The sequence below is a fragment of the Papio anubis genome, chromosome 3, assembly GCF_008728515.1.
Source record: "Papio anubis isolate 15944 chromosome 3, Panubis1.0, whole genome shotgun sequence".
Classification (NCBI taxonomy): Eukaryota; Metazoa; Chordata; class Mammalia; order Primates; family Cercopithecidae; genus Papio; species Papio anubis.
This window is the reverse complement of record NC_044978.1, coordinates 102,715,376-102,859,554: the sequence shown is the minus strand read 5'-3', so window position 1 is coordinate 102,859,554 and position 144,179 is coordinate 102,715,376.

Here is a 144,179-nt window from a genome sequence, read left to right as displayed (position 1 = left end):
TGATATGCAAATATAATTAAAATATGCATTTTATATTTTCTCTATTCCAAATATTTATTTTTTTATTTAATTTACTGTAAAATATAGTGTTTTTCTTCTAAGTAAAATTTTTAAAGTCAATCAAGGCTCTCAAAGGAGTTTTACATATTTTTGGTAAACTAATGAAGCTAAAGTAATCAATGAATTATTTTTCACTTTAAAAAATTGTCAAAAAAATTGTCAGTATGTAGTTGTGTTATAAATAAAAATGTAACTTTATTGTAGGAGCTTCAGGAGGAAAAAATATCACATATGTTAATTTGTGTCTACTAACATTTCAACATCACATATTCTTTAACTTGCAATTTTGCATATGTACATGTGCATATACAGTTTCTACTGCAACTGTGTAAAATTAAAAGGAAAAAACATAAATAACTACCTATCATCACAATACCCAGAGTTTACTTTTAGAATAATTTTTCCAGTCTCGGTTTCATCTTTCAATATTACATGTATTTTAATTTTCAATTTATATACTATACACTTTTAAAAAGTTAAATATAGAAGATTAAATATTGTCCAGACGCAGTGGCTAACATTTACAATCTCAGCACTTTGGGAGGCACAGGAGGCTGGATCACCTGAGGTCAGGAATTCAAAACCAGCCTGACCAACATGGAGAAACCCCATCTCTAGTAAAAATACAAAATTAACCGGGCATGGTGGCACATGCCTGTAATCCCAGCTTCTTGGAGGACTAAGGCAGGAGAATCGCTTGAACCCAGGAGGTGGAGGTTGCAATGAACTGAGATGGTGCCATTGCACACTCCAGCCTGCAACAAGAGCAAAACTCCATCCCCCCACCCCCCCAAAAAAAACATTAAATATCAATTAAATATAACAAATATTTGAAAATATAAAATTTTCTTATCACATAACTTCAAATTTACAAAGGAATTATATTATAAAGAAATGTTGCATATCCTTAATTAAGACTCATGTGTTGTTATAATTTAGCCTCTTCATTTTATCATCATCCCTCCTCTTTTCTTGCCCTCCTCTTTAGATAGATAGATAGATAGATAGATAGATAGATAGATAGATAGATAGATAATAGATAGAGACATAGAGACACAGAGACATAGATATACAGATACACATAATTTTATCATCAAGGCATTTGAGAGTAAATTACAATATCATACTTCCTTATGTTAAGTACTCCAGTGTTAAGTTACTGAGAACAATTGAATTCTATTATATAGCTGCAGCATAATTATTAAAATAAAAATATTAATAGCATGTTATTATGTAACCTATAACACATATTAAAATTTTATTTGTTGTCCCTTACGACTAATATATGTCCTTTACAACTATTGTATTTTCCTGGCCAGAATCAACTCCTTTATCACTCATTGCATTTGACTCTTATTTCTCTTCAGTGAGTTAAGTCCAAGTTCAATTTAATCTCAGGTTTGTTTCAATTGAGTGCTTTATTTTTAATATAACTTCCATTTTTCAATCCATGTATCAAGGAAATATTTACTGCCAACTAGACACTTTGGATAGTATGTTGTGGATACTCTGTGTTCTGCTAAAATCCATGCAAGTAAGTCAGGAAACAACAGGTGCTGGAGAGGATGTGGAGAAATAAGAACACTTTTACACTGTTGGTGGGATTGTAAACTAGTTCAACCATTATGAAAAACAATATGGCGATTCCTTAAGGATCTAGAACTAGAAGTACCATATGACCCAGCCATCCCATTACTGGGTATATACCCAAAGGATTATAAATCATGCTGCTATAAAGACATATGCACACGTATGTTCATTGCGGCACTATTCACAATAGCAAAGACTTGGAATCAACTCAAATGTCCATCAGTGACAGACTGGATTAAGAAAATGTGGCACATATACAACGTGGAATACTATGCAGCCACAAAAAAAGATGAGTTTGTATCCTTTGTAGGGACATGGATGCAGCTGGAAACCATCATTCTCAGCAAACTATCACAAGAACAGAAAACTAAACACCACATGTTCTCACTCATAGGTGGGAACTGAACAATGAGATCACTTGGACTCAGGAAGGGGAACATCACACACTGGGGCCTATCATGGGGAGGGGGGAGGGGAGAGGGGGGAGGGGAGAGGGGGGAGGGATCACATTGGGAGTTATACCTGATGTAAATGACGAGTTGATGGGTGCTGACGAGTTGATGGGTGCAGCACACCAACATGGCACAAGTATACATATGTAACAAACCTGCACTTTGTGCACATGTACCCTAGAATTTAAAGTATAATAATAAAAAATATATATATATATATATAAATGTTTTCTAGTCATTAACTTAGCTCTGTCTTCCTGTCAACCTGACACACTCTCAGGTTATCCCATGTTCATGACCTTTAAATTTCCTTCATTTGAGTGGAAGAAGCATGTGCTTCTAATTAATAGAAGAGAGCAAAGGAGATGGATTATCACTTATTTGTTTATGTTACATTACATAGCAAAGGTGATGGAACACCACCCCCATTATCATATTATATTATATAAAACTATATTAACAGACTGAGGAGTCATTCTGTTGCTGGTCTTGAAAAAGAAAATTGCATCTTCCTATAAAGTGGAGAGGCAGAAGATTACTAGAATCTGAGAGGAACTAGTAATGGGAAAATAAATTCTGTCGACAGTCAGTGATCTTGGAAAAGGATCCAAATCCTCAGTTCAGACCCTGGCTCCAGCTGATTCCTTGACTGCAAAGGACCTAGCTAAGACCCATTCAGACTTTTGAGTTTTAAAAACTGTGAGATAATTATGTGTTGTTTGAAGCCACAATGTTTTGGATTCCTCTTCCATGCAGCAGCAGAACACTAACACACTTCTTCATGGTAGGTTACAAACAAAAGCTCAGATAAGTGATTTGAGTGAGCATTATATTTACATATTGGTATGTACTTAGAAAATAAGTTTTTGCAAAAAGAAGCCTCAGTAATGGTGTTTCCCATATCATGACCAAAATTTTTTTATGAAGTCCATACAGTTTATTAATGAGGACGATGGAGAAATACATTCACAACACACTATACACAGAGAGATACAAACAAGTAATATTTTAGACTAGCTCCTAGTTGGGATAGAAATACTTTTTTAAAGTATTAATCATTGAATGTACCTAATGTAAAATTATATCTGTAAAATGTATGTAGGAAGAAGACCCTAAATCTTCATACAACTGTAATGATATAGGCCCACATGGCAATTGCAAAAAGTGAATAAGATTTGGCATCCTGAAATTGTCCAAGTATCCTCTAGAGGCAGGTGTCAGTAACTACTATTAGCTATGATATCCTTGTTTTGCCTCCTAAGGTATGGTATTAGTCTGTTCTCACACTGCTAGAAGAACTACTTGAGACTGGGTAATTTATGAAGAAGAGGTTTAATTGACTCACAGTTCCACAGGCTGTACAGAAAGCATAGTTGGGGAAACCTCAGGAAACTTGCAATCATAGAAGAATGATGAAGGGGAAGCAAGCACCTTTTTCACATGGTGAAGTGAGAGAGAGAGAGAGAGTGTGCAAGCACAAATGGTTACGTGCTACACACTTTTAAACAGCCAGATCTCATGAGAACACACTCACAATCATGAGAATAGCAAAGGGGAAATCTGCCCTCACAATTAAATCACCACCCACAAGGTCCCTCCCCCAACATTGGGAATTACAATTCTACATGAGATTTGAGTGGGGCCACAGAGCCAAACCATGCTTTGGGTTTCCCTAGAGACTCCTTCCTATAAAGTCTGAGCCTTGCAGTTATTTTCAGCTATAATCCCTTTTTACTATACAGAAGCCCTATTGATGTGATAGTAAGATGTATGAGGATGGGCACTGTTCCATAATTTTATGATTAGGTCTTAGACTCTGTGAGCTTGTCCCCCTGAGCTGTGATATTTATTAGTATTTGTCAGCTTCCCCTCCTCCCCAATCCTCAGCTTAGAGGCAATTGGAGTTGGGTATTTCTCTTTCCCCAATTTAAAGGCTAGAAGGTACTTGAGTTGGGTACTTCCTTTTCTACATATAGCTTAGGCTTTGGTAAAGTGCACATTGGTTGGCTCTGGTAAAATAGCAGGATTTTGTTAAAGAGATAGACTGTTCCAGGTTTATTTCAAATGGTAACTTTTCCCTACCCATGGAAGGAAGCATGAGGGGAATTTTCTCTGATCTTCATTCTGAGAACTTGTTGCGGCAGGTAAAGCTCACAAAAGTGTGGAGACTCTCTGAAGGCTCAGTCTCCAGGGGGAGTTATTTTTTCATCTAGTCCACTCTTAGTCTCTAGTACTTGATCAATTAAATTTCATGTATTCCAGCTCCATGCTGATTCAACTAGCAGATTCTGCTCCCAGCTTTGATTATCTGTATTTGCTTCTCTTCGCAATTTTCATGATGGTGGCTTTCCCTGTGACCTCAATTTTCTGACTAATGTAAGTAGAATTAATGATTTTCAGATTGTTCTGCTTTTTCAGAAGTACTGAATAGTAGTTATGCGAAGTTACTACCCTCTTAGATGTTATAGTCAATACTATGTAAATTAGAGTCAATTTAGACCTTGCAAATGTACCTATGACAAGTAGCCTTGTGAAGGGTGATTGTCAAATAAAAATAATAATAATAAGTTGCTCTTGTGTAGGCAGGAAATCCACAATTTCAAGGACACATGCATCTATTATTATTTCCAATCTCATAATGGGTCTGGACTTCCCCAGGCTGACTAAACCCTACTATCAGCCATTCTGCAAGATAAAATGAATGTGCAAATAACTATCTGGTCTGACAATATGAACATAATAAAATAGTGATACACACCTTGATGATGATAAGATTTCAAGGCTAATTGTCATACGTACATTTGCAAGATCTAAATTGACTCTGATTTATGAATTATAGAATATAACATCTATGAAGGCAGTAACTTTTTAAAACTACTATTCAGTACTCAGAAGATATCATTAAGGGATCACATATTAGGTGCTCAATAAATACTAAATTTTTAAAAAGTGAATGTTCTTTATTGGATTTATTTTCTAGCCCTATGGACTCCCTGCCTTATGTTAATTCATTTTATAGTAGTGGATAATAGGATTTTTGTTATATTTTGATTTAGATTAAGATAATCTACATAGTCATGTAGACCTAAATTCTCAAATTTCCATGAAATGTATATACTGTTTGTCAAATTGTCATTTTTTTCTTAGAAAGATAGTGTTATTATTGCCGATCCCTTGAGGGCTACATCTTACATGGTTATCAATAGGATAAGGAATAAAAAATCATTGAACTATATAATTTGTCAATCAAGAGTTAGAAAAGTCCTAATAACAAAAAATTGTTATTATGGTACCCATATACCCTTGAGCAAAGCCTGGTATTTTTAATAAATGCACATTAAATGGAATTCAAGTCCTTCCTATCTGAACCATTAAATGTGGCCACTGTAGACTTGTGATGCATAGAGAATTAGTACTAATATGTGGGACAGTTAATAATATAAACTGGGTTAGGAGAACAAAAGTGAACTGAGTCTATTACTTATCACTCTACTTAGTGATGCTTGAATAGAAGGCCAGCATATGTTCAGGCTTTCCAGACAGCTTTACAGTGATAGTTCCCAGATACAATTAAATGGCATTATTTTGTAAAAAAGAAAATAGTCTGGCTTTCCAGGTTCTAAATATGTAATAAATTGGGGTTATTCAGGTGAAGTGAATTAGCCCAAGACTTGAGGGTGATAAAAATTAACAGAGTTACAGAAACCACGCAGGAAAATAATAAAATAAAAATAAAGTTCTTAGTTGCAGGCTCATTGTTTATTCCCCACATCTCCATTTAGCTGACATTCTAAATTGTACAGTTGTTTAGTGACTAATTCTGCTTTTTGTTTTATTGTTTTATGGAGTTAATTTGTACATTTGATCAGAGGTTTTATTTTTAATATTAAAATTTTAGTGTTTTAGTGGTCATGAAATCCTACATTTTAGGTTAATCAATGTATGCTGTCATTAAGTTATGCCTTCACATTATGTAAACAAATATACATACGATGATTTTTATTAACAAAGTATATATTTAATTTGTCTTTTTTCCCCCAATTTGTGATCACCTATCCTGTGAACCATGTAGTTTGAGCTTTCATCCAGCAGATTATGTACCCCAACTTGTACTTCCCTCTTGTATCATAAGACAGTTTCAGGATTCCTTATTTGTATTTATCAGTTGTTTCATTGCAGGCATGGCAAAATAAATTTTGGGGTCTAGGCCATTCATTGACTAGACTGCTATCTGTAATTTATCAGGTTACTTGGACCTCTCTGCCATCACGATATATGGCTAGGGAGACAACACCATAAAGGAAACAATTATTGAGAAGATAAATGGCCTGTGAGAGAGCTACAAGTCTCTAGAGTGTCTGAGGAAGGGCAGAAAGTTACCTTGGGCAACCATTTTGCTAGCATCCATGGGCCCAGGAACAGTGTATTTTCACTGATAGCTTCCCCACCTTTCAATTTCATTCTTGTTCTCTTAGTTAATACTCCATAGGAAGTGCCCCTGGTCCCACGCTGATTATTTCTTTGGCCTACTGCATAAATTAGAATATATTTTGGATTTTAAAATGGCATTCATTGAGCAACAGTTTTATCTAGAAATTATCCAAGTCTCTCAAGAGTGTTTTCTGAGTTTAGGACTTAATGGTAAAAAAAAAAAAAATGGTGGCATATGTGAAATCTTTAAACAGATATAAAGGTAAATCACGATTTATCATGTAGGCTTGGATAACTCAATCTTCAGTCAAGAAAAAATAGACAAAACAAGAAGAAAGGAAGGAAAAAGGGAAAAAAGAAAGGAAGTAACTAACCCTACATCAGGTGAGAAAAATTTGTACTTTATATGTGATTTACTCAATTAAAAAAGACAAAAAAGACTTATGTAATATCCGCATAATAGTCCTAAGTGAGATCCAAGAGAATATTGTCTCTGTAAAATAAGAGAAAAAGACAGGGATAATGTAGGTCATAATAACAATATATTTGACAACTAATAGGAAAAAATAGGATGAAAACCAGCAAACTACATAAATACATACTTAAAATGTAAAAGAATTAACTGCACTCCAGAAAAAAATAAAAATAAGATTTGCCTCTGAAAAAATTAAATTATGAGTTGGAAGCCACTGTTAAAAAATATTCCTTAAACCAGAGGATGTAATATACATCAACAATCTAGAACAGTAGGAGATTCAACTAAATTATACTAATTCTAAAAGGATAAAGCACCTCCAATGAATCAGAAGAAATGTTGTAGTATTAAAAAAGGGAAATTCTGGGCTTGGAAACCATTAGGATAATAATTGAGCTTGGAGATATGTGTTATAGTCCTTTTTGAGTGAAGGAGTTAATCAGATAAAAGCAGGTATAACCAGATTCATGGGCTATATTCTTTGGGCATTTGACATTTTCAGTGATGGTGAAGATTCCTACACAAGTGTAACCTAAAGAAAAAAATACCCAAAGGGCCACATTTACTAAATGCCTACTCTGTGCCAAGCTCTGGAGACACAGAAGTGAGAAGACAGTCAGGATCCTTCTTACAAGCTTTCAGAGCTATTGCAGGCAAGGGGCAGGATGCTAAGAGAGCGACACAATAACATAATGATTGCTAGTGCTGATTGAGTACTTGCTCTGGACCAGCACTGTTCTGTATGTTCTCAGTATTTAATCTTCATTATGTATTTTACATATAAGGAGGCTGAAGTGCAGAGAGGTTAAGAGATTTCTGATTCATGGAGTTCTTAGGTGAGAGAGCTGATATTTGAACACAGCTTGTCTAGTTCCACCCTCCTGATTTTTTTCTACTCATCTTAGGGAGGAAGAAATTTTTAAATTCAAGCCAGTAAGTGAGGCAGAGAGCAGAGCCGATGTAGGGAAACACGGGAAGCAAGAGTTTTCTAAGTGGAGAAATAATCTTTTTCACAGGCCCTAAAGTAGAAAAGAACTTGGGGAATTTGAAAGACCTATATGGTGAGACTAGAACTATGTGGGGCAAAAATTAATCAACAAATGTGCCTTCTACCACTCACCTTTAGTGTACTTCACTGGCTGTACACTGTAGGCCTTGCAAGGCCTCAAATATTGGTATGTCCAGAATTATTTTCTTATTTCTCTTTTCTTTCTACACATTTTTCCTTTAATTAAATGCTGCCCTGATTTAATTACCATAGATATGAAAATTACTTTTAAAATCTTTCTGATTATTCTAAGTAGCCTATTTCTCTTTCCCCCATCATAGTTCTCTCTTTCTCCCCTCTCTCTCATTCATCTCTGATACTACCTACTATGTAAGTGAAAAACAAAAGCCACCCAATCTCCCAAGAAATAAATCAAAACCTCAATATTGATGATTCTTCATAATTTATCAGGCCCTCACATCATCAGTGGACAAATCATATAGAATCTACCTCCTAGACAGCTACCAAACCCATTTGGCATTCCCATAACTTCTGCCTGAGCCTACAATATTGACACCCATTATTACTCATAGGATTATTTTCCATCAGAACTCTGCACTTTTTAGATTCTGATTTATCAGTTCTGTATTAATCAGAGCTCTCCAGAGAGAGACAGAAACAAGAGATGAATAGATAGATAGACAGATGATAGACAGAAGATTTATTAGGGGAATTGACTCATCTGATTACAAAGGCTGAAAAGTTCCACAATAGGCCATCTGCAAGCTGGAGAAACTTGCAGTGAAACTGATGGTGTAACTATTAAAGTCCAAAGACATCAGAACCAACGGAGCCTATAGAGTAACTCTCAGTATGAGGTCAGAGGCTTGAGAACCTGACAGATTGCTAGTGCAAGTTCCAGAATCCAAAGTCTGGAGAACCTTGAGTTCTAATATCCAAGGGAAGAGAAAATGGTATCCCAGCTCCAGAAGACAGAGAGCAAACTATTTCACATTTCCTCTGCCTTTTTATTGTATCCAGGCACTCAGCTGATTGGATGACACCTACTCCCATTGGGTGAGGGCAGATCTTCCTTACTCAGGCCACTGATACCCTCACAGGCATACTCAGAAATAATGCTTTATCAACTCTCTGGATATCCTGTAACCCAGTCTACCTGACACCTAAAATTTACTGTCACAAGTTCCTTCCTTTTGTCAGGAGCTGACAAACTCAGCTAGAGATAGCTGAGCTGCCAGGTGTCATAGTAGGCAAACAATATAACAAGGCAAAATGAAAGTGACAGTCAAGATTTCAATTATTGACTGTGATGTGATAGTACAGTCACACACCACATAGTGACATTTTGGTAAATGACAGACCATGATGGTGGTCTTATAAGATTATAATAAACCTTAAAAATTCCTATCACCTAGTGACATTCTCGCTGTAGTAAAATTTTAGCACAACACATTACTCATGTTTGTGGTGATGCTGGTATAAACAAAACTACTGTGAATCATGTGAAAATATAGTACACACAATTATGATATCTGATAATGATAATAAATGACTACATTATTGGCTTATGTATTTACTATACTATGATCTTAATTGTTATTTTTAGAGTTGTACTTCTACTTAGGAAAAAAAAAAAAAGTCACAGTAAAACAGTCTCAGGCTGATCTTTCGCGGGTATTCCAGAAGAAGGCATTGTTATCATAGGAGATGATAGCTCCACATCAGTTACTGCACCTGAAGTCCCTCCAGTGGGTCAAGATAGGGAGGGTGGAAGACAGTGATACTGGTGATCCTGACACTGTGTAGGCCTAAGTTAATGTGTGTGTTTGTGTCTTCAGTTTTAACAAAAAAGTTTAAAAGGTAAAAAACAAAACTAAATCTTTAAAGATAGAAAAATTTATAGAATAAGAATGTAAGGAAAGATTAATTTTGTACTGCTGTACAATGTGTGTTTTAAGCTGTGTTATTACAAATGAATCAGAAAAGTTAAACAAATTTAAAAGTTTATGAAATAAAAATGGTATAGTAAGCTAAGATTAATTTATTATTGAAGAAAGAATATTTTTAATAAGTAAAGTGAAACCTAAGAATGCAGTATTGATAAAGTCTATAATAGTGTACAATAACGTCTTAGGCCTCCAAATTCTTCACTCACTGACTCACCCGGAATAACCTCCAGTCCTGCAAGCTCCATTCATGGTGAGTGCTCTGTATCTGTGTACCATTTTTTATCTTTTATATTATATTTTTACTGTACCTTTTCTATGTTCGAATACTTTTAAGTACACAAATACTATCGTGTTATAATTGCCTACAGTTATTCAGTACTTCCCAAGTAGCTGGGAGGCATGTGCCGCAGCACATGGCTAATTTTTATATATTTATTTGTTTTTGCAGACCAGGTCTCACTATGTTACTTAAGCTGGTCTCGAACTCCTGGCTTCAAGTGATCCTCCCACCCCAATCTCCCAAAGTGCTGTGACTACAGGTGTGAGTCACTGAGCCAGGCCCAACCTGAAACCTTGACTGCAACTCACCTCAGAGACTTCAATATACTGGCTATGCCCCAAGTCAGGTGTGGAGAGGGCAGCTTTTCTCATCAGGCCTGGCAGGTAAGGCCTTTTTAATTGCCATTGGTTGAGTATCAAAAACCATCCATAGGTATGTACTTTAGCCAGGAACCAAACTCTTCAACGTTTGGATTTGTCTCACATTTTGATCTTCCTCGTACTATGCACTCCCTCAATTCTCCATGTGTTTATCTCTCATATCTTTACTTATTCTGCTTCTTCTGCCTTGCACACTCTCTCAGCTATTTTTGGTATATTTATCCCTTCCTTATACATCAAGTCTCCAGGAAACTTCTCCAGCCTACTAAGTTTTCTTTAGCATTTTGAGCAATTTCAGTCACCATCATCTTCGACTCTGGGTATCAGTAAAGATTTCTTTATTATTTGTGTCCTGAAACTCATGTTAGATTTATGTATTATTTAAACTTTCATGCTTTCTAAATTTTCTGTAATATATATCCCTACTTGAAAACAAAACTTACTAAAAAGTAGTATAGAGTTTCTCTAAAGGAAGATGGTCTGTGATATAAAAAAAAAAAAAAAAATGTGTTCTATCCTCTGGTTAAACAAACGTGTAACACAAGGATTCATTTAGGAGTAATTAAAATCATTAGAAAATTGCTTCATAAACTGAGAAAATATCTACTATACTTTCAACTCTTAGGACTTGGCCAACATTTATAGTCTTTTTTTGTTTGTTGGTTTGTTTGTTTTATGTGATGGGCATTTACTTATTTGAAAACAGGTATCAGTACTTTCTCTATTTTTTTGTTATTCTTAAAATGTGAATGGTTTTCAGGTTTTTTTCTCACTCCAAACATTATCACTTTGATGAGCTCTTATCTCTAAATGTTTTTATAAAGTGTAATCCTGTCAATGAACAAAATAAAACGGGTGTAATCTTAATTTAACAAACTGAGTTATATGAACTCTCTTAATCCTGTTACTGTAATTCTTATCTGGGTTTGTTACATAGTTCTATAAATTACATTTTAAATATCTCAAAAATCCACCTGTGTTAATGGCTTCTTTCCCTTTAAAACTAGAGATAAGTGAACTATTAAAATGTGTGTGCATATTTGAAGATATAAACTAAAATGTTTCCTTTATCATTTTCAGCAAACATTTGGACACTCAACCTTTTTATCTCCTCTACATGTATTTCCCTACTAATATTTACCTTTATCTTAGATATAATTTTGTGATTTTATCAGTAAAGCATATCTTCTATAGAGGATTAACTGACGTCTATTGGTACCAGGCTCTACTAAATTGAACACAGACAGAAGGAAAAGAAAGGCATGTTCTGGGAGCTCAGAGTCTTTGTTACACATGTCTCGAAGGATACTAATACATCCCCAGTAGGTGTGATTATGCCATGAAATGTCTCTAATAAAAATTACTTTTTGAAATAACTATTTTTCACTTGTTCTTTTGGAAACATTATTCCAAAAGACTGTGTCTCTAATTTTACCATGGAATTCACTTGGAAACTTAATCTACTTTACAAAAATTCTTGTTAAATATATTTTGATGGAATCCAATAAAGAGAAACCAATACTATATGTATTTATACATATTCATATTTCAATACCATTCAGTCTCCTCTAGTCTATGAAATAGGGATCATGTGAAAATCAATTTAAGCATTTCCAAGTAAGATTTAATAACTTAACATGTCAAAAATGTTTTATTAAATTCAGCTATAGTTCATCTGTAACAAAATTACGCATGAAGATTGAAGTCTCTTAACTTGCAGAAGATTCGTACAATCATTTGCAAAATGATTTAAGAAGAAACAATGAGTCTCTGCTGATAGTGACATTTAGGCGATAAATATTTACTCAAGCAAGGATATGTAAATAATTTAATGAATAATTTAATTTTTGAGAAATAAACTTTGGGAATATTTCTAATGCACAAACATAATTACGGTAGGCAGGAAAAGTTGGTGACCATAAAAATGTCTCTGCATCAGGAGTCAGAGTTTCTAACACAATGGTAAAGACTGTTCTGAAGGAGGTGGAGGCAAATTCCAGAATGCAAAGCCTGGATACATCACTTAATAGACATGCTGCTTTTCCTCATATTTATAATGGGAATGATAATTGTACTAACGCAATTCATTCATTGAGAAGATGAAAAGAATTATCCCATCTAAAGTACCCAGTACAATGTTAGGCACATATGAATAACTCAACAAACAATGTCATTATTTGCTTTGTGAAACTGCATAAATCACAAAAATCTCTGTTCTTTTTCTTATTAATTTGAAATACTAGCATTTTATACTCTCACAAAGATTTTGAAAATATTTTTAAGTAGTGAAACTACAAAATTTAAAAGTGCAACTGTTTTGAATGAATGTGCTTTCTAGCATAGTTCCTAACGTATAGAATTAATTAAGTAAATTTGTAATAAATGAAGTAGGGTTTGGACATTCTGAAGTTCCAAGCATGGCACCTCTCCATACTTCCAGCCCTGAGGCACTCTCTGAAATCCTTATGCTCTGGAATACTATGAGAATAGCTACATCCCAGCCACAAATGTGTTCTGAGAAAAAAGGCACTGAAAAACCAAAGCAGGAATTGAATCCTAAAGAAATGGGATGTTGAGGCTCGGAATCAGGCAGCACTCAGAAGTTCTCCAACAGTATCTATAATTGGACTTCAAAATCAGCTTATTCTTATAATGGGAGCAAGAATTTGACATCTGTTGAAATATAGCTTTTTAAAATACTGTTTACTATAGTGTTACAGCAGTAAACAGCGTTTCAACACTGACTAGATGCAGCCAATTCTTTCTCCTTAAGAATTCTTAGAGCATTAAGAAATATTGTTTCTCAAACTCGTCCAAAATTGACAAGTTTGGTCGTCAATAGCTTTGCCATTTCTTTCTTATGCTGGACATAATTTAAAGTGACTAAAAACATTCACATATATCATTGCATTAAAAACCCCTCTGGCCACTGCTGTCCCTTTGTCATCCAGAGCAATGTAGTTTTCTCTTGTTTTTCTTTTTCTTTTTTTTTAAATTCACTTCTCCAACCACCCACCACTTCCTCGCCTAAAAAAAAAAGTCTACTTTTTCTTAGATGTCTCAAGTAATAGCATAAAAGTTAAAAAAAGTGATAATTTATTTTTATTCTTGTTACTATTTGATAGCAAGATTCTTGTTACTATTTGATTAGATTCTTACTATTATATATATATGACTGATGTAAAATCTTGTTCCTTAGAATATTATACCATTTTCTTAGGTTCAAATTGAGAACAAAATCTCATGAAATTATGCTTCAACTGAGATCACCTTTCTCTATCAGTGAATCTAGATTTGGAGAAGGATAATTGGATGAAATGCTAAGTAATTGCTAATGCCCAGCCTATCTGAGGCCTGAATTTGCTTCAGGAGCCCTCAATGGGCATTAAAAAAACATCATAACAACAATAAAATTTCATACCTTTTTTCCTTTACTAATTCTTACGCTAAAACAACTAAAAGCTTGGAACGGTATTTCCAATGTGTAATTTGCTTTTTAAAAAACACTTTTTTTGGTGGGGCGTGGTGGCTCACACCTGTAATCCCAGCACTTTGGGAGTCCGAGGAGGGCGGATTACCTGAGGTCAGGAGTTCGAGACCAGACTGGCCAACATGGTGAAACCACATCTTTAAGAAAAATACAAAAATTAGCCAGGCATGGTGCGTGCCTGTAATCCCAGCTACTCAGGAGGCTGAGGCAGAAGAATTACTTGAGCCCTGGGGGACGGAGGTTGCAGTGAGCCGAGGTTGTGTCTCTGCACTCCGGCCTGGCCAGTAGAACGAGACTCAAAAGCAAACAAACCACTGAAAAAAAAAAAACAACCTTTTTTCTCTTTCTTCACATTCTAGTATTAGACTTCAGGAACAACGTATGCATAATTATTTATGTAAATTGGAATTTCCTTTTTGCCTTCTTGCAAATAATTTGGAATTTGGCAAATAACTTTTTACAACAGATGCTATGAGAGATGCAAGTAATTTTCCATCCTTAACATCAGATATGAATACGTAACCCAAAATCTAGTACCGGATGTTAACATAATTGTTGACAACATAGTTTTTGTTTGTTTTTTTTTCTTTAATTTGATTATACTTCTACTCAAAATAATGAGAAGAGGTTGATTGAAATCTGATAAATTATAGGCAGAAGCAAAGGTCACTTATTTATTATTTCTTCATGTCAGATTTCCTGGCCTAAGTCACAGAGTTACTCAAAAAAAAAAAAAAAAAACTGATTTAAATTATTTTCACTATTTTTTTTCTCAGAAATGCCTGTGTACGTTTAAAATGTCCAAAAATGCTTGTTCATTAGATTTACATATATTTTAATCCAAATTTCAATGCTATAATTTTTATAGACTGAAAAATCAGGAACAACATAGCAAGACTTCCAAATAAACCTATTTTTGTAATAAAAGAAAAAAGCTGTGTATGTAATCTCGAATGTGGACTCTAAATTTAGCCCTGGAAATTATATATTGTATGACAACAAACAAGACTGGGCCTTTCCTGCTCCAATTTGTCATTTGTAGTATCGATTGGTTGGACTAGCTACTACTTATGTTCCTTTGAACAAATTCTATGTTTGAAAGAAGTCTTATAGAAGTAGGCATTTTAAAAAGTGGCATTTAGGATTAAATAGACTACCTTAGAACTATCACTGCTTTGCTATTAATTCAGGTGTTATAGAGTTTAATGATAATTTATTGTCATTATTCTAAGTCACCTCAAGCTATGTCTTTGTGTAATATATTTCTCTGAATTTCCCATTTGAATAAACTTCCATAGAGTGCATTTAAGTAAGTTAGTGGAAATTAAGTTTTTTTCCCAAACACTTAGAAATTTATAATTGTCTAAGTCTTGAGCTTCTCATAAAATTTATTTAAAAAATCACATTTGTTTAACTTTTAAACTGTAACTTCATAAAAGTAGAGAAACTTCATAGCTCTAACTTAGCTTTTGCTTCACTAACATATTTTTATAAAGTTGAATTTTATAAATCATAAAGAGAAACCTAAAAATTATTTTATATATATATATATTTTATATATATATATTTTATATATATATATTTTATATATATATATATATATATATATTTCAGAGGTAGTCTCACTCTGTTGCCCAGTCTGGAGTGCAGTGGCCGAATCTTGGCTCACTGCAAGCTCCGCCTCCCGGGTTCACGCCATTCTCCTGCCTCAGCCTGGGTAGTAGCTGGGACCGCAGGAGCCCGCCACCACGACTGGCTAATTTAAAATTATCCTATCATTTTTTTTAAAACAAAGAATGATAATCCAGTTTTAGCTGATGACCAAAGTAAGGTTTCATTTTAAAATTTTATCTAAATCAGAGAATATGAAAAATGGAGAACACTAGGAGTTACTTTATGATTCTAAACTTGGCATTTACATAAGATTAAACAGAATTTAAATTATTCTTTAAATAGAGATAATGGGCCGGGTGTGGTGACTCATGCCTGTAATCCCAGAACTTTGGGAGGCCGAGGTGGGCGGATCATGAGGTCAAGAGATGGAGACCATCCTGGCCAACGTGGTGAAACCCAGTCTCCCAAAATACAAAAATTAACTAAGTGTGGTGGCACGCATTTGCAGTCCCAGCTACTTGGGAGGCTCAGGCAGGAGAATCGCTTGAACCTAGGAGGCGGAGGTTGCAGTAAGCCAAGATCACAGCACTGCACTCCAGCCTGGCGAGAGAGCAAGACTCGATCTTAAATAAATAAATAAATAAATAAAGGTGATGTTGTTCTCATATTTAATCATTTTAAAAAATATTGATCTCAGTTAAGGAAAAAAAATCTTATATATTCTTTGAAAGGCAAGAAATATAGAAGGAGGAAAAGAAATCGGTTTTGCAGGTTTTGACAATAGACGTGAAAACATATGAAAAAAGAGAATGTCTTGCCTACAGAACATTTCTGCAAGTCGGATAACAACTATTTAAATCCTAATGTTAAGCCACGTAAAAGCATTTCGAAGAGGACTACCTGATTCAGGAATGACATTTTCTAAGTCAAACTTGTAAACTGGAGTGCTTAACTGCCCCATTTCATTTTCTTAACTACTGTCTCACCCTATATATGATAAATTAATCTACAATGGGCTCTCTTTAAAAATGAATATTAAATAGAAAGGAATTAAACTAAGTTTTATGCAAAAATACTACACAAGTAAAGATTGAATGTCCCATATCAAGATGGAAAATAAACAACCAAAAAAATTCATTCTGAAAAAACTTGTATGGATTATTATTTTCCTGTGCTATCAGAGAAATTATATAACTTGGAATACTTAGTTAAAAACACACAAGTAATAGTTATAATAAATAGTGGAAGAGATGATTGAGTAGGGGAAATATGGAGAAGATTGCTGTCTTAGGCCTTGAAGCAAGCAGTGAGAGAAGATTTCTATGTAAATGATTTATTAAGACACTTCCAGAAAAACATGCTTAATAGCCCAAGGAAGGCCCTAGAGGAGAAAAACAGGTGTAGACATAGAAACAAACAAACAAAAAATACATACAATGGTTAGAGGAGGAAGGCAGAGAACCAGGGGATGGAATGCAAGAACATATGAAGGTAGAACAAACAACATCCACTAAAATTGCCTTGGTGTGTGTTCCCACAAAAATCGACTCTGAGTCAAGGTCTCAAGTGCAAAGAGTTAATTTGAATGATGATCCCAGAAAAGGCTCTTCGGAGAGTGAGGAAGTGAAACAGGGAAAAGAAGAAAGGAAACAAACGATATTTGATCTACTTGATCGAGCAAGCTTCCTGGATACTTGAAACTTCATCCTGCTGCAAGCCAGATGTCTTCTCCACTTACTTCTCCACATTTAAGGAAGTAAAAACATAAGTGTCTTAAACTCTTCCAGAGAATAGAAAAAAACACTATTAATGTAGCCAGCATAACCAAGCAGAATATAATGCTATATTCTATTTATATGATATTCAAAGACAGTAAAAAAGTCACTATGGTGTTACAAGTTAAATGGTTAATTTTGAGAGGAGAGAGGATATTGGGATTGTGCAGAGGCTGGGGCATTTGACTATGGTATCAATAAGATGAATGTGTTCATTTTGTGATTATTCACTGAGCTATCTAGTTATAATTAGTATACATTCCCGCTGTATACTTTTAAAAAATATTAAAAATAAGTAATGTCCTGAGGTGACCCAATCCAACTACAGATTTTTGAACACTGCTGCTGGGACCTTTGGTCAATTATATTTTCTGTAATTGGAGTCTCCTAGCTCTCCTACTGATGGTGTTACCATTTGATTTGCCTAAAGAAATTTCTTTAGAAGACTGCAAACCCAACTAATTTGAATTGCCTGTTCTCTAATATTGATGCATGCTTTTTGACCTGGAATCTTTTTTATCGTAATCTTGGGGATTCACTATACTTAATATCTGAGTTGTAGTCTCAGTTTTCTGTATTCTGTGTCTTAGCAGGTATTGAAATATTCCCTTAATTGATAGAGCACAACTTCAAGAAGCTTCATAAAAAGGGTGTATGCAAATACATTTTTGACATCTTGCAAATGTTAAAATGTCTTTATTTTTCTCACACTTTGTAAATATCTGATTGTTTATAACATTTTGTGTGATTTTAATTGCATTTCCTTTTCGGTTAAATTTTCAATTGAGTAAAACAGTTAAATATACAAATTCTAAATTTAAAATTTAATAAATTTTACCAGTGTAAATGTTTTCATAAACTCAGTCAACATACAGAATATTTTAGTCGGTCTAGGACATCCCCTATAGCCCACTTCCAGTCAATGTCCACTCCACATGAACTGTATTCTGATTGCTATCACTATAAAATTGTTCATAACATTTTTGAACTTATATAAGCGGAATCACACAATCTGTAACACTTGGTATTGGCTTTGCTTTGCTCAGTATAATGTACCGAAGATTCATTCACATCATACTAAATAATATTTCATTCTTGGTAATACCACAACTTATTTATTTATTTTATGCCTACTTGAAAAGAGGGCTCAGAGGAGCCTGCCTAAGTTTTATCAAAGAGACTTTGTCAATATGCCCTTAGATTTTAATTTATTTGAATATTCTTGTTCATGTACTTGAAATAGATTACCTCTACCCCGTTATTTGATATATCATCTTGCTCTTATTTAAACATAATTTCTTTCTGTGGCATCTTTCATTAGCTTCATCAGAAATAGTGAGATATCCTTAGTCTTGTCTTCCCAAAACAACTTTTGCCAATCCCATTGCATGCCAATATGTGGATTAATATTCTCCTGCAATAGACTCTAGCTAAGGAATAGGATTATGTCATATTCAACATTTACTCCCCACGTCATAACAATAAGCTCTGAAAGGTTTGTCAAATTGTACTTTCTTGATCTACTGCAATTGGATAACCCTCAAAAATCATTTGGAATTTTGGATATCACCCAGATCTGTGAAACTTTTCAGTATCAGCCATGATTATTTATATATTTGTAAGCACTCTCTGAATATAAATTAATGTTTTGGGCCAAAAATCAAAAGAAAAGGAAGGTCAATTACTATTTGAAGGATAATGAATTTTGATTGTCAGAGATAATCACAGACATGATGATATGTCTATTGCCATTTATCTATCATCCTTTATTTTACACTTGATTTAATTTTATAAATATAGTTCACTTTCATTGACATTTTGAAATAATATTTTTAAGAGTTTTGAATGTGAACAGATACAATCTAATGTAAGAAATACCACACATTATATATTATTACTGTAGGTCCTCTATATTTCATGTATGTCATCTATGAAATACAATTGTATTCTTTGTTTATTATGAATTATTATATACTTAATAAATTTCTAATTATATTGAATTTACCTATATATTTGAGAATAATTTCTTGGTTCCATAGGATTTTGGACTTCACTACTTCTGAAATGGGCTAGTTGCTAAAATCAAGAGATAATGATACTAAAGGACAATGTCACAGGAGATAGAAAGCAATGACTGCTGTTACCCTTGAATGGTTTAAGGAAAACAGAGTTTCTCTGTTTTGTGACTAGAATTTCTCTAAACATGCCAAGTTTACTAAAGCTGTATACCTTGCTCATAAATCAGAAAGTATATCTTAGAGAAAAAACAATTTTTATCAGATCCAGCTACAGCAGATAAAAAATAATAATAATAATCATAGAGCTAGTAACAGAGTAACGGACAGAAGACTAAAGGAAATGGGGGAGGTAATGCCACATAAACTTGAAAGAAAAGAGAGAAAGTGAAGTAGCCTGAACAAAATAAAATAGAACATTGGTTGAAGAAGGATACTTTAAACAACAAAGAGAAATCCAAAGGTACATAAATGTAGAAATAGGAAATAATCAAGAATTTTATACTTACAATTTGTTTTCATTGCAAGTAAGAGAAATCCAACTGACTCAAGAATACTGTGGGGTAGAGGAGGCAAGGGATATTGTTGCCTTATATAACTGAAACATGTGTAACCTAAAGTATGTTGGATCCAAATGTTTAAGTACACTATCAAAACTCTGTTTTCATCTCTCTTTGCATTCATTCTTAGTCATACTTATCTCAGACTATGAAACATATGAATATATGAATATATGAAATACCACAAGGTATTCAAGACTAATATGCAACCAGCTTAACACATTTTTAGAAAGTGAATATATCTTTCCTAGAAGGGCTACAAGCTTTTCCAGATTCTTTTCACTGGCCAACTGTATCTCACAAACTCAACCCAAGGCAATCACAGTAGTTATGACAATGGATTGCATTGACTGAACAAGCTAAAGTGGGAAGCCAGCTGTAGAGACCGTCATCTTCACCTGAAGTTCATGAACTACGAGTGGATAAGGACAGGAAAATCTGGGTACTGGAATCTGAGAATAGGGGAGTTAATTTTGATCAGTCACCAACAGGTAAGGCACATAATATATACAGGTAGGAGGTGGTTTAGACAGTGACAGATACTAGGCTACAAGACAAAAGCAAAAAGGAAACAATGTGGATAATGTAAGACAAGTGAAGAAAGAAAGTAAATATAAGGTGAACATAAAAAAGGATATAAAAACTGATCACAAGCAGATTTGTATATAATTGTTATATGTTTGAAAAATATATACACACACTAATAATTTACTAATGGTTTGCATATATGTGTGTGTATATGCATGTATAGCTACATATACATATGGTAGTGCATGTGTGTGTAGATATGGATACAGATAAGTAAATTTACCATACAAATTAGTGTTTGGGAGCAGTTATAGGAAATCTGAAATACCGTGTGCATTCCTCAATTTCCTTTTTCTTATCCAGCTAATTAGTGCCATGAGATGAAGCAGTAAACAAAACAGATGGTAACTTAGTCTTCCTTCCCAAATATGCAGTTGTCTTGCTGAGTGAAAGGGGACACACTTGTATTTCAGGTAGGCACATCTTACAAACATGCATTGATATAGCTAAATTTTTGTCTTTGACCTTAGCTAATTCTAAACTTAAAAGTAGAGATGCTAGCAAACATAATGGAATTGTGCATGGCTGCATAAGGATGCTGGTTTATTGTACATAAAACACTGCAAACCTTTCTGAAGTGGATGAGGGCTAAAGGTTGAGTGGTTGTAATGAAGCAAAATTGCAGGTTCCCGAGGGCAGGGTGGAAAAGCAAATGAACTGTGTTTTCAGTTCTTTAGAAATTACTTTGGCAATTAAGAGGTGTTCATATGTGTGGTTTGACTGCAGTCAGAGCACCCAGTGGAATACCCAGACATTTCTTAATGTATGTTGGCCATTATTTCAGCAATTATAAAAGGGATATAAATGCTAACATGCACATTTCCAGTAATATGGCTTTCAGTCACTATACCATCATTGTAGAAATGTATTATGTGGCTTTTCTAAACGCAGCTTGCTCTGCAAGGTCAATGCAACCAGCAATTCATTCCTTGCAGGGTAACCATTTTATTAGGTAGCGTGGAAGTTGGAGCTCCCTATTTCATTAAATGGCAATTAAGTGATTTAAAAAATAATACTAAGCCTCTTAATCAGCTTGTTTTGCCTTGTGTACCACAAGGGACTTTGACATTCTCTAACAATTAATATAAAAAGTGCTTCACAAATACAACCAATGCTTTTAAACTTTGAATTTTCCTGCCAAACCAGAGGTTTAAAAACATTTCTCTTATGAAAATGGTGTCTTTTAAAATGTGTTCTTCCTCAATAAGAGAGTTGCTTTTAATGAGGTAATGAGGTAATGATCCATTGTTAGATATATTTTATTTTACAGTAGTTTAGACAAAAGGCAGTCCCATCCTAGATGAATAGTTATGAGTGCAAGGAAATAAAAACTCCTTATAAATACTCATTAAATCATTTTGTTGTTTTACCCTAAATATAGAAATTGTTAAACCTTTCTTAGAGAAAATTGTACCTTAGATAACTTCTTATCTGTGGCTGCATAACAAATCATCCCATAGCTTAGTGTCAGAAACAACAATAATTTATTCTTCTCACAAATATTCAATATCAGCAGAGATCAAAAATGACAATTGTCTCTTGTCTAAAAGGTGTCAGTCACTGTGGCTAAACTAGAGGCTGGAGGAATCACTTCCAAAGTGGCTCCTTGATGTGGCTAGCAAGTTGGGGCTGGTTCTCAGCTGGGAGCTTAGCAGGTGTTGTGGGCCCTGGCTCCTTCCCATGACTTGGCTTATCCAGAAAGTGTTTATTGGCCAGATTCCAAGAGCAAGCATCTCATGATAATCAAGTGGAAGCTGTATTGCCTTTTCTGACTTAAATGTGGAAATGACATAGCATCACTTTTTTCAAAGTCACAACCCCTCCCAGATTCAATAGGAGGAAAGCTAGACCCTACCGGTCAATGAGAAAAGTGTTTAAGTCATGTTGATAGAAGAACATGTGGGATAGGAGATATTGTGGACATTATTGGAATATAAAATCTGTCTGAATAATTATAATAAAATAGAAATATATTCACAATGTTTTAACCACAATGTTAAAATAAGAAATGCATTCCATTTACTCAGAGTAACAAGAAAAATTCTTTTTAAATTCTTTAATTTGTTTGTCTTTAGTCTAATCTACCAAATATTCAGTAGGGTATAGTAGAAAGAGAACGTGTTTTGTAGTCCAATAATTTAATCTAAATCTATGATGACTAGCTTGAAGGTTCTAAGAAAGCCATGTAAGCTCTCTGAGTAATTTACTATTCATCATTATAATTAGGTATATTGACAACTACTTTGCAGGGACATTTACAATGAAGAGTAAATGATGTGACAATATAAAGAACTCTGCACGTAAAAACTATTAATTTTTGTTTAATGCAAATATGTTTAATGGCACTGTGTAGTTACCAAATGGGAAGAAGACATAATTTTATATGCAACTAAGTAATGCCACAAATGACCCCAGTATATCTTAATAACTTTTATACTATACAGCAGAGATGCCTACAGGTTGATTCATATTGGGTTAGTGTCTTAGTCTCTTTGGACTACTATAACACAATACCACAAAGTAGGTAGCTTATGAAAAACAGAAATTTGTTTCTCATAATTCTGGAGGTTGGGAAGTCTAAGACCAAAGTACCAGCAGGTTTGGTGTCTGGCGAGCACTGCACCTGCTTCTTGGTTTGTAAATAGCCACCTTTTCTCTGTGTTCTCACATGATGAAAGGAAAGGCCCCTGGTCTCTTCAGCCCCTCATATGAAAACAAATTTCATTAATGAGGTCCCCACCCTCAAGACCTCCTAAAGGCCCACCTTGTAATACCACCACATTGAGGATTAGGTTTCAACAAAGGAATTTTGGGGGCACACAGACATTCAGAAGATAATTGTTAGTTTAATTTCAATCTGCTTTACTTCTGGTTTCCTATATCCTGATTCACCAAGTACCTATCTCATATTGTCAGAAGATAAAAGATAATTTATCTAAATATTTCTGATTTTCTAAGAAAGGAAAAAGAAAAAAAAACACCTATCACACAAATGGTTGAAAATACTTTTGCTTGCATAATTACTGCTCATTCACAATTACAATGGATCTGGACAGGTCAAAAACCCTGAATGAAAAATTGAGTAGCTCATTGTAGTCACTTTCAGTTTATCTGCCAATCATCTATGAAAGAGTCCAGAAACATATCATTATCTAACGATATATGCAGTATTCAAAAGTTGGTAATATTCAATAATTAAAATGCCCAAATCCATCTGTTATTTACTATGGTAATACACAACATACGAAATTATTAAGAAATCTTGTTTTTGATGATAAGTCAAACTTTCCATGTTCCTCATCCCCCACTCACACACAGAAAGACACATTGAGATTCAAAACAGCATAAAGTCAAATACAAAAGTAATTTTTAGTTCTGTGACCTCCCTATATTTACTAGAAGTACCATTTCCTGTGTACGTTTAATATATTATTAACTCCTTTCTTCTGGTTTCAAAGCAGAAAATAAATCTTCAGGTTTATAAAATTAAATATTTTATAAAACATTATATTAGATTATATAATTATAAGTTAATATAACTTTGATTTTCTCTTGAAGTTTGATTGGAGAAATCATACACTATTTAAAACTATGTAAGAACAAAATGTTTTTCCTTCTACTGCTATGAATTCCAAACATTATTTTATTTTTTCTTTTGTAAGATAAATTCATTTGACTATCCTTTTGGCAGTTCCAATCTTAATCTAAATGAAAAAATAAGACAATTGAAATAGATTATTGTTATTGAAACATATTATAGAGGAAGTGGCAATTAGAAAAAAATACACTAATACTAATAGTTATTTTCTGGGTATGAAGGTATCATTTTTCCTATACTTGCTGAAATGCTGAAAATAGATGCAATAATTTCACATGTCTGACTTTTTAATGAGTTTGAAAAAGGAAAAATCAATCTAAATTTTACTTTAATTTTTAATAATTTTATTTAACAATAAAATATAAAAATGGTTCAGTTTAATAAAATATAAAAATAAAATATAAAAATGTTCTACATAACAAACTTCTGATAACCACAGCTACCTGATAAAAGTTCAAAAAAAACACTTTATTTAAAAAGCCACGATGATGTCAGAATGCCATTATGCCATAATATAGATATTAGAAGTCATTTGTCCATATTCTCCTTCCTCCTCTCTTTTGGTATATGATGAACTCCCCAACTCCTTCAAGTTAATTCCTATCAGTTTAGCCAGTGACATACAAGGGAAAAAGTAGCGTGTCATTTTTAGGTAGAAGTCTTTGAGAGAAAGCACATGATAATATACTCTTACTCCGGCCACGGAGACATCAGTTCCTGATTAAACTTGAACAGAGATGGCCATGACACTTCAACAACTCCCAATTTTCATGTATCAAAGAAAGAAATAATGCATTGCTTTTAATCATTGAGATTTGTGATTGATACAAATTCCACAATATCAATCACGTAGCCCACTGGGGTGTAAATTTAGGTAATATCCCTGACAAGTGTAACTTTGCCAGAATTTCCTTTCTTTGTGCCCATGGTGGACATGTGAATTCCTTGTCACAGTCTCAGTCTAAACCTATATATAACCATGAATCTCCCCATCAGCTTTCAACATTGCTGTCATCAATGTTAGCTTACCACATGAAATAAATTTAGTCTGGACCTGATATTTCCTTTAAACCTCAATTTAATTAGATGTTACACAAAGTAAAATTTTGATTTATTTATTTCAATTTTCGTCACATTAAAAAATACAGATTGGAAGCTGGAAAAATGAAATTGATAGTTGGCAGCAGAAGAAAGGAACCATATCAATTTAGACACAATATTTTATAAATATTACTTTGTTAAAGAAAACCTAAACTTTAAGATACTACATTGTAATAATTAGTGTTCATTAGTGTGATTCTGCTTCTTAAAGTAAAACTTCTCTTCACATAGAATCATAGCCACAAATTGCTAAATACTTTATGCAAAGTGTTTAGCAGGCATTGTTTCTATCGTTCTCAACAACTCTGCTAGGTAAGGGTAACTAAACTTCATATATATGTATGTGTGGGGGGGTGTATTTAAATAAATACATTTTTTCTTCCCCCAGCCCTAACTCCTTTCTGAGGCATGGCATTTCACCACTAGTTTCCAAGGACTCTGGTCTAAAATCAGCCAAGATAATAGGAAAGATTCTTCGATATCACAGAAAAATTGAAGACTCTTTAAAGAGTCTTTATAATGCAACTCTTTACAAATCATAATAGAAATTTGAAGTAATATGTATTGCTTCAATGCAATAAAAATAAACAGGACTTGTTTTTCTGTGGAGCTAAACCAAAAGAGATTTTCCTGCATCTGTTGCTCCTGTACCCCAGGTTCCTTGAAGAAAACATTAGATTAAATCTGTTGTCTGAAAACTTGAACCAGAAGCCAAGATGAAAAAAGGGATTCCTGTGGAAAGAAAAGAAGAAGTCCAAAACCCCAGTTCCGGTCAGTGAGAGAAGAGAAGAACTCCACAGGCAACCCAGTGACACAGGTGTGTCCAGCATGAGGGTCTAGTTGAAGGGGAAAGTACAGAAGTGTCCTGAAATGCTGGCATGGAAACACAAACTCAGAAACATCTCATTTTAGAATCCTCAATTTTTGTTTAATTATAACACACTCTCTCTCTACACTTGATATATCTTATTATATTTAATTTAAGAAAAAATATATTAATTTACTCATTTTAACTGGTTTATACATAGCCAGACTTCAGCCACAAAAAAACAAAAGTGTCTTAGCCAGAATTTTTATAGTAAATATTCTAAAATATTTTCCCATGAAAATGCATATTATTGAAAATTAAATGCAGTTTTAATTGCAGGACACAGTTTGATTCAATCAAGAAAGCCTTCGTCCTAGGCCCAGGTTTTACAAATTCCAATGTGATTTACTACAAAAGCCTTTATGGAACTTCTGGTACTTCTGTCCCTCGACATCTGTCTGAACACTGACACTTGTAGCCTCCATCCTAGACATTCACTTTCGTGATTAGCAAGGTTCAAGCCTCAGGGGAAGGCTTGTTTTCTTCAACTTCCCTAAAAACAACTGAGTGAGTGTAAGTCTAAGTGCAGTGCCTTGAAGTGCAGGGAGGACTTAAGCAGCACACGCACTTATTTATAGGAAATTCTTTATCAAATCATTTTTTTTCAGATAGGTGTTAGTGCAATGGATTTTTGCACAGGAAAGAATCCTTTGTCAGTGGTGCTGTGTCCATTTTCTTGCTTCTCTTTTTTGTTCCAGTTTGTCCTAAGAGAAGTAATCATGAATTCACACCATACTGACATTAGATGAAAATAGCAGCTAAGAAACATGTTCTTATAAATAATTAATATTTATTTTAAATTTTTATACTAGAAGGCTAGATATAACATATAGAATGCACTACATGTATTTTTTAGTTCATGAAGTACCATTTAGTGGCAGATTAACCAAATAATTTTGTTTCTATAAAAATAATACATTTTGGTTTAGTTTTTTGTTTTATAAATAAGAATTTTCTGATTTATTTAAGTTCAACTGTTTTGATATTAATTATAATTTATATAAATTTGGATATCTAAGAAATTTTTAACACTTTAGAAAAGAAATAAATTGCTTTAGAAATGTACGAAAAATGATTTTGCTAGTTAATTTTACACTGCATTAGTGATCACTAGATATTTAAATTTTATGTAATCTGAACACAATGTTTTTTTTTTATTTTTTACTTTATTTAGATTGTTATTCAGAGCGAGTATAAGTTAGAATAATATAAGGAATGAAAGATAGAAATCTATTTTTACAAACTGCAAAACTAAAAAAGGAAACTTTGAAACACAGTGTGCTTACGTTTCATTTATTTATTTTTTTATTATACTTCATGTTCTAGGGTACATGTGCACAGCGGTCTGGAGTTTATTACATATGTATACATGTGCATGTTTGGTGTGCTTGTGTTAAACTCATCATTTACATTAGGTATATCTCCTAATGCTATCCCTCCCTCCTCCCCACCACAACAGGCCCTGGTGTGTGATGCTCCCAACCCTGTGTCAAGTGTTCTCATTGTTCAGTTCCACCTACAAATGAGAACATGCCAATGTTTGGTTTTGTGTTCTTGTGATGGTTGCTGGGAATAATGGACTTGCATCCAGGTCCTACAAAGGACATGAAATCATCCTTTGTAGGCTGCATAGAGATTCCATGAGTACATATGTGCCACATTTTCTTAATCAGTCTGTCTTTGATGGACGTTTGGTTTGATTCCGGTCTTTTGCTGTATGAATAGTGCCACAATAAACATATGTGTGCATATGTCGCGTGTAGCGATTTATAATCCTTTGGGTATATCCCCAGTAATGGGGTGGCTGTAATCAAATGGTATTTCTGCTCACAGATCCTTGAGGAATCATACACACTGTCTTCCACAGTGGTTGAACTAGTTTACAGTCCACCAACAGAGTAAAAGTGTTCCTATTTCTCCACATCCTCTCCAGCACCTGTTGTTTTCCTGACTTTTTAGTACGTTTGCCTTTCTAACTGGTGTGGGATTGTATCTCATTCTTGAGAGAGGTTTTGATTTGCATTTCTCTGATGGCTGGTGATGATGAGCATTTTTTTCATGTCTGACGGCATAGTATTGTGCTTCGAAGTGTCTTAATATTTACTTTTGATGGGATTGTTTGAAGTTTTTCTTGTAAATTTGTTTTGAGTTCTTTGTAAGGTTCTGGATATTGGCCCTTTTGTCAGACAGGTAGATTGCAAAATTTACTCCCATTCTGTAGGTTGCTTGTTCATTCTGATGGTAGTTTCCTTTGCTGTGAAGAAATGCTGAGACCAGGTTCAGTCCCGTTTGTGAATTTTGGCTTTTGTTGCCATTGCTTTTAGTGTTTGGTGTTTTCATGTTCTGGGTAGGTATTGCCTAGGTTTTTGTTCAGGGTTTTATGGTTTTAGGTCTAACATTTAAGTCTCTAATCCATCTTGAATTAATTTTTGTATAAGGTGTAGGAAGGGATCCAGTTTCAGCTTTCTACATATGGCTAGCCAGTTTTCCCAGCAGCATTTATTAAATAGGGAATCCTTTCCCCATTTCTTTTTTTTTTTGTCAATTTTGTCAAAGATCAGATGGTTGTAGATGTGTAGTATTATTTCTGAGGGCTCTGTTCTGTTCCATTGGTCTATATCTCTGTTTTGGTACCAGTAACATGCTGTTTGGTACCAGTAACATGTTTGGTACCAGTAACATACAAGGCTACAACTGTAGCCTTCTAGTATAGTTTGAAGTCAGGTAGTGTGATGTCTCCAGCTTTGTTCTTTTTGCTTAGGATTTTCTTGGCAATGGGGGCTCTTTTTTGGTTCCATATGAACTTTAAAGTAGTTTTTCCTGATTCTGTGAAGAAAGTCATTCGTACCTTAATGGGGATGGCATTGAATCTATAAATTACCTTGGGCAGTATGGCCATTTTCGTGTTATTGATTCTTCGTATCCATGAGCATGGTATGTTCTTCCATTTGTTTGTGTCCTCTTTTATTTCACTGAGCAGTGGTTTGTAGTTCTCCTTGAAGAGGTCCTTCACATCCCTTGTCAGTTGGATCCCTAGGTATTTTATTCTCTTTGAAGCAGTTGTGAATGGAAGTTCATTCATGATTTGGCTCTCTGTTTGTCTGTTACTGGTGTATAAGAATGCTTGTGATTTTTGGACGTTAATTTTGTATCCTGAGACTTTGCTGAAGTTTCTTATCAGCTTAAGGAGATTTGGGGTTGAGATGATGGGGTTTTCTAAATATATAATCATGTCATCTACAAACGGGGACAATGTGACTTCCTCTTTACCTAACTGAATACCTTTATTTCTTTCTCCCACCTGATTGCCCTGGCTAGATGTTCCAACAATATGTTGAATAGGAGTGGTGAGAGAGGGCATCCCTGTCTTGTGCCAGTTTTCAAGGGGAATGCTTCCAGTTTTTGCCCATTCAGTATGATATTGACCGTGGGTTGGTGATAAATAGCTTTTATTATTTTGAGATACATTTCATCAATACCTAATTTATTGAGAGTTTTTAGCAAGAAGGGCTTTAGAATTTTGTCGAAGGCCTTTTCTGCGTCTATTGAGATAATCATGTGGCTTTTGTCTTTGGTTCTGTTTATACGCTGGATTACTTTTATCAATTTGTGAATATTGAACCAGCCTTGCATCCCAGAGATGAGGCCCACTTGATTATGGTGGATGAGCTTTTTGATATGCTGCTGGATTTTGTTTGCCAGTATTTTATTGAGGATTTTTGCATCAATGCTTATCAGGGATATTGGTCTAAAATTCTCTTTTTTTGTTGTGTCTCTGACAGGCTGGGTATCAGGATGATGCTGGCCTCATAAAATGAGTTAGGGAGGATTCCCTCTTTTTCTATTGATTGGAACAGTTTGAGAAGGAATGGTACCAGCTCCTCCTTGTACCTCTGGTAGAATTCAGCTGTGAATCCATCTGGTCCTGGACTTTTTTTGGTTGGTAGGCTATTAATTATTGCCTCAATTTCAGAACCTATTATTAGTCTGTTCAGGCATTCAACTTCTTCCTGATTTATTCTTGGGAGAGTGTATGTGTCCAGGAATATATCCATTTCTTCTATGTTTTCTAGTTTATTTGCATAGAGGTGTTTATAGTATTCTCTGATGGTAGTTTGTATTTCTGTGGGGTTGGTGGTGATACCCCCTTTATCATTTTTTATTGTATCTATTTGATTATTCTGTCTTTTCTTATTTATTAGTCTTGCTAGTGGTCTATCAATTTTGTTGACCTAGTCAAAACCCAGCTCCTGGATTCATTGATTTTTTGAAGGGTTTTTTGTGTCTCTATCTGCTTCAGTTCTGTTCTGATCTTAGTTATTTCTGCCTTCTGATAGCTTCTTTGAATGTGTTTGCTCTTGCTTCTTGTTGTTTTAATTGTGATGTTATGGTGTCAATTTTAGATCTTTCCTGCTTTTATCTTGTGGGCATTTAGTGCTATAAATTTCCTCTACACACTGCTTTAAATGTGTCCCAGAGATTCTGCTATGTTGTATCTTTGTTCTCATTGGTTTCAAAGAACGTCTTTATTTCTGCTTTCATTTACTTATGTACTCAGTAGTCATTCACTTATGTACTCAGTAGTCATTCAGGAGCAGGTTGTTCACTTTCCATGTAGTTGAGCGGTTTTGAGTGAGTTTCTTAATCCTGAGTTCTAGTTTGATTGCACTGTGGTCTGAGAGACAATTTGTTATAATTTCTGTTCCTGTACATTTGCTGAGGAGTGTTTACTCTTGGCAATTATGTGGTCAATTTGGAATAAGTGTGATGTGGTGCTGAGAAGAATGTATATTCTGTTGATTTGGGGTGGAGTTCTGTAGATGTCTATTAGGTTTGTTTGGTGAAGAGCTGAGTTCAATTCCTGGCTATCCTTGTTAACTTTCTTGTCTCACGACTTGTCTGACGTTGACAGTGGTAGATGTTAAAGCCTCCCATTATTATTGCGTGAGTCTATAAATTGTTTGTAAGTCTCTAAGGACTTGCTTTATGAATTTGTGTGCTCCTATACTGCATATATATTTAGGATACTTAGCTCTTCTTGTTGAATTGATCTCTCACTCATTATGTAATGGCCTTCTTTGTGTCTTTTTATCTTTGTTGGTTTAAAAGTCTTTTATCAGAGATTAGGATTGTAACCCTAACTTTTTAGTTTTCTCCATTTGCTTGGTAGATCTTCTCCATCCTTTTTATTTTCAGCCTATCTGTGCCCTCTGCACATGAGATGGGTTCTGAATCACAGCAAATGGATGGGTCTTGACCTTTCATCCAATTTGTCAGTCTGTGTTCTTTAATTCAAATGTAGCCAGAGTCCACTATACTATGCCAATATTGTTACATGTGAACTTTATCCTGTCATTATGATGTTAGCTGGTTATTTTGCTTGTTAGTTGATACAGTTTCTTCCTAGCATCAGTGGTCTTTACATTTTGGCATGTTTTTGTAGTGGCTGGTACCATTTGTTCCTTTCCACGTTTAGTGCTTCCTCTCTTGTAGGGCAGGCCTGGTGGTGACAAAATCTCTCAGCATTTGCTTCTCTGTATAAGCTTACATTTTAAAACCTGGAGACAATGAAAGTGAGCAGATTTCTCTCCCACATCACTCAAATAAAATTTACAATCAAGATATTACAAATCCTTGATTTAACAAAGATTTAATTATGGATCAAAACAAAGAAAATTAGCAAGAAAATCATTCTCATCAAATTGACAACTTAAACAGTTAGATGTAATCTCTGTAACTACAGATTATAAAAGATTTAATTGTTGATTATGAGATGTTACTTTTATACAAATCAGCAGTCATGAAATTGTAGGTTTGAAAAAATGCTAATGTAAATTACAAACCAGTAACAGAATTTATCAAAGACAGGGTGATACCTGTATAAATTATAATTGTAATTTTATTTTAAAATATGCTTTCTTTTATATTTATATTTTGATGTTACTGGAAGCAATATACATATACATAAACAATAGAAAAATTGGCTTTACTTAAAATGATTTTTAAATTGATACTAGGATAAATGAACGCATGGAATAAATATGAAAATTATAATACAATCACTGTCTAGGCTGAAGTCAAAATGATATTAATTTGAGGGCTGAGCAAGATGGCTGAATAGGAACAGCTCCAGTCTCCAACTCCCAGCACGAGTGACACAGAAGACCAGTGATTTCTGCATTTTCAACTGAGGTACTGGGTTCATCTCACTAGGGAGTGCCGGACAATCGGTGCTGGTCAGCTGCTGCAGCCCGACCAGCGAGAGCTGAAACAGGGCGAGGCATCGCCTCACCTGGGAAGTGCAAGGGGGAAGGGAATCCCTTTTCCTAGCCAGGGGAACTGAGACACACAACACTTGGAAAATCGGGTAACCCCCACCCCAATACTGCACTTTAAGCAAACAGGCACACCAGGAGATTGTATCGCACACCTGGCCGAGAGGGTCCCACGCCCACGGAGCCTCCCTCATTGCTAGCACAGCAGTCTGCGATCTAACCTCAAGGCAGCAGCGAGGCTGGGGAGGGGCGCCCACCATTGCTGAGGCTTAAGTAGGTAAACAAAGCTGCTGGGAAGCTCGAACTGGGTGGAGCTCACAGCAGCTCAAGGAAACCTGCCAGTCTCTGTAGACTCCACCTCTGGGGACAGGGCACAGTAAACAACAATGAAAGCAGCAGAAACCTCTGCAGACGCAAATGACTCTGTCTGACAGCATTGAAGAGAGCAATGGATCTCCCAACACGGAGGTTGAGAGCTGAGAAGGGACAGACTGCCAGCTCAAGTGGGTCCCTGACCCCTGAGTAGCCTAACTGGGAGACATCCCCCACTAGGGGCAGTCTGACACCCCACACCTCACAGGGTGGAATACACCCCTGAGAGGAAGCCTCCAAAGCAAGAATCAGACAGGTACACTCGCTGTTCAGCAATATTCTGTCTTCTGCAGCCTCTGCTGCTGACACCCAGGCAAACAGGGTCTGGAGTGGACCTCAAGCAATCTCCAACAGACCTGAGCAGCTGAGGGTCCTGGGACTGTTAGAAGGAAACTATCAAACAGGAAGGACACTTCCACACCAAAACCCCATCAGTACGTCACCATCATCATCAAAGACCAGAGGCAGATAAAACCACAAAGATGTGGGAAAATGCTTAAGTGGGCAGAAAAGCAGAAATTCAAAAATAAGAGCTAATATCTCCCCTGCAGTTGAGCCGCAGCCCATCACTAAAAGTAACGGATCAAAGCTGGACGGAGAATGACTTTGGACTAGATGAGAGAAGAAGGCTTCAGTCCATCAAAATTTTCAGAGCTAAAGGAGGAATTACGCATTCAGCGAAAGAAACTAAAAAATCTGAAAAAAGTGGAAGAATTCGATGGCTAGAGTAATTAATGCAGAGAAGGTCATAAATCCAAATGAAAGAGATGAAAACCATGACACGAAATACGCGGACAAATGCACAAGCTTCAGCAACCAACTCGATCAACTGGAAGAAAGAGTATCGTGATTGAGATCAAATGAACGAAATTAAGCAAGAAGAGAAACTAAAAGAGAAAAAGAAGAAAAGAAATGAACAAAGCCTGCAAGAAGTATGGATTATGTAAAAAGACCAAATCTACGCCTGATTGGGGTGCCTGAAAGTGAGGGAGAAAAATGGAACCAAGTTGGAAAAACACGCCAGGATATCATCCAGGAGAACTTCCCAACCCAGTAGGGCATAAGGCCAACATCCAAATCCAGGAACACAGGAGAACTTCACAAAGATACTCCCCGAGAAGAGCAACCCAAGACACATAATTCAGATTCACCCAAAGTTGAAAATTGAATGTCTTGCAGGGCAGTTAGAGAGAAAGGTCGGTTAGCTCCACAAAGGGAAGCCCCCTGACTAACAGCAGATCTCAGCAGAAACTCTACAAGCCAGAAGAGAGTGGGGCCATTCAACATTCTTAAAGAAAGAATTTTAAACCCAGAATTTCATATCCAGCCAAACTAAGTTTCATAAGTGAAGGAGAAATAAAATCTTACAGATAAGCAAATGCTTAGAGATTTTATCACCCACTAGGCCTCGCTCATGAGACCCTGAAGGAAGCACCACTAAATATGGAAAGCAACAACCGGTACCAGCCATTGCAAAGATGCCAAAAATGGAAGACCATCGAGGCTAGGAAGAAACTGCATCAATTAATCCAGCAAAATAACCAAGCTAATATCATAATGGCAGGATCAAGTTCACACATAACAATATTAACCTTAAATAAATGGACTAATGCTCCAACAATTAAAAAGCATTGTAGACTAAACTGGATAACGAAGTCAAGATCCATCAGTCTGTTGCACCAGGAGACCCATCTCAATAACGCAGAGACATACATAGACTCAAAATAAAGAGATGGAGGAAGATTTTCCAAGCAAATGGAGAACAAAAAGCAGCAGGGGTTGCAATAGTAGTCTCTGATAAACAGACTTTAAAACCATCAAAGATCAAAAGAGACAAAGAAGGCCACTACATAATGGTAAAAAGGATCAATTCAACAGGAAGAGCTAAATTATCCTAAATATATATGCAATCTAAATACAGGAGCAATCTAGATTCATAAAGCAAGTCCTTAGAGACTTACAAAGAGACTTGTGACTCCCATACAATAATAATGGGAGACTTCAACACCCACCGTCAACATTACACAGATCAACCAGAGACAGAAAAGTTAACAAGGATATCCAGGAATTGAACTCATCTCTGCAGCAAGCGACCTACAGACATCTATAGAACTCTCCACCCCAAATCAACAGAATATACATTCTTCTCAGCACCACATCATACCTCTACTCCAAAAATTGAATACAATTGGAAGTAAAGCACTCCTCAGCAAATGTACAAGAACAGAAATTATAACAAACTGTCCTCAGACCACAGTGCAATCAAACTAGAACTCAGGGACTAAGAAACTCAATCAAACCACTAACTACATGTAAATCCTCGAACAACCTGTTCTGAATGACTACTGGCACATAACTAAAATGAAGGGCAGAAATAAAGATGTTCTTTGAAACCAACCGAGAACAAAGATAACATACCAGAATCTCTGGGACACATTTAAAGCAGTGTGTAGAGGGAAATTTATAGCACTAAATGCCCACAAGGAAAGCAGGAAAGATCTAAAAATGACACTCTAACATCACAAGTAAAAGAACTAGAGAAGCAAGAGCAAACACATTCAAAAGCTAGCAGAAGGCAAGAAATAACTAAGATCAATAGAGCAGAACTGGGAAGGAGATAGAGACACGAAAACCCTCCAAAAATCAATGAATCCTGAGTTGGTTTTTCTTTGAAAAGATCAACAAACAGACCGCTAGGCAAGACTTAATAAAGAAGAAAAGAGAGAAGAATCAAATAGGATGCAATAAAAAAATGACAAGGGATATCACCACCAACCCCACAGAAATACAAACTACCATCAGAGAATACTATAAACACTTCTGCGACAAATAAACTAGAAAATCTAGAAGAAATGGATAATTTCTCTCATGGACACTACACCTTCCAAGACTAAACGCATGAAGAAGTTGAATCCCTAAATAGACCAATAGCAGGCTCTGGAAATTGAGGCAATACCACAGCCTCCACAACCAAAAAAAAAAAAGTCCAGGACCAGATGAGCCCATAGCCATTCCTACTAGAGGTACAAGGAGGAGCTGGTACCATCTCTTCTGAAACTATTCCAATCAATAGAAAAAAAGAGGGAATCCTCCCAACCCATTTTATGTACAACATCATCCTGAATACCAAAGCTCGTCAGGAGACACAACAAAAGAGAATTTGTGACCGGTCCCGATGAACATCGATGCAAAAAATCCTCAAGAAAATACTGGCAAACCAGATTCAGCAACACATCAAAAGCTTTCATCCACCCTGATCAAGTGGCTTCATCCCTGGGATGCATATTGGTTCAACATTTGCAAATCAATAAACATAATCCAGTGTATAAACAGAAGCAAAGACAAGAACCACATGATTATCTCAATAGATGCAGAAAAGGCTTTGAGAAAATTCAACAGCCCTTCATGTAAAAAATGCTCAATAAATTCCGGCATTGATGGAATGTATCTCAAAATCCAAGAGCTATTTATGACAAACCCACAGCCAACATACTTGAATGGGCAAAACTGAAATATTCCCTTGAAAACTGGCAATAAGACAGGGATGCCCTCTCTCACCACCCCTATTCAACATAGTAAGTTGGAAGTTCTGGCTAGGCAATCAGGCAAGAGAGAAAGAAACTGTAGTATTCACTTAGGAAGAAGTCAAATTGTCCTCTTGTGATGACACAGATTGTATATTTAGAAAACCCCATTGTCTCAGTCCAAAATCTCCTTAAGCTGAAGTAAGAAACTTCAGCAAAGTCTCGATACAAAATTAATGTGCAAAATCACAAGCATTCTTATACCAGTAGGTTGACAAACAGAGAGCCAAATCAGAATGAACTTCCATTCACAATTGCGCTAAGAGAATAAAATACCTGGTAGAACTAACTGACAAGGGATGGGAAGGACTCCTTCAAGGAGAACTACAAACCACTGCTCAGTGAAATAAAAGAGGACAGAAACAAATGGAAGAACATACCATGCTTCTGCGGATACCAAGGAATCAATATCGCGGAAAAATGGCCATACTGCTCAAGGTTATTTATAGATTCAATGCCATCCCACTAAGTTGTACTTAACGAAGCTTTTCCACAAGAATTGAAAAACTGCTTTAAAGTTCATATGGAACCAAAAAAGAGCCCCGCGACTTCCAAGACAATCCCAAGTCAAAAGAATAAAGCTGGCGCGCATTCACGCACCTTGACTTTCAAACTATACCAAGGCTACAGTAACCAAAACAGCATGGTACTGGTACCAAAACAGAGATATAGACCAATGGAACAGAACAGAGTCCTCAGGAAATACTACCACATTCAGCCATCTGGATCTTGACAACCTGAGAGAAACAAGAAATGGGGAAAGGATTCCCATTTAATAAATGGTGCTGGGAAAATTGGCTAGGCCATAAAAGTAGAAAGCCGAAACCGGATCCTTTCCCCTTACTCTTTATATCAAAATTAATTCAAGATGGATTAGAGACTTAAATGTTAAAACCTAATACCAGAAAACCCTATAGAGGAAACCCTCAGGTAGCACTATCTGGTGACATATAGGTATGGGGCAAAGACTTCATGTCTAAAACACCAAAAGCAACGGCAGCAAAAAGCCAAAATTCGGACAAATGGGATCTCATTAAACCAAAGTATGAGCTTCTCTAAAATGGAAAAAGAAACTACCATCAGAGTGAACAGGCAACCTACAGAATGGGAGAGAAAAATTTTTGCAATCTACTCATCTGACAAAGGACTAATATCCAGAACCAACAAAGAACTCAAAACAAATTTACAAGCAAGAAAAAAACAAACAACCCCATCAAAAAGGGCAAAGGATATGAACAGACATTTCTCAAAGAAGACATTCATACAGCCAACAGACATGAAAAAATGCTCTTCATCACTGGCCATCAGGAGAAATGCAAATCAAAACCACAATGAGATACCATCTCACACCAGTTAGAATGGCAACTCATTAAAAAAGTCAGGAAACAACAGGTGCTGGAGAGGATGTGGAGAAACAGGAACAGTTTTACACTGTTATGGGATTGTAAATCCAGTTCAACCATTATGGAAAACAGTATGGCTATCTCAAAGATTCAGAACTAGATGTACCATAAGATTCCAGCTATCCTATTACTGGGTATATACCCAAAAGGATTTCATAAATCATGCTGCTAGTAAAGACACATGCACACGTATGTTTATTATGCACTATTATTCACAATAGCAAGACTTGAATCAACCCAATGTCCATCAGTGACAGACTGGATTAAGGCACGTGGCACATATACACCACCATGGACTCCTGCGCAGCCATAAAGGATGAGTTTGTCCTTGTAGGGACATGATGCAGCTGGAAAACCCTTCATTCTCAGCAAACTATCGCAAGAAGAACAGACAACCAAACACTGCATGTTCTCACTCAGGGTCGAACCGAACAATGAGATCACTGGACTTGGGAAGGGGAACATCACACACCGTAGCCTATCATGGGAGGGGGAGGGGAGGGATTGCATTGGGAGTTATACCTGTTGTAAATGACGAAGTTGATGGGTGCCGACGAAAGCTGATGGCAGCACAGCAACATGGCACAAGTATACATATAAATAAACCTGCACGTTATGCAATTTATCCTAGAACTTAAAGTATAATAATAATAAAAAATAAATCAAAAAATGATATTAATTTGTCAGTACATATACTAAGATAAAAGTGAAACATAAGAATTTAAATGCAATATTATTCACGTTAATTAGATGATATCAGGATAAAAATCCTATTGAACAACAAATATTTATTTCGTACATTGGTGAACTATTAAAAGAAAATATGAAAATAAGGTTTTACAATGTATAAGTTTTCACTCCAGTGAAGAACTGAAACAAGAATGCTTAATTTTTGAAATTAATACAAAAGTTTTTTGAGGGTAAGCTTGTAAAAGTATTGCCACTGTGGTTATTCTAGGAAAAACAGAAACAAAACAAAATAAAACAATAAGTATCAAAATTTGCTAAAAAATCTAGAGTACTTTTTTGTTCTTCATCTATACTTAATAATAAAATTCTTTACTCTTTAGAGAATGCAAATTTTAATTTCAACTTGCCTCTCTGTATTTAAAGGTGAGACAACTTGAAAAACATGCATTGAATCTGACATAATAATCACTCTTAGAAACATTATGGTAGTTCTAACTAAATTCTGTTAAAGCAATTAGGCTTCATTTAGACTAGATATAAGATGCACAAGACAAGTAGAGAGGGAGGATCTCATTCAGATCCCACAGAAAATCCTCAAAGAGCTAATCCTAATTGTGTTATTTCGCCAAAACATGAAATTAATTTAACATTTTCTCTGTTGTAGTTGTGTGGTATCAGTACTTACTTTTTACTCACAGTATTTATTAGAAAATTGGTGAGCCATTGTGTTATTATTTAACTTTAAATGATTAAAACATAATTTTAAACATTTAAAGACTATTTACCTTAATTAAAATATCTCTGAGCATAACATATATGCAACAAAAGTGATAATTTACAAGAACACTAAAAAAAGTAAATAAAAAAATCTGCATGACTATGAAGAGGAAGATTCATGTAAAAATATTCACAAAATTACTCTACAATAGTTTAATTCTAGAAATTAGTTTTCACTGTAAAAACTTGGCAATAAAAATGTTAAGAGTATAACTGAAGAACCTAAATATATATTTTTTATTAGAAGATAAAATTTATGATCTATGTGATAGTCACTTATATAATTACATTTAAACATTTTGTAATGATACCAACAACCATCTATGGCAAGACAATGTAATTATTTATTCTAATATGTTCTTTCACAGGATAAAACTGTAAATTAGTACACAATTTTGCTGTTCAAACTATTTTTGAGATAGACAGTTTACTCTAATGACATTGCAATGTCCACAAATATGAAATTATCATGTCACAAAGCAGCCTAATTCCTGATCAGTTTCCTGACTACTTTCTCTACACTGTTGAATTCAGCCCTAAATTCTCTCTCTTTCTCTCTGTCTCTCTTTCATTTTCTCTCTCTCTCTATATATATATATCTACATATGTGCATATATAGATATGTATTTCTTTATATAATCACATATAAAATATGTATTACATAAAATCCATAAATATGTATTGATAAAATATGTATTTATATATGGACGTAAGTATAAATATGTATTTTTTAAACTCTTTTTGAGACACACAAAGATTCATTCAAGGATATTCTCCTTTATTTAATTACTCTAATAATCTGCTTTGCCTATTAAGTCAACTTTTATGATAGTTTTTTGAGATGTTCACAGCATTATTGTCTGTGATCTTTTTAAAAATGTGATTTATTCAACTACATTGTAATATGTTAATATTGATTATAAAGTTCATGCTTTACTTCCATGAATTTAGGAATGCTTTAGAAATTTTAAAAATAATTCTGATTGCTATTGCCTCAACAAGCAAAATTTGTAAAAATTAAAATTAATAAAAAACTTCAAGACTAAACAATGAATATAAAAACATTATTAGCAATTTTGATAAACTAAAACCAAGTAAAGTGCATTGTATAAGATAAATATAGAATATTTCCTTACATATGTATCTTTAGTATTGATCCAAACATTACTGAACTATTAATAGAACCCTCAAGACATGTGCAATGATAACCTTCAATCTTTGTTATTTTGTCAACTTTCAATGATAGAAAATCATGAATTATATATTTTTTTCAAATTATAATTATTGAGTTGACTCTCAGGGCAAATAATAGAATGTATTTTATTTAATTGCTTGGGAGCATCTATTTTTGCTTTTTTTCCTGTTCTCCTCCAAGGAAAAAAGAAGTAGTGGTAGCCCTTTCAGTGATAAACAAACCAATTTTCCATAATCAGAAAAATTTTGCTTACCTGAAACGTCATATACCCTAGTAATGGCAAATTATGGAAGTGCTTTTGAGTTTTCTCTGCATTGATTCTGTTCCTTTTAAGTAGCTAACATCTATCTGGGTAAAGTATGGCAGATTTGACACAGTAATTATGAATAATTTTCAGTCAGCTTCAGACATTAGAGATAGTGCTAGGGCAGAGGAGTGTGTGGATATAATCACATGGGCACACTGGAAGAATGATGATTGCATCAGAAATTTCAGTGTTTAATTTTGAAAATGTGTGAGTTTGCACATTTGACTATATTGACATGGATTTTCAAAACAAATAATGACTTATTTGCATCCATTAGGTAATATCTTCTACCTGAAGAATAATAGAGACTATCAGCAACTTTCACTGCACATTTTCATTTTATAAATTATTTCTGGGAATCAGAACATAGTTATCTTTTGTCCATTAAAAAGTCTCCAAACAAATTGTTTTCTTTTCCTCATTTTTTTAATTGAAATTTGTATATTAATTTCATGTGCAACAATAGGGACTTAATCAATGAATTTTTATTCTTAAATAAACATTATTGGTGTTGATAGGTAGTTCTTTGAGATCAGCAAGGTTATAACAAATTACTTCATAAGAAGTCAATTAATTCAGGTATAAAGAGGAATAGTTTGTTCATAATGAATCCTGGCAGGAGCACTAAGAAACCAAGTTGTTTAAAATCAGATAATCCATGAGAGGTGTATTGATTTTGTTTTTCCAGTGTTGAAAAAGCAACTAAAAATTTCTAAGCCCAATATTTTATTGTCCCTATTTTGGGAGTAATGCCTCAAATTATTCAACTAAGAACGTATATGTGAGGTACAACAGGCACAAATCTATTCCACACAAGAGGAAGGTTGTGTAGGCCCATATGACCTACACAACACCTTGGAAAGAGCAGGCTATAGATAAATATATATTAAATTAATGAATATAATTCACCTTTGTGTGGTTGTTTGGATCATCTTTCAATAAGAGTTAGCGAAGTTTTTAAACTGTTATAAGACTCGGTTTTGAAAGCAAAATACACTGCATTTAACCAACATTTTAGAATAAAAACAATGCCAAAAAGCAGTTTTTCAGAAGACCAACCATATGTTGTTCTTCAGTTCCTGTTCCAAATCTAGATGAGACAAGTGAAAATTTAGGAAAGACTTGCTAAAGGAAGATGAGTTAGTTATCTATCACTGTATACCCGATTACTCCAAAACTTAGCTGAAAACAACGCTGTTTTGAGGGTCTGAATTTGGCAGTACCTTAGTTGGATGGTTCTGTCTCAGATACTCTAATGAGGTTGTTGTCAAGATGTTGGCTGCTACTAAAGTCATCTGAACACTTATTTGTGGATAAAAGAGTCTCTTCCAAGATGGGTTGTTGCCAGAAGTCTCCAGTTCCTTGCCATGTGGCTCTCTACATAGGAATGCTTGAGTGCCCTATGATGTGACAGCTGCTTTTCCTCAGAGCAAATCATCCAAAGGAAAGGGAACATAGAGAAAATCACAAGGTCTTTTATATTCGGGTCTCAGAAGCCACATACCAACACTTCTGCCATATTCTATTGATCATACATATCAAATCTAATACAATGTGAAAGAGGACTACACAATGTTGTGCATACCAAAAGCAGGGAATCTTTGGGAGTTATCTTGGAATTAGGCTACTACAATATTCAATATGCAACACCTCCTTCCATGGATTTATATCAATTCTATTCTACCATCAAAATGAATAATGATACTTCTATATACTTGGCCCATATTAGTTTACTTGGAGCTATCTTCATTGTTATCTATGACTGTGAATATCATTTATATTTGGTTTTTGACATTTCTCTAAGGTTTTAAGAATTAATAGAACTGCACAATTTATTGTCACATTGTTGAGGACATTATTTATTTTATCATCTTTCTTATAAATATTTGCAGCTGAGAAACTTGTGCAATTTAGTACTAAAAAGTTTTTATTTCTCTGAAGACTTTCTGAAGAGCACTAGATAATTGATCATGCTTACCTCACTTGCTATTTTCTTACCTTCTGGAAGCTTAGAGACAAAGGCGAACTTCAGTCTCATTAATTAAACTGACAATTATACTTTGAATACTTATGTGGTTTTCTTCATTTCTTCATTTTTGGGTCATCTAAATATCTATACTGTTTTTACAGTGCATTTTTAACAAAGTTTTGGAATTTAGTTAAACATACTTAGGCTTTCAACTGTTCTGTATGAAATTAATTACAAATTACCTGTTTATCTTGGTAAATTAAGAAAGAATAGAAAAGTAGAAAGAAGAAAATAATACCACTTCTTGTTCCATTAATTAAAGTGAAAAGCTGCTAAATTATATGATAGAATTACTCCTTTTTTGATGATAATGCCCAAACAGTTCATCATTATCCATTTGTTGGTAGTGTTTAATTTAAATATCATACAGAGGCTCTGGTTTCAGTGTAGAGAGGAAAAAACTTGGGTGTCATCATTCCTGTTCTCACAAGAAGAAGAAGACAGACACACTGAAAAGCAAAAACTTTTCTTTAGAGAAGTGAAGTCACAGAAAAAAACTATCATCCTGACATCTCATGAGGCAAATATCTCCAGGAAACCCAAGACCTGGGTCATTCCTTACATTGACAGAGGCAGCCAGAAGTCATATAAGCCAGTAGGAACACTAAACTACATATTTTAACTAATTGCTGGAGGACAAGTGTGGGCTAGAGTGAGAGTAAAAGTCTCTGGGTACTACAGTCACAGGGCAGTGGGGCAAGGGGCACAGTTTGCTGTTTTTTTTTTTTTTTTTTTTTTTTTTTTTTGTAAATAGGCATTCTACCAGGCTCTCTCTCAGGGATAATAGGGAAGAATATGGAGAAAGCCGATCCTCCCTCCCCATCATGGTCCTGGCAAGAGGAAAGAAAGTGTAGCCATTGAGAAAACTCAGAATATTTTCTCTTTTATGTAACAGAAGACTAAATCTATAGGGCTCAGACATCACCAGAGAAGAGTAGTAGAAACTTATCTCAACTGTAGGAAAACAACTCTGCTCTTCCCACTTCCAACTTTATCTCATCTAGAGGGGAAAATATTAATATGCAAGAGACAGGGCTTTACTAACACAGGCTAGGGATGCTGCAGCATACCCACTGCAGTATGGGAAGAGACCAAGGAGCAGTGAAATAAAGCTCAACCTTGAAAGAGGGCCAGAACACTTGAAAAGGCCATACTCTCAACATGTGGGCACATTGTGCATTAAGGATTGCCATACAAATCAAAGACTAGAGAACAACTCTCCCTCACACCATACCACCACATTAGTAAAACTCTAGTAATAGTGACAGTGAATTATAGTTTAAAGAAAGTTGTAAGAGACTTCTCCTGAAGTACAGCTCATAGGGAAGCCCCAAAGAAAATAGTACAAAGGAAAACAAAGTAACAAGGGGAGTTTGAAGCCACTTGTTCTCATTGTTACAAGATCAAACACAACACAACTCTCAGCCAGATGAGCATATTTTCCTCATACCAAAGTCCTATTAATTTAATTATATACAACAAAACTGACTTGCAATGAAAGAAGCACACAAAACATACCAAAAAGTAAAAACCAAACAGTCTGAAGACACAAAGCAATAAACCAGAACAAATATGACACATACATTGGAATTACCAGGGAGTTTAGAATGAGAAAGTAAGGCAATTTTTTATCTGGAGAATGCAAGCCCATTTAAATTATCCAGCCCAGAGGAGCATTGAAATGTGACAGCAGTCATGTCCTACAACGACCTTGAGCTAAGTAATTATCTCTTGAAACCACTTACTATGTTGGCTCTACACTGATACCAAGCAGTCATAAAATACCATGTGCTAGACACCATAACTCATACCCTATAGCAAAGCAAGGTGTAGCCAATCACTAATCAATATTACCTCTGTACGACAATGAAAATCCCTGTCAAACAACTTTGTATCAGCCCACACCTGGTTTCCTTCTGCTTTTAAAAATTTGTTTGCAGCAAAGGCTGAAGAGAGCACTCCCCAAAGCAACCTGGAAATGTGTCCTGGGTAGTTGTCTTCACTTTGGTTCAAGTAGAAATTCTTTAAAATTATATTTTGTGCCTCACCCTCTTCCTTTAGGTCGACAAAAATAAATACCATTAATATGTTAAGCCTTTAGTTGAAATGACAGAAAGTATAATAGCAAAACCAGATAGATAATATCGAAATCCAAAGAAAATGCTAGAAATAAAAAGCAGAGAAATGAAGAATGCCTTTTGTGGGTTCATCAGTAAACTCAGCATGGATAAGAAAGAATTAATTTAACTCGAATATAAATAAATGGAAATTATTCAAACTAAAATACAGACAACAAAATAAAAGAACAGAACAGAACATTCAAGAACTATGAAATAATACCAAACGTGTAACATACACCTAATTACAATATCAAAAGGAGAATAAATAAATCAACAAGGATAACATAATTTTTTTTTTTTTTTTTTTTTTTTTGAGACGGAGTCTCGCTCTGTCGCCCAGGCTGGAGTGCAGTGGCCGGATCTCAGCTCACTGCAAGCTCTGCCTCTGGGTTTACGCATTCTCCTGCCTCAGCCTCCCCGAGTAGCTGGGACTACAGGCGCCTCACCACCTCACCCGCTAGTTTATTGCATTTCAGTAGAGACGGAGTTTCACCGTGTTAGCCAGGATGGTCTCTGATCTCTGACCTCGTGATCCCGTCTGCCCCGGCCTCCCAAAGTGCTGGGATTACAGGCTTGAGCCACCGCCAGCCCCGGGTTCACATTTTAAAGTAATAATGGCCTCTATTTTTTTCCAAAAATACTAACAAATATCAAAACATAGATGCAAAAAGTTCAGAACACCAAGTGGGATAAATATTAAAACAAAATAAAGCAAAAAAAGCAAACAAAAAAAGCTGCAACTTATCATATTATAGTCAAACTAAATAAAATAAAGAACAAAGAGAGCATCTTGCAGGCACCAAAAATAGGGAATGAGGGGACTTTTCCTAGGGAGTAAGAAAGATAGTAAATGTAGTTTTCTTATCAGAAGATTCAATAGTTAATACTGAGTGTCAATTTGATTGGATTGAAGTATGCAAAGTATTGTTCTTGGGTGTGTCCTTGAGGGTGTTGTCAGCTGAGACAATACCTCTGAGCGGCGGACTGGGAGAGGCAGACATACCCTCAATCTGGGTGGGCACCCTCTAAGCAGCTGCCAGAATGGCTATAATAAAAGAGGCAGAGGAATGTGGAAGGACTAGGCTGGCTGAATCTTCTGTCCTCCATCTTTCTTCCATGCTGGCTGCTTACATTTCTCAAACATCTGACTCCAGGTTCTTCAGCTTTTGGACTCATAGACCTACACCAGTGGTTTGCCAGGGGCTCTCAGGCCTTCAGCCACAGACTGAAGGCTGCACTGTTGGCTTTCCTACTTTTGAAGTTTTGGAACTTGGACTGGCTTCCTTGCTCCTCCTCAGATTGCAGATTGCCTATTTTGGAACTTCACCTTGTGGTCCTGTGAGTCAATATTCCTTAATAAACTCCTTTACATATGTACATTTATCCGTTAGTCCTGTCTCTCTAGAGAACCCTAATATAGAAGCTATGCAAGCAGAAAGACAATAGAGTAAGATCTTTACTGTACTGAAATGAATAAAAGAAATTTGCCAAGTCAGAATTCTATATTCAACAAATATCCTTCAGAAGTAAAGAAGAAATAAACATACAAACAAAACTTGAAAAAAGTATTTATTTCATTGTCAGCGGATCTACCCTACAATAAATATTAAGACATATTCTTCAGCCAGAAGAAAAATACTATAGTTTAGAAAGCTGAACCTACATAATGAAGAAAATATTTCAGAAAGGAATGAATAAAAGAAAAGCATAAAAGCTTCTTTTCCTTATTTTTAATGGCTCTAACAAATGACTGATTGTTTAAAGAAATAATTGCAATGTCGTATTGAATGTTTGAAGAAAATGTAAAAGTGTAATAAGTGAAAACAAGTCAAATAGACAGGAGGGAGAAAAAAATTATGCTATAATGTAACTTCAGTACACATGGATGGAGCTGTAGTGTATTATTTGTATATGATCCTATATTTTTACAAAATGTATATTGTAAATTCTTGAACAATTTACTGTGTTGAATAGTGCCTGCCCTAAAATTCATGTCCACCCATTTCATTAACTATGAATGTGACTTTATCTAAAATAAGATCTCTGCAGATGCAATCAAGTTAAGATTAGGTCATGCTTGATTATGATGAGTCCAAAATTCAATATTGCTGGTGACCTTTTAAGAAAAGGAAAATTAAGATACAGATGTACAGGGCAGGAAACCATGTAAAGTTTAAGTTAGAGATTATAGTTATGCAGATACAAGTCAAGGAACATCAAGAATTGCCAGCAACCACCACAAGCTAAAAGACAAAGGGAAGTGTCCTTATCTAGATAGCTGTAAGAGTGACCTTGCCAACACCTTGACTTCTAGCCTCCAGAAGTGTGAGGGAATAAATTTTTGTTGTTATAAGCCATGTAGTCTGTGGTAATTGGTTATGGTAGTCATAGAAAAAAATATAAAAACAAAAACTTTAAAAAAAATTATAACTTATAAATGATAAAAAAGGGAAGGCAGAAAAAGAGAAGAAAATAGAGCAAATGTAATAAAGAGCAAAGAGCAAGATGTAGATTTTAATTCAACAATATTAATAATCACTTTAAATGGGATTGCTCTAAACAGACCAGTTAAAAAATACCATCAGATTTCATACAAAAAGCAAGCCCAAATATATGCTGTCAAAAAAGTAAATTGACTTTAACTATAAAGACTTAGGTGAGTTCAAAGAAAAGGAATAAGGGATGATAAGCGATGTAAATACTAATTTAAAAAGTTAGAGTAATTGTATTAATTTTGAACAAAGTAGATTTCAAAACAAGGAAGATAGAGATAAAGTGGATAAATTGATAAGTAGGTCAATTCTTCTCTAAGAAGATATAGTAACCCTAAACATGTATACAACTAAAAACAGAGCATCAAAATATTTGAGGCAAAAACTAATAGAATTAAAAAAATAGGCAAATTAACAATTATAGATGGACATTTTAACACCCGTCTCTCAGTAATCAGTAGATCAAGCAGGGAGAATATTATTAGAGATATATAGATTACCTGAACAACACTATCAATCAATTTGGCCTGATGGGTATTCATAGAACATCGTATAGGCTACAGCAGTCCACTTCTATCATTAAAAGGTTACTCAGATCAGCTTCTTAGCTTATTTTCACATGAAGCATGGATATAGGTATAAATACAAGTATACATATGTACTAGTACAGGCAGTTAGGTACACAGCCAGATACTTTTATTCTTTCTGTGTTATTAATGGGATATATTATCTTACATTTTGCAACATTTATCTAAACTTTATGTCTTAAAAGAAACCCTTCTTGTCAAGAGCTATTATGCCATATTTGCCTACTCTCCAAAATTTGTAAAAACTATTTTTGAACTTTTCATTTCAATGGAAATAAGACAGGAAGCACTGTAAGTTAGAGATATGTATTTACTCTTTTAAAAATATGTTTTTGGGGGCAGAGCAAGATGGTGAAATAGAAGCCTACACTTTTCATCTCCCCTGCTGGAACACCAAATTTTAACAACTGTCTGCACACAGAAAAACACTGTCACAGGAACCAAAAATCAGGTGAGCTATCACAGTACCAGGTTGTAACTTTATATCGCTGAAAGAGGTATTGAGGAAGGCAGAAGAGAAAGTCTTGAATCACTGGTGCCACCCCTTCCCAATCCCCATGGCAGCAGCCGAGTGATGCCGAGAGATAATCTGTGCACTCTTGGAAGGGACAGTACAGCAACTGAGGACATTTACATTAAACTCTATGCTGCCATGTCACAGTAAAGAAAAAAGCTCTGCCAGGATCAGCCAGCATCCATACATAAAGAGAGCATTTGGAACAGCCCTTACCAGAGGGGTATGGCCCTTTCCAGTAGTCAGAACTTGAGTTTCACAGCAAGACACACCACTATGGGCTGAAGTGCTGTGGGGTCCTAGGTAAATTTTAAAGGCAGTCTAGGACACAAGGACTGTAATTCTTGGGCCACTCCTAGTGCTAGGCTATGCTTACAACCAGTAAACTAGGGTGGAACATGACCTAGGGAAATATTAGCTGAGGTGACTAAGGAAGTGTGTTAGCCATACATTCCCCTAGGCAATGCAACTTGCAGCAACAAAAGTGACTCCTTTTTTCTGCTTAAGGAGATGACAGTGAAGAATAAAGAGGACTTTGTCTTATGTCTTGGATACCAGTTCAGCCAAAGTAGGATAGAGCACTGGGCAGAATCATTAGGCCCCCATTCCAGGCCATACCTCCCAGATGACATTTCTAGACATACCCAAAAGGGAATCTGCAAAATTAGAGATTTAAAAGGTGACATTACAACTGATACCACAGAAATTCAAAGGATCATTAGTGTCTACTATGAGCAACTATGTGCCAATAGATTGAAAATCTAGAATAAGTGGATAAATTCCTAGAAACACAAAACCAATCAAAAGTGAACCATGAAGAAAAACAAAACCTGTAGAGATCAGTAACAGGTAACCAGGTCAAAGGTGTAATAGAAAGTCTCCCAGTAAAGAAAAGCCTGGGACCTGATGGCTTCACTGCTGAATTCTACCAACTATTTGACAAAGAACTAACACCAATCTTACTCAAACTGTTAAAAAATAATAAGAGGAGGAAATACTTCCAGAAACACGAGGCCAGTATTACCCTGATATCAAAACCACAAAAAGATACAAAACAAAATCACATGCTAATATCTCTGATGAATTTTAATGTGAAAATTATCAGCAAAATATTAGCAAATCAAATTCAACAATACATTAAAAAGATTATTCATCATGACCAACTGACATTTATCCCAGGAATTCAAGGATAGTTCAACATATGAAAATCAATCAATGTTACATATCAACAGAATGAAGAACAAAAACAGTATGATCATTTCAATTGATGTTGGAAAAGCATTTGATAAAAGTCAACATCTTCATGATAAAAATCCTCCAAAAACTGTGGATAGAAGGAATATACCTCAACATAATAAAAGTCATATATGACAAACATACAGCTACTATCCTACTGAATAGGGGGAAAACTGAAAGTCTTTCCTCTAAGATCTGGAATATGACAGGATGCTCACTGTCACCTCTGTCATTCAACATAGTACTAGAAGTCCTTGCTAGAGCAGCCAGGCAAGAGAAATAAATAAAGAACATCAAAATTGGAAAGGAAGAAGAAATATTCTTCTTTGCAGAGGATAGGAACTTATATTTGGAAAAACCTAAGTATTTCTCCAAAAAACTATTCAAACTTATAAATAAATTTAGCAAAGTCGCAGGTTACAGAATTAGCATACAAAAATTGGTAGCATTTCCATATGTCAACAGTGAACAATGTAAAAAATAAATTTAAAAAGTAATCACATTTACATTAGCCAAAAATTAAATAAACACCTAGGAAATAACTTAACCAAAGAAGTGCGATTTCTTAGGCTGGAGTGCAATGGTAAGATCTTGACTCACTGCAACCTCTGTCTCCTGGGTTCAAGCAATTCTCCTACCTCAGTCTCCTGAGTAGCTGGGATTACAAGTGCACACTACCACACCTGGCTAATTTTTGTATTTTTAGTAGAGATGGGGTTTCACCATGTTGGCAGACTGGTCCCAAACTCCTGATGTCATGATTTGCCCACCTTGGCCTCCCAAAGTGCTGGGATTACAGGCTTGAGCCACTGCACCCAGCCAGAAGTGAGATTTCTACAATGAAAATTATAAAACACTGATGAAAGGAATTGAAGAGGACACAGAAAAATTAAAGATATTCCATGTTTATGGATTTGAAGTTTCAATACTGGTAAAATGTCCATACTGGCCAGGCACGGTGGCTCACTCCTATAATCCCAGCACTTTGGGAAGCCGAGGTGAGTGGATCACCTGAGGTCAGGAGTTCAAGACCAGCCTGGCTAACATGGTGAAACCCCATTTCTACAAAAATACAAAAATTAGCCAGGTATAATGATGGGTGCCTGTAATCCCAGCTACTCAGGAGACTGAGGTAGGAGAATTGAATCCGGGAGGCAGAGGTTGCATTGAGGCACAATCATGCCATTGCACTCTATCCTGGATGACAGAGCGAGACTCTGTCTCAAAAAAAAAAAAAAAAAAAAAAAAAAAGTTCATACTATCCAAAATAGTCTACAGAGTCTACAGATTCAATGTAATTGCTATCAAAATACCAATGATGTTCTTCACAGAAATAGAAAAAAATAATCCTAAAATTTATATGGAACCATAAAAGAACCAGGATAGCCAAAGCTATACTAAGCAAAAAGAACAACACTGGAGGAATCACATTACCTGACTTCAAAGTTTACTACAGGGCTATAGAAACCAAAACAGTACGATATTGGCATAAAAACAAACACATAGATGAATGGAACAGGATAGAGAACCCAGAAACATATCTACACACATACAGTGAACTCATTTCTGACAAGGACTTAACATTGGGGAAAAGACAGTTTCTTCAATAAATGGTGCTGGGAAACTGGATATTCATATGTAAAAGAATGAAACTAGACTTCTATATCTTTCCATATACAAAAAATAAACCACAATCAATTAAGGACTTAAATCTAAGACCTCAAGCTATGAGCTACTACAAGAATTATGGGGGGAAATCTCTTAAGACATTGGTCTGGGCAAAAATTTATTTAGCAATACTAAAATGGACAAATGGTATCACATGAAGTTAAAAAGCTTCTGCACAGCAAAGGAAACAATTAACAAAGTGAAAAGACAACTCACAGAATGGAGAAAATATTTGCAAACTACCCTTCTGACAAGGGATTCATAACAAGAACATATAACTGTCTCAAACGACTCTCTTGAAAAATATCAAATTAAAAATAGGCAAAATATTTGAATAAACATTTATCAAAAGAAGATATACAAATGGAAAACAGGCATATGAAAAAGTCTTCAACATAATACATCATCAGAGAAATGTAAATCAAAATTAAAATGAGATATTACCTCACCCCAGTTAAACTGGCTTTTATCCAAAAGTCAAGCAATAACAAATACTGGTGAGAATATGGAGAAAATAATTCTAATACACTGTTGGTGAGAAAGTGAATTAGTGCAACCACTATGAAAAATAACTTGGAGGCTCCTCAAAAATTAAAAATAGAGCTACTATACTATCCAGCAATCCCACTGCTGGGCATATACCCAAAAGAAAGGAAGTGAAAAATCAAAGCGATATCTGCACTCTTATGTTTGTTGCAGCATTGTACGCAATAGACAAGATTTGGAAACAGCCTAAGTGTCCATCAACAGATGAATGGATAAAGAAAATATGGGATTTATACACAACGAAGTACTATTCAGCCCTAAGAAAGAATGAGATTCTGTCATTTGCAACAACATGCATGGAACTGGGGGTCATAATGTTAAGTAAAATAAGCCAGGCACAGAAAGACAAACATCACATCTTCTCATTATTTGTGAGATCTAAAAATCAAAACAATGGAAGATAGAGAATAGAAGAATGGTTACCATAAAAATCTGGAAAGTGCAGAGGTAGGGTGTGGAAGAGGTGGGGTGGTTAATGGGTACAAAATAAAGTCTTAGAAAGAATAAATAGGAAATAATATTTAATAGCACTACGGGGGGATTATAGTCAATGATAATTTAGTTGTACTTTTAAAATAACTAAAATAATATAATTGTATTATTTCTAACACAAATGAGACATTCTTTTAGGGATGGATACCTAATTTTCCACGATGTGATTCTTATGCATTTAATGCCTGTATCAAAATATGTCACATACCTCAAAAATATATACACCTGCTATGTGCCCAAAAATTGAAAATAAAAAAATTAGAAAAATAAAGATGAAAATACAGTTTCTTATTCAACATCAATTTGACACCAGTAGATTTATAGATATGTATATACTACAGATATGGTAAATTACTATTATAATTCATATCAAATATTTTCCTTTTTAATTATTTGATCACTTGGTTTTTATAAATCAGTATCATAAATTGATCATTTTTACCAATATGTAAACTCCTCTAATAAAATCTTCACATTTTAGGCTGGCACAGAGATATATGGAATAAAGACCTCATATCCAAACCTTCACTGTGGCCAAGCAGAACCATCTTCTGAGTGGAGTAAAAATGTTATGCACATGTATTCTTAGATGGAGAAGTTACATACTTATTTAATATTTCTCTTTCTAATAATGGAATGTGAACATTATATTTGGAACTTAGAAAGGCATCTGAAGACATGAGGCACAATTCTCACATGTCAAATACTGAAGCAGTAACAGAAAGATGCTTGAATCCTGTGATCATAGAGCTACCATATAAGTATTTGACCTTTGACAGCTGAGTTTTAGACTATGTTAACACAGAGAGAAATAAACTTCTATTATTTTAGGATCATAGTTGCAAAGAGAAGAACATGAGCACAGGTAGTAAATATTTGTTAGGAAGGCATTTACCAGATAGTTACATACTTTTTATATTTATATGTATATATATCATATATTTATATAAAGTCAATAGTTATACATATAATGTACATTTTTATATTTTATGTTTATGTATTTTTGTGTGTATAATCACATGCACACACACATATAGAATAGGTGAGCCTTTAAACTGCATTACCACAAACTCATTACTAAAATTCACAAACTCAATCTTAATATCTCCCTAAAGCACATCCGTCAGTACCAGAAAAAAAACAACAAACTTGTCTTTTTAGGAGAACTGAAGGTATAGTTGAAGTAGTGATCAAGAGAAAAATATATAACTATAAAACAAACAATTGATATAATGCAGGATAGACTGTGATTATGTATTTAACCTAATGGGTCTGATGACTTACATGTGTAATTAACTGGATATCACCAAGCCAAAAATGAAATACTTAAATCAAATTTTATTTCTGAATAAACATGCAGCATTATGAGAAATACCAAGTAAAACTAAATAAAAATTAACTGAATAAAATCAATACATAGTTAATAAAATCATACTATATAGACCATATAGTGTAAATAAGTCAATAACTATATCTAGTATATATTCATTCAAATATATACTACATACTGAGTATACGTGTGGAATAAAATTTTTACAGCCATTAGTTTGGATCCCAAGTTCACAGTCTAAGAAATAAAATGATACACTAAAGTTTAGATTAAGAATACAGTATTTCTGGTTTTACTTTTTAGTTCTACGTTAAGAAAGTTATCTTGCTATTCTTGGTCTTCTCTGAAATGTGTGGTAATATTTCCTGTAATCGCTGTATAAACTTGGTCACATAGAGCTGTAATTATTGTTTGTGAATATATTGGGTGAAGAAATCCAAAATTTAAATCAGTATTGAATGTTTTTCACTCATCTCCACCCCAGCCTTTTGTCTATCTTATCAATTTCTGTGATATTGCATAAATCACCTGTTTGCTTTTCAGTATAAAAATCTTGCATTAAAATAAAAAATCTGATGATAGTCAGGCACAGTGGTTCATGCCTGTAATTTCAGCTATTTGGGAGGCTGATGTGTAAGGATCGCTTGAGGCCAGTAATTTGAAGCTGCAGTGAGCTATGATTGTACCACTGCACTCCACCCTGGATGACAGAGAGAGACCCAGTCTCTAAACAACAACAACAAAATGATGGTGTTTCTATCTACCTGCATAGTATGTATCTATATATATCTATATTTGCATTTATTCCCAAATTTATGTTCCATATGTAATGTAGGCCAAAATTACACTCCATATAAAGACTAGAAACCAACGATCTTATCATGAATTGGTATATATACCTTCCAATATACTTTTTAATTAAACATGAAGAAAGTACATAAATAATTACTATCAGTAGTAAAGAAGTTCATGGGAAGAAGATTGTATAATCGCTTCCAGAATTTTATTTTCAAAGAAAAAGTAGATGGTAATGCTATGCAACATTCTAGAGAGAATGGCTCAAATAATACTTTTTAGGGTATATATTATATAATGATTGCATAGTATATAATGTTATTTTGAGATATATAAACATCAGTAATCATATATGTGTGAGTTATGAGTATTCATGATGTTTTTTTTTTATTATTATTATACTTTAAGTTGTAGGGTACATGTGCATAACGTGCAGGTTTGTTACATATGTATACTTGTGCCATGTTGCTGTGCTGCACCCATCAACTCGTCATTTACATCAGGTATAACTCCCAGTGCAATCCCTCCCCCCTCCCCCCTCCCCATGATAGGCCCCGGTGTGTGATGTTCCCCTTCCCGAGTCCAAGTGATCTCATTGTTCAGTTCCCACCTATGAGTGAGAACATGCGGTGTTTGGTTTTCAGTTCTTGTGATAGTTTGCTAAGAATGATGGTTTCCAGCTGCATCCATGTCCCTACAAAGGACACAAACTCATCCTTTTTTATGGCTGCATAGTATTCCATGGTGTATATGTGCCACATTTTCTTAATCCAATCTGTCACTGATGGACATTTGGGTTGATTCCAAGTCTATTGTAAACTAGTTCAACCATTATGGAAAACAGTATGGCGATTCCTCAAGGATCTAGAACTAGATGTACCATATGACCCAGCCATCCCATTACTGGGTATATACCCAAAGGATTATAAATTATGCTGCTATAAAGACACATGCACACGTATGTTTATTGCAGCACTATTCACAATAGCAAAGACTTGGAAAGATTCATGATGTTTAATAGAAAAGAAAACAAAATTTTTCATTTGTGTGTATGTGTAGCAGAAAAATATATATGGAAGCAATGTACAGATTTCTGTCTATATAGTTACCATGTATAAATCATAGCTTCACATCAAGTGTGCTGGTGGATGCAGGAATAACCACAGTTTTATAATTTGAAATTTCCTTTAGTAACCTTAGTTATCCAAATCAACTGGAAGTTGATTCTATGTGAATAGCTCCAGAGCAGGGGTCACTTTCATGAGGTCTCAGAGGAATCATCACTTATGTGTAGTCAAGTATGTTTTGTATAACAATGGAAAAACATTTTAGAGCAGTCAATCTATAGTAATAAATATGATGAATTCCTAACTTCAATTTAATTTTCTTCTGCAGAAATCTGAGGATAATCATAATACCAATCTCAAAGAGGTTTTTTGTTCATTTATTCATTTGTATTTTGTTTATTTATTAGTCACACATTCTTTTCTCATTTTGAACAGTGACAAGCAGTGTTAAGATGCTTTGGGTACTTCAGTCAACAAGCTCCCATCTTCAACATGGGATAAGAGTTCCACTGGGTATATGTAATAATTTTCCAAGAGACGTTCATTGCTTTTGAGATATCCACTTCCAATGCTTCTCTCTGCTAAAGCTAGTTCTCCTAAGAAAACATCTGTGATTGTGTCCTTTCTCATCTGACTGTCACAAAGTTCCTTCTCTCACATTCTAAAAGTAAGATATGTCTCTAACATATTCCCTAATTTTGATCTTACCGAGGGTGCAAAACAATCAGGAGTGTCAAAAATGTAACACTTTGAAATATTGTTATTGGTAGTGAGAAAGTGAATGACTTTAATGAGTGAGTGAGTAACAAATCACTTTATAAAGCAGGAGGTTTCCAACTCTTTCAAGAAAATTGAAGGAAAAAAATCAGATTTTCAGCTAAAAAAATCACAAAATAATTTTGATGATAGAACACTGTTATTTTTGGTATATAACTTAGATGGTGACAAAAATAATTGACTTACATTGCTATACCTGTATGAAATTTTTAAAAATAAAGTAAAATAATTAACATTGAAACCTTTATCATCTAGTATGATACATGAACTAATTGAAGACAAAATCCCATCAAATTAAAAATATATTCCAAATTAAAAAGTACATTCATATTATTTTTATTAGCTATATAATAATAATCTATTGTGTATTAATAATTAATATAATATTAACTCAATCCAAAAAGAGTAAATTTTAACATAGAGAGGTTTATAATAAGAAAAAGTGTATTTGTTGGAGAAAATTTATAAGTGGAAGCACACAATTTATTACATTAGAATAAAATTCTAAGTCAACAGGTATGGAAAAAATTGATCAAAAAGATTATAATCACTAATTATAATTACATCTACACAATATGTTAAACAATGAATATAATTATTTTATTTTAAAATATTAACATTTTAAATTGAATGGAAATTACACCCTTTGTCATTAATTGAATATACAATATAAATGTTAAATCTCAACTTGTAAGTATGAAAAATGTGGTAAGGTATTTTTACAAAATTATTTTAATGGCAGTGCAATCAGTAGTTCTGAAACAACTAAATAACACGACTGTCTTTTAAAGAGGTTACCTATGATGGGAAATGAGAATGTAAGATAAAACTGAGAGTCTGGCCGGGCGCGGTGGCTCAGGCCTGTATTCCCAGCACTTTGGGATGCCAAGGCGGGTCGGGTCACGAGGTTAGGTCAGGAGATCCAGACCATCCTGGCTAACACAGTGAAACTCTGTCTCTACTAAAAATACAAAAAAAAAATCAGCCGGGCATGGTGGCGGGCGCCTGTATTCCCAGCTACTAGGGATGCTGAGGTGGAAGAAGAGCATGAACCGGGGAGGCAGAGCTTGCAGTAAGCCGAGATGGCGACACTGCGCTCCAGCCCGGGCGACAGAGCGAGACTCCGTCTCAAAAAGAAAAGAAAACAAAACAAAACAAAAACCCTGAGAATTGATGTGGCTATAATTTTGCCTAGCATAGTGTAAGTAAACAATGTATTTCCTCTCTATTCCTAACAATGAAAACTAATTAAAAATTGACAATTGTTTAATTTCTGGATAATAGAGAATAATTTTTATAGCCATATATGTATATATTTAGAAACAGAGTCTTACTGTGTCCCCAGGTCTGGAGTGCAGTGGCACCACCATAACCACAGCATCTAACTTCTGGGCTCAAGCAATCCTCCCACCGCAATTTCCATAGTAAATGGGACTAGGGCTCACTATGCTGCCCAAGCCAGTTGCAAACTCCTGGCCTCAATTAATCCTCTTGCCTCAGCCTCCCAAAGTACTGGGATTATAAGCATGAGCTGCCATTCCTGGCTTGATTCCTTCAGTTGAGTTTGATTTTTTTTTAAAAAAATTATTCAAACATTTAAGTATTGAGAAAAGATTATGAATTAACAAATTTCAAAATTAATTCTTTATGTGATATATTTGTAAGATTTCTTAAGAGAAACAGAATCAATAGGGTATATATAAATATGTAAAGAGATTTGTTCTAAGGAATGAAGTTACACAATCATGAAGTCTTGGCAAATGCAAAAACTGATGGGAGAAGGGGACCCGCGGGCTGGAGAATAAAGATAGAGTTGTAGTCCAAGTCTACTGACCCATATATAGACCCATAGCAAACCAGGAAAAGACAGTGTTGAAGGTAAAGTCCAAAAGTAGTCTGCTAGTAATATTCCCTCTCCCTCAGGGTAGGTCAGACTCCAACTGACTAAATGATACCTACCCATGTTATGTAAGGCAATTTGCTTTACTCAAAGTCCCCTGATTTAAATGTAAATATTATCCAAAAACACCCTCACATAAACATAAAGAATAACCATATATGTAGGCACCATAGCCCAGCCAAGTTGACACATAAAATTAGTCAGAGCACATGACTATGTTAAATTAGTCTCAGAACAATGGTATAAACTGGATAAAATAATTTAGGTTACAGAAATAAGGACACCAAATCCACAAAACTTCAGAGACTGTCTGCTGCCTTGGTTATTTCCAGGTGTGTTTAATTTTTTTATTTTAGAAAATTAGACACTAGATTTTTAAGGGTTAATTTTTCTAAAGATAAATATTATTTTCAAGAACCTACACTAAATGTATCCTGAATTACTTCTAAAAGCCGGTCACAATCATACTCTCCTCATTAGTATTAAGTATTGTATTATGGTTCCTGTTCTTGGGCAATTTAAAGTTGTTATGCCCTGAATGAGTCATATGTGCTCTCTTGGTATTGAATTTAACAAATTGAGGTTCTCTATTTCATTTCAAATAAGTAACTTTATTTTTTTCTTTTGTAATAAAAGGTCACAGCATTTCATAACTTAGAAAGATAAGATGATAGTGAAAGTGCAGTGAAGGTCAAAATGACATAAATTAGGGATAAAAATTAAGACACAGATGTTTTTCCAATTCTCCAGAAAATCCAATCCCAAACAGTGATAATCAAATTTACCTATTCCATTTATATTACAAGTGTGCTAAGGCATGTTATGCAATAATTTAAAATACTCTAATAAAATAAATGAAAGTGGAATACCTTATCACAAAGGAAATAATGAGACTGGATAAGAAATGCTAGCATATTTTTGAATATCATAAAATATGGGCACATTCTCTCTTGTTGGCTAAAAATAATGACTTATTGGTTTACATGAATATATTTTCTTTTCAAAGATAATGATATTCTAGTTTCATTCAAATCCTCATTTAGGATATATGCCACACTCATATTTTATAACTCAATACATACTGTTTGATTGAATGTATTATACATAAAGTAAGAACGTCAAATTATGATTACTGTACTGATGAAGAGTGAAGGCTTATTGCATTTAGCAACACGAAGATAAGAGACTTGTAAGGGCTTGGAAACAATCTGATAGAGAAAACAATATATGAGTTTTAAAGTGAGACCAACATGACTAAACACACGGTTTCTATGCATTGCTGTGACGGAAAATGTATTCAACTCTCCCGGCATCACTCTCCTCGTGTGATTTTTTTTTAATTTCTTCATCACTTCATCCAATGTTTATCATCCACCTTCCACATATTAGGAAAACAGCTGTATTCTGGAAGTACAGCAGAAAATAATGGGATAAATTTTTTGCCTTCATGATATAAAACCACAAATAGAATAAATTTCATTATAGAGATATTCACACATTCATTCATTCAACACATACTTAATGAGTACCTGTGATGTGGTACAGACTTTTTTTTATGCTGGGGATGCTGTGATGAAATAATGTAAAAATCTATACTCATATAGCTTTTTGCTAAGCACACAGAAAATAAATAAATATTCTAGGAAGATACATATATTCAGGCAAATTAAGCAGAATATAACTTCTCAATCTAATATTTAACTTTCCAAAGCAGAAATTACTGGATGGAAATAAAAACAGAGACACATTATTTATTTAAAACAAATACTATATGTTAATTATGTTTGTATTATATATACATTATATAATTTATATATCATAAGTGTGTGTGTATGTGTGTATATGTATGTCTGTGTGTGTGTGTATACATATTTGGAAAACAGTAAAAGAGAAAGAGGAGAGCATAAAATGATAACGTGTGAGGGATCTCCGTAGTATAGTAGCCCTTGATCTATGGCAGGAATGAAGCAAGGGAGGGAGCCATGTACATATATATTTACAGAAAAGTAGTCTGGCATTTAGAATTATCAATGTAAAGTTCTTGCAGGAATGCATCTGAGTACACTAAAAACAACAAAGAAGTTAGTATGGCTAAAGTAAGAGAGAGGGAGTGATAGGTGATAATCATTTTAAACAGGGCAACCTGACTACCCAGTTGTTTTCCTCCTTTTCTAGGCATACAGAGCAGTTTTCAAGCCTCTATAGAAGTCATCTTACAGGGAGTCTGAGCCAGTGGAATGCAGTTGTAGTGATATGTGTGCTCCCAAGGTAGCGCTCAATGCTCCCACTCGCAAATACTCATATGTTGCTTCTGACTTGAAGCAGAGGAATCACGACCTAAGAAGCCACAGGCTTGAAGATGGCAGAGCACAAGATGGCAGAAGTTTGGAATGAATTCCTACTTGGAAGAGAAGCGTTTATTTACCAAGAAATATATTTTTGAGTTTGCATGAGTAAGAAATAAATCCAATTATGCTAACAATGTCATTGAAATTAGAGATGTTTCTGTTCGAGTAGCTATTGTTACCATAGCTACTGTAGATGAAGGTTATATTGATTTACCAGCAGCCAGATTGCATAGGAAATTTAGGCCAGTGTAAATCTTCACCTTTCCACCTTTTTTCAGGTATCTCTGATCTCCTTATTTTGCTCTAAACAACTTTTATCAGCAATGCCGTCAAGGTTCTAACATTTGTAATTTTTAATGTTTATTTTTCTTATCTGCTTCCCTTGACCAATGTATGTTCCACAAATATAGACATCTTTGTCTGTTTTGTTCACCAATTTATTTCAATCACCTAAATCAGTTCCTTGTATAGAAAACTTGCTCAATAACACTGATAAAAAATAGGCTGACTCTAACTTATTCCGAAGAAAAATGATGCTATTAACTTTACTAATATTAAATATTTCTTTACCAAACCAAACCAAAGTACAAAACAAAAACAAGAATCATGCTATCTTATGCAAACTGCTTAAATTCAATACTTTATATGAATATACTAAAACCTTAATGAAAGTAGTAAGAAAACCTATAAAATGTATTCATTTATTTTTTATTAGGTGGTTTTACTTTTTAGGTCAATGTAGCCCTAATATCTAAGCACAGAAATTGGCAGTAATGGTCCACATCATTATGCCTTAAAAATTAGACTGTGCTTATCTACCACTTTTCTTCCTTGAAAAGAAAAAAATCTTGCATTGTTGAATAAAACCACTATTTTAAAAAGAATTATTAATATCTGTGTTCAAAGGGAAGAATTATATCCCAGTAGTACTGTAATTTATGGTATTTATTCCAGAATCACTAGAATCTGTACATTTCTAAAGAATTTTAAATGTTAAGTCTATTACATTTTTTAAAAGAGATTTTAAGTAAAATCATGACAAAAAATACAGTTTCTAAGTAATTTCCTTTAGTTGAAGAGAGTTATATTCTATGAAAGATGACAAGGACAAGGAGGAATTTACTATTTGTAGTTATAATACCATTTCCCACAGAGTGATTCAAGCAGACGGAATAATTTCAGACATAGGAAATGTTTTCCAAATAATACCTCTAAAATATATGCACTTCCAACATTTTACAAATGCCAGTATTTCCACCTCTCTGTCTTTTATTTACATAATTTCATCCTTACCATTCCAGAAATAAGGTCAGATTACTATTTCATTAAGGAAATGACTAAATGGAGGCCAAGATATTAAATACTATAATTTAATTTGCACAGTTTATTTAACACAAGTGTAGAACCTAGATATTTTGTTTTCCAGTATGGTGTCCTTTCTATTTTTTCATGTGCCCACCTTCTCTGCTGAAAAAAGTGAAGAAATTTAATGTGAAATGTGTAAGCAAAATATATATTTATGGTAGCACTCACGTTGAAAGAAAGAAAGAAAAAGGACAGGAACGGGAAGGGAGGGGTGGGGAGGGGAGGAGAGGGAAGGGAAGGTAAGGGAAGGCAGAAAATGAGAAAGTTTGAAATAAATACTGTTAAGATGGAAAATAATAAAAGGAAATCTAGTCAGTATTAAATAATGAAATACTAGTAAAATAAATGTGCCAGATCAAATGATTACCTTATTTTTTAGAAACAAATAATTTATTTTAGTTTTTATATTGTCTCATGATCTATGAAAATCAAACTTAAAATATACAAATCTGGAATGCAATACTTGTCATAATTTTAAAATAGAAATTAGAAATTAAAAATTTTATGACTGGCTGGGATAACTTTTACAGTATCTGCTTTGAAATGAATAAACTGATTTTGTCATATAGAAAAAATATGAATCTCTTCCTGCATATACCTCAAGGAAGCCTGAGAAACATCTGATAGGTAACAAAAACGAAGAAAAAATATGTTGGTTTTGAGAGATGTTTGTTAATTCGTTGGAAATGTTTATATTAATAGTACTCAGAAGTCATGAATCTTTATGCATAATATGTTCTCAATGACTACTGTTTAGCAGAAGTTTTTATTGACTTCCAAAAGAGGGAATAACATAAAACATTTGCTTTCTGAAACACCAGTAACCATTTTCTCTTCAGCTACAGCAATGTATTACTTTGAAATTGATTTGGGGCTTAGGAACCAAAATAACTTAGTTCAACTCCTGACTCCATCATGGGTAGCCCTGTGCCTCTAACTAGCCCCTGAACTTCTGCAGTCTTAGTTTCTCCAATGAGCAAAGCAAATAAGCAATGGTAATTACCTTTGATGTTGTAAAGATTGACCAAAATAATGGATGGGGAAAATGGCTGAGATATAATAGATTTCCAATAAATGTTGACCATTATTAATTAAAATAAATCTGACATCTTGAATCTAATTGATTGGTCACAGTGTAATGCTTTCCACAAAAGTAGAGAAGCAGCAATAACATTTCAGATGTCACTATATAAATAAATTGTTTGGACTTGTGATGCAAGTGAGTAGTTGGACATTCTTGGATTTAATTGCAGAAATATTATTTATGTTTAGGAGACCATTAAAGAGATTACACCATAATCTCATTAGTTTTCCCAAAAAGGAAGTTGGACTCAAAGTAATCATTAAAAGTGATGTATAAATTATAAGTGAAAGCACCAGCATGACATCAAAATTATTTTACATTTCATTTTTCTATTGTTATTTCCTCAATTACAATTTCAGAAATTATTATAATAAAGTTACTATAGCTTAAAGATTTTAACCTACCTATTTGGAAAATTATTATTTGGAGAGTGCTTAAAATGGTGCCTAGTACCTACAATTTTATACACACACACACACACATAACATGCACACACATAAGGGGGACAGAAGGAGAGAGAGAGGATACATTTACACATGCATACATACGTAGAACATATTAGGTATCCAGCTGCATAGATAAATGAGTAGAAAGATAATGTCTTTGTCTGTTTTGTATTGCTGTACAGGAATACCTGAGGCTGGGTAATTTATGGAGAAAAGAAGTTTGTTTGCTTATAGACTGTACAAGAAGCACGGCATCAGCATCTGCTTTTGGTGAACATTTCAGGGAGCTGCCAGTCATGGTGAAATGTGAAGGAAGCAGATATCACATGGAGAGAAAGGAGGCGGCAGGAGAGAGGGGAGGTGCCGTGCTCTTTTCAACAACCAGCTCTCAAGTGAACTAATAGAAGGGGGATCTGCCCATGACCTAAACGCTTTCCATTAGGCCCTACCTCCAACCTTGGGGATCTCATTTCCACATGACATTTAGAGGGAACAAAAATCCAAAGTATATCAATAATCATACATCTTTTTCCTTAGTGGGGTGTTTTAAATAAATAGGACACTCTGAGTTGATAGTTTTCTATTCTAATATACATAGACACATACTAATTGTTTCTAGGGTATTTACTGACTCTGCATTTTTTTCATAGAAAAGGAAAATAAAGCATTCCCTTTTAAGATAGCATGTTTCCATTTCTTGATTTTTAAAGAGACCCAGATGAATTACATTTTTGACAAGTAATAAGTTTTAGATAGTAAGATAAATTTTATGTGCTGGAAAAGGTAGCTAAAGTGTGCCGGTTGTCTTATTTCTTCAATGACTGATGCTTTAAATGCTTAAAAATGAGAACCTAGAATGGCCTCTCTAAACAATCAAGTTATAATGGAAGTACTGAAAATAGTCAAGTAAACTTTTTACTGTTCGTTTGTTCTCCCATGAAGTAATTATTTTCTGTTTAATTTATATGTTATCTCCAAATGTTTTATTTTCTACAACAGAAGTTAAATATTTAATTTTATTTTTTTTTAAATCCAAATAAAAAAGCACTATGGCAAAAAATGTTTGATGCTCAGAAATGAAAAAGAAGAGTTGTACCCTCTCTCTACGAACATCAGCTTTATTAAGACTTTCCACATTAATGACATTTGAACATATCTCCTGTCTTTTATCATCATCATTTAATAAAAAACAAGGCATTAAAACACAAGTAGTGAAAAGAGCATAATCCCAGAATAAATGAAAAATTTGTTGCATGAAAAATTCACCGGTGTTTTCATATTTCTCATAGTGCATCTAGCTGTATACTAACATTTGCGAATGGCTAGTTTAGATTGTTTCCCCTTTTTAAAATGTGTAGCATAATGGAATGTTAATCTTACAAGTCATAGAATCTCAGTGAATATGTAATTAAAGAAATGTTCACCTGAGAATCATAGAATCTCAGCCTATAAGGAAATATTATTGAAAATCTAATATTCTGCTTGGCTTGCTAAAAAAAAAGAAGTTATTTTATCATTTTACAACAATATCTCATATCTACAGTCATCCACTCTACTTGTCTTCTTGTTTCAATGACTGATTTGACCTTCAGGCTCTCTAAAGCCCAACTTCTCCACTTGTAACATGAAATTACTTTCCACATCCTTCAAAATTGCAGTTTGCCACCTCTCTTCTGGAACATTATTTTCTCTAGGGTCATTTCTGTCATTAAACAAAATGCTCTAGAGTTTTCTATCTTCACAAATATCTACTTTACAGCTCTTCAAAACACAAGTTCTCTGCTAGCAAGATTTTCCTAAAAGACTGTTTCCGGTTCTTGCCATTCTCCTCCTAAGAACTTTCTAATAGTTTCCGCTTTGAATTAGAATAAATTTCAAAATACTTACACAGCCTACAATAACCTCTATAAAGTACACCCTAGGGCTTCTCCAAATTCATTTTGACTACTCCACCTCCCTTACTTATCATTATGTACAGCTGCACTACTCTTCTTTCATATCCTTAAGCAGTTGGGTAGCTTTTCTGCTTTAGGGATCACTGGACTTGTTTTGCCCTCTCTCTAGAAAGCTCAGCCTTCAAATATTAACAGTGCTGTCATTCAGATGTCCATTCAAATTCCCAGAGACCTGCAATACCCAGACTTCCTTCAGTAGCGTTGCCCACCACTGTCACCCTCATCGACTATTTTACTTTCTTCATATCACTATCTACAATTGTCTTTTTACTTGTTGAATACTTGTCTTATTACCACTCTGGGATACAAGTAAAATGAGAACAGGGACCTTTTCTGTTTTATTTACTGATACATGCATAAAACAGTTTCTGGTACATAGTAATAGGCAATGGTATTTATTTTCTGTTTAATACATGCAAATATTTAACTATGTATCCCTGAATATTTCTCACATCCACATGTATATATAGTTTTAAAGTAATATTAATTAACCTATGCATGAAATTTTAAAGAGATTTGATCCCATTTGCAGTTGCTTTGATAAAATGATAAATGATATAGTTTGGATATCTGTTCCTGCCCAAATCTGCTGAATTATTACCCCCAGTGCTGAAAGTGGGGCCTGGTAGTAGGTGTTTGGATCATTGAGGGAGATCCCTCATAGCTTGGTGCTGTCTTTATGATTGTGAGTTCTTGTGAGATCTGGTACTTCAAGAGTGTGTGGGACCTCCAACCCTGACTCTCTCTTGCTCATGCTCTTGTCATGTGATGTGCTTGCCCCACTTCACCTTCTGCCATGAGTAAAAACTCCCTGAGGCCTCCCCAGAAGCCAAGTGAGGTTGGTGCCATATTTGTACAACCTACAGAATCTTGAGTCAATTAAACCTCTTTTCGTTATAAATTATGCAGTCGCAGGTATTTTTTATAGCAATGAAAAAGGCCTAATAAAATAAATAATCACAAATATGCATCTCCGCAATTTTCTTTTCTTTTACTTTTTTTAAAATTTATTTTTTGAGACACAGTCTCACTCTGTTGCCCAGGATGGAGTGCAGTGGTACAATCTCGGCTCACCACAACCTCCACCTCCTGGGTTCAAACAGTTCTCCTGCCTCAGCCTCCCCAGTAGGTGGGAGTACAGGTGCATGTCAACACACCCAGTAATTTTTGTATTTTTAGTAGAGACGGAGTTTAACTATGTTGGCCAGGCTGGTCTCAAACTCCTGACCTCGTGATCTGCCCACTTCAGCCTCCCAAAATGCTGGGATTACAGGCACAAGCCACCATGTCCAACCTTGCAATTTTCAAATAACTACAATTTTAAGATAATTCTATATTTTCATTGCTGTTAAAATTACAAAAATGAAAAAAAACCCTAATTTCTTATAATTGATAAGTATCTGATTAAAATATATATATAATACACACACAAATATTTTTACATTTAAAAGTTCAAACAACAATTTAGATTTTTTATTGGTAAGTGGTAATTTACAGTATTTCTGCTTTTTAATACCAAAATTATACCAGTAGGTATTTATAATCTCTAGAGAGCTCTTACAACATAGATATACACAAAAGCACTGTAGTAGGTAGGCTATGAACTAGATGCCTTCCTTAATTATATTCACACCTTGAGCATAGGATAAACCTAATGACTTCCTTCTAAACAAAGGAATACAGCAAAAATAATAGAACATCACTTTCATGGTTAGGTTACAAGAGGCCATGACTTCTGTAATGCTGGAGATGTTATTGCACTCATGGATGGCATGCTTTAATAAGGCAGGTTGCCACGTTGAAGAAATCCATAAAGAACTTACTCCTGCCACATGCATTTGGAAGCAGAGCCCTTCCCAATTGAGACTTGAGATGACTATGGCCTGGCCTCCACCTGATGTGAGAGACCCTGAGCTAGAGGACCCAGGTAAACAGTACCCAGATTCCTGACACACAGAAACTGTGAGACAATAAAGATGGGTAGTTTTAAGCTGCTAAGTTTGGTGTAATTTACTATATAATGATAGATAACTAAGGCCCCTTTAAATTCAGATTCTATCTTTGAAAATATTTAGAATTTCCACCTTTGTTTTGTGTTCTCCACTCAATTATGTTATTTAAATATTTTCCTCTATTTTTATAATTCTAAACCCATATTTTCTTCTCTTTTTATCTAGTGAAGCCATAGCCACTGTATATTCAATAATACAATTACCTAATCAATCTTCAAGTTACTGCAGCAAGAATTTAATATTATTGACTATACAACTCCATATGATTACTGCTAAGTTTTTGTAATTATAGAAAGAGATGCTTGTACATTAGGTTGGAGAGTTGAGAGATAAAACACATTTCAGTGGCATATGGATTGAGGAAGAAGTAGAGCTCAATATAAATAAACTGGAACTTCTCAAGAGTTAAGGGGCTTGTCAAAAATAGTTTTTCCTAACCATTTATATTATTATGTTTCTGTTAGATCATGCACACTGATATTTTTAAGATTGGATGCTGCAATTTGAAATAATCACATCTAGTTTCAAAGAGTTAGTGAAACGTAGATGAAAATCAATATAGGCCCTCAAATCTTTCTTACTAGTTACTTTAGGAAAATTACAGAGTTTGTTATTTATTAAAACCAAGCAGCAAAACTTAATTCCTTCTTCTGATATATTCCTACCTCTTTCTTTTGAGGTGTTTTAAAATTGTGCTTAAATTTACAAAAACTGTGGTTACACTTCTACTTGAATCTAGTTGAATAAGGCACAGCATGTTATTGTTACTGCTCTCTTAAGTCAATGAGACTTATATGAAAATGTACTGACTAGAGTATCTCTTTGCTTTATGTCTTTCTTGCTTATTAGATGCTGGTTTCATGATGACAAGAACAATGTATTTTTTAAAAACCATATGCCTTTAAAAATCGACACCCTTTCCATTCAATATCTAATCAATTGCTACATTTCTAATTCGGTCATTTTTGCTGTGTGTGTGTGTGTGTGTGTGTGTGTGTGTGTGTGTGTGAATGTTGGTTAAAATCAAGTATAATCATGGATCTCCTAAATAAAATGTATTAATAGTAGTCTATGGAATGAATTTCATTCCTCCTAATATGACATACAAGTTCTTGCTAGTGCAGTATATAAAAAGATTTGAAGGCTTGAAGCAGGAAGTCCTGTGAGTTAAACCTTGGGATTTCATTGATCAAGAAAATGTCATTGAACATTCCACATACCTTCTCAAATTAATTCTCAATTCATCAAGGTGAAGATAAGATTGCATACCTTAATATCTGTTGAGGGAATAGAATGAAGTAACTTATGGAAAGAACATATTCAAGCACATGATCCATAAAATTAGGATGTAGTTGGTGTCAACAGTCTAATTTTCTATCTACCTTATTCCCATTCACTCTCCAGCCATGCAAAAGAGAAAAGTTAGGGGTATTGTATGCCCTGTGTTCAGCCATCTCTTTTACATATCTTCTCCCTTATAAATTGTAAATATTTGTTTCAGGCCCAACTCAAATAATTTTCACCTTTTTTAAATTTTCTCCCCTACAATTCCCACAATCCTTATAACTTTATCATTTCTCTTATTTTTAACCATATCATTTTATATATGATTATCTTTCATCACTTAGTAAAGTGTCAGCATTTAAAAGCCATAAAAATATTTTACTTAGCCTTCTCTTTGTTTAGCACAGCACAAGGAAGGCACTTAATATTTGAGTAAGTAAATTAAATTAGTCACTGAGAACCTATTTCTAGCTATCGATTTGTGTTAGATACTTATTGTAAATAACATGAAAATAAATGTTTCAACTGTTGTTCATTTGCTATGAATTCAGTTACATAAGCTAAGGGTAGTGGAAAGGCTACAGTATTTTGTACAATGAATAACAGACAGTTCTCCCCAAAAAGCTTGGTTGTGTACTTTATTGACTTCTTATCACATAAAAGAAATATAGGTCTCTCTACTCGGATGATAAGTTTTGTGGTCTTGTCATGGCCTCTAATTTTGCCTTCAATTAAATAGTCAAAAGAGCAATTAGATTTAAGGGATTTCTTTCTTTATTAGACCACTTGGCTCCATCTAGCCTTTCATTGGGAGCATTGATATAGTCTTAAATTACTTGGAAAAATTGATAATGAATTATGCTCCTCGAGGCTGTGGTTAATTAAATTGGCTACCCTTTTGTCTTCAGCATAGGCAGCTGGGGCACTGGACTACAGAGGACTAATGAGTCCTACTTAAGGTAAGTCCTCAAGGAATGTGAATTCCTGCTGTCAGGCAGGAATATCATTCAGATCACAAAGTTCTCTAATCTACTAAGTAGGTCAAACTCTCTAATAGAAAATATAAATCAATTTGGGGTCTGTTAAAATCAGAAACTATGAATTTAATTAGTTATTATATTCAACAAACTTTTATTAATGCTGTTTTGGACCACTGGTTGTGGAGAAATGCTTAAGAAATCCTTTATAATAGGGAAGTACTTGGATCAAAGAATAGTTCTGCTGAAAACCATGTGTCTCCAGACTTAAGTAGTTTCAGAACAGATTACATGTCTAAACAGGTCACAAGAATTCATTCCATAGACTACTGTGAAATTCATTCCATAGACTATTATTTTGAATTTGTTAAAGCTCTAGTAGAGTGATTAAAATTGCTGTACCTAGTAGCAAATTACATTGCTTTGCAAAATATGCATTGTTGAATGTTACACTTCCTGCTTGAGTGTCTAACATTTTGATGCTGAGAATAAATAAATGTTTTGTGGCTTTCTCATTGTTTTAATTCAATTGTGTTTGTAATTTTTCAGTATAATCTTATTCTTGATATAAGTCATAAGAACATAAGTCAATATTTAATTGCTCTAATCAAGGTCAAACTAGAAATGAAAGTTTATAATGATACTATTAATAAAAATAATAATGAATTATTAACCACTTATGAAATGGTAGACACTGTAATAATCACTTTATTGATTGATTTATTAAATATTCAGAAAAGCATTATGGTAGTTACCATTATTATCATTAAAAATAACGTTGAAAATTACTTTAAAAATAAAGAAACTGAGAAATGGAGAGAGTAAAAAATTTGCTTATGGTTATACAGCTAATCCCTAGTGAAGCAAGATCTCAAACCCATTTTAACAACACAGCCCACACTCATAGACAAAGAAATATCGCCTCCTTTTGGCAACAAATTGAAAGATTTCAAAAATCTTATATTTCAGATACAGTGGCATGTTAAATATAATACTTTACTGTTTAGTATGTACCATGGACCATCAGAATGACTATTATCTAGCAGATTTTTAGAATTGCAAAATTTCAGCATCAGAATTGCAGAACATCAGCTTCAGCTAGACACATTGAACCAGAATGTGCATTTTAACAAGATCCAAAGGTGATTTAAATATATCTTAAACTTGAGAAGCACTGATATACCACAGTGTTTCTCAATTTTAAATACACATTTAAGATCACCTGGGAAAATGTATGTATGTATGTATGTATGTTTGTATCATGTGTGTTTATCTGCACATACACACACACAAAGACACACACACATTTCTCATTTCGGAATAATTAAAAATCATTATCTCTGAGGTGGTTACCATGGTACTGGTATTTTTCAGGCCTTCGGGATGATTCCAATGTAGATTCAGGGTTGAGAAACACAGCATAAAACCCTGATACAGTAGTTCTTAATTTTTTTTGTGCACCAGAGTAAGCTAGAGGGATTTGTAAAACTCTCATTGATAGACTCCATTTCCAGAGATTTTTATTTTGTAGGTCTGAGATATGGCCTAGGGATTTGTATGTCTAAATGTCCCCAAATGATGCTGATCTAGGAATCACATTTTGAAGAACTATTGATGTGATAAAACTTATGACTTTGCAGAAGTAATTAGGCTTACTGGGGATGGAAGGAAAGAGGGGTAGAAAGTGCAGACTCTAAATCAAGCACACTTGGATTAAGACTCTTCTGTCACCTATTACTTTTGCAAACCTGGTCAAGATATTTACACTTAATTGAGAAAACCTCCATATCCACTTAATGAAGATACTAGTGCCAGTATCATGAACAGTGGTAAGAATGAAATAAAAATGTGTATAAATTCCCAAGATGGTGTCTGACACATATCCTTTCCTTAATCCATGTTGTAGCTAATTATTGGAGCTCAATTATCCCAGTTTTTATTTTAAATCCCAATTGCAGCAGTTAGTATTAAAAAATAAATTTTTTATTGCTAATTAGGGCTCATACAGTTGATAGAACTAGCCAAGTGTACAGTGAGAGAATTGGAAAGTTCAGATATTTATTATAGATTAATCATCAGAAAGCTAACAGCACTGGGAAATCAGCCCCTCTACCACACATAGAAAATTTTTCAAGTAAACCCATAGATAGTATATTTACCTTTTTCTACCTTTTATTAAAATTTAAATTTTATGCTTTAGGTTCTGGAGTTCTAGTCAAGTCTCCTCCCATTTACCCACATGCAACTTTCACTATAGTGAAAAGAAATTGCAGATTCCTGACATCAAAATTCTGTTTCAGACATCTGGCATTCTACACATCAATTTTCTACTGCATTTGCTGTTCTTCTCAATTGTTCTGTAAACCCACAACACCCTGTATGATGATCTGAAATGAACTTAACACTGCATTACAATATTTAACGTACTTTCTATCTTCATTACACCATAAGCCTTGAGAAGGTAGATCTTTATTATTTGTCTTTACTTTCCCAAAAGTTCCCACAATCTGCATTATTGCAGACACTCAACAAACGTTTACTGAATGGATGATGGAGCAATGTCCTCCAAATAAAATACAAGTGTTAAACAGGTATGTCAAGTATGACCATATGGCTGATGAAATAAATTCTGCCTAACTAGCATTTTCAAAAATAAAGCAATGGGCCAGGCATGGTCGCTCACACCTGTAATCCCAGCACTTTGGGAGGCCAAGGCGGGTGGATCACTTGAGGTCGGGAGTTTGAGACCAGCCTGACCAACATGGAGAAACCTGGTCTCTACAAAAATACAAAATTGGCTGGGCGTGGTTGTGCAAACCTGTAATCCCAGCTACTCGGGAGTCTGAGGAAGAATTGCTTGAACCCGGGAGGCAGACGTTGTGGTGAGCCAAGATCATGCCATTGCACTACAGCCTGGGCAACAATAGTGAAACTCCATCTCAAAAAAAAAAAATATATATATATATATATATACACACACACACACACACACACATATAGCAACGAAAACTGAAATTTATACAGTGAAATGTTTTCTGCTATTATAAAAATGAATTACTTTAATCCAATATACAAACTAATCAAAAATATGTACTAGAAATTCTATGAAGCCAAAACCTTAGGATATAGTAGTCTCCATGAAAATGATTGTGCATTACACTCAGAAATATGCTCTATTTTATATGTGGTTAAAGCACATGAAATTAAACAAAAAAAACTTTACAAGTACTTAAATAAAGGTCCAAATTAACTTTATTTTAAAGGAACATTGCAATTAGGGCAGCCAACAAGGTTATGAAACAAGAAACATTTTATGAAATTGTGGAGGAAGCTGTGAATCTTGCTGTGCCAAAATAAATAAACCACAAGATAAAAATAACTCAGAAGTAGAACAAGCAAGAAATGATATCATTAGCAACTAACTTTGACAATTACTTTTTCCCAGGTAAAGCAAGGATACTGTTTGCAAGGACATGATAGGACATAGGTAAATAATAACTGAAAATACTAACATGATTAACATAATATTGAAATAGAAGTGTGAATGTATTTATTCCATTTTAGAGCATCAAAAGTTCTAAAAATATATGATATAGGAGAAATACTACAGGATTTTTTGAGCCAGAAGCCCAAAGCACGAATACCTCCTCTGAACACACTGATTCTGTGACCTTGAGCATAATATTTAATTTCTGAGCTTCAATCCCTCATCTTTACTTTTTGTGCATGTACGTGTGTGTGTGTGTGTGTGTATGTGTGTGTGTAGTTTCAATAAACTAATACATATAAAATTTCCTAACCCCCTATCTAGTGTATGGGTTACATTTAATATATTTCTTTATTTGCCGTGCAAGTATGCAGTATTAAAACATTGCAAATCTGTTTAATATATATTTGAGAGGCAGTTAGAAAATCTTGAAGAAAATGAAGCCCCCTTAACAATGAAAAGTCTGCTAATATAAATAGCAGGTGCTTTAAATTTTATATAGTGAAGTTGTCTTTAAATAATAGCTTGTGTGTTTGACTTGTTTCTTAGAAAATATCTAGAAAAGTGCTAATCCTGAACACTGAGTAAATTAGAAAGTTTGGCCCTTATTCTTTTGAAAGTCCTGTAGCCAATCTCTTTCCTGATCTCAGATATTCGTTTCTAGGGGCAGTAATTTCCTGAACTCCACAGAAGTGTAGCAGCAACAAAATTAATCGAGATATAGTCACCCCTTGGGGAAGTTGACATAAAAGCCTAGCTCCCCTGGGATTTTTTTTCCAATCCATCCCATCTGTTTTCATTGTATGAAATAGGCATACCAAAGGTAAATTCTATCATTCATGAAAATAATTCAAAGCCAGTTCTCAAGTACTCTCATCTTATCTACTTAGTATTATATCTATAACCAAGAAAACAAATTAAGGAAGGTATATAGTAGGGAGTTAATAAGCCAGATGGTATCAAAATTGCTAATAATAAACATTTAAAAATTTTGGTAAGACTGAAACACATTTTATCTAAATGTGTTTATTTAGATAAATATTATTTATCTAATAATATTTTTATTATTAGATATTTTTATGTGATTTATGAAAGTCATTGTGCATCCAAATACATGTCTTCCTAAGGATACTGACATCGTCACACATGTAAGTTTTAAAATGCTAAGGATTACGTCTTTTAGAAAAGATATATAAGAGAATCCCAAAAATAATACATACTAATCTCTCTAGGAATAATTAGGTATAACCTTGCTAAGACTGAAAGGATAGACTGAGTTCATTATGAAAATCTGATTTATGAACTTTCTACTCAAGTAACTTTATGGGAAAGTGTTGGATATTCTTTTTTATATTTTAAGAAAAAAAATTCATTAATCAAATATCGTCAGATCTTGACCTGAAATTCCTCCACCAATTCATCAAAAGGATGTTTTGCATTTGTTTTCCCTCCTCTCGCAATCTTTTTGTTAATGTACTAATTTATATTTTTTAGAAAGATGTGTTCTTTTCCTGTGATTACTTGTGCTAGGAGTGCACTGTGCCCCTTTCCTACATTATGGTATTTGGAAAGAAGGAAAAAAATAATTGTAATATTGCTTTCAGAACATGTCATTAGAATAAAGAGAGTTGTATAATCTCGATTCATTAATTTTACAAACATTTAATAAACACCTATATTTAGCCAGGAACTCTTTTGGGTATTAAGTATACAATCATAAACAATTCAAAGTCCCTGGCCTCATAGAACTTGCCTTGTGAAGGCATGCATGGGGGGCAAGTAGAGATGCATATAACAAAAAAAAAAAATAAATATGTATTATGTCAGGTGAAAATAAATACAACAGAAGGGAAAAAGTCAGAGGAGGAAATTACAGAGTGTCTAGTATCAGGGCAGGCTGGATGCTATTTATAGAGACTTATCAAAATGACATTTGAGTTCAGACCTGTAGTAAATGAGAAGCCATGAGGGTATTCAGGGAAGAATGTTTTAGATAAAAGGAACAGCGAGTGCAGAAACTCCAGGGCAAGAGTGTACAGGGAGGCCATCATAGCTGAAGCAAAGTGGACAAGAAACTGGTAGAGAATCAGGAAACATTGGTAACAAAGCAGCCAGGTTGTAAAAGGACTTGTATGCTCCTGTAAAGAATGTTGGCTTTTTACTGAGTACAATGAGAAAACACTGAAGGGTTATTGCAGAAGAATGATATAATATAACATACATTTTAAAAGGACAGCTCCGCTGGCTGCATTTAGAATAACCTGAGCCAACCTAGAAGTTGTGATGATACTCCTGGCTTGGACTAGAATAATGCAGGTAGAAGGGATGAAAACCGGTTTGCTGATGATTTGCATGTGGCACGTGTGGGAAACGGAGGAATCAATGATGTCATAATGTCATGTGGATGTGAGCTTTTTCCAGTCCACTGAAAAAGCCAGATGTGTTATCATTATCCCACAGCAAAACATCCATATCCCTGGCTTCATTGTACCTCTTGCCTGAACTGTGCTGGATAAACAGCCAAACATTGACTGTCTCCTTTTCAAGTTCCTTGCTGTTTGTAAGTTTTACTTTATCTATCTCACTTTACTTAAAGTTACTTACTTTACTTTAAAGTTTCATTTTTACTTATCTTTAATAATTTGACTATACCATTTAAAAGCAACAGTGCCTTTCACAATCAAGTCTATGATATTTTCTCTGTTCTCTCTCTTGATTAGGAAGTCATCAGGCCTTAAGAGAGAAAATCTGAGCACACATTATGTGCTATAGACTGTAATGAGCATGCTAGGTAAATTAAATAATTAAATTCCACAAAATCCTCATGGGATAACTATTATGTATTATACATTTATACGAAGCATATACCTGTACTCTATGTATTAAACATATGAAGTCTAAAATGGACTGTTTAATTTACCCAGGGTCGCCAACATGGATGTGTGGGAGCAAAGATTTGAGTACAGATCTATGTGCTTTCTAGAAAAGTCACTAATCTTACTAATCACATGCTTGTATATTTTAAAGACTAACTCTCACAAGCTAACTATATTTTCAGTTGTCTGACCATAACATATTGGAGAGTTCCTACATAATTATCTATATTATTGATCATTTATTAACCTAGAACTACTTATGCTTCACTTTGCTGAGGTCAGAGCAGGACCCAGGCTTTGGAATGAGATAAATCAATTGGTATACGGTGAAGTGGTCCTAACTGCCAATGATGGGCAGAGGGCAATGGTTGAACGTGTGTGTACGGGTTTGTGTGTATGTCTGTGTGCATGTATGCAATCTTGATGAAATGAAAATTTACAATTAATATGTTTCCATGGTTAACTTGGCCTAGTCTTTTATCTAGGCCAAGTTTGAAAACTTGTTCTGTGATTTCCTAGTTCCATTTGTATGTATGGGTGCCACATGTCTGTCTCATTTAGCCTACGTATTTATTTCAATTCTTCACAATTTAGAATGGTATTGGTGCAGCGCTACCTTTAAAAACAGGAACATAATTAATATGTTTTACTCTAAAATGAATTTTTCTGCACTATGGGATTCATTTGAATTAAATGGGTTCTTAAAAGTGAGGGACTAGTTAACACTAGATCATCAGAAGCAGGAGTCCATCCCAAATAGAGGTTTATTTATTGTCATCATTTCAACAATTAACCAACTTATAAGTATTCATTTTTGCTGCTTATATTTGGCACTAGTTGTAAGATATTATTCTCTAGTTTTGTATTTTGTATGATAATTTACAATACTTCATTTATATTTATAATCATGGTTAGGATTAGCTGTACATTCGTTATGCATGCAAAGTTGCAATAAATAGTTAGAAAATTACCTGCACAAATCACTGAAACAACCAGACACTTTCTATTTTGCAAATAGAGGTAGATAAAATTCTTAGATCCAGTTTATTTTGCATAAGAAAAAAAAAGTACATAATTATGACAACCCTTTCTAAACTCCCTAAATCACCCATGATTGGCAACTTAGACTTCTATATGCTCTTTTATTTGGTTGATTTTGCATATTCTGTCAGTTGAATGTACAAGGAATTTCTCTCATAGACACTTTACATTACTGGAGTCACAAGAAAAAGTCCAGGCTCAAACTTCAGAAAAAAACATCAAGCCTTGTACCACAGTATTTTGAACTCAGTCCTCCCAGACTGAGAAATAGGTTGTGGGCTTGAATAGATAGGAGTTTTATATTGAGTAGAGGGGGCAAATACTGTTTTTCTAAGAAAAAGTTCCATAATAGAGTAGTAATAGCAGTCCTGTTTATGGATAGTCAGCATCTGCTGTATGCTTCTTGTATTTGTCCATTCCGAAATTTCCTTAGTGATCTGCTCTCAAGACTTCACGTGACAAGAAGCTTCCAAGAGCCAGGGTGTAACAGGAAGCAATCAGAAGGTGAAAGAATTAATTTTTTTCTAACCTGTCCCATTTAACTTAATAATTATGTCAATATAATTCTAATGGCCTTAGAAGGCATAGAAAAATCGGTTTTTCTGATACCTCTCCTAGTTCAACAACCACTCCATCAAACCTGTGTTAAGTTTAATTAGAATTGCAGTCTCTGATGCATATGTATCCCAAGGAGTTGACCACACCTCCTGCCAAATAAAGAACTAAAGAATGGGCAAGGTGTGGTGGCTCATGCCTGTAATCCCAGCACTTTGGGAGGCCCAGGCGGGCAGAGCACTTGAAGTCAGGAGTGCTGGGATTACATTTTTATTTTTAATTTTTGTGTAATTTTTAAGATGGAAGTTTTCCTCCATTGCACAGGCTGTAGTGCAGTGGCAGGCTCATAGCTCACTGAAGCCTCAAATTTCTGGGCTCAAGGGATACTCCAACCTCAGCCTTCTATATAGCTGGGACTACAGGTATATGCCACCATGCTCAGCTGATTTTGTTTCATTTTTTGTAGAGAGAGGGTATTGTTTTGCTGCCCAGGCTGGTCTTGAACTCATGGCTTCAAGTGATCCTCCTACCTCAGTCTTCCAAAGTGCTGGGATTACAGCACCATGCTTGGTCCAATTATATTTTTAAATGTATATGTTTATACATTGATTATATATACATAGATATATATATGCATATATATATATATATCTCCTATATTTCAGCTGGGTGAGGTAGCTCATGAATGCAATCCCAGCACTTTTGGAGCCCAAGGTAGAAGGATCACTTGAACTCAGGAGTTACCTAGGCAAAACAATGAGATCTCATCTCTATGATGAATGAAATAATTAGCTAGGCATGGTGGCACACATCTGCAGTTTCAGCTACTCAGGAGGCTGAGATGGGAGGATGGCTTGAGCCCAGGGAGTCAAGGCTTCAAGCCTTCAGTGAGCCATGATTGTGCCATTGCACTACAGCCTGAGCAACAGAGAAAGACTCAGTCTCAAAGTAAACAAAAAATAAAATAAAAAGGTAGCAATAGAAAAAAAACCTTAGATTTTAAAAAGTCTCAGAGACTTTGAATGGAAGTTCCATATTACTGCAGAGGATCATACACAGAGATTTTATTTTACATATATATGTATATATACACACACAGACAAATATACATACATAAATATATTGATATACACAGACATATGCCACATAACATTTCAGTCAAGGACAAACTGTACGTAAGATGGTGGTCTCATGCTATTATAAAGGTGCTAAAAAACTCCAATCTCTTAGTGATGTCACAGCCATCTTAACATTATAGCATAACGTGTTACACATGTTTGTAATGATGCTGATGTAAACACACTGCACTTCCAATTGTGTAAAAATATAACACAATTATATACAGTGGATAATAATTTTTAATAAATGACTATGCTACTGGCTTATGTATTTACTATACTACATTTGTATTGTTATTTTAAAGTACATTCCTACTTACTAAAATAAAAGTTAGCTGTAAAACAGTCTGGAGCAGGTCCAGAAAAAGGCATTCCTATCTGCTCCATGCATTTTATTGTCCCTGAAGACCTTCCAGTGAGACAAGATGTGGAGATGGAAAAGTGGTATTGATGACTTGACCCTATGTAGGCATAGGCTGATGTATGTGCTTCTGTCTGAGTTTTAACAAGAAAGTTTAAATTTTTTTAAAAAAGTAAAAATTAATAAAATTAAAAATAGAAAGCAGCATACTGATTATGGATATGAAGAAAAATCTTAGGCCAAATGCAGTGGCTCACACCTCTAATCCTAGCACTTCGGGAGGATGAGGTAGGCAGACAGCTTGAGCCCAGAAGTTCAGGACCAGCCTGGGCAACATGACAAAACCCCATCTATACAAAAATACAAAAAAATCAGCCTGGTGAGGTGGTGCGCGCCTTTAGTCCAAGCTACTCATGAGGCTGAGGTAGGAGAATCACCTGAGCCTCCAGCAAGTTGAGACTTCAGTGAGCCGTGATAGTGCTACTGCGCTGTAGCCTGGGTTAAGGAGTGAGACTCTGTCTCAAAAAGGAAAAAAGGAAAATGTGTGTGTGTTTTATGCTAAATGTTATTACAAGAGTCCAAAAGTTGAAACCATGTTTTATTAGTATAATTTCAGTTCTGGGATACATGTGCAGAACGTGCAGTTTTGTTATATTGGTACACATGTGCCAGGGTGGTTTGCTGCATCCATCAACTCATCATCTAGGTTTCTAGCCCCACATACATTAGGTATTCCTAATACTGTCCCTCTCCTGGCCCCCTACTCCTCAATTGGCCCTAGTGTGTGATATTCCCCTCCTTGTGTCCATGTATTCTCATTGTTCAACTCCCACTTGTAAGTGAGAACATGCAGTGTTTGGTTTTCTGTTCCTGTGTTAATTTGCTGAGAATGATGGTTTCCAGCTTCATCTATGTCCCTGAAAAGGACATGAACTCATTCGTTTTTATGGCTACGTAGTATACCATGGTATATATGTGCCACGTTTTCTTCATCCAGTCTATCTTTGATGGGCATTTGGGTTGGTTCCAAGTCTTTGCTATTGTAAACAGTGCTGCAATAAAGATACATGTGCATATGTCTTTATAGTAGCATGATTTAAAGTTTATGAAAAGTGTATTAAGTAAAAAGTTAAAGGAAGCTAATGTTCATTTATTTTCAGGAAAAAATAATTTTAAATAAATTAATGTATCCTAAGTCTACAGTAGGGCATGGTAATGTCCTAGGCCTTCACATTCACTCACTACTCACACACTGATTCACCCAGAGCAACTTTCAGTTTTGTAAGCTCCATTCATGGTAAGTGCCCTATATAGGTATAACTTTTTTTAAATTTTATACTGTATTTTTCCTGTACCTTTTCTGTGTGTAGATATGTTTAGCTCCACAAATAGTTACCATTGTGTTACTTACTATTGCTACAATATTCAGCACAGTGACGTGCTGTACAGGTTTGTAGCCTGGGAACAATAGGCCATACCACGTAGCCTAAGTGTGTAGTAGGCTATACGTCTAGATTTGTATAAGCACATTACACTCTATAATGCTTTCAGGATGCTGAAATCACTTAACATTGCATTTCTCAGAACATATTTAGTTGTTAAGCAATACACGACTGTTAAGCAATAGTTTGGTATGTTTAAACCATTTGGTAAGTAGAGGAATGGTTGTTAACTATAGAGATAAATCACTTTAACCCTTAATCACACTAATATATTTAAATTTGTAGTAAAGAGAAAGACTTTGATAATATAGTGGAATGGCGAAGGCAGAATAGACAATTTTTGAAGGTGGACAATATTTAGTAATGTAAACAAACCCTTTGTGTGTTCCAAGAAGTAACAGCCTTAGCGGTTCTGAGTATAGACTTAGGGCAGGTAAAGACCTGAGAGAGATTTTAATAAGAAAGACAAGACAGATGCTACATACTTTACAGTATTTTAAGACTGATACAGTTATTTTGAGTTTGATATAATATAGGCTCAAGGTTCACAAAACAGCATCATAATGTTGACAGTCATACCATCAATCAGGCTATTAAGATGATAGAACAAGACACAGCTCTCACAGCTTACATAGAGCCAGCACCTGCCCTACATATAACAGTACAATGGGAATTCATCAATCACATCACAGCTATGAGATGAACTTCTGAAGTTTAATATGGGTAAATGGATATGACTTACTTTACGGGCTGTGTTATCTGTAGTGTGAGTATCTGTTTTACCTGTGGCTTTCTAAGTCAGGCTGACTCATCCATACACCACACTTCATGTCAGTTTTTTAAAGAAAGGCATGGACACACTAACAGGTGTTTCCATAACTGACCAGAATTTTCCTGTTTCTTCAATACCTGATTATCCGCTTAACTCACCACTATGACCACAGTAGCACACACTGACTTCTTCTTACCCTATTTGTATGTTGCCTTATTTTCTGGGCCATAAGCCAGACTCTATAAAACAATGTATAACACTGGTTTTGTCTCCATGTGACTCTTTCGTCTCTGAAATTATTATGATTTAGTTCCAGTCTTTAGTTTCTGTGGCCTGTGTGGTACTGTCTTCAAAATCCTAGATATACTCCCTAGCATCTTCCTCCTCATTCTAATACTTGCTACCTTCACTGTTCTTAAAATGAAGAAAAGAATGGAAGAAATATGGGATTAGATAACTTAGATTCCAAATTCATAATGTTTACGAAGTAAAATGTTGATATTGATATACAAAATATATAAAGTTAATACAGAATTTAGAAAATCTTAGACATGATTTTTACTAGCTTACCTCTTATACACAGACAATATTGAACATGTGAACTACATTTACAGATGCAAGCAAAACAATAATATCAGAATTATCATTTGTTATTCAAGAATTACTGATGTATGTTAATATAAAAAGTTTCCAAATTGAAGTGTTTATTTTAATGAACATTCAATCATGGCATCAGGTATTCAGTGTATACTTTTTTACTCTGTACTGAAATATAAAATTATGAAATTTCACACAAAATTATAAATTTCAAGTTTCTTTATACAAAAATCAAAAGATCTAACTATCATGAACACATATTTCTCTATGTCAACAATTAAGCCCAGAAGAAGCTGCCTACTCTGCTAAAGTTTACATAGTTTCTACCATTACACATTAAATTTTTTAATTTACTTTTTATTTTATACACATGTATACATTTATATTTTTGATGTTTTTTATTTTTTACAAATTTCATATTATAACGAAGTTGCAATAATAGTAAAAAGAACTGTATTCCCATGCATGTATGCCTACATCAACTTTTAACATTTAAAAATTACAGACATTATATTGTTTATGTGCTTCAGTATGTGTTTCCTAAGAACAAAGTCATTTTCTAATATACCACAATATAGTTATTCAATTAGTAATACAATATTGACATGATGCTATTATTTACTACAAGTCTCTTATCTTTTGTACAGTTATTTCTTTGTATGTAAGGTAGCATTTCTTTCTGGTCACTTTCAATAATTTGCTTATTTTATTTGTTTTTCAGCAGTTTAGATACAATGCGTCTAGACATTGTTTCTCTGTTTAAGATGCTTAATTGTTGCTGAGGTTGCTCAATCAAAAGTTGATACAGGGTAGCTTTGTAAGTTTTCAGGAATTTTATTTTTAAATATTATTAATGTCCTCTCATATCCTCCTGGGACTCTAATTAAATGCGTATTATACTGAACAATATTTTTTCAGAGGTCACTGAACTCTTTGTTTATTTCAGTTTTCTCTATATATAACACTTTAGTTCTTCAGATCTGATAATTTCTATTGATATAATTTCACATACACTGACTTCCCTGTTTTGCTGTCTCCAACTAATCATTAAACCCATATAATTAATGTTATATTTTGTCTGGTTCTTTTTTATAATTTTAATTTATCTACTAATAGTTACATCCATATACTTACTATAAATATCTCTTCTTTTATTCTTCTAATATTTATTATAGTTGCTTTGTCTTTGTCTGCTAGTTCCAATTCTGATCATCTTACTGTTTTTTTATTATGAATTATATTTTCTTGTTCTATTGAATGTCTAGAAATTTTTATTGGCTATAAGACATTATGGATGATACATTGAAGTGATTGTATATTTTGTTTCCCTCTCCATAATAATTGGATAAATTCCTGAAAAATATTAAGGAAGGAAACCATGGGAATTGCTGTGGAAAAGGCATTTTGTACAAAGGAATTACAAATGCAGAGAAATGGTGCATTCAAGGAAAAGGGAAGAGGCCAATAAAAGTACATTTTCAACTTTATATCTTACTTTAGCCATATATGGTAGCTAATGCCACTAATTCCTAAGAATTTTCAGGGTTCAAAAGGAAATTTTGTTTATATCTTGTTGGTATGAAAGTTTACAGATGTTAGTTTTAATTTTCTCTGTGCTTCCAGGTTATTAACTACTTTTTTTTGCCAATTTTCTTTCCAAAAATGTGTAATTTCTCATTATTTTTAATTTATTCTCTTGTCTTTTTGAAAATCTGGATTAATATGTTTTCATGGTTGTCATTTTGGGAAATTAGATTTAATCACTTCACCTAGCAGTAAGACCCTTTAGTATTACACACTACCTGTGGCTCAAGTACAACCCTGAGTATGGGGGCCTCTGTATTACCACACTTAATCCAAACAATGACCCACTTATGGATTTGTTACACCTATTCTTTTACATTATTTTACTCTAAGAAGGTGTAAGATTTTGTATTCTTCCCTCTCTCTTTACCTCCAAGAAATGTAAACTACGATACAGCTGTATGTACCATATGAGGTGTGGTATTTCATATGGAAGGAATAAGGAATTTTAATTAAAACAGGCAAGACAACTATCATCTTGAATCACAAGACTTGGATATCTTCATTCTTTTTTCCCCCCATGCACTTTAGTTATAGCAAGAGGAGCAGTAGTGTCTCCCAAGTGGGAAACAGAGCAAAGTTACATAAAAGTATGTGTGGAATAGGGTGCTCTTTTTGGCCTAAATATCTAAATCATAAACTTAAAAAGCACAATGGATATTCAATTCTTATAAGCAGAGGAAAAATCATCCATGATTTGTGACTGAATCATAATTTTGTTTAGAGCCAGAATAAATCATAAAATGAAATAAGAAAAAAAATCAATTTTCCAAAGTATTGCAACATTATGAAATAAGAGTCATTCTTATTGCACAGATAAGTAAAGTAAAACTCTAAGACAGGAGATGGAAAACTCTGTTATGGGCCAGATAGTAAATATTTTAGAGTTTACAATGACATAGCCTCTGTGGCAACTATTCAGCTCTGTCATTGCAGCATGAAAACAGACATAGACAATATGTAAATGAATGTGAATGACTGTGTTTCACTGAGGTTTAAATTTCATATGTTTTGAATGGATCATGAAATATTTTTACTCCTTTGAGTTTTAAAATTATTATTATTAAATGTAAAATCCATCTTAGTTTGAGAACCATTCAAAAACAAGCAGAATTTGACTCACAGGACATAATTTGCCAACCTCTGCTCTGGAAGGATAAATAATTACCTAAGGACATGTAATTGGTTGGATCCTGCTAGAACATAATCACTTTACATTACAAAAGTAATTCTCTTTTCATTTAATTTCTATGTGATCCCATCAAAATTAAAATCAAGCATTTCTCACCTCTTTGCAAAGCTCAGTCTTTTCTTTTTCAAGGAGCGAGAAATGCCAATAGAGAAGGAGACAGAAAATATCTAAAATGTTTTTTCTTCTTCTTTTATTCCTTTTCAAATGCAGTGTCAACTTGTATCCAGATATTGCTCACATTGTTCCTGCTCTCTGTCTGAAGGTGAAATTCTTCAAATACCTCACTGTCTAAAGTCAACAATTGACATAGTTCATTTTCGTGGGGGAACAGAATGACTTTCTAAGAAAAAAAGTGAACTTACAACTTTTATTACTTTATCCAAGCCAGAAAAATTTGAGTCTTTGAAAAGACTCAAATGTATTTTTTTCAATATTTGAGATACTGTTGTTAAGAATTATTTTATAGAAACACAAAGATGAACTAGGCCAGGCATGGTGGCTCACGCCTGTGATCCCAGCACTTTGGGAGGCTGAGGCGCATGGGTCACCTAAGTTCAGGTATTTGAGACCAACCTGGCCAACATGGTGAAACCTCATCTCTACTGAAAATACCAAATTAGTCAGGCATGGTGGTGGGCGCCTATAATCACAGCTACTTGGGAGGCTAAAGCAGGAGAATTGCTTGAACCCAGGAGGCAGAGATTGCCATGAGCTGAGATAGCGCCATTGCACTCTAGCCTGCTGACAAGAGCGAGACTCCATCTCGAAAAAAAAAAAAAAAAAAAAAAAAGGATGAACTTAATTTCTCACCAAAAGTGCTATTAACCAAGGATTTGTACATATTGTACAACATAAATGGCCATAAGGGACACAAAGACCTTGGCCTATTGTGGAATGAATACTATTGTTTACTAGATATTTACATTTTCCTGTCACCTGGTAGCATTTCACTCCTTCTGCCTCTGTACTTTGGGGGAAACCATGTGACCACTACAGTCAATGAATTACTAGGAGAAATTGAACTGTATCACTTCTGAGTTGAGAATTTAATTGGTTCTGTAACATACTCTGGGGTGCTATTTACTATTTATCAGACTAAGTAAAAATGTTTCAGATTACAGTTCCTCCAACAGCCTGGGTCCCATGGTAAGAATAATGGCAACACTGAAAAATGCCACCACCGTCAACTTGCAATCAAAATTTACAGTGAATAACACATAGAATGAGTAAGAAACAAAGCTTTGTTGGTTTAGGCAGCTAAGGTTTGGGATTTTGTTTATCATGACAGAATAACTTGGCCTTTTCAGACTAGTAGTTATTTGACTTGAGGTCACAACCTGTTAACTCCATCAGCCTTTTATGGGAAGGACAACCATTTATGTGAGCCTATTAAACTCACATTGAAGATTTTATGAAATTTGTCTAATTGCATGTGCTACTTCTAAAATGAATATACAAGAGAGTATATTTTGTCTACAGCTATCCTCAGAACTTGTATAATCTACTTCATCATGATTTACCTAGAGTGGAGTTGACCCTGCTTTGTGCCTATTTTCTCTATGTTACTTTAAGCAAAGGAGCTAACCTAAGAATATAAGACTTCCCTGACCCTTGATCTCAAGAGTTAAGCATCTGGCAAGACTCTTTGTTGGTTTTTTTAATTTATTAATATTAGACTCTTAGAATGTGCTACTTTAATAAATTATAGCAAAAATAAATACAAAGCAAAAATAGGCTGAGCTACCCTATCTTTGCAGATTCCAATGAAAATACCTCCCATCCTGTAAGTCCCTGGGTTATTCCTCTGACTATGCTTAGTATTTTGGAAAAGGATGCCATATTATTTTAGGAGAGACACATTAAAATAATAATAATAATAATAATGTTACCATAAAGAAATACCTATTTTTTGTTGTTTTGAATTTTATCTTTTATTTTAAAAATCTGTGCAAAATCTGATTGTACAGAATAAAAACGAACCAAGAGAGTGCTCCATTTTTCTAATCATATGTTGTTAATAAAATCATAGGTTAAAAAAGGAAAGCCCTCAAATGGGAGGGGTAAGTTTAAAGAGAGACAAAAAAATAAAGGTGACATATTTTGCCGTAAAGAAAGAGGAATGAATTAGACACCCAGTGGAGTATTAAAACCAAGAGCAGTGGATTCTAAAGTGGTGAACAGGTAGAATTGTATTTGTTTTTGAAGTGTACAATGCTTTAGAGGCTTCCTTTTTGCTCCTGAATATTTTAAAACCTAGTAAAAGCAGTTAGATTATTTAAATAAATTAAGCAGTTTATATAAATATCTTTTTCTGCCAGAGTTAAATCACCATGGCAGAAAGGGGAAGGAGACTCTTGAGAATCCAGTGGGAGAAATGACACAATTCTTTCAAAGTTACAACTTTGAGGTACAATATTACACATGAGAGCACAACAAATTCAGTATTAATGTAAAAGGACTGGATGCAGTGTCTCACACTTGTAATCCCAACACTTTAGGAGGCTGAGGTGGGAGGATCTCTTAAACCCAGGAGTTTGAGACCTCCCTGGTAACACAGAGAGACCCTGTCTCTAAAAAAATAAAAAATTAGCCAGTATGGTGGCATACACCTGTACTCATAGCTATTCGGGAAGCTGAAGCTTGGGAGCTGAAGCTCACTTGAGCTTGGGAGGTTGAGGCTTCATTGAGCCACTACCGTGCTGAGAGACAGGAGTAGCTGGATTTCCTAGGCCAACTAAGAATTCCCAAGCCTAGCTGGGGAAGGAGGCCACACCCACCTTTAAACACAGGGCTTGTAACTCAGCTCAAACCCGACCCATGAGGTACTAAAGAGGACTCACTAAAATACCAATTAGGCTAAAAGCAGGAGGTAAAGAAATAGTGAAATCATTTATCGCCTGAGAGCACGGGAGAGGGACAATGATCGGGATATAAACCCAGGCATTAGAGCTGGATGGGCAAACCCCTTTAAGTCCCCTCCCATTGTATGGAAGCTCTGTTTTCACTCTATTACATCTTGCGACTTCACAGTTTTCTGGTCTGTGTTTGTTCCAGCCTGAGCTGAGCTATCACTGGCCATCCACCACTGCTGATTGCCGTCATCGCAGACCCACTGTTGACTTCCACCCCTCTGGATCTAGCAGGGTGTCCACTGCGTTTCTGATCCAGAGAGGCTTCCATTTCCGCTCCTGTTTGGGCTAGAGGCTCTGCATTGTTCCTGCCCAGCTAAGGGCCAGGGTTCGTCCTAATTGAGCTGAACACTAATCGCTGAGTTTTGTGGTTCTCTTCCATGACCCACAGCTTCTAATAGAGCTGTAACACTCACCACATGGCCCAAGGTTCCATTCCTTGGAATCCGTGAGGCCCAGAACCTCAGCTCAGAGAACAAAACACTTGCTGCCATCTTGGGAGCTCTAAGAACAAAGACCCACCGGTACCATCGCCACTGTACTTCAGCCTGGGTGACAGAGACATCTGGAGCTCTAAGATTGGACCCCAAAGGAGGACACTCCGTGGGTTCTGCAAATCTCAAGAGATTCTGTCTCTTAAATAAGTAAATGAACACATGAAATTATAAAAGGTAACCAATATACCAGCAGACAAATTAAACGAATACCTGGCATTATAAATGTGAAATTATGGCACTGAGGATGGAAAATAGAATCTGGAGGCAGGAAACATAAGGCCCATTCACACTTCACCTATAACACCTATAACACCTATATCCTCTCCCTAGGGCATACACTGTAAATGACTTTGTAACTTTACTTCATCCCCTTCATTTAGATAAGGTGTACCCCAAGTAGAGGGTATTTAAACTCATAAAAGCTCTGTAACAGGGCTCTTGAGCCCCTATGCTCAGGCCCGCTCCCACACTGTGGAGTGTACTTTCTTTTTCAATAAAACCCTTCATTCGTTGTTTTGTTTCTGTGTTTTGTCCCATTCTTTGTTCAAGATGCCAAGAACCTGGACACCCTCCACCATTAACATGTTTTGGCGAGCCATCCAGGTAAGCCCTAAGTTTGGGATTCATTTTTCTCCCTTTCCTTTCTGCTCCATTCAGGGTCTTTCTCTCTCTTTCTCTCTGTCTCTCTCTCTCTCCTTTCCTTTCCAACTTGGCACCCTTGGAGGGCAGCACCTAAACACTGAAGCAACTGCAGGTTTCTAGCTGTGGCCAGTGAAACTAAGGGGTTTTCACGTGGAGAAGCCTAACCAGCACCGCGCGGTTGGCTTAAGGAATCTGGGTCTATTATTTTTATTTTTTTCCTCTCTTCCTTTTTCAGTCTTACAGTAGCTTTTTCCTAGTAGCTCCTTGGAATTGAGGGCAATTGGCTGGGTCACTCCCCAGTATTGCCTGAAGGCCTGGGAACAAATGGGAATAATTGCCCTGCTCTGAAAGGGTAAGGAAGTTTTAAAAATTCTTTTCTGAGCGTGGTCCCTAATCCCTACGTGGGATGCAGCTCTGAGCAAACTCACAAGTGTTTCAGGCAACTTAAACCTTCTTTTCATATGCTAAATCCTTCCCTTGCTGTACTCAACTGGCTAAGGAACAAAAGGCTCACAGGGCATCCAGCTCTCATTACAGTTCATGACTGTTCTTAAAAATCTCATAGTATGCTTTGGAGGGGAAACCTGCATGTGGCGGGCACTCCTAAGGCCAGAGACATCTGGAGTTCTAAGCTTGGACCCCAAAGGACACTCCGTGGGTTCTGCAAACCAACAGTATGCTCTTGGCAGAGGTTCTGAGGTCTAGTATCAAAACCTCCTTAGAATTTTCTCTCACAGTTGCAATGCTGCTTGGCCCCAAAAGTGTTTGGAATCTGAAGTTGACTGTCTAATTGGAAAGTTTGATGACGTTGCATGTATATAGGCTTTTATGCTGTTCTTCCAAGCAGTGGACCTCATTAGCATTTGACACCCTCCTTTGTTACTGCTTGGCCCTAATGCTCCTTAGAGTCTGAGGACTGATTTACAACTGCAGTGGAGACTGCTTAACCTGGAATTTTGTTTCACAGCCTTCCTTGGATTGTCTACTGGGGCAAAGTAAAACCGGCAAGCTTGTATTACTATCTCAGGCTAAGGTTCCAAGCTATTGGATCTTCATTTATGTGTATGTGTGTATGTGTCTAGATGTGTTTATTTGTATGTACACTTAATTTTTTTATGCCATGTCTACCAAATTGGCTTGTAAGTAAAAGAGTACTCATAAATTAAGTAAATAAGTCTAAGCAATTTTCAATTTCACATGACTGAAAGTATAACTTTACTAAGCAAGCTAGCTTTAAAATTATTGGTAAAATGAAAGCAGAAATGCCTTCAGAATAGTTAGCATACGTTTTATCTAAATTTTATGTTTGTCTTTGCTAGGTATTTTTAAATGTCAGTGTTAATTCAAGATGGGAGCTGTCCTGGGTGAGCCTGCCTCCCATTCTATTCAAAGTCTTACTGAGATAAATGCATATCTGATTGCTTCCTTTGGAAAGGCTAATCAGAAACTCAAAAGAATGCAACCGTTTGTCTCCCACCTATGATTGGAAAGACCTCCATCCTCCCACTCGCCTGGAGTTGTCCTCCCTTTCTGGACCAAACCCATGTTTGTTTTACATATGTTGATTGATGTCTCATGTCTCCCTTGTTAAAAGTAAAAATTAGGTACAGTGAATGAGATAAACGCTATAGGTAAACTTTTTATGTTAATTAAAATCTTAAGGTTATTTTTAATGCTCATTTAATATATGGGTCATTTACAGATAAGAAGTGTTGTAATATTGAGAGGCAGGACTAGCTGGATTTCCTAGGCCAACTAAGAATCCTTAAACCTAGCTGGGAAGGTGACCGCTTCTACCTTTAAACACACACGGGGCTTGCAACTTAGCTCACATACGACCAATCAGATAGTAAGGAGAGCTCACTAAAATGCTAATTAGGCAACAATGGGGGTAAAGAAATAGTCAATCATCTGTTGCCTGAGAGTACAGCAGGAGGGACAATGATCGGGATATAAACCCCAGGTATTTGAGCTGGCAACGGCTACCCTCTTTGGGTCCCCTCCCTTTGTATGGGAGCTCTGTTTTCACTATTTCACTCTATTAAATCTTGCAACTGCACTCTTCTTGTCCATGTTTTGCCACGGCTCCATCTGAGCTTTCACTCTCTGTCCACCATTGCTGTTTGCCCCTGTCGCAGACCCACTGCAGACTTCTATCCCTCTGGATCTGGCAGAGTGTCCACTGTGCTCCTGTTCCAGCGAGGTGCCCATTGACACTCCCGATTGGGCTAAAGGCTTGCCATTGTTCCTGCATGGCTAAGTGCCTGAGTTCATCCTAATCGAGCTGAGCACTAGTCACTGGGTTCCACAGTTCTCTTCCGTGACCCACGGCTTCTAATAGAGCTATAACACTCACCACATGGCCCAAGATTCCATTCCTTGGAATCCATGAGGTCAAGTAGTGCAGGTCAGAGAACACGAGGCTTGCCACCCTCTTGGAAGTGGCCTGCCGCCATTTTGGAAGCACCCTGCACCATCTTGGGAGCTCTGGGAACAAGGACCCCCCGGTAACAATATGGGGAAATATGTTTCTAAAATTTTTGAATTATTCTTGTTTACAAATGCCCGTATCTAATAGTTCAGTATTTTTTGCTTTTTAGGTCCTTACTAAAGTTTTAAGTTACTAAGGATAAAAATTTTAGCTAACATGTAATTCTGTATAAAAAATGTGCCAGAAAGGGTTATGTTATTAGTGAAAAAAAAAGAATAATTTTGTCCAATTCAAAAGTTATCCAAGAGTTAGTTCAAATTACAGATTTGAAAAGGTTGTTTATAAAACAATGTAGTAAGGAATGATTAAGTAGGGGAGAAAAATGTGGGGAAATCTTAAATAATAAAATATTCTTTAAAACCTGATAGAGAATTGCAGACATTTGGCTAATTAACATTTTCATAGTTAAAGCTCTTAGTCTTGATTAAAGTAAAACAAGAAGTATTGTAAAAATTGTATTGTCAGTTTGGCAGTTGTATTTTAATATAGTTAAGCATGAAGCTAAATTTAGCGTAAAGCTAAATTTCACATACATGCTTGCATTGCTTCACACTATGTTTACTGTTTTGTGTGGGTAGTGCTAAATTACTTATTGGTCATGTGCCTAACATGGATTTCTTTATTGCACAGAGTGTATAATGGTATTAGTGAACTTAAGGGTATTGAATTGTGTATCAGGAATAAAATATTCATTATGTGTTTTTTGGGGGGGCCCTAGGTAACAGTGCAGCTTCCAGGGTAAATTGAGTATGAAAATTTAGGATTGGTTTTTGTTTATTTGTTTTTGCTTCTAGTTTCACTTATTTGCTGTTTATTCTCCTCTGGCTTTGCTTGTGTATCTCTATATATAAAATCATGATTTTTTTTTTTTTTTAGTTCCTAATGGAAGGCTTTTATTCAGTTCTGTGTTACTATGCATTTCCAGCAAGTCATCATGCGTTCAATTTATCTGGAATTCCTAAGCTACCTTTGTCAGGCCTGCAGGAATGAATGGAACACACCAGCTTTTTATTCTTACACTAACTTTTTGGATTTTAGGCTTCCTGATACTTTAAGTGTGTTGAGTGTACTCTCACAAATAGAATTTGAGTCATATTTCTCTCTCTGCCTAGTTTCTCCAGAATTCATAACTATCTATGAATATTCTTAATTCAAGGCAGTGTGTTTGTTTGCCTACAGTAAAGCAGGGTCAGCAGAGTTGCCAGGGCTGCTTAGGGAGAGAGAACCCAGGAGCCTAGAATGCCAGCAAAAGGGTAAGAATTTCTTACCAGTCTGTCTCTGGCCTCTTTCTCTCTGTTCAAACTGGTTAAATATAAAGTAAAAACCACTGTTTATCTCTTCTGCAAAGTTTTAATTAATTGGTTTAATAATAATAACAGCCTAAATAAAATATTTTGTCAGAAAAATAGGAATTGCAATGCTTTAATTCACACACCTTTAGTAATCTTTGGGAAATACAGTTTTCAAAATTATTGGTAAAATAAAATTATCTTCAAAATGTAAACAAGTAGTCTAAATTATGTTCAAGTATTAGGTTTGCTAAATACTTTAGGGTCATAAGTTGCTTCTTTGGCTTTTGAAAATTGTTTAACTTGCCAGTTTTCCATCTAGATAAGGCCTGGGGACCTTTGGAGTTGGCCACACCCTAGCTATGCTGGACATAGTCAGACCTTATCAGAACGTAACTTACTAAATTTTACATTAAAGTTAAAATTGCTAAGACTCACCAGTGTAACATGCAATTAAGACCACTGCAATTAGATTTACATGCAAGGTGTGTAAAAACAGTAATTTTTTTTTTTTTTTAGTAAAAGATTATAAGAAGGCATGGAAATGTAAAATTTCCCTAGCAATAAAGGGTTGTTTTAAGTTAGATAGGGAAAGCTGAAGGTTCAAAGAAGTGGTGGAAAATTGTGGAAATTAATTTTGCAGAAGCGGTTCTCTGTGTGAACATGTTGACTAAATTCAAATGGTTATAAAAGGTATTTGTTCGTTAAAGTTTCCAAGTCATTATTTTGGCAAAATAAATAACTTATGGAAATCTGGCATTCCCAAAATCAAACTTCAGTTTCAAAATTGACTTCTCTGGCACCTGGCTTTTCCAGTACCTCAGAGGGCCCCTGAAGTGTCCAGAAAAGAGAGGTAAATAGGATTATTTGACATGTTTAGGTACTTCGGATTGCCAAAATGATGCTCTATCTTCTTTAGGTTATATTTTTGTGAATAATACTACATATATTTCAAAATTGTATGGGATTTCTAAAATTCTAATGTCTAAATATATGCTATAAATCATAATTATAATTATTATGTCAAGTTATTGTAAACCACAGAAATAACAAAATTTCCTTGTGTAAAGTTACTAACACAAGTAAAACAAAAAATTAATGAAATATCAATACTTTCACATTAAACTCACTATTAAATTGTTTAAAGCCGTTTATAACCAATGCTTGATTCCATACTCCTGGGAAAACACTTAAAGCTTCAGGTACATTTGGTCACCTGGTCGGCCACTTAAACATTTTATAGAGGGATTTCATTCGATTGTTATTTTCAGTGAATGTTTTCTGGTTGTATTAAAGCTTTCCCCTGCAAGAGGACTGATGTTATAACAGTAAATTATTATGCTACAATGTATTTTCACAAAATGAAGAAAGCCTTTTATGGTTTGAATCTTCTGGAAACATCAGAGAAAGATTGTCCCTGCCATTAACACTACAATAAAACTTCAAGACCTTTAATTTTGGTTTCATAATCTCACAACTGAGAAGGGTTCCTCCATGCTCTTGGAGCTGTGTACCCATTGGAACCCTTGAGGTAAAGCTAAACAGGAAAATTTCTCCCAAGAAGACGATGGCATCCTTGATGTAAAGAGTATTTCCCAAGTTCACAGATTAAGACTTCTACTGTCATGAAACCTTATCTTTGAAATTTTTTTATGCCTATGCCTCTATGAACAATGGAAGTGGAAAGGGCGTCTGTTATGTGCACTAATGGGGTGCACTTTTATTTGTGAAGGAGTTTGCAGCCAGCCTTATACATGGATAATCTTATACTTGATAGATAAAAGATGAAGGCCCAATGTAGGTAAGAAACCTTAATATGTGGCCTCATAATCAGTCAAAAACACTGGTTCACTCCTCTTAACGCACATCGTGGGTTAAAGAGAACATTGTCAAAAGGCCTTCACTCTTCTAAAAGGGCATCATTTGTTAGGTCTTTTTTCCATGGTTTAAAGTAAAAGAAGCAATCATTAGAAATGTATCCCTCATGATAGGCTCTATAGCAAATTCTACTGTAAAGGCTACAGTTAACAACAAACTTTAAATTCTCTTATGAAAGTTATGCTAAATGAGAGAATTGGCTGAAGAGAGAAGTATCTGTCCAGCTTCTGACACTTGTGGCCTATGGGGAGACACATCAAATAAAGACTATAGAGATTCCGTGGTAGGGGATTGATGAAGAAACTGCTTAGTCAAGTGAGTAAACTCTTTATCTAGTTCATTATTTAATCTATTTGATTTTATGAAGTCTGGTTTATGGAGACCTCGGGTAAGGAGCATACTCTGAACTCTTGGTATTATCCTCCCAATAGTTATGATAATAGTCTCCCTGGTGTTCTGTATTCTCTCAAAGGTTTTAAATGTTTGCATGCAGCTCTCTCTAGAATGCCATATGGTCTCTCTTCAACTAGAATAACAGGAGCTGAAAGAAATGTGCAACCACAAAGACACCATAAAGCGTAAGTGAGGTGCTGAGACTGGAAATCCAAAATTATGGTAACTGATAGTGGCGTTAAGGCGTTAGGTTTTGGTCACGCTCTCACCTAAGTGAGGACTTGACCAAAAAGGGGGACTTTTTTAAACAAAATTCTGCAAGGCCATTGTTTTGGACTAGACTCATGCACTAGGCCCCAACAAATCAAACCAAACCAAAATGCAATAGCTCATGCTAAGACTTTAAATAAATACATAGATTCTAGGATAGACTAGGTTTTTTTTTATCCTGCAAATCTCTAAAACAAACATTTCTGACAGCATAGGTATCCATCCCCTGAAGTACGCATTACATATTTTAACTAAATTCATTTCCTTTCTCCCAGAAACCATCAAGCTTCAGCAGATCATGCAACAAAGGTTCCAGCCAGTTCCAGGTGAAGACACTGCCCGTGGCCGTCAAGAAGTTACCCTGCCTCCACTAGACAGAACAGGGTGAGAGTTCTGTAATCCCAGATAGGTAGGGACTACTCCTCGAAACAGCATGAAGCAGTTACAGAAAAAAGGACCATTAGTTCGTCTGCCTCCCATAAAGATTTATGGGAATTGCATCCCTTGGGGAGATATAAGGTAGGAAAATAGGGTCTGGAGGCAGGGAACATAAGGCCGATTCACACTTCAGCTGTAACAGGAAATATCTTCTCCATAAGGCATACGCCATAAATGCCTTTGTAACTTTACTTTCCTCTTCATTGACATAGGACATACCCCAAGTAGAGGGTATTTAGACTCACAAAAACTCTGTAACAGGGCCTTTGAGCCCCTATGCTTATGCCTGCTCCCACACTGTGGAGTGTACTTTCATTTTCTTTTAATCTTTTTTTTTTTTTTTTTTTTTTTGAGACAGAGTCTCACTCTGTCACCCAGGCTGGAGTGCAATGGCATGATCTGGGCTCACTGCAACATCTGCCTTCAGGGTTCAAGTGATTCTCCCGCCTCAGCCTCCTGAGTAGCTGATATTACAATCACATACCACCATGCTGGCTAATTTTTGTATTTTTGTAGAGATGGGGTTTTGCCATGTTGGCCAGGCTAGTCTTGAACTCAAGACCTCAGGTGATCCTCCTGTGTCGGCCTCCAAAAGTGTTGAGATTACAGGCGAGAGCCACCACACCCGGCCTGTACTTTCATTTTCAATAAAACCCTTCATTCCTTTCTTGATTTGTTTGTGCATTTTGTCTAATTTTTGTTCAAGAGACCAAGAACCTGGACATCCTCCACTGTAAACAGCATTACACATAATGCATCCTTTCTTTAAATCATTTTTAAAAAGTCAATTCCAAAATATTACTATACTCTCCTCTTCTGTCCCCGTATTCTACTTTATAACATACCATGAGCAAATGCTCTTTGTTTGCAAATAAAGAATTTCAATCATAATACATACTAACAGCAAATATATTTTTAGGGCTGCAAATTCAACCCATTTTACTCACTTCAAATATCACACAAAATAAATCTGTAGACATGTATATTGAAACAAAAATAGCAAGAAAATTGCTATAACATATGAGGTGTTAGAAGACTCTAAAAGAAAGATAAATAATAATTCAGATTTACTCGAATAGCAACAAAGACTGGTTATATCATCTTGTATCATCTCGTACAAGTGAGGATTCAAATAAACTACAAAAATTTATTTGAACAATGTGATTAATAAAAAAAAAGGAAAATCTAAAGAAGTACTTTTTTCTTTAATATTCAGAAATATTTTAAATAAATCAAGAAAATTAGAGAAAAATGGCATATTGATATTTAATATAAAAATAATTGTGTATTAACCTGTGCAGAATATTATGAAATTATCATATTGACTTTCTTTCAAAATCAATTACCCTGAATCTCACTACATCAATCAATTAAATTTGTTTTCTGTACCTGACGTCTGAACAAATGTACTACATAAAAGAAAACTGCCCTTACCCAGGAACTGTCTCTAGCTTTGTCTTGGACTTAATCCAAAAAAAAAAAAAAAAATTCCAGAAGCCAATTTATTTATTTATTTATTTATTTATTTATTTTTAATTTATTTTTTAATTATACGTTAAGTTCTAGGGTACATGTGCATAACATGCAGGTTTGCTACATATGTATACTTGTGCCATGTTGGTGTGCTGCACCCATCAACTCGTCAGCACCCATCAACTCGTCATTTACATCAGGTGTAACTCCCAATGCAATCCATCCCCCCTGCCCCCTCCCCATGATAGGCCCCGGTGTGTGATGTTCCCCTTCCTGAGTCCAAGTGATCTCATTGTTCAGTTCCCACCTATGAGTGAGAACATGCGGTGTTTGGTTTTCTCTTCTTGTGATAGTTTGCTAAGAATGATGGATTCCAGCTGCATCCATGTCCCTACAAAGGACACAAACTCATCCTTTTTTATGGCTGCATAGTATTCCATGGTGTATATGTGCCACATTTTCTTAATCCAATCTGTCACTGATGGACATTTGGGTTGATTCCAAGTCTTTGCTATTGTGAATAGTGCCACAGTGAACATACGTGTGCATGTGTCTTTATAGCAGCATGATTTATAATCCTTTGGGTATATCCCCAGTAATGGCATGGCTGGATCATATGGTACTTCTAGTTCTAGATCCTTGAGGAATCGCCACACTGTTTTCCATAATGGTTGAACTAGTTTACAATCCCACCAACAGTGTAAAAGTGTTTCTGTTTCTCCATATCCTCTCCAGCACCTGTTGTTTTCTGACTTTTTAATGATCGCCATTCTAACTGGTGTGAGATGGTATCTCATTGTGGTTTTGATTTGCATTTCTCTGATGGCCAGTGATGATGAGCATTTTTTCATGTGTCTGTTGGCTGTATGAATGTCCTCTTTTGAGAAATGTCTATTCATATTCTTTGCCCACTTTTTGATGGGGTTGTTTGTTTTTTTCTTGTAAATTTGTTTGAGTTCTTTGTAGGTTCTGGATATTAGCCCTTTGTCTGATGAGTAGATTGCAAAAATTTTCTCCCATTCTGTAGGTTACCTGTTCACTCTAACGGTAGTTTCTTTTGCTGTGCAGAAGCTCTTTAGTTTAATGAGATCCCATTTGTCAATTTTGACTTTTGTTGCCATTGCTTTTCGTGTTTTAGACATGAAGTCCTTGCCCATGCCTATGTCCTGAATGGTACTACCTAGGTTTTCTTCTTGGGTTTTTATGGTATTAGGTCTAACATTTAAGTCTCTAATCCATCTTGAATTAATTTTCGTATAAGGAGTAAGGGAAGGATCCAGTCTCAGCTTTCTACTTATGGCTAGCCAATTTTCCCAGCACCATTTATTAAATAGGGAATCCTTTCCCCATTTCTTGTTTCTCTCAGGTTTGTCAAAGATCAGATGGCTGTAGATGTGTGGTATTATTTCTGAGGACTCTGTTCTGTTCCATTGGTCTATGTCTCTGTTTTGGTACCAGTACCATGCTGTTTTGGTTACTGTAGCCTTGTAGTATAGTTTGAAGTCAGGTAGCGTGATGCCTCCAGCTTTGTTCTTTTGATTTAGGATTGTCTTGGAGATGTGGGCTCTTTTTTGGTTCCATATGAACTTTAAAGCAGTTTTTTTCCAATTCTGTGAAGAAACTCATTGGTAGCTTGATGGGGATGGCATTGAATCTATAAATAACCTTGGGCAGTATGGCCATTTTCACAATATTGATTCTTCCTATCCATGAGCATGGTATGTTCTTCCATTAGTTTGTGTCCTCTTTTATTTCACTGAGCAGTGGTTTGTAGTTCTCCTTGAAGAGGTCCTTTACATCCCTTGTCAGTTGGATTCCTAGGTATTTTATTCTCTTTGAAGCAATTGTGAATGGAAGTTCATTCATGATTTGGCTCTCTGTTTGTCTGTTACTGGTGTATAAGAATGCTTGTGATTTTTGCACATTAATTTTGTATCCTGAGACTTTGCTGAAGTTTCTTATCAGCTTAAGGAGATTTTGGGCTGAGACAATGGGGTTTTCTAAATATACAATCAGGTCATCTGAAAACAGGGACAATTTGACTTCTTCTTTTCCTAGCTGAATACCCTTGATTTCTTTCTCTTGCCTGATTGCCCTAGCCACAACTTCCAACACTATGTTGAATAGCAGTGGTGAGAAAGGGCATCCCTGTCTTGTGCCAGTTTTCAAAGGGAATTTTTCCAGTTTTTGCCCATTCAGTATGATATTGGCTGTGGGTTTGTCATAAATAGCTCTTATGATTTTGAGATACGTTCCATCAATACCGAATTTATTGAGAGTTTTTAGCATGAAGGGCTGTTGAATTTTGTCAAAGGCCTTTTCTGCATCTATTGAGATAATCATGTGGTTTTTGTCTTTGGTTCTGTTTATATGCTGGATTACGTTTATTGATTCGTGTATGTTGAACCAGCCTTGCATCCCAGGGATGAAGCCCACTTGATCATGGTGGATAAGCTTTTTGATGTGCTGCTGGATCTGGTTTGCCAGTATTTTATTGAGGATTTTTGCATCGATGTTCATCAGGGATATTGGTCTAAAATTCTCAATTTATTTTTATACTGGGAATATTTATGAGGCATAGCAAAATATTTTATAAATAATCAAGGTATTAAGAAAAGTACATTCAGATGTAACAAAAATATATCTACAATCACTTAACTTCCTCCTTTTATACAGAAGAATGGATATTTTACTGCCTAAGAGAGGGACTTAAACTTGACCAGACAACAAGAAATAGACCATTTACTAATTGTGAATAAAAACACTTAAAAGATTCATACTTTATAAATAGGCAAGATTTAAAAAGGTTAACATGTGACTGATTGATTGTTGATTTTCAGTCCAATACATCAGAGGCTTTGAAGTTGTCACTCTGTCCTAACAACAAGTAAAATGCTGAACAAATGGAAACATTAACACCTCTTTTTAAATCTGGCAGAAAAATAAAATCATAGGGCAAATCACTGCCCTCAAAATTGGAGAGATCCACATGTGGGTACGGAGAATCAAAACTTTAGGAGTAGAAATGTTCACGAAAACTAATGCCAGAATAGGGACAACCAAACTGTACCCCAGATGAATTACTGGAGGCTCAATGTGGACAACAATGAGAATTAAAAATGCCAAGAAGACTAGTCATTGAATGGTTCCATACTTGTGTTGATTTTCACCTCCTGGGGCTCTACTAGGTTCTTACCATGAATATCAGAGAAAAATCCCTTGGGGCTTCCATCAAGTAAAAGGGGAAAAGGAAATATTTTGAGTACAAGTCATCCTGCTCTTAATATGATCTGCCCTTAGATAAGGTAGTTAATCAGAGCCTAACTTGTTGGGATTTTCCCTTCTCTGACAGGGGAAGGGAAATACCAAACTCCAACATACTCTACCCATCCTGACTTACCTAACGGGTGGGGAATTGATGATATTGATAAGTACTTGTGAAGTTCACAGTCTAAAGGTACAGGATCACCAAAAGACTGAGACCTAATCATGGGACTACATAATGCTTCCTCATCTTCCACATCTAACTACCACATTACTAAAGCCTATTGGTAATAGTTTCTTTTTCTCAATAAATCATGTCTGGCTCTCAAAAAATTAAAAAATAAAACACATACTAAAAGGCAAAACACACACACACACACACACACACACACACACAGTTTGAAGAGACAGAGCAAGTATCAGAAGTTTACATGACAAGAATGTTAAAATTATCAGACCAAGAGTTTAAGACAATTATGATCAAGATGTTAAGGGTTCTAGTGGATAGAGTAGACAGCATGTAAAGACACTTGAACAATGTAAAACAGACAGGAAAATTCAAAGAAAAAAGCAAAAAGAAATGCCAGAGATAAAAAACCACTGCAACAGAAATGAAGAAGGCCTTTGAGTGTTTATTAGTAGACAAGACATGGCTAAGAAAAGAATCTGAGCTTGAGGATGTCTCATTAGAAACGTACAAAACTTGAAAAACAAAAAGAAAAAATATTGTAAAAAGAACAGAGAATATCTAAGGATTGTAAGACAGCTACAAAATATGTAGCATATGCATAATAAGAATACCAGAAAGAGAAGAAAAAGACAAAAAAGAGAAAGATTTGAAGCAATAACGAGTAAACATTTTCCCAAACTAATATCGGACACCAAACTGTGGATCCAAGAAGCTCAGAGAACATCAAATAGGATAAATGCCAAAATAATAATTTACACCGAGGCATATCAATATCAAACCACAGAAAATCCAAAATTGAAAAATAATTCTGAAAGAATCCTGTCGGATAAAACACATTACCTATAATGGAGCACAAACAAGATTACATTCAACTTCTCAGAAATCATGCATACAAAGTTGAGAGAAAACCCCCATTCTCCTAAAATTTTATACCTTGCAAAATTGTCCTTCAAAAATGTAGGAGAAATATTATTTCTCAGACAAACATAAGTTTAGAAAATTTTTTGCTACTGCCTTGCCAAAAATCTTAAAATAATTTTTTTTAGAGAGTAAATGATACAGGTAAAAAACTCAGATCTACATGAAGAGAGAAAAGGCAACAGAGAAGGAATAAGTGAAGGTAAAGTGAAAATTTTAATTTTTCTTATTTTTAATTAATCTAACAAATAACAGTTTGTTCAAAATAATAATGAAAACATTGAATTCCATTATACATTTTATATGTAATGTGTATGTGTGTGTGTGTGTGTGTGTATGTATGTGTGTTAAAAAAAATCACAGTAATGATACAAGGGACAAAAGAAGGGAATTAGGATGATGATGATGATTATTATTATTATTATAAGGTACTCACAGAACCCATGAAGCAATATAGTGTAGTTTGAAAGTGGACTTGGATATGTTGTAAATGTATATTGCAAATCTATCTATGGCAATCCCTAAAAAAAGTTTTAAAATGCATAATACGCTAAAAAGGAGAAGAACGTAACAGAAAATGCTCAATTAAAACTTCAATAAGCAAAAAAAGTTCTGCCTTTTGGAAAATAAAATAGGAAAAAAAGAACGAGTGGTAAGTAGAAAACAATAATAAATATTATATATATCAATAATCACTTTGGACATCAATGGTCTAAATGCATCAATTAAAACAAATGTTGTCAGAATGGATCAACAGCTAAACCCAACTACAAATTGTCTATGAGAAACTCACTTTAAGTATAATGACAATACAGTGTAAAAGTAAATAGATGAACAGGTATATGCTATGGAGCATGAATCAAAAGAAAGTAGGTGTGGCTATATTAATTTTAGACAAGGTGGACTTCAGAGCAAGGAAATTTATCAGGGATAAACAGGGGCATTACATAATAATGACCGTATCAGTTTTCCAAGAATATATATAAATCCTTAATGCATATGTGCCAAAACTTACACATGATGAAACAGACAATTTGAATAGGCATTTATGAATTACCGAAGTAAAAAAGTATATATTATTCCAAAACAGAAAGCAATGGGTCCAGAAAGTTTCATTGATAATATGCACCAAAATTTATAAAAGAAATAATCTTAATCCTCTATAGTTTCTTCCAGAATAAAGAAGCAGTGGGTGTACTTCCTAACTCACTCAATGTGGCCAGCATCACTCTCATACCAAAATCAGAAAAGACATTACAAGAAAACCACATACCAATATCTTTCATAACCATAGATAAAAATTCTCAAAACAATATTAGCAAATTGAATGCAACCATGAATAAAAATAAATATACATCACAAAGATGTCCTTCAGTAGGTGAATGAATAAATGATACTTCTAGACAATGGAATATTATTCAGTACTAAAAAGAAGTGAACTCTCAAGCCTTAAAGAGACATGATGAAAATTGAAATATATATTACTAATTGAAATAAGTCAATCTGAAAGCCTACCTATTGCAGATTACAACTATTTAACAATCTAGATAAGACAACTATTTAACAATCTTGCTAGGGAGGGGAGGGACAGATAAATGGAATGTCCACAGAAGGTTTTCAGAGCAATTGAACTATGCTTTATAATATCATAATGGTGGATACATGTCATACATTTGTCCAAATCCATAGAATGTACAATGCCAAAAGTGAACTCGAATGTAAAGGATACTTGACTCTAGGTGATGGTGTTTATGTACCACTCTTTTGGGGATGTTAATAATGGGGAAAGTTGTGAATGTAGGGGAACAAGGGGGTATATGGGAAATTTCTGTACTTTTCATTCGATTTTGCTGTAGACCTACAAGTGCTATAAAAATAAAATATATTAAAAAGATAAAAAAAAGAACATTTGAAATAAAATTAATTCAGTGCTACAAGGAAAAAAGGAAAAAATATTGAATGTTGAAAGTAATAGAAACAAGATAATATTCAGCTTCTCAGAAATCATGAAACGTTGAGAGAAAACCCCCATTCTCCTAAAATTTTATACCTTGCAAAATTACCCATCACAATTTGAGTAAACATTGAATTTTAGGAGAATGGGGGTTTTCTCTCAACTTTATTTGCATGATTTCTGAGAAGTTGAATCTAATCTTGTTTGTTTTACATTCAACTTTTTTTGCTGATGATGTTTAGTGGGCTTCAAAATTACCTTCCAAATTTGAAGGGTAATTTTACAAGGTATAAAATTTTAGGAGAATGGGGGTTTTCTCTCTACTTTGTTTGCATGATTTCTGAGAAGTTGAATGTAATCTTGTTTATATTACATTCAACTTTTTTTACTGATTGTGTTTAATGGGAAATTAGATGGAGGCTAAAATTGGATGAAGAACAAAAAAAGAGTGACAGCAACTGGATGTTTTGGTTATAAGTTGAGAAATAAAAATAAATAAATTATAAATTCAAAATTTCAAGGGTAATTTTGCAAGGTACAAAATTTTAGGAGAATGGGGATTTTCTCTCAACTTTGCATGATTTCTGAGAAGTTGAACGTAATCTTGTTTGTATTACATTCAACTTTTTTTTTACTGATTGTGTTTAGCAGGCTTGTGGAAATTAGATGGAGGCTAAAATTGGAAGAAGAACAATAAAAGAGTGACAGCAGCTGGATGTTTTGGTTATAAGTTGAGAAATAAAAATAAATGAATAAATTATGACTAAAAATATCTTACTTCTTTGCAGCCACATTGCAAACAAAATTTGGTGGTTTCTTAGTCATGCAGGGAAAGACTGCAAACATGGATGCTCTCTTTATACCATTCTTAATAATCCCTACTGCCGTTACCTTCCCACCCAATTCAAATTCAAATAAGCATCCATATAATTTGTGCTTATGTATCAATAGATGTTTTCACTGATTCTGTGCTTTTTCATATATACCATTAGAAATCTATGATAAATTTTATTTTACATTTTACAATATTTGGTTTTCTTTCAAGAAGATATATATTATACCAAGCAGGTGTAGATTAAGGCAAACCCAGTATATATATTAAGCAAGTGAAGGTGACAGTCAACAAAGAGTTGAGTAGATACGATGATGAATTCTAATGAATACTAGAAAGGCATTTTCCTTGCAATACTCATTGTTCATGATCCACAGATAGTAGGTTTTCAGATCAATGCTACGATGTGTCAGCTTTAATTAGTACCACACAGCAGTGAAGAGCTGCAGATCTTGTTATGTGTAACTATTTATTGTTCTCTACAATTCAAATCAAAGGTAGATAATACATTTCTAATTAGAAACAAGAATTCATTATTGATTGCACAAGATCATATCAAAGTTATGTTTTTCTTATACTTCTATGAATATATAGAAAATTTAGAAATTTTAGGAAAAAGCAAGCCTTTTCATCGATTTTTAAAATGCAAAATACTTTAAATGGTAAGAATTCAATGTTTTAATTGAATTTATTCAAATAAACATGTGTGACCATTTGTTTATAAAAGTGTTGCCCAAGAGAAAAGAAACTGAATTAATTTTCAAGATTAGAATTATCTAGCTCATAAATTAAGAATTAGGTAACTAAGTATTTATTAGAAATCATATTCATGCAACCGGCATCTTTATATTGGTAATTTATTTTTAATTTGAGCTTCCAATTTCCTGAATAAGTAGTCTAGTGGCAGAGGGAAAATTTTCCCTTCACCCCCTGAAGGTTCGACAAAGTCAGCTGACAAAGGCAGATTAATAGGAGAAAGGCATACCAAATTTGTTTTAATATGCACAGCATGGGGCAATCACAGGAGAATGACTACCCAATAATCCAATGCAGTACGAGGGCTTCTTTACCCTTCTTCATGGTGTAGGGCAAAGATGGGGAATATAGACAATTCTTTTGAGGTGCAATAAATGATTTTCAGAGAAAACGAGTGAGCACACAGAACCATGGCCTGTCACCAAGTGTCTCTGGGCTCTGTGGGAGGTAGCATCACAGGTTACGGGAGAGTGAAGGGAGGAAAGCATGTCAAGCAAGCACTCCCTTGTTATACAGATGAATATATATCAGATAATCTTGGAGCTGCCCTCAGAAAGAACTGGTAGTAGTTTGTAGTGTACTTAATCTTTCATAGATCTTGAAAAAGGGAGGGGGGCTCAAAGAACACCTGGTTGCTTATTTCACTAATGTACTTTTTTTTTTTTCCTGCAGATGCAAGTCTTCTCCACAAAAGGCAGCTTTTCTGTGCGATTCGTGCCTGTAAGCCCTCTCAATAGCAGTCTTGAAATATGTCAAATAAGTCCATTTTTGGTGAAATTTCTTTGGTTTCCTATAGTACGTTAATACAGCATGAAAGAGGAATTTATTTGATGAGAGTACAGTGTGTAGGAAAAACAAGAAATTAAACATTTTGTATATTTTTTGGCCTCAGGCTAAAAGTCTAGTATTTGAGGGGCATTTGAATCTGTTTTATTGTTTTCCTTCTAAAGTTAATTGATTGCAGTATGTTTGGATTAGAAGAAAAGCATCCCTGCTGCTGGATGGCAAAAGCCTGGTATGCATGTGCTACACCGGGGCCTATCATGGCGGGGGGAGGGGGGAGGGATTGCACTGGGAGTTATACCTGATGTAAATGATGAGTTGATGGGTGCAGCACACCAACATGGCACAAGTATACATATGTAACAACCCTGCACGTTATCCACATGTACCCTAGAACTTAAAGTATTAAAAAAAAAAATAGTTCATTAGTGCAATGCTTGAACAAATACAACTGTATATTTGTGGATTAAACAGTATAATTTTCTTAAAAGTAATTTTTATATAAGTCTGATGGGCAGAAAAGTCTAAGAGAGAAACAAAGAGACAGAGAGGTGGACAGAAAGGAGAGGCATGCAGCATTGCTGGGGCATTACCATTAGCAGATACTGTGAGAAGAGCAGTTGTGAAAGTACACAGAGGGCTGACAGAGCATCAGGCCTGATGAGACCTGAAATTTGGCAAAGTTAAAAGCACAAGTTGGCCTGGGCGTAGAAGAACAAGGGCTGGTTTGAAAGGTGTCACATGAAGAACCTTCTCTCCAACTATATTTAGCTCAGTAAGTGATAATCTTTAGGTTACATTGTATCACACAGCCCTGCCCACTTTTCCCAGGTTCCAGCCCTGAATAGCAGGTAGAATTGTAACTGGGACAAAAATGACTTGCTTTTGGAAGGTGGTTCAGATCTCGTTTAAAATGTATAAGAGTAGAACATGAAGCAAATATTCTGTCTTCTCGGTCTATAGAATTCAGGCTCCCTGTGAGAAGAGAAAATTTAGAACACTTACAGGTCACACCACATTCTAGTGGCAACTAGTTGGGGTTATGTCCTCCTTGTATTTGTGCTAAGACACTCCGTCAAAGTTTGGCTGTCTTTTTATTTTTAACTTTAGAAAGATATAAAGAAGGCTGGGAAGGGAAACCATTTACTGTACTGAGTAACTTGTGACAATGATTTTCATTCTAAGTAGATTTTTTAAAGGTAGTGTTATTCTTGACCATTACCTAAGATTCTCAAATGCTTTCAGTGTAATGTACCATTCATTATAATGATGTTCCTTTTTTAATGGATTTGGAGCTTATTTGATCAGAAATAGGATAAAACTGAACCTGATAAACATTCTGCTGAGATTATAAAAAAGAAAGATTCATTGTCTTAGAAGTTTTCAGGAGACACACAGTATACTGAAGGGGTAACATAATAATTTATAATTTTTGCTCCTTGAAAACATCTTTGTTTTGGAAATTCAATTTAAATAATTTATATTGACATAAAAATATTATGAATCAAATAATATTTTCAGCCAACATTATCTTCCTGATAATTGCAGATAAACAGAGTTTCCAAAATCAACTCCTAGATAAGGGCATATAAACATAAATCAAGGTAGTGTAAAATGTTTGACTTTTATTACACATTATTGATAACTCATTTAAAAAGGAAGAAAGGTTATTTGGGACTTTCAGTACATTATTCCATTTCATCTATTTTATATTTGTGTGGTTTAATTTGTTTCAGTCCTGCTTGCTTTTTGGCTTTTATTTAAAGAACAAGTCTTTTTTGTGTTTCTTAAAAATGAGTATTTTGCAAAGAATCATAGTTATGTCATAGAGAGATTCTCTATTGCCATTGGAAGTGAGGTTGAAATTTGAAGAATCTACTTCAACTGACTTTTTTGAACTTTATAGATATTTTATTTGATTCTTGGTCTTTGTCGTCCAGAATATTATCTTTCCTTTGTGTATGGTGGAGGGGCGGGGAGGGGTGGGTGATTTATTTTATTACACAATATTCTTCTAAGTGATATTTAGCTACATTATCTCTTGTAAGCTATAACACCATGGGTTGAGTGATTTCTTTTTATTCTTTTGTTTGAAAGACAAACATTTTTTTCATTTTTTTGGAATGTAAAATACTTATCAGTAACCTGTTTTTATGATGTAGGTTTATTTTGTCATATGCTGCTGCAGTAGTTTGTAAGACTCAGACCCAGATGTCCTCCTGTTATTAAATAATTTTAAGTAAAGAAAGAACATATTAGAAGATGGTTTTCCATTTGCCACCATTTTGTTTATCTTATAATGAAGTTTATTTATAAAAATGTATGCTACCTCATTTTATGCACTCTGTCTTTGGAGCCCTCTACTATTCAGATTAGGCAGTTTCTTTAAATGTGCTTCATATAGAGCAGAGAGTTTATCCAAGAGTTATCTAGTTTGATATAGAATACCTTCACATTTGTTTTCTAAAGTAGGAAAATATTGGCTTACATTTTATATTTTATTTTAAAAATGAGAGTAACATGCTACTTAGTCTGCCAAAGACAAATCTTTTTGAAAGATCTCATCATCCTTACCTGTCCTATTGATTTTTTTTTTTACCCCAAATATCATAGAATCTAGGATTTGAATGATTTTTTTTACTCCACGTCTGTCTTTTCAGAAGACATAACTATATTTGTCAACATAGTTTTGATAAATCATTTTCTTTTTCTTGAATTCAGCTAAGCCTGACTGTTAATTACTGAAGAGTTCATTTTTTTAAGTCAGAAGCAAACCACTTAAGCACTTCAAACTCATTAAATAATTAATGTTTTCAACAACAGTAAAATCAGAGATAATTACCCAGTATCTCTGCATTGCGAAACTTCCATACTTATTCTTGGAATCAAGGTCATTGTTTGCATTTGCTTATTCTACAGATATCAATGGCTACGTCATATGGCATTCAGCTTCTGTCCTCAGACTGGAAACAAGAAACAAAATGTTATTAAAAGCACTTTTTTCAAAGCCTAGAAATTCAGTTAAAATTGTGCTTTTCAAATTACAAGTCTATTTTTTATAGTTGAGTAGATACTAGTATTACAGAGAATCAATTTATTGTACTACAAAGCAATGTTAATGACTAATTCTCTACAAGAACAAAAATATTGCTCTTCTCAAAACACAGGCAAACACCAGTGACTTCCTAACAGAATTAATAAAATAATTGCTGATATATGATTACAATTTCCATGTTTTAATTAATTAAAGCGATTTTTTTTTCACTGCAAGAACAGGAGAAAAACACTAACATTCAAAGACTGTGCTATTTTCAGAAAATAAATGGAGGGACCTAGACTAATATAAAACAACTTATTATTGATTTTTGTAGCAATAGGAAATTTATAAGTCCTTATATTATAAATTTTCAGATTGAAATATTTGCTAATGTCTTAGCTTTAAGTATATAAATTCTATAGGCTACTTTGTTTTACCATAAGATACTGTCTCATAAAACATAAAATTTATTCTAATATAAAAATATATTAGAAAATTAGTAAACGCCACATTTATAGACCAAGTTGACAAAATAATTTGTTGTCACTAAAATGAATGACCGTTTCATTATCAGTTAGTTACTATACTCAACTTGAAGTTGTGTGAGGGCCAATGGAAGGACCAAGGAAAAATGTAGAAGAAAATTTGGAAATGATAAAATTATCACTCCTTATAAAATGTGTGGAACAACTTATTTCTTCTAGAGTATAATTAATATCCTAGGACTCATTCCACTAGAACCGTGAGCTAGTAATGTCCTATTAACTGAACTTTATTTTTTCTCTCAATTTTCAAAGCCTCTTAAGGTACTTAACTATATCTGTTTGGATGATTATCATGGTGATGTCAACAAATAAAACAGAAACTTTTTTGAGAGACCAAGTCCTATGTATTAGTAGTATTCTCTCTTGTGTACAATGTTCGCCACAAACTTGGCCACTGAAAACAACACACATGTATTATCTTATACTTTCTGAGGACCTTTAGTCCAGGCACAAATTAGCCTGTTCTTTGCGCAGTGTTTCACAAAGCTGTAAAGCATCAGCCAGGGCTAGGATTTCATCTAGAGGCTCCACTTGGGAAGCATCCACTTCCCTGCTCACGTGGTTGACGGCTTCAATCAGTTCTTTATGTCTGAAAGATTCTTGCCAGTTTGCTTCTTAAAAGACAGAAAGTGGAGTGACAGAGTCTCCAGACTGAGTCAGTTAGCAAAAGTCTTATATAACATAATATAATAATAGGAATAAAATGTTGTCACCTTTGTGGAATTTTACAGTTTTGAAGTCAGCCACAGGTCCTGCTCACATGAATGTGTGGACATGAGCACATGGGGATCATGGGAGCCACCTTAAAGTCTGCCTGTCCAACTCGTGTTCCCTCTTCAATGCCCTCCCATTCAGAGCTTTACTTAAGCAAGCACTGATGGAAATGAAAGAAAGGTCTGGAGGGAAGACTGTCACTGAGGTTCCACCTTCTAGAGTAACATTTAGAAACTGTCCCACTTTGAACGCATGAATTTCATTATTCATGGCATATAATAGAAGAAAAAATCACATGCTTGAATGAAAGGTTATCTTTTAACAAGCAATCATAAAGGTGCAGGTGGATAAATGAAATACAGTTTTATTCAGATAGACTAAAGTTCAAACATAAAATGAATCTTTCTCATATATGTGGAAGATGTGAAAAAGTGAAATAAAATATTAGAAGAGATTCAGGGTTTTCATTGCTAACTAGTCTTTTAAACAGGCTCAACCAATTTTAACTGTTAACTTACAATAGTTTCCTTTTATTTTAAAAGTATGACATATGTATTAGACATGCAACTTGATATGAAGAATAAATTTTAATAAAGAACAGGGCAAGACAATGTATACAATATTTCAGAATAAAAAATTTTAACAAACCTATTTTCTGATTCCAAAATTAGACTCAGACAAAGACTTTCTTTCAGTTTCAAAAACAATTTTTTTCTATTTATATAAAATAAGTTGTTTTTCATATTTAATTTAAAGTGTCAGAATATGTGTTGTATAATAAATTAGCTACTGAATGAAAAATCCATCAAGCTAAAATAATCTGGTTTATCTTCTAATTTCATTGACATATATATATATATATAAAATAACATGTAAGGCTCCTATTTAAAAAACACACAGTATTAATTTATTTTGTATGTGCTGTTCTTTTACCTCCTAATGAGATTTTTTTAAATTTTAAAATTAATATATATATTTTTTTAATTTAAAGAAATAGTTTTAAAAAGACAATTAGATTAGCTTATTCTTATAAACTTCAATTTAGGTATACAATTAATAAAGATAACACACAAAAACTTTTTTGGATGACCCATTAGTGTTGAAAAAGTTAGCACTGGCTTCTATATCTGGTTCTCCTAATGTGGCCTATAAGATGACCTTCATTAACATCTTATTTTCTCCTTCTTCCTTCCACTTTCTTCTCTCATTCAAGGAGTCTTACTGCTTGCTAACTCAGACTGCATAGATTTCCTTGACAGTTTTACTTAGTTTGTTTATGGCTGCTAATATCCTCTTACCACCTAATGTTGCTTTCTTCTTAATCAATTCCAAGTTAGTCTAACATTGAGTGGTGGTTTTGAGATGTTGCCAGCTAACAACTAGTAAGGAAACCATAGTATTGGATAAAATATTTCCTGTATGGACAGAATGAGGAAGACTTCAACATGATAACTCGGTGGGTAAAAAAAAAAAAAAAAAAAAGACCTTTTTTTCGAGACTGAGTCTTGCTCTGTCACCCAGTCTGGAGTGCAACAGCAGGATCTCGGCTCACTGCAACCTCTGCCTCCTGGGTTCAAGTGATTCTCTTGCCTCAGTCTCCTGAGTTGCTGTGATTACAGGCGCCCACCACCACAACTGGGTCATTTTTGTATTTTTAGTAGAGACGGGGTTTCACCACGTTGGCCAGGCTGGTCTGGAATTCCTGACCTCAGGTGATCCCCCTTCCTAGGCCTCCCAAAGTGCTGGGATTACAGGGATAAGCCACCATGCCTGGCCTAATTTTATTTGTTTGTTTGTTTTTTGAGACGGAGTCTCGCTCTATAGTCCACTGGAGGGCAGTGGTGCCGTCTCGGCTCACTGCAAGCTCCGCCTCCCGGGTTCACGCCATTCTCCTGCCTCAGCCTCCCGAGTAACTGGTACTACAGGCGCTGGCCACGATGTTCAGCTAATTTTTTGTATTTTTAGTAGAGACGGGGTTTCACCACGTTGGCCAGGCTGGTCTGGAACGCCTGACCTCTGGTGATCCCCGCTCCTAGGCCTCCCAAAGTGCTGGGATTACAGGCATGAGCCACCACGCTCGGCCTAATTTTTCTATTTTTAAAGAAGACTACTGGCGGGCGTATCACCTGAGGTCAGGAGTTCAAGACCAGCCTGGCCAGCGTGGTGAAACCCTGTCTCTACTAAAAATACAAAAATTAACTTGGAGTGGTGGCGGGAGCCTGTAATCCCAGCTACTTGGGAGACTGAGGCAGGAGAATCGCTTGAACCAGGGAGGCGAAGGTTGCAGTGAGCCGAGATCATGCCACTGCTCTCGAGCCTGCATGATAGATGGTGACTCCATCTCAAAAAAAAAAAAAAAAAAAAAAGGGGGGGCTCTCAAGTAGTAGTTGTTAAATCTATCAGTGGATCTATTTAAACATGTAAACTGTTACACACTACAGTCCTGATTATGTGCTGGTGTGGGTGCATGGAAAGCTGATAAATTGAAACTTATAATTCATTATACAAATGATAATCCATTCTACAAAAATGCTGATTGTGTGATCTTATCCCCTTCAATTAGGCAATAGCCAATTGAGTGGAAATGGTACTTCATTAATAGTAAGAAAGATGCATCATATTGCAAGGTAAAACGTTACTAAAAGATGAGTTCTTGAAGATACTTTACTAAGAGACAAATTGGATTATTCTGTAAAGCTAAATCTTGGGACTCATGTTCAGGGATACTAGCGGGATATCAGAAGCAACACCTTCTGCTCCATGCAGCAACGACGTGTGCAATGCTCCATTGCTGGGAGAGTAAAATCTTAATCCTGGAACTGCCAGGAGCAGACACTGATAATTATGTTTTCACTAGATTGACTTAAAGAAAAAGGAAAAAAAAGAAAAAGCTTACTCCACGAGCACGGAATATCTTTATTGCCTTTTAGGGAAAGTCAAATTCTCAGTGACTGATTAGTTCAAATAGCAGCAATGCCCCTTGAAAAGAGATGGTAGGAGAGTGAAAAGTCTTTCATTTCTCCCCTCATCCTTCAGCTCCCACATCCCCGTTGGGAAGATGACAGAAATTTAAGCATAAATTTTCTCTTTCTTGGTGGAAATATGAAGTAAAGGCAGATAATATTTCTTTTCCTATAATAAAACACTAATATTTCCCAGCATTGTGATCCAAGGAAGTAAGAGCAACACATCTTAACAATGTCTTTATAGACATTATCTAAACCTGAAATACATTGAGAAGCAAATAAAGCAAAACAAATCTAGCACTTTAAGCTCTCTTTGCTTTTCAGCCTTCTTTGTTGGACACAGCTTTTATAACACCGGGACAAAATTTGTTTGCATTAGTCACATTGCAAAAAAAAAAAAATTGGATGTTGATGGTTTCCATGTTATCCTTGCATGTCCTCAGCATATGTCATAGAACACAGACAAGAACAAGGGTTAGCACTGGGAAATCTAAATGTTGGTATTATGTATCTTTATAGTGTGGGAATTTTGTTTTCTTGTTTTGAATTAATTGATTGATTGATTTTTGCTTCATGATGCTGAATATACATGATTCTTATATCTATATTAATGTCTCCCATTCATTAGACAAGATAAACTCTGTGACAGAGCTACAATTCCAATAGTTCCCAACGGTGCCAGAATTCAAATTACTCAAGTTAGGATTGTTCTATACTACTGTGCTTTTTCACCATAAACTCATTCAATAGATAATAATTTAATACAACCATATGTTATAATTGCTACATCATGTGACTTAGTTTTATTTAATTTTAGTACCTGTTTATGTTTCTGATGAAAATATTTAGAGATGCCTACATCATCCAAAAGAAACTAAATGGATGGGTTTTTATTTTTTATTTATTTATTTTTTCTTTGAGACAGAGTCTCTCTGTCTCCCAGGCTGGAGTGCAGTGGCATGTTCTCGGCTCACTGCAACCTCTGCCTCCCCAGTTCAAGCAATTCTCCCACCTCAGGCTCCTGAGTAGCTGGGATTGCAGGTGCATGCCACCATGCTTAGCTATTTTGTTCGTTTGTTTGTTTGTATTTTTAGTAGAGACAGGGTTTTGTCATGTTGGCCAGGCTGGTCTTGAACCTCTGACCTCAAGTGATCTGCCTGCCTTGGCCTCCCAAAGTGCTGAGATTACAGGAGTGAGCCACTGTACCTGGCCCTAAATGTATGTTTTAATGTTGTATATTCCTTAAAGAAAATTACATTTTAATTTTTTAAAATTGATAATATTTCAATTCATCTAAGAACATAGGAGTAAGAGTTTTATAAAAAACACATTTCTCTTAAAATTTTGACTGAGAAAGTTATTAAAAGACTTATTTAATTTTCTTTCCCTCAATGGGCAAATAAAAATATGTTGATTATTCATTTATATAAATGTTTTACTGAGGGCAGGAAACATAATTAAGCATTTCAAAATCCATTAAATAATTAACATTTTTCAACAACAGTAAGATTTGAGCTAATTAGCAATATTTTCCTCATTGAACTTTGTATCTTTACTCTAGGAATCAAGGCCATTGTTAACATTTTCTTATTCTACAGGCACTAATGATTATTTTATACAGCATTCAGCTTCTGTCCTCGTTCAAGAAACTGATTATAAAAGACAATGAGATAATTATTTTTATGATACATTGTAATTATATCAACATACATTTAAGGCACCTGATAATTTAAAGGGAGGATATTTGTCGATCTAGTTGCCTTTTTATTCTATAATGATATTTTTTCTTTTAAATTCTGATGCTTCTTCCACTAACTGGAAATGTTGCTTTTGTTCAGAAATCACTGGACAATATAATAGGAGAGTAAAAAGCAATCAGACACGAATATTTATATGCCCCAAATGACACTGTGCCATTATTTAAGATATTAATTTAAGACTTGACAGGAGTTCTTAAAATTTGGGATACTGAGGTTTACTCCATTTAGGAAGGTTATTAAGATAATCTTCAGAAAAAAGAAAGTTACACATAAAACTTCAGAGCACAGTTAAATCTTTTGAAAGCTCACCCACCCACTCAACCACTTAATTGACTTTGAGTTAGTGGCAATTGGCCCAGGCAAAGTGTTACTTTCTTCTCAACATCTTAACTTAATGATTAATGTTCCTCCCTTAGATGATACATCTTTGACCTAGTCCTTTATTTACTATTTAAAGTACTTGGTTCCAGTGATAGTAACTGACAAGGTGCATGATTACCATATGGAAAAATTATTTCCGAATTTCTCAAGATACATCTGAATTCCCCCCCCAAAAATTAAAGACAACTTGTAATGTCTATAAATGCTACATTCTCAAGACCCTACCATCAAAAAAAAACCAGGAAGTTTTTCGTTATTTCATAAATGCTATTTTTCACAGGAATATAATCCCAATCTCCTAATATCTGGAATACGGTGTTAACTTCGGGAGATGAAAAAATAAAAGAATGAGATTATGATGTATATATGTGTTGGGGAGTAGGTGTGTGGGTGTGTGTGTGTGTGAGGGCTTTTAAAAAAAATTTTCAAGAAAGTGAAAGTGTAATATTGGAATCAAAATCTATATTGGAAGTGGTTGAGCACAATTTTAGCTGTAAAAAAATTGAAGCAGTGATATAGAAGACAGTCCAGAAACACTCAGAGAGTAAAGAATAAAATGAAGCACCTAGACATAAAAGAATACATGTCCTGTGACTCCGTTTCCATGGCATGTCCAGAGGTGGTAAATCTATAGAAACAGAAAGTAAACTAATGGTTTCCTGGGGCCAGGAGTGGGACTTAATAATAAATGCATGAGAGGTATCTTAATGCGTTTATGAAAATATTCTAAATTTATTTTATGGTAATGATTATGCAACTTCTTAAATGCACTAAATATTATTGAATTGTACATTCGAAATGGGTGAACTATATGATATGTAAAATGTCTCAACAGAGTTAATTTTTAAAAAAGAGGCAAGGAACTGATAGATAAATTAAAGCAATATAATAAACATGAAGGAAAGAGAATTTTGATTTTATATTCAGTTCTGATATCCTATTTTTAATAAACAGAACTAAAAGATCACAAACACCAATTAATAAAATAAGAAAATAAGAAACTGAATTGAAGGCAGGCATGTAAATGTTAAGTAGATGGATCACTAAAGACCTGGACAACAAGTTGGAAGCTTTTGAATAAAAGGAAAAATAAAAAGGCCTATTGATACGCATATAGAAAACAGAAATAAAACTGAGGGAGGGAATAACAAAACTGGAAAACAGAGATGGAAATGTGTTCTTTTCCTCCAGTGTTGTATTAGAAGACAATGAATTTGTATTTTGAGAATTTAAAAATAATAAATCATTATTAAAAAATGACATATCAAATCATTTTTCATATGTGAAAGCTAGTGTTTTCCTTTAAATATGCAAAACTTCAGAAAATAAACTAGCCATACATTTATCTACAAAAAAACCCTTCCAGATTTATCCTAATTTACCTGAATTGAAATCAAATTGAGATGCATAAATGAAAAACGATTTGTATAAGAATTTTCAAGTCTTTCCTTAATTAAGCAAAACAACTCAGGAGTTGGTCGTCAGGTATATTCTGTCACACAAAGATGAAGTTTTATTCCCCACTGCTTCTTTTAACTTTTCTTGTCATGTAGTCATTTTTTTCTCATTTCTAGGAAATATTTTCTGTGCACAAAAAACTTTACCCTATTGCTTAATTAAATATTTTCCTGTTTCATAAATACTTAGAAGAATAATAGTTACTCTCCCTTTCTAATTTATAAAATAGCCAATTATTTTTACAGTAAGTCATGCTAGAAGAATCACTAAACAGAATAGTTCTTTATATCCCTTAACATAAATATATTTCATTGTGATGACATTCTTCATTGAAAAAGCAATTTAAATTACGTTTTCTCAATACTTTAAAATGTATGAAATGACTATTCTTTTCACTATGTTGGAAAGACTAATAAATTTATCAAGAGTAACATTACCTGTCTTCAAAATAATGTAAATTGTAGTCTAGTATTGACAGTATTTTATTTTTATTTAAAAATAAAAATTAGCATTTTGAGCTTAACTCTAGTCAAATGTTCATTCAAAAAGTGTATAAGGAAGTATGTCAAAATATTAGACATAATTATTTATATATGGTAAAGCTATAGATGTTTAAATGTATTTACATAATTTTTTATAACTCAAATGACCCACAATTGGTCATTACATTTAGCAAATGAAAATGAAGTGTACCAAGTTAATTCATATTTTAGAAAGAAAGGAAAAAAAAATTATTACAAATATGTCCTAAGTGTTGCAAAGGACATATTTAGACTAAATTTAATCAGACAGATAAACAACAAATAATTTTTAGTGTAAGTACATCCCATACAATATTTAAGATATAATAATAAAAATATTCATTGTTTACCTCAAATGCAAATTTAACTCAGTGTCCTGTATTTTATCTGCTAACCCTATCCATCATAAGAAAATATACTTCTTTTAATTAGAAACCTACTCTTCTTTAATGTACTTGGCTTTCTGGATTTGGAAGAAAATGTACCAATGTAGTCCTGCTGTTTTCTCTTTAGGTTCCAACTAGCATGTCATGCACATAATATGTTCCATAATTTAAAAAAAAAAACAAAAAAACCTGATTATATAAAGACAGAAAATTTAAAAAAAAAAAAAAAAACTGCACCAAGAATATTAGAATATACATAAAACACATTAGTGAATCCAGGTGACTCAGACTGCTAGGAACTAACTATCTCATTGTTAACGGAAAAGTATTCAGCACAATTATTTCCTTCAATTTTGTTCTCTCTAAATTGTTCAGTCTGCTCTTCACTTAACTGATAATTTCCTGTTTGAATGAATAATTCGAACATATATAAGAAAAAATACATTTATTATTATATAATTATACAGTATCTTTGTAGATAAGTTAGAAAGGTGTACATTTTCTAACCTTTGTTGTTATCATTAAGTGATACTTAAATATGTAGTGAAAGGAAAGTAAATTTGGGGACCCCAGACTCATTTAGCCAAAGAGAAAGGTCAAGCTGGGAACTGGGTTATGCAAACCTGCCTCCCCCTTTTGGTTCCTAAATAATATGGGTACAAAATGAAAAGCTACATGCCTCCTCCATACTTTGCCCACAGGTAATTCTTGGTGAGCTGTTAAAACTTCACCATGACAATGCAGATTGATAGCTTATCTTTACATGTTCAGTCAGGCCTGCCAGACACAAATGTATATCTGACTGTTTCCCTATCCTATTTTGTCTGCTTTATCTTAGGTAAAATGCAGATTCTCCACATTTTTCCTCTGCCCCTTTTGTTTATGTGAAAACTGTGTGCTTCTCAGTATCCCGCTGTTTCTTCTGTAAATTTGGAGCCCTCAAAATCATCATCAGAGAAAGGCATAGACCTGTCTTCTGAGCGTGTCCTTAACTTTGGCAAATAAATCTCCTAAAATGATTGAGATGTGTTCATCATTTTCCTTGATTAATAATACATACGTATGACTTACACCCCAAACTTTTCCATGAAATATTTTAAAAATTGATTCATATGCTTTTTTTTTTAACCTCAAAAAATGTAGATATCTAGGTGGTGATCATCTGAGATCTTCTTTATTAATTTAGCTCTTTCTCCTGCTTTGTCTGACTTTAACAACTGGATTAGAGAAGTCTAATTAGCATCTCAGGGAAAAATGGAATTTTCTTAGTATCATGGATATACAATGCCAGATTCCCAGGTGTAAAAGTCTGGCAATGAAAAATGTTAAACTAAGACACAATTTTGATAGCAGAGTATAGTATCAAAGTATTGGCATAAAAACTTGTTATATTTCTGATTCTTTCATTTAGCTCCTAAAAGCCGCATTTTTCATGTTTTGATTATATTAGACTGAATATGCATTATCTACTATTATTTGTACATTAAAAATATCAGGAATATTTAATTATAAGGCTTAGGTTCTATTGTTTTTTCCCCTACCAGGTCACTCATTTTAATGAAAACTAGAGGGATCATAGAGACTATCCCCCATTGCAAAATACACAGAGCTGCAATTCTAAATGAAGGGCAGTTCACTAAATGTTTATCAGAAAACTCACCTCAGAGCAAATGAATCTATGAAACCCAAATGTGAAATAGACTGTTTTCACCTCTCACGATATTCATAGGTAATCCTCATTGTAAACCAAGGAAGGAGGGTTGCATAATCTGAGAAGGCACCTTTCAGAAAACAACTTTGCTGTGAAACCTGCAGTCAATCCTCAGATAAGGCAGACCCTTCTGTCTTACAAATCTAGAAGCCACATGGTGTACAATTCTAACATTAAAAATTACTGCTGAATAGTGTTCTCTTTTTGGTGAAAAAAAATATCCCTCGAAAACCCCCTACACACAAAATCCCCTTATCTCTGAGCTTGGGAGGGACAGAGGGAATCATTTCAAGCTGCTCTTTGACCTGAAGAAATTGGTGTCCATACTTAATTAAAAGATTAATTTAGAATCCATCCAAGTATTCTTTTAATTTTTTCTTGCTGCTGAAATCGCTGGACAGGCCAGAGAAGAGTTTATTTTGAGGCTTTTCATGATACTGTTTCTGTCTCTTTTAAATGAAAGTCTCCTCCCATGCTCAGTGATAGATAGAATGGCCTTCCTCTGCATATTAAAAAAATGGGCATGTTGCCAGTCTAGGAAAGCTCTCTGAGAACTTTTACTCCATTATTATGGAATCTTGGAAACAGCACCTGGCTACAGTAGAATGGATAGTGTCTTTCTATGGAAAGAAGAATCAATAAAGACTACAGAAAAGGAAAAAGGCTAAGTACTGTAGGTTCTTAAATGAAAATTGATTTCCACCATTGACCATGGAACAAGCTCATCAGTAACATTGCATTTAGAGGCAACCTAATTGTTTCTTCTTAAGGTAAGGTTTGAACTTGGATGGGAAGTAAAGAGGGAAATCAATCCTCTGTTATCACAGGTACCTTAGTCACAGCATACCAATTCAAGAAAATGCAATTATTTAAGAGCTCATTGTAACCACTCAATGGATTGCCTCAGAAAATCAGCTGCATCCCTCAGAAATATATGGGTATAATTTTTAATTATTTCTATTCTCATGTAGGTGCCTGATCACAAGAGACACCTTTAATCCCTCTCAGCGACACAATAAATGACATACAAAAGAACATATATTAGTGCAAATTCAAAAGTAAAATAGGGAAATTATCCAAATAATGGGCCATACTGATGATTTGTCTCTGCATGAAAAGGACAACATGTTATTTATTTACTTGTCACTTAAACATAATAAAGGTATGGAACTGACTATGATAAATCCGTGGTTTCATGGTGCTTCTATTCTACTTTACATGTGATTAGGGAGGAGGAAGATAAACAAAGAAGTAAAAAACTAAGAAAGAAAATAATTTACAAAAGAAGTCAGTGGTGAGACCTGACCTTGAAATAGACCATTCCAGAGCAAAGGAATTGCAAGAGGAATTAAGATTTCTGTGATCAAAAGACAGAAAGAAGAAAATCCAGTGTGATTGAGTCTGTAAGTTAGATTGGTAATGTGAATGGATGTGATAGGGTATGCAGGAGCCAAATTATGTGTGATTTTGGAGACCATGATAAGCCATTTAGGTCTCCTTGAAAGTAATATTGGAAAGCTTTGTATGGTTTTAGGTGGGGGTAAGGGGCATTGATTTATGCTGTATACAACTCATGCCAGCTGACCTATAAGAAACAAACAGAAGATGCATGAGTAATGAGGCCTTTACACTAGTCCAGGGGAGAAACAACGATGACTTTGACCATGGCGATAAAAGATTTTCTTACAAAAGTATTATGTTTTCTCTAAAATCTTTTTGAATTTAGCAATCTCAGGCTGGGACAGTGGGACCTAAAAAATGACTGAATGTTGCTTAATGACAAGGAAATAGAGAGGGTTCTGAATACACCCTCAGAGGGAAACAAGACACAGAATATCAAACACCCCACAGTAAGCCGCAAAGCCTCCCAGAAAATTTTGAGCTCAATCTTACGTTTATTGAATGCTACGTTGCCATACATTCAAGTTCTTGTAATTACAGTAAAACTACCATCTATCTGTTTTTCATGTCATTCGCTTTTCCTTAAATTTCATCTCGGCACAGTTCATTTGTAGTTTGATCCTACTATTGATATTTTCACAATCTATTATTATCCTAGCCTCATTTGAGCACAGTAGAAAGAGCATTGACTTAAAAGTAGGTGGATCCCAGTTCTGATCCATCTTACTGATTGCAGTGACCTTGAGAATTTCTTCACTTTCACAGATTTTCATTTCCTATTCTTTAAAAGTAAAAATAAACCTATGGTATGCTCTGTTTTATACATTTAAATTTAATCCACATAGAAATTTTACAAAGTAGGTATTATTATTATTTCCATTTAATGGTTAAGAAAAACTGAGGTATGCAGACATGATAAATAACTCAGTCAAGGTTACCAACTAGTAAGCTGAAGAGCCTGGATTTGAACACCAACTTCCTGATTACAGAACCCACATTGTATCTGTAATAGACTAACATATCACAGATACTTAATAAAGATTAGTTACCTCTTTCATCTTTTTCTGCACCCCTTATCCCATTTCAAATTATAGTAATTGTATCTTAAGTAATTGTACCTATCAGAATTATTCAATTTTTCAGTATCTTGGCTGAAAGTGGTATCTTTTTTTCTCAATTTGTCATTTCCACCAAAAATCCTGAATAAAACTCACACTTATTCTTAAGAAATAATTTTTTAATTTCATTTCCCTCCATACCACTTTCACAGTTATATAACCTGAACTGGTAATGCTAATAGAATTCTATATCTCTTGGATGATGTTTTCAAAAGAAAATAATATGTATGGGGTACTTGTCAGTTTTAGATAAAATGATAGATTTTTCTGCATTTGAAAGAGCAACATGTATAGTTATGATTTTGTGAACACTCACTTCCAAGTTACAGTAAATAATTTTTTATGGAAAGGAAAAATGAGAAAATATTATACAATAATATGATTAACCAGACATCTGAATGGGAATTCACTTTCTGTGAAGTTAATGGTAAGTTTTTGTTCATAAATGCTAAAGAATAGCTGGAAAGGACATCAGAAACAAGTAGGGGATGTCGTATTGGTACTGAAAAATGTTAGGACAGCTCTGAGGATTTGCATTCAGTTTTAGAGTAGTAATGATGATTATATAGACCTTCTCATATATGTAAATGATACAGACAGGAGACAGGGAAATATTGGGTAGAAGAGGGGAGTTCCCCAGGAAAGGCCTCACCCTCAAGCCTGGAGACCCGTAGCCCTAAGTGGGAAAGACATTTCTGTTTCACACGCAAAAGGTTGCCTTTTGGCCTACCACTCCCTTATCCTGTACCCACATAAACCCCGAACCCCAGGCTCTAGAAGCAGATGAGCAGATGGTCAGACGAGGAGACAAGCAGAAGAATGACAGAACAGCATGGCAAAGAAAGAGAGAGGGAAAGGAACCTCTGAACACCGAGAGGAGTTCAGCTGGGGATGGACAGAGAGGAGTTCAGCCAATGGATGGCCAAGCTCCAGAGGAAGTTCATCTTCCCATTCCATCCCCCTCCCACCTCCCCATCCATCTTGCTGAGAGCCACCTCTACCACTCAATAAAATCATGAATGTATCCTTCAAGCCCGTGTATGACTCAATTCTTCCACGCTCTGAACAAGAGCTTGGGGTACAGAAAGCTGTCACACTAGCTCTCTGCCCTTGAAAAGCCAGAGGATCCATTGAGCTGACTAACATGTAAGCCGTCTGTGAATGACAAGGTTACAAGAGCATTATAACACCAGGGCTGCAGGCACCCACCCTAGACACTACTGCAGGGCTGAACCCCAAAGCATTCACCCTGGCTCTTTCATCTACCTGCCTATGTATTCCCCTTCCTGCCAGCTGCTGAACAGGCAAGCCACAACCCTGTGTCATGTCCTGCCAGGGGAATCAGGGAACTCTCCTGTATCATAAACATATAACATGCATGTGTGTAAACAAATATCTTAGTGCGTCTCCTGGGTTTAAGAAATGCATCATGATTTACACTATTTTTTAATATTTTAAAAATATTTTTGTTATTTTACACTAGCCTTGAGAAGTAATAGTAGTGGTGGTGGAAACTGTAGCATCCTTAGTAATAATAATAGTAATCTATTTTAAAGAAGCAGACATTGAGAAAAAATAATTAAATTACTTCAGATTATACAGCTAAGAAAAGCCAGATACATAAAGGATATATCCAGATATATATGGATAATGAATTCACTGTCTTACACTCCATATCTCTGGATTTGAACTGCAACATCAAATAAATTCAATTTTCATTAAAGCATGTAAAGATTTCAGAGGGACATTTATATCTCTGAAAAATGCTTTCCTGGTTTGGGTTATATATAATATTTAGTCTATTTTAGACACTAAGCTGTTGTAAATAAGCTGTTGTGCTTTATATATTTAAGTGAGATAAAGTTATTAAGAATAGTAAATGTAAAGAGGAAATGTATCTAAATCCTCTAAATGTTTAATCTCCATTTATCTTTAATTAATTTCTAGATATTAAATGTTATTCCTGAGGGTGACACAGGTAGATTGCATGAGCCCAGGAAGCCAAGACCAGGCTGGGCAACAGGGCGAAACCTCATCACTTCAAAAAATACAAAAATTAACCAGGCATGGTGGTGTGCACCTGTAGTCCCAACTACTAGGGAGGCTGAGAAGGAAGGAATGCTTGAGCCTTGGAAAGTTCAGGCTACAGTGAGCAAGGATCCTGCCTCGCACTGCAGCCTGGGTGACAAAGTAAAACTCTGTCTCAAAAAAAGAAAAAAGTATTCCCGGTTTTTTTTTTTTTTTTTTTTTTTGAGTAAGGAAACTGTGAGATCTAATAAGTCCATGAAAGAACTATCAGCAAATTAACAAAATCACATCAGTTACTCTCCTTTCATCTGATCCATGATTAATATAACACACATCCCTATACAATGTAAATTTATGGTTTTGTCTCTAAATATATATATACATACACACACACACTCATAATGAGTATATGAGTAATGAGTATATGTTATACATATATATATGAAATCCTGATAAATTTAGGTTTACCAAAAATTTATTCTTTAAACACCAAAAATTAGATTAACAACAAAAATGTAACTAAGAACAAGTTATTGAACAAGCACAATGCCAAATGATGTACTAACCGTCTTTACCTGTGTGACCCTATATATTTCTAACAAATCTCCTCAAAGTATCATTGAAACAAGTTGCCAGAATCATAAAATGAAAATGAGAAAGATTAAATAACTTGTCTCAAGTCATGCAACTAGTAGTTGTCAGAGTTTATATTTGGTTATACCTAGTATCTTTTTTGACACAGTTTATCCTTACCAGTAGCTGAAAGAAAAAAAAGATATTAATTAGCACTAACTATGAAGGAAATATTTCTCAGAACTAACTTCTACCAGAGTATCTCATATTAACTATCAAATATTAACAGTAGGGTAATGACTTTAGGGCTCAACAAGCCTGATCTTAATAATACTCTGGCATCTTGAGTTGTAAGATCCATATGTCATTACTGTTAAACTTTGATCCATTTTGCAGTTTTGTAATAGTTGTTACTGTTTCTTCATTTCTGTTGTGCTGTGGTAGCGTATTACAAGCTCTTTCTACATGATCATTGTTAGCATTTATAAACTATTGAAATAAATACTTGGTTACCACAACAGGAAATAAGAATTGCCTGGCAACATGATCTTGGAATACCCTTCAACTGCTATTATAACTGGTATTATAAATTATAAATTATAAAACTGATATTACACACTTATACATTAACTGACATTATAAATATAAAAACGCTATTCATTGTTTCCAAAGTCTATTTTTATAGTAGAGTTTAATATAAGAAAAATAACAAAGGGTAATTTTACCATTTATAACAATCTCAACCCCTGTAATATTAATGGAAGTTACATATTCCTTTTGGGTAGCAGAGCTAAGTGGGCAAAACAGTCAAACTTTTATAACTAAGGTTTTAGAAGGTTTATGACAATTACGAAAGTGTTTCAGGGAAAGAAGTTCATCTAGGTTTTTTCCCTAGGTATTATTATAGCAATAATTTACCAAAAGTATGTGGTCTAAATGAAAATGTCTTAAATGACACATATTACAGATTTCTGAAATAGAAATAAAGGAGGGGAAATTCTGTATCTAAAGTCTGATTTTTTAATCTTAAACAATTGTGTACGATTTAAGAATAACTTCTAATAATGCAGTTTTTATTATAAAGTTAGCCTTTAACTGTTCCTCATGCTCCGTATTCCAGTGACTAAGGATTTAGTAAAATTGATATTAAAGCAAAATTTTAAGTGATTTTCCAATTGTTCCCATTTGCAATTGGTTTGAACATCTATATAAAATTTGTGGCAATTAAAAAGCTTAATAGCTAATTGTTATATTACTAACATGTTAACATCAGTTGATTTAAGTAATACAACAATAGAGTCAAGGTGTTGATTTACGTCCCAGGGCAGCCTTTCATAACAGACTCGCCTTGTGACCTCCATCAGTCATCTTATCAGGGTTCCTTTCTGATTCCAAGGATATGACAAAGACAAGGGAAGAAAGCAGGAATCTTTACAAACCAATCTATTATCAAAATGAAGGGAACAATTCAGGCCTACTTCTTGGTTTTAGAAGTACAAATTTTGTGCACCAAATTGCACGAATAATGTTCTTGATCTCTGAAATTTAAGAAGACAGATTTTCATATAACTCGAAATAATACAGAAATGTGCTATTTTGGCCCTAGCAAATCAGCAGGAAATACCACAACTTTCAAGGATCTGTAGTAAATATGAATCGGCTATGAAATTTCAGTGTCTATAATGTCTGATGTGGGAGATGTGATATTGAAATGAGAATTTCTGATTATGTAGCTAGTAGGGTGTATAGTATCACCCTAATGTAAAAATAATCTAACTGATGGAACAGGATGATCCCAGCCAGAATCAGAGATATGAGATCCTATCCTTGGAAAAGAGTATAAGCCAGAGCCCAAAAGAGCAACACCTACAATTAGTCACTGTCAGAGATAGAAATGGTCAGGGTCATGATCCCTGCCTTGAATGGCTATCAGTCCTTCTTCCATTATCCCAAGAATTGCCAGTCCAGCCAAATGCATGCTCTCTGGCGAGAGTATCAACCCCAAATCCCTAGTTACTCTTCATCCTTGGTGATGTGAACAAGCAGAGGAAGCCATATTGCCATTGCTAAGCTGAGCCCACCTTGTTAAGCTCAGCTCCACTTGGACTGTGGAGGTCTTATCTCCAAGCAGGAGACATCTCTAAGCCCCAAAGAAAGAAATCAAAGAGTATTTTCTGCCTGTGAAATGGGGCCATTAATAGGACCCAACTCTACTAGGGTTCTTTATTTTGTGTTCTTAAAAACTTTGTTGCCTTTTACCCACAGAGAATTTGTTCTCTTTACGATGGCCTTGAGGTGTATGCTGAGGAGAGAGAAACCTATCAGCTTTCCTCAAGGCAAAGTTTCTTAATCTGCAGGTAAACTTCAGTCAGACCACATTGCACTGAAATTATGTATCAAATATTGTGGTTCTATAAATATGTGCTTTTACTTCTAGGAAGAAAGCTAAAATCAAATTTAAAGAGTCAGTGAATCTGAAAAGATTTTTTTAAAAATTTCTGGATTAGAAATTGGCTGCTGTATATGATAAAAAATGTTTGAATACCGAATGTACTATATAGAGAAGCAATATTTGAAATATATCTGAGTTTCTTATTTTATTTATTTCCATTATATATCATACAATATTTTTTATAAAGAGATATGTATATTGCAAAACTATGTGAGCCTCAACTAATAATTTTTTTTTGTTTCTGCATACACAGACACTTTTTGTCTTTATTTATTATGTTGTCTAATTCTGCCATTGTTCTCAGTTAAATCCTTTGTCAGCTCTTAGGTAATTGAGTGACTCTAAAAGTCATGCTACTATTCAGGTCTAGCCTGGCTAGGGACATAGGTCTCAAACAATCTCCTGCTCGGTTGCTGAGAATCTTATCTAATCTTTCTGGAGACACATGACTGACAGCACATGATAAAAGACCTGTATTGTGCATTCCTTTATCTGGAAAGATAGAAACAAAACATCTTTTTATAGTCCTTCTAAAACTTCATTTCAGGACTCTACAGTTTTGAACCCGAATTTAAAACTTCAAATGCTGAACAATGTTACATACAACTTTTTTCAGAAGAAATAAATATCGTATGAGTAATGCTCTAGTGCCCAGTTTCAGAGTCATACATATATATGTATATATATCAAATTTATAAGCTATATATATTTTATATATTTAAAAATTATATATAAACATGTTTATACTTATAAATTATACATTATGAATATATATAAGTAACCAAAATTTTTAAATTTTGGTTTAGCCCAATGATGATGCTGCAATACAGTGAGAAAGAAGAATCTTTCAGAGTTTTCTTAGTCCTGTGAGAAATGTGTCATCCATAGAACTTAAACGGTCATAGTGTGTCTTCCGTGTTCCACTGGAGGTACTGTAGAGATGCCAGAAGGGTCTGAGGATAAGATCTTGGGCTCAGACTTCATTAGATGAGTCATCAACTAGGAGGCCCAGAAAGCAACCCAATAAAAGTGATTATTGTGACTCATTGCTGAGGAGAAGAAAAAGAAAAAGCAAACAAACAAACAGAAACACAAGGGGTATATCAGGGTAAGAATTCTTGGAAATAAAAAATAAAAAATAAAGAACACCAGGAAACAGAACATGAGCCGAGCTGTGGATCTCAATGAGCTGCAATTGACACCAGTGTGTCTGAGGCGTATCCTGTGCTGAGTCCAGAGTGGTATCGGACTCACAGGAACACATGAACTGGCTCCAGTAGATTATTAAAAGTTCATGCTACTTCATAAATTCAGTTAGTACAAAATTCTCTAAATAAATTTTGTTTAACATGAAGAATTTCTGTTAACACATTTAGGAAGTTATGTATTCCAGTTTGTCTTAATTTTGAAAAATACAATAACCTGTCTAAAAGCAAGCATTCAAGAATGAAGAAGTTTGTATTTGATGACTGTTTTCAATATGCAAGAAAGTCCCTGCAGCATTCAATGTAAATTTACTTATCAGAAACAGGTATTTAACAAAATCTTGGCAGATATGAATTAATGAATGTTCTGTTATCAGCCCAAGGTCTGATTCTTGAGCCAAGCCTGTGTTAAACATTTGAAGAAATACTACAGTGTTTTTTTTAACTTATTTCAGATTCATGAGGAACTATATATGTTGAGTGCTTGAGAGGTAAACTATGTTACAGATCATATCTTAAATATGCCAAGCCTGAGTGATTTTAATTTGTTCACTTAGTAAGCTTTTTGGAAGTTCAAATGTATTTCAAACAAGCTGATGATTGAGAATATACATTTTATTAGTGTGATTAAATATGACACTTTCATCTATTACAGTTTAAGCCACTCCTGGATTCATGACAAATATGTGAAAAAATAAAATGATTAAATATACATATCATGCGCCCTAAACAATTTTTTTCTATATCTCATTGAAATTCTGTCACAATTTATCATTATTTAAACACCATGTGGTAGTAACAGTCTATAAAATGTCTTCAAAGAAAAATTAAAAATGGGTTTCACAGCATGTATCCATCCATGGGGAACTTCATATCTCTTTGATTCAAGAAAGGAATACACAAATTAACAGAAGGACTACAAATTCCATAATTCAAATCATTTGTTACATCATGTGAAAAAAAAAAGTAAAAAGTTGTTTATGTGGTCACAAATCATTTGCATATATTTTATATGGTCTGCCAATATGTTGGTAATATGTCTTTATACAGAAAGGAAATAAAGAGGTAAATATTAAGTGTGTCAAACATTGCTTCTCTGCAAGAACTTAAGAAAGGTATATTTCTTTAAACTTAATTCTAAAATAGCAGTTATCTACATCTAATACACATTCTGAAAGCTATTTCAAAATTTCTCAATCATTCCTTTCATTGGACACATTGACTTCTGAATAGTAAAACTGATTTCATCAGTTAATTTTTTTAGTACTAATCAATTAAATAACACTTAATATTAGAAAAGAATGATTTATTCCTCAGTTAGAGTAAGATCCTCAGGGATCCATTTTTTAAATATTTAGAGAAATATTTTAAGTCATAATTTTTAATGTAGAAATTTATGAAAACAATAAGTCATCAAAATTTAGAATGAATTACTGATTTCTGATAATATGACTTGTACTCCAGAATGAAATATACAATGTACAATAGCTTAGTAAAAGAACATTTTGACTTACATGTTAATTTAAGTGTTGGAAGCTGTAATTTACTTTTGCACAAAATTGGATTAGTGATAGACCACAATTTTTTTAAAAAATTAAACAAATAACTTTATAATGATATCCAATCTCATAAAATCAGACCTAAAATAAAGGAAAAACATTATCTATAGCTAACACATATGCCTGAATGCATATGATGTTCAGTTTTGGTAGCGACGCAGGGAGTTTAGCAACCTGTCTATGTATGAACTCCATTTTCTCCCTTTACCTACTCTTAAACAATAGTAAAACCTGTTTTTTTCTATCACAGAATACTTCCACTTTTGCTCAGATTCCATCCCTTATTTCATTTTCAAAGTCTTTTAAAATTTTGTCTCTCTATATTATCATTAAACTATTTCTGGATTATTTTTATCAGTTTTAAACTATGACCTACTACCATCCCACACCACTCCTGACCCTGGCCTAAAATCAGCACCTAAGAATGAAACAAAAACAAACCAAATCCTTCTCTTGATCCAACTTTATGATCACCACCACTCCCATTCAGCTCACCATTGTCTGGCTCCTTCCTCTAGTACAGCCAATATGAAAGACTTGTCAAATTAAGCGAATATTTGCTGATCTTCATCTTACCCAGTGTTTTAGAAATTATCATAAAATGGTTAACTAATTAAAAAAAAAAACATGTGTGTTGGTTGGGTCTTGAAAGGGCGGGCAATATCACTTATACTACTGTTGTTCGTTTTTCTTTTATTCTCTGGATTTCTGCTGGCCTCTTTTGCTAACCTCCCCATCTGTATAAAGCTTCCAGATATCTGGACCACTCAGGGTACCAGTTTGAGTTATCTTCTTTGGTCTCTGAACATTCTTACTAATGATGATGTCACACATTCCCATGGATTTAAGGACTACCTCTCTGCCTTTATCTCCCTAATTTATTTATCCATCCCAGAATCCTCTCCTTGAGTCTTTCTTTGCATGCCCCTATGATGTCTGCAAAGCAATCAGTCATACTTCTGTTGATCTTATATACAAAATATGTCTTCCCTCCACCCTCTGTTACTCACCTGACATTCATAATTTTAGTCAACATCCCTATCATCTTTTGCCTAAGCTCTACCAGTAGCCTCCACATTTTCGCCACCTCTATTTATCTTACATCCTGATCAATTTTTCACCTACCTATTAAAGGGATCTTAAAATATAAATGTCATCATATTTATCTGCAGATTAAGTCTTTCAATAACTTCCCACTACAGTTAAAATCAAAACCAAATGCATTTACTCTGGTCTGAAAATAACTGCATAATCTGGCTTCTCGCTCCTTTTCAAATCTTATGTGTGACTGCACTCATCTCTCATTCACTGTACTTTAGGCACGTGAATGGTCTTTGAGTTTGTGAAACAAACCAAGTTGCTTTCAACCCTAAGACCTTTGCACATGGTGTGCACAATGTCTGGGATGTTCTTCCCTTTCACATAGTTAGTATCTTCCAATTTATTTTTGTTATAGTTTAAATTTTACCTCTTTGAAAAGCTTGTGGGCCCATTCTCTTTAAAATATCAATCTTTTCTCCCAGCAAATATTCTCTTTTTAGGTTCTCATTTTTAAGTTCATTAATTATCTGCATCTGTTTTCCATTTTCATCCCACATTAGGCTATGAGCTTCATTTTGCTTGAGACCAGGTCTACCCTATTGGCTATAAAAACCCCAGTTAACATGATAGAGCAGGAACACAATAACTATTTGTTAAAGAAACTAATTAATTATATTTAACACCCACAGCCCTAATTAATTGACAGCTGCAACTATCTTATTTCAATGTTTTAATTACTTAAACAGCCAGAATGCCTTGGCCACTGCAGAGTTGTTTGGGGCAGGTAGATATGCCCTTGGTAGTTTGGCTGAAAACAGAGAAGCCTGTCTTCCTCTCACATACAGCTTTATGTATGAAGTGACCTAGCATTGAGTTAAGCCTAGCATATGAACAGAGAACTAATAACGTGCAACAACTATGTTCATCCTATATTCTTACCCCTGCTAGTCAAGATCAAATTTCACTCTATATTAACTATTAAAAACATTAAAAAGATGAGAATGATACTGGAGAACATGAGTTAAACTTTGCAGCTCTGTGAAGAAAAACTTCATGTGGCATTACTTGTCTTTTTGAAAAGACAAAAGAAGAGGAGGGGGAGAAGGAGAAGAGGAAAAAATGGGAAGGGAAAGGAGAAGGTAGTGGGAGAAAAGGAAAATAAGTTTATTGAACCTAGGCAATTCATACTTTACTATTTGTGGACCATATTTTGATTTCCCAATTCTAAGTAATCTTTTGTCTTATGAATTAAGGTAGATGAAATGTAAAAATTTGAATCAGTTGAAGAACATTTGTGGATGCTTTTAAGATGCTCATGCTTTCCAAAGGAAGAATTTAAGATGCACCATTTAGGACCTAGAATAGACAGATGAAAGTATAGATAACTGTAATGCACTATAAATTAAGCGAACTTTTCTAAATAATGTCATTTCTTATTGGTGTATTGGAATATTTAGTTTATGATAGAAACTTTAAAGACTGCAATCACTAACAATCACTAAAGATTTATGCATAAAAATCAATCAATAAATATTTCATCAAATGCAAAGCATCTTATTTCAAAATATTTTTATACATATATATGAATTTATTAACCTACCTTTTAAAGCAAGTAACATTGTAGGAAAAGCAAGAGACTTTACGTTCATGCTGTAAGACTAGATTTTATCACCTATAAAATAGAGGTATAATTTTCCTCATAAAATTGATGTGAAGGTAAATGAGATATGCAAAACTCAGTGTATAGTATTTGGTGCATAGTAGGTTCTAATAAATATTATTTTTATCACACTTGAATGTATGATAAAATTTTACTTATTAGTACTAATTGTGGGGAAGACAAATGCAATAATGGAAATTTACAATTATGATTTCACAAAGTATGTCATCTTCCTATGGTTGGAAAGGAAATATTAAATATAAGGTTCAAATAATTTAAAACAATTAATAGTCACCTAATTGGCCAGGACTTTTTTTTTCAACCAGGCAGGGAAAAGCAGCAGTAAAGATTGAAAATATCTTCCCAAATCTAGGAAGAACTCTATATCCCATGAAAATTGTTTATTAATAAAAAGACACTTAAGATCACTAGAATAAAAGAGAAAAGGAGGGTGAAGGTCAGATTTCAACCTTGGAAAGATGGGATAAAGGGAAAGAAAGCAATTAAAAGTAAAAAAGACTTTAACGAAATGTGTATGTTTTTGTTTTTAACTAAGAAACCACATTGTTGGTACAATAAATAATGAAAGAAGGTTTCCAAGGCCCTGCTTCAAGATGTTTTGAATAAGTTTTTATATACAACAAATTTTATGAGTTAAAAACTCTTGAAGCTTTCAGTGTCTTAAAACCTGATGGAAACTAGATTAAAATTTAAACAAATTTATAGATTCATAAACCTAAAACTTGATAGTTTGTTGGTGGAAGGGGAGGCTTAACCCACTGACATCATAAAAGGCACTTTGTCTTTTCATTTTTCTGTCTCTCCTCTAAACCTTCCACAGAGTCCATCAATCTCAAGGATTGTCCCCTCCAAGATTGTTAAGGAACTTCAAGCAGCTATCAGGGTACTTATCTCCTTGTTCATATGCAACAAGAAGAGGCCCTTTCCTGGTAGCGCTTTCAGAAACTGATTAAAACTTCCAGACTCTCCCAGCACAAGCCTCTTTGCATCAATTTGGTTTATATTGTCTTGTGCCCTGAACTTTGGCCTGAAGGATGGGAAGTGTTGTGTGATAGTGATAAGAAGAAAATGATTGAGAAGGGTAAGTGGATATGCAAACAAAATTGGAGTATTGATAGAATAAGAAAAGATAGACACTAGGTAGCCAAAATAACTTCAGTGTATTCATACCCTGTGTATTTAAAATTATAAAAATATGACTGGGCACAGTGGCTCATGCTTGTAATACCCGCGCTTTGGGAGGCCGAAGTGGGTGGATCACTTGAGGTCAGGAGTTTGAGACCAGCCTGGCCAACATGGTGAAACCTCATCTGTACTAAAAATCCAAAAATTAGCTTGGCATGGTTGTGCACCCCTGTAATCCCAGCTGCTTGAGAGGCTGAGGCAGGAGAATCTCTTGAATCCAGGAGGTAGAGATTGCAGTGAGCCATGAACACGCCACTGCACTCCAGCCTGGGTCACAGAGTGGCTCTGTCAAAAACAGAAACAAAAAAATATATAAACACAGATGGTAAATGAGTAAATGGTTAAAAAAAAACCCTCACTCTTTAAAAGCAAAGTGGATACAAAAAAGTCATTGAGATGATAAGCATGGTAATTAGACTAAGAGGTATGTCATATAAAATTAACGAACATTGGGGGTAAGGGATTAACCCATTCAAACAACAACAACAAACATACATACACACACAGACATGCACACTCATACAGATATATGTTTATGCCATATATTGTGTGTATATATATATGACATATGCATACATATATTAGGTTGATGAAAAAGTAATTGTGGTTTTTGTCATTACTTTTAATGACAATCTAATAAATGTATATTTGTATATCTACATATGTATTTTAATGTAATATAAATCTCCTTGAAAAAAGTAGAAAAAATAATTTATTAGTTTCAGATTTCCTTTTCTTATCAGGAAAGTTCTGAAATAATGAATTTTCTTATAGTGCCAGTTATTCATCAAAACAGAAATAAAAACGTATAAAATATTAATGTTTCTTATTTATGCACATACTTTGTTATACATGTAAATTTTCATAAACTACATCAACTCAGCCAATAATCATTTACTATATTCTTAGTGCAGTTTACCCTATAAAATGAAAATATTTAAATTATGTGGAAAGAAAAAACACAAAAATGATTGTGTTTTTTAGCCATATAGGAAATGAAAATTTTCATATTTTATTAATTATCCTGTTTTGTGTTACAAGTTTTATTAGAACTTGATATGAAAAGTTGTTATTATATAACTTTTATTTGGCTAGTAAAAGTATATCAACTTACTTTTTCTCAGGATTATGCTTTATATTAGCAAACAAAGTTAACTAGGATATTTTAAGAAGCAAATAAATATTTTTTAGGTTTGTTTCTAGAGTTGTAGTTTTGACTCAGGCAAATTGTTGAGGTTTTAAGCAATTGTGATTTTCATCATTTTAGTTTCTACATTCTACTAAAAGTGTTGAAGCAACTGATACGACGCTCCATGAAAACTCTGTCCTCTCCGAACATGATCGATCTCCTTTCAGTTCCATTTCATATTTATTGGCCTTGTGTATCTGAATTAAAAACACTTTGGATTTGGATAGCAAACACTAGAGAGCACTAAAGAAATGATTGGCCATTCTTTAGCTTCCGCCCATACCCTATGTTAGGTGACGATGTAGTGTAGTGTTTACATTTGCAACTGCTTGTCCACAGATTCTCTCACTTCTAGGTTATACTGGACTTCAGTAAAGTATAGATAATTAAAATTGAGGCCAGACATGGTGGCTTATGCTTGTAATCCCAGCACTTTGGGAGGCCAAGGCGGGTGGATCACTACATCAAGAAATCGAGATCATCCTGGCCAAAATGGTGAAACTCCGTCTCTACTAAAAATACAAAAATTAGCTGGGCATGGCGGCACTCGCTTGTAGTCCCAGCTACTTGGGAGACAGGGGCAGGAGAATCACTTTAACCCAGGAAGTGGAGGTTTCAGTGAGCTGAGATGGCACCACTGCACTCCAGGCTGGTGACAGAGCGAGACTCTGTCTCAAAAAAAAAAAAGAAAAAAAAAATAGAATTGATTAAGGACAAAAGAAATTCTTTGAAAGTCAAAATAAGATATTTTCTTGGAAATTAGTAAATATATACGTAAGTATTTTTCATCTCTTTTTAGGAGTTTGGAATACAATCATGATAAACCTTGTTTTTGTGGATTTACATTCTTGTGGAGGAAGCTACACAATAAAAAATTAAATTTAGAAATGAATTAATAGGCTGGGACCCGTGGCTCATGCCTGTAATCCCAGCACTTTGGGAGGCTGAGGTGGGAAGATGACTTGAAGCTAGGAGTTTGAGACCTGTTGCGGGAAGTCAGGGACCCTGAACGGAGGGACCGGCTGGAGTTGTGGTAGAGGAACATAAATTGTGAAGATTTTATTTTAATATAGACAATTATCAGTGTCCAAATAATACTTTCATAATTTCTTACACCTGTCTTTACTTTAATTTCTTAATCCTGTTATCTTCGTAAGCTAAGAATGTACGTCACCTCAGGACCACTGTGATAATTGTGTAAACTGTACAAATTGATTGTAAAACATGTGTGTTTGAACAATATGAAATCAGTGCACCTTGAAAAAGAACAGAATAACAGCGATTTTTAGGGAACAAGGGAAGACAACCATAAGGTCTGACCGCCTGTGGGTTCGGGCAAAAAGAGCCAAATTTTTCTCCTTGCAGAGAGCCTATAAATGGATGTGCAATTAGGAGAGATATCACTAAATTCTTTTCCTAGCAAGGAATATTAATATTAAGAACATGGGAAAGGAATATATTCTTGGGGGGAGGTCTATAAATGGCCACTCTGGGAGTGTCTGTCTTATGTGGTTGAGATAAGGACTGAAATATGCCCTCCTCCCCTGAAGTACCCTCAGGCTTATTAGGGTGGGGAAAAACTCCACCCTGGTAAATTTGTGGTTAGACCGGTTCTCTGCTCTCAAACCCTGTTTTCTGTTGTTTAACATGTTTATCAAGACAATATGTGCACAGTTGAACATAAAACCTTATCAGTAGTTCTCTTTTGCCTTTTGTCCTGTTCCCTCAAAAGCATGTGATCTTTGTTCTGCTTTTTGCCCTTTGAAGCATGTGATCTTTGTACCTGCTCCCTGTTTTACACCCCCTCCCCTTTTGAAACCCTTATTAAAAACTTGCTGGTCTGAGACTCAGACAGGCATTATGGTCTTACCGATGTGTGATATCACCCCCAGCAGTCCAGCTGTAAAATTCCTCTCTTTGTACTCTTTCTCTTTATTTCTCAGCTGGCCAACACTTATGGAAAATGGAAATAACCTATGTTGAAATATTGGGGGCGGGTTCCCCCAGTAGAGACCAGTGTGGGAAACATAATGAGACCCTGTCTCTACAAATTAACTTTAACAAAATTCACCTGATGAGGTGGCATGTTCCTGTAGTCCCAGCTACTCAGGAGACTGAGGCAGGAGTATTGCTTGAGCCCAGGAATTGAAGGCTACAGTGAGCTATCATCACACTGCTGCACTCTATCCTTGATGACAGAGCCAGACACTGTCTCTAAAAAATGAAAAAAAAAAAAAAAAAGTTTAATTTAAAAATGAATTAATAATATATTAGAAGCTGGAATGTGCTATAAAAAAATTGTACAGCAGGGAAAGGTAACTCCAGAGTATCAGAGTTGGAGGAGGTAAGGTTTTGTTTTAAATAGGGTGGACAAAGCAGACAAAGCAGACCACTTTGAGAATATAGCTGCCCTTTGAGAAAATCCTGGAAGGAGTTCAGGAATTTAGCAATGCAAACATCTGTTGAAAGACAGCTATAGAGGGAAGAAACAGTCAGGGCAAAGGCCCAAGCTGAGCATTGGCCTGGTGTACTGAAAGAACATAAAGGCCTGTGTGCCTGGAATGCAATAGTAAGTGGAAGAATGTTAGTGGGTGAGTTCAGAGATAAAGTAGTAATAGATCATATAGGTTCAAAATTGTAGATAGTAAATTTTTGTGGGTTTAGATTTCATTTGGATTAAAAGTGGAAGGAATTTCAATAATTTAGGTAGAAGAGTGACATGATTTGAATAAACTGCCTTGTTGAGAATAGATTGGAAGGTGGACTGAGTTAGCGGTGAGGGAGAATCAAAATAGAATCAGACAAAACTGTAGGAGATATTGGAATGATCCAGAAGAGATGAATCTGTTGTTAAAAACAGGGAATTAGCAGTGGAGGTGATTAAATGTGGTCAGGTTCTGGATATATTTTGTAGTTAGAAAAAACTGATTCCAACTGGATTTTCTGATATTTGCATGTGGCATATGTTAGAAAGAACAGTATCATCACATCAAGAATGGTACCAAGGTTTTGGATATAAGTAACCAGAAAACTAGATTCACAGTAACTCATTTGGTGTGGGAGGAAAGGATGCAGTATAAGCAGTTTTTGTTTGTTTTGCCAGTGAGGGTGGATTCAAGTTTTTTTAGACACGTATTGTTTGAGATGACTTGTTGGATTTTTAATTGACAAACACTTTTCATTCATAGTTGAAAGACCAATGATTCAGGTTAATAGTAATAGTTAACAGTTATTTAGCACAAATTATGCCAAGCATTGGTTTAAGCTCATTACTTTTCGAAGAACACATTCCCATACTGTTCAAGATTTATTTTAATAAGGATATTCACTTTGATAATTTCTTATCCAAATCCCCTGAAGCCAGAGGATTATAGATTTCAGAAATTATCAGAGTAGTACAATGTATATGCAATATATTTTATAATATCGTCTAGTAAGATCAAGGGTAGCATTTTAAAACTGAGCATATTAATACATCAGCAGTGAAACATATAAATATTCACAGTGGGAGGGACAAATAAAAACTGTACCCCCTATCAGTTCAGGTCAAGTGTCCTCAAAATGAGTTCAAGTCAAATCAGATTTTACTGCCAGATGAGTTATTTTAAATATACATACACAGACTTTCAGAACTTTTGGTTGTTAGAATTTCACATGAAACCTTATAGAACCTACATTAACTCTGTAATTTTGGAAGTATAAAAATAAAACATAAAGTTGATGCAGAAAAATCATCCTTTCATTATCGGTTAATTATTTCTTTGGATTACAGTTCAAAAGAGATAATTTCCTTATACCCCATATAAGCTTTTTGCTTTTTTTAGACCATTTCTAGTATTTTATGACATATGTGCTTTGAATTCATTTTTGTAAATATTATTTCTAAAGCTTTTACCAAAAAAAAAAGTCTTATGTGATCCAATGGCAGATACTTGTATATCAATTCCTGCAGTAGACTTTATTACTGGTTAAGGGAAATAATGGCCTGTGATCTTTATGAATAGATGAATGTGGAATAATGTTTATGCTACTTGAAATAAAGGCTCCAAAATTAAGTGTTTGCATATTCCCATAATAATAATACAAATTATTTTAGAATAGTTAAATTAGTAATCTTAAGTATTGGACCAAATAAATATGTCTTCTCACTTCAAAGAACACAAACTATTGACATAAAATATTAAACTCTGCAGAACATTTTTTGTTAAACTTTAAGCATTATATATCAATGTTTGACTGTCAGGTACACTGAATTATCAGCAAAGTAAAAAATCCACTATTTTAAATTATAGTAGAGAATCATAGTATAGTATCATGTAAAATACTTTCACAATCCTAAAAATCTTCTGTGTCCTACGCGACCATAAGAAAGAATAAAATTATGTCCTCTGCAGCAACGTGGATGGAGCTGGAGGCCATTATTGTAAGCAAATTAACTCAGGGACAGAAAACCAAACACCACATGTTCTCACTTGTAAGTGTCAGCTAAATATTGAGTACTGATGGACATACAGATGGCAACAAATAGACACTGGGAATTACTAGAGGGGGAAGATTTGGATGGGGGAAAAGGTTGAAAACCAAACTTTTGGGTAATATTATGCTCACTGTCTGGGTGATGGGATCAAACCTCAGCATCATGCAATATACTCACGTAACAAACCTACACATGTACTCTCTGAATCCTTTAAAATAAAAGTTGAAATTATCTTTTAAAATATTTTATATCCACTCTTTTTTTAAACATTACTATTGGGTTATAAATGTTGTGTGGCATAATTTATATTCTTTTAAGACTCCAAAGTTTTGTTTCACATAAATGACCTCCTTTAGGCATATATTTTTTTGTGTGTGTTTAGATACTAAGGCATTATCCATCTATATAGCATGAGTTTAAAAAACACCAGAAGTTGTCAAATGAGTTAAAACAGAAAAACATGGAGAATTACTAAGAGAGAATGATAACTATCATTTTATTAATTCATTCATTATGTTATTCCCTAAAAATATATTTATTATCCAGTTTGTGACAAGGATTCTTATGAGTACTGAAAAATGTGAATAATGCAGATGAAATCTCTGTGCTTGGGGGAAAAAGAAAGACAATACAATAAATAATTAAAAAGTTAAATAAATATGTTGATGTATTATGACAAATGTTACAACAGCAGCAACAATATGTTAGGGAAAAGTCAGAGAGGAATTTTATGGATTGAATGGTTAGAAAAGGTTCCTGAGCTGATGCCATATTAGAACGGAACTGAATCAAGTGAGGGAATAAATCGTGGCATTTGTCTCAAGGAATAGCATTCCAGATGGATGGTTGGAAAATTGCCAAGTCCTTAGGGAACTCTCTGATTGGCGTGTTGAAAAAGAGTTGAATAAAGACAGTGCTACCTGAGTGGAGTAGGTGGGCAGAAATGGAGTCCAAAATAAGAAAGAGAAGTCAAATAAGGTTGTGCTTTTATACCATTATGACCTTGGACTTTTTTTTCAGAATGTAATGGAAATTCATTAGAAGTTTAAGTAGGCATATGACAAGATTTAACTAACACTTTCTAAAGTATCATTAGATTGTGTAGGGAATGGAGAGAAATGAAAGCTGAAAGATGATTCGTTGGTAGGCTATTGCAGTAGTGTTGGTGAGAGATGATAGTATCTTAGGCAACAACATTGTCTTGGAGGTTTAGTGAGAAGCGGCTTGATTAAAAATATAATTTGAAGGTAGAATGAACAGCACTTGTGAAGGGATTTAGTAGGAGATGTGAAGGAAAGACATAAAGGATAACTTCAAGTTTAGAAGTGAGTTCATTGATGTCGCTATCATTGAAATGAGGTTATTCAGGAAAGATCACCTTTTCTGTATAGTTATAAAGGGAAAAGATTGTTTTCATTTTTCTGCCAAGGTTGTAGAAGATGAAACGGCAATTGACATTAGCCTGCATACAAACTCCTTCACAAGTTGATGCTATTTTGGAAAAAAAAAACCAGTGTCTTGGGGAAATAATTGTGTCCTTGACAAACGGTTGAATGGGGTGTGTGTGTGTGTGTGTGTGTGTGTGTGTGTGTGTGTTAGAGAGAGAAAGAGACTGCCTAGTACTGGATAACTTGCCTCAAATCTAAAAGTGATCCACAAGTGGCATATGGAAAAGACAAGGGGCATATTTGCCAATTTTTGATGGGGAATTACTTAAATTGAGTATCCACTTGAGAGGGTGTGCGTCTGTCTTGAATTCTATGGGACTTGAAGTACTAAAAACTTCACAAGACTGCCTGGAGACCTGAGGTAATTTTGTAGTAAGTTATATAACTCAGATTTTAGAAAGGGTAATGCTGGAGAGTGAGGGATGGGATCTAGGGGCGAGATCAATCCCTTTGAGTGTGAATGGAGATTCCCAATAGGTTAGGAGACATTTTATAAGGCGGAGGTTAAAAGAAAATAGGTTAAGATAGAATAGTTTAAGGTGAGCTGAGGAAAGGGGATTTAGAATAAAAGCTGTAACCATGGTTAAAATTTATTTTTTACTATTTTCTTTCAAAACTTAAGAATAAAATATTTAGTTCATAGTTTTAACTATCCTCTTTTGATTTACTTATTTGTGCATTTCTACAGCCCTTCAATAAAGTCTGACACACATATACAACACTGTGTGATTGTGCTGTGTTGTAGAAAAAGGGATGAGATAAGGGGCCAAGAGGAAGGAGACCTGCTCCACATTTACCTCCAATATTTCCTGGTTCTCTGAGTACATGAAAGCATTATGTTAAGGGTGACCAAGTCTGAAACCTGCACCATGTCCTGTAGCAAACCTAATAGTGGCCCATGGCAGAGATGAGAGCTTAGAAAACATGACAGAAAATAGCACAAATCCAATGAGTGATTTACAGAAATTTAAGGGGGAGATGCTGATACTGATATTGGAAAGAAGCATCTCTGTATCAAAATGTGAAAAGTGGACTGTAATTAGTGTAATGAAGTAGTGGTCTCATATAAAAAAGGATATTTCCTTTAATTGAATTAAATTACCAGTCCAGGCACCGTGGCTCATGCTTGTAATCCCAGCACTTTGAGAGGCCAAGGTGGGAGGTCCAGGAGTTTGAGACTGGCCTGGGCAACATGGTAAAACCCTCTCTCTACCAAAAATACAAAAAATTAGCTGGATGTGGTCCACAGCTGTGGTCCCAGCTACTCCGGAGGCTGAGGTGGGAGAGTCACTTGAGCCTGAGAGACAGAGGTTGCGGTGAGCTGACATCATACCATTGCACTCCAGCCTAGGTGACAGAGTGAGGCTCCATTTAAAAAAAAATAAAATAAAATAAAATAATAACTAAATTACCCATGTAATATTTGTTAGTAACTTCATTTCAGTAAGATGTGGCAAAGTGTCATATGAACATCTACTTTTTTCTTCAGCCAGTTTTTTACTTAAAATGTAGGCTCTCTTCTAAAACATCTCACGTACCCCATAAATATATACACCTACTATGTAGCCACAGAAATTAAAAATTAAAAAATTAAAATTAAAAAATAGGATTCTTCTACCATAGTTTCTGTGGATCACTCAAAGCATAAAGTATTCAGGAAAGTAACAGAGAAATCTTAGGCCTTCAACTAGAGCCCAAAAGGACTTTATTTTCCCAGTGAGAAAGGGCATCGAACATGCTTTATCTTCAGGTACAAAGTGTGTTTTGTTTGGGTAAGGATGGAGATAAACATAGTCATAGATAAAAATCTTGTAATGTTAAATAAAAATGTGAGTTATTTAAACATCCATCAATAAAAACTTAGATTTTGTTATACTATATTTGATTTGTCTGCCAGAAGAAAGAAAAGCATTAGCAATTCGATTATAAATATTCTACACGAACTTGAGTGAGTCCAGACATCTATTTTACTATTTTCATTTAATTTGTACTATAGAGTAGGGTGCAGTGGCTCACGCCTGTAATCCCAGCACTTTGGGAGGCCGAGGCGGGTGGATCACCTGAGGTCGGGAGTTCAAGACCAGCCTGACCAACATGGAGAAACCCCGTCTCTACTAAAAATACAAAAATTAGCCAGGCATGGTGGCGCATGCCTGTAATCCCAGCTACTCGAGAGACTGAGGCAGGATAATCGCTTGAACCCGGGAGGCAGAGGTAGTGGTGAGCTGAGATTGCGCCATTGCACTCCAGCCTGGGCAAAAAGAGTGAAACTCCGTCTCAAAAAAAAAAAAAAAATTGGTAGTATAAAAGTTCATGAGACAAACAATTTGTGGGGATTAACACTTAATTCATAAGAAATATCTCAAATTTTAAAGTTAAAATATTTCAAAACAGCAAGTTAATATTAATCATACACTTAACATTATGAAATAAATATTGTTACATTGTCAGATTTAAGAAAGTATGACTAGCTAGAATTATTAGAAGTGTTTTATTATGAAACAACAATTTACACACAGCAAAATGCCTACCTTTTAAGGGTACAATATGTATATCTGGGTAAGTCTAAGTAATTTTAGGATAGAGTGTATTTCCATTATTTCTTTCCACTCAGTCCCTATTCTATACCCCAGTTTCAGGTAACTAATGATTTGCTTTCTATCACTAAAAAATATATTTCATGTCCTTAGAGATTCATAGGTATACAGCTATATAGAATGTATTCTTTGGTGGCTAGGTTCTTCTCAGCATATTTTTGAGATTTTTCTATATTTTTTGTGTGTATCAATAAAATTAGATATATATATATAAAATTATTTTTATATATCACAATTTTTTTTAACAATTCACTTCTTAATTGACATAGGTCATTTTCAACTTGGGCTTATTATAAATTAAACTGCTATAAACATCCATCTATAAATTATTGTGTGGGGATATATTTTCATTTCTTTAGAGTATCAAGAGGTGGAATTGCTGGTTCATAAGGTAAGCATATATTCAACATTGTAAGAATTGTCGAACTAATTTCTAAAGTAGTTGTACCATTTTCTACTCCAATTGATGATGAGAGTTCCAATAGCTTCAACTCTTTATCAACACTTTCTATTGTCAATTTTTTCAGGCTTAGTTATTTTAGGGGGATGGTATTTGTATTTGGTTTAATGTGCAGCTGTAACTAATTAACATAATGGCTTAAAACAACACAAATGTATTATCTTATGATTGTATGAATCAGAAATCTGATTTTTTTTTTTTTTTTTTTTTTTTTTTTTTTTTTTTACTAGGCTAAGATAAAGGTGTTGGCAGGGCTTTGATCTTTTCTGGATTTGCATTTCTCTGATGTTCATTGATATTTTTATGTCTTTGTTGGTCACTCATATTTTCTTTACCGAGGTGCCTGTATAAATCATTTGTCTATTTTCTGTTATGGGATTTGTCTTCTTATTTTGTCTTGTGAGTGTTCTTTATATATTCTG